Below are 144,179 nucleotides of genomic sequence, written 5' to 3'. Positions count from 1 at the left end.
TAAGCTAATTTTCTAATAGTTTCAAAATCATTCGTTGACAATAAGTCATAGCAGTTATTCAGTTCAGTACCAGAGTCATACCAGTTAAACAGAAACTGATTTCAAATACTTGTATACTTAGCACAATGGAAAAATTCATGATATTCACAATCCACATATGTCATATTATAACTAATTTGTGAACAAACATTACACACGAGATTCTGGAAAATAATATTCAGATGTCTGCCAGTTTCAACTTAGTTAATGATTTGAACATCTAAACTTAGCATAGGCTATTTCGTGTCTGACTGGCATTTCTATTATCAAACATCGCTCAATATTAAGTAGGGTTTTAAAATAACTATAATGGTGACATCGACTTGAGTTATTTACGGTGTCGTGCCAGTTTTGAGTAAAACAGTCAATCAATCTATCTCTGAAAAGTTTGATAAATACATCACAATCACCAATTTCTTGTGATATTCATACATAACCAAAACCGTATGTAAAACATATAGATTTTACTTTGGTTGCCCAACAAATTCTTCCAGCATCATCTATTGATTTAAGCATAATATAACATTGCCTAGGGTATCTATCAGATATCATAGTTAACAGTTTACACCAGTACCTGATACAGTTGGTAAAATAAGTGATACATAATGGGAGTCTTCCACATTCTCCCAAAACCATGCATGCATGGTATTTTTACGAACATGTAAGAAATTTTTAAAAAACATATGGACAGATTCAATAGTTGGGCTGTACTCATAACCCCATATCTGGGAACCGTAACATAATATTGGCTTTACCATAGTATCAAATATTTTAAATAAATCCTTTGTAGGAAAAATCCAAATGGTTTCTGATAATTTCTTATTGCAAATAGTGCCTTTTGTGCTTGGGAAGCTAGTTTATCATGGGCTGAGCTCCAGCTTAACTTTGGAGTCAACAATAACCCCATGTACTTGTATACAGGATTAACATAAAGTTGTTATCCACGGAAGAACCAAGTTTCATATCTTCGGAGGGGACCACCATTGCGAAATACAATAATTTCAGTCTTATCCAGATTTATTTCCATACCCGTATCAGCACAAAACTGATCAACGATGTTAATTTGTTGTAACTTATTTGCTGTCTCAACACAATTGGCGACATCGTCTGCAAACATTAGACACAAAATGTCTGGGATATCATTAGTTATGATAATACCAGATTCACATTTAAGTCTTAAAAGTGAAGATAACTCATCTATAAATAGGGCAAAAATAGTCGAACTTGATTTATCGCCTTGCCTGGTTCCAATATTGCAGGGAAACAAATCTGTAACATCATTATTTGAGATTTTTACACAAGAAGTCAAGCAAGAATACATAGATTTAAGAACTCTTAGGAACTTTCCAAATACTCCTTTCTTTTCTTATGATGAAACTAGTTTGACATGGTTAACTTTATCAAAGGCTTTACGGAAGTCAACGTACAAACAATAGAATCGACCACCCCGTTTTGAAAGATATTTTTTAACCATCGCTTGCAAACAAAAAAGATTATCAACTGCCGAATATCCTTTACGGAAACCTGCCTGAGATTCATCAATCTTATTATTTTCCTCTGCCCAGTCATACAATCTCTTATTAATCACTCAAGAAAATATTGTATATAGAGTATTCGTAATAGATATACCACGATAGTTACCAGGGTTATTACTTGGACCTGACTTATGAATCGGTGTAATGATACGTTGACCCCAGGACTCAGGAAAGTTAAGAGTGTCTAGTACTTTATTAAACAACAACAATAATATTGGAGAAATATCTGTTAGTGTACACTTGTAAAATTACTACTGGAATTCCATCAAGACCACAACTTTTACCATTTATTATTTTGGATATTGACCATTCAATTTCTTGCAATGTGAAAGGACCATTAAGCTGAATTCGCAGTATCATCGAAATAAGCATGGTCATTTCCAACAGTGTGATCAACATAAATAGAGTTCTGATCGAATAAAAGCCCACTGAAATACTGTAACCATTTTATTTTTGAGATATTGATTTGGCCGATTTATGTTTCTTTAAAATTTTCCAAATCATTGTAGGATTATTACTACAATTAAATTTTTTTTGGCGATTTAACCTTTGATATTCATGTACCTTTGACCTACAACGATTCTTAAAATTATTCCGTTTATCTTTAAACAATCTTAGATCTGACTCTAAATTGGAGCTACGAAATTTACAAAGAGTGATTTATTTTACCGACTGTAAATAGTTGCACTCGTCATCCCACCAAGGTGGTTGTGATGAAAAATACCGAAAGTAAACCATTATACATTTACCGGCATCCTGATATATAGCTGTAATCAGATCTACTGCAGAATTAACATTCGAATCTATGGTATCAAGCAAAGTGGTATACTGACTTTGCAATAAGCCCCTAAACGTCATTACGAACTCGTCACATAACGAATTACGCCATCGAAATTTCTTAAATGTGTTAATTGGATACTCATTCATATTAGTTACAAGATTATTTGACCTGTATGGAAATTCAAACACACAAGAAACCGGAAAATGATCCGAATCATCCCTGTCTAAAACTTTGAAGTCTTTAATGTATTGAAAAAGTAATGATGAAGCAATCATATAATCTACGACACTCGCGCCATCTTTTGAGAAACATGTAAACTCACCACATCTATCACCAGGGAAACGGCCATTGAGAAGGTGTATGTCTAATATACAACATAAATTAACCAGAGATTTACCATAATTATTACCACGTATAATATCTTTATTATTGCGTGGGATATCAAATGTGCTACCATCCTAATCTGTATTACCAAAAATGTAAAAAAAGATCATCAACTGGAATATAATTCAAAAATATTTACATCTTGAATTCAAATCACCTGCAATGTACAACAATGCTTGTGGATAATCGTTAGTTATAGTTTCTAAATTATCATAGATATGCCATTCTTCTCATCTTGATCATTATAATAGCATGATCCTTCAGGAGATACATACGTAAAGTACATTGTAATATCCTCACAATCATACAGGTAGAGTATTCACAGTACAAAACAAAACAGTTTTCAAATTGTTCATAAATTCGTCGAATAGGAACTTGCTTATGTAATTTACTGCTTATATAGACACTAATTCCCCCACTATTTCTGAGCAGTATCTTTTATCTTTCTCACAAAGTCATAATGAATATAAGATTTCATAAAGCCATTAAAATCCCCAACATATTTAGCCCAGGTTTCACAAATATGTATTATATCAAATGAACTTAAAAAATTAATGACCTCGTAAACAATTTGGTCTGTGTTATATCGTTTTTATAGATAGTGTCATTTACATACAACTTGGCATATCGAATAGTTGCGTAATGCCCATTCTTGCGTTCACGCAATGCATCATGCGTTCACCGAGTATTCTTCTATGTCGTTTTACACGGTCTGTGTAATCTTGTTGCACAGAGTATTTAGAGTTTGTGTCCGATTTTAGTATATTCGAGGCTTTAGTCATAATCGATTGACAGTCCTTGAAGCGTACAAAACGAGCTATAATTGTACATGTATTGCTGTCATTCGATTTAATCCGTTGTGCACGGTCAATGTCGATTTGGTCCGCTAAGCGATTTTAAACAAACTCACATCGATATAATGGTATTTCCTAGCAAGAAATAAGCATAACAACATTTAACTGCTTTCACATAAATGCAATCAACAAAATCAGGGACGGGATATTGATAACTGATTTCAGTGTAATACATTGTTATCGAGTGCAACCGGTCTCTTATATAATGTCGTTTTTGGTTTGCATTTATTTGTTCCATTTTAACTTTATATATTTTTACAAATAACGTTCTTTTCTTTGTAATATACTATGTAACAGACACATTTTGTGTACAACTTCATGTTCTGTCTTCCCTCTACATAGCATACACATATTTAAAGTTTCGTATGCATAAGCTAGAGTTAAAATAAAGTTTGCATGGTCTGTTTTGTGGACGTCCTTCTTCATTAACATAATTTGTAGTATATCTTGACAGCATCGATATTTCTATTTTTCTATGTTTGCCCCCACATCGAAATAACAGAATGTATATTTTATCCAGGCTTTTACAGTTTCTCTTGATTTTATTCATTATATTCAATGGAGCTTTCAGAGCAATCAATACTTGCTTGGATAATCATCAAGTGTACTTAGTCTTGCCTAACTAATTTGATATTACTAATCAACCGAACAGCGCAATCAGATGTAAATGAAATGAGCTCATATTCTGAAGCAATGTGTAGTTATCACAGACACTCTGGTCAACTGCTTTCCTTTCTTTAAGACGATATTAAGAAATGTTTGCTGTTCGGGTGATAACAGGACATGATTGTTTATACATGTATGTTACTGTTTCATTTAATATGTTGTTCAACATGCACGTGTTTCTTTTTTTAGATATTTGTTTACGTAGGGTATATTAATTGATTAAAATAACATCTTTCGATAAGTTGCATTTTAGATAGACATTTCAATTTACAGTCAAATAATATTTATGTTATAAATGTATTAATTTATCAAACGTCACAAGCACGCAATACCTACGGGAAATACATATATCCCCTTACAAAACTCATATGTAAACTCGCGTATCTTTTATATGCAAGATGTTAAACGTTTTAAACCATTGACGCATCGCCGTTGAAATTAATGTCTAATAAAGTCAAAACCACTCAAACGCAGGATATACAATAAATTAAACAACAACATAGTTGTTAAACACAAAGTTAATGTTCTTTAAGAGAAGATATGTTATCGTAATCCCATCATTAATCGATTTTTGAATCCTTTATGTATATACTAGCATATACAGTTTTATAAGTGGGATCAAAGTTTATTGTTCTATCACAGAATACGCGCTACGTATTATAATAAAACTCAGTGCTCGAGTGGTATATTGTGCCGTAAAGTATTTAGCATGAATAGATCTGAAAGTGAAATCAGGAAAGTATTTAAATAAAACATTCGTTTCATTTTGCATCTTAGACGACCACCAATAAATAATGCGTTAAATATGCATCAATGTAACTAATAAATGTACATTACAAAGTGAATGCATTGTTGCAAACACCAGGCGTTTCTACCATTTCTCATATATAAAATAAAAGCAGGAATGATAACCAAATTTGAGTAAAACAAGAACTTCCAAAAGCAGGATTGAAATAAAACATAAAGATTTACATAAAACACATACAAAATAATGAATAACCTTGTTATTACCGTATCTATACATATTTAATTCTTTTTTAGACTGTAACATGACGGGTTAATATCTATTACAAAATTCAGCAAAGTCACGATTGTTTGTGTATGTGTATGTAATAATATAGTAATGATGATAACAGTCACAAAGTATTATATTTAGTAGCAACGAGTGTTTTAGGTTGTTTAATATAAAAATGGCTATGCTTTATGTTATACAGTCCAGTTCGAGTTTAACTAGGATATACATCGGATTCATTTAATCGTTAATCGCGGGGCTGACCTTAAGGGTTTGACCGCCCTCTGTATGTTTTAATTATTGGACTTACGAACTCGAAAGTTAATTAATGTATCTTAAGAATAAGAATATTTTATGTACTCGCTCAATAAATTGCAGAATAAAATATCAATGAACACTTCATCAGATTTGTGTATGTATTGTCATCCCATCGAACTATGCAGCAATAACACAGTTAAAGCTGACGTTTAAAACAACCTAAAATACTTCTACATTACAATACAGAAAAGAATCAAAATCCGCACATGTCTCTAGAGGATGCCATACACTTTATCATGCCTGACACAACTCGGGAATTATGGTGCAACGCCTCGGCTACACTCGTCACCTTTGAAACGGTCACGATTGCCCTGTGTGACCTCGGCAGTCTGAGTAATCGTTAACCAAACTGCGAAACAGTATTGATCGAATGTAAATTTGCAATTAATTTTTGGCTGGTTTTATCTACTGTTCCATTATTTTGTCAAAACAGACAGTGATGTTTCACCGCCGCGAGGATTTCATGAGACTCTTTTCATTTGGAGTTTGCTCTTTTGCTTCCGGTGTCCTATATATGCTCGCTATGACATGATTGTTATATTTTCTGCAATTGCACTGTACCGACTGTTGAAAGGCATAGTAGTAGTTAGTAGTTTCATTTTGGCACTGATACACAAATCATGGTAAGATACAAACAAATAGATACATACTAACAAATACTGATGAATGGCTAGTTAAGTAATACATGGCAAAATATAACATATATAAGTTCATATAAATAAATATAACCATGAAATGCTAACCATTACCAGGTATAACACAAAAAAACACATGTACTTTGACGAATAAGTATATTGGTTTAAAAGAAGACAAACGGCCATCACGTTTGGTCTTTGCTGGGTCATTGCCCTGGGTTTTACATCCTTCCGTTTCTGAAGTTGTGGTGCGCATATACCTATTGACTTGTACCTTCAACGAAAATGTTCATTAAAACAGTAACATAATTGCAACCACCATTTGTGGATTTGTTTGTCTTGTAACACTTTCAAAATGTTTAAATATTTGTGCATATTGCATTTTTATGAGAAAAAAGAAGAAAATAGTTACTTAGACTTTGAGAACAGCATTCAACATTGCCTAGCATATTCTATGCCAATAAGATATGCCACGTCTTGTTCTATATCTATTTAAAGCATGTTTATTTTGTTTTTAATTTAAAAATGCTGAGGAAAACAAATACTTGAATAAATACTTGAATATACATTCAGAGGCAGATGTGTTAAACCTTATCTGGAAATGCAACTATCCTCAGCATGTTGTGCCATACATGATTTCGTTTGTGCAAAATTTATCAGGTATTGTGTCGGGATATGTGTAAACTTTGTCATTATCAATATAAAGTGTCTGAAATTAATCGAATGTACGTTTTTGTTATTCTTAGATAAAAATTGGGATTTAAAATCATTTACGGTACACCTAAAATATATTGCTAGTTATTTTCACTTACTTTTTAAGTATTTGATGTAATGAAAGCTGACAAGGCATTCAAACTAAAATCAAATTAAAATCTTAACGAGAAGTCAATAGTAGTAATTAGTCAATCTAGTGTGCACATTATTGAGGGTCGTTTCTCTAATGATTTTCAAAATTTCAAATTATTTAACACCATTCCAAATATAGTTCATCAGTAAGTAAAAAAAAGATAATGAAAAATTTCAGAAACAAGACAATATGTGAAGAAGTCTCTTAATATTTTTTATTTCACTGACTCATTGTATAAACATAGTTTTCCCTCAACCTCATGACATGGGAATATGCGTGTGTTTTACATCTAAATGTAAGATCCTACCAACTAAATTGTTAAAAATGCATCGCAACGCTGCTAAAACACATGTTCCAATTACATTCATTCTAATTGTTTGCATTTTCTTAGGTTTCCTGATAACAAGTGGTCACTTCCATAAATGATGGACCTCGTGCTTACAATATGTATCTCCTATATTTATCCCCTGATAAACACTGGTGCTATTAATTGCTTATGTTTTATTTCCTTTTCGATAGGATTTAACAACATACTGCGCATTTGCTGACAGACGTGTTCATTGACGTTGACTTTACAGCATTTTTTCATAGTTAAGTATATATATACCCTTATGTGTTTTAAATTTATCTTAGCTTGATTGCATAGAAAGCCAAATGTTTATTTGAAACGCTCTCGAGTCCTTTTCCTGGGACTAGAACAAGTACTTGGTGTCTATGGGGGAAAACCAAAGAACGCTCCCACAGTGGAGATCAAACTATTGACTTCCCGATCGCTAGGCGGACACCATATCCACTACACCACTGCGACCTTATGTCATACCATAATGTCAATGTGTATACAATTCAATTTAGCGCAGTATCATATTGATCACGTCCATATTAACATACATGTCGAAATAGTCGTTTTGTGTTTTTTTCACAAATGACAAACAAGCAACTATAATGCAAGAGTTTTGATCGACTTTCCCTTACATATACAGATGAGGAATTAAATTAGTTAAATCTTTAAATTGTGCAAAATGGAGGATGAAAGCCATGACCATGGTACATGTATCATAAAAATGAAATTCTTCATTTATAAGTTCCAATTCAGTAAGGTTTTTACATCTTCTTATTTCGCATCCGTAATTAAGGGTCGCAAACACGAAGGTATACAAAAGTTTGCTTGCGACACAAGGTTTAATATCAAGTTTTTTTTAAGTATTCATTAAACAGTGTTCTAGTGGTAGAATGTTGGTATAGGGATCGGAAGGTATCTGGTTCGAATCCTGCTCAGGGCACTGGATTTGTCTGAGCAAAAAAAATATCCCACGCTTGCTCCTCTCCACCAAGGTGTATAAATGGGTACCTCTGAGGGAAATTAGTCCTGTGTTTTATTGGTATGATTTAACATTTCAGAGCTATATCTCAGATACCAAACAAACTGTCATTATCAAATTTTATGGGTGTATTGATATCGAAGAGGAAAAGTTCCATGCTTAAGAACCATAACCCCACACTTTCTTAAATAGAGTTATTGACCTTTGTTGTTTTGTATGATGTATGTACATCTCGGATACGCAACACGATTTCATCATGAAACTACATGAGTGTGTAGATATCATTGAGGAGAATTGCAAATCATCGAAAATACTCTACATATCATTATTTTCATTGGAACAATATTTTGCTTGGGGGAAAACAAACCAACGAATTTGTGTTTGAATACATCAGTCAATTTTTGAGTAGAGGTATTTAATGATTATAAATAACTGACTGTTGATACCTGCATTATTTAGCAAACCGACATTCATCAAATATAAAAAAATATCGTCATGGCTGCCATGTTGAAGATATTCAAATCATTTCGAAGAGAGTTTTCATTTGAAAACTTCACTTTAAAAAACCTGTTTAACTCAAATAACTCAGTTATGCGACAGACCAGAAGGGATTATATAACTTTATAGTGGACTTAAAGAAGCGGATGGAATAACCTGTATTCGTGTTATATACATTAATGCTGACTGGAAAACAGCGATTAGAAAAACTAACAACAAAAAAGAATGGTGTTTACGATATACATCGTTTTGTTTATTTGCGACATTCTGTTAGTACCACGCAAAGCACGACAGCATGGAAATATAGTCTATAGATCAAGTTTGTGTCAGAAGATCAATACCTTGTCAGCTTCGAAGTAGGCCCCTGTCAATGTTTATAAGCACTTATATGCAACATATCTGATTAATGCTGGACTAACAAAGTTATCGATATCAATCAATCCGTTCGATTTCAGAACAGATCAGATACTTTTACGACAAATAAGCACAGGCTTCAATATTTTTATTGTTATTCGATGTTTAGTATAAGGCATGTTTGAAATATATCGTTCTCACTTGGATAGTTTTTTGGTGAAAATATTCAAATTATAGCTTGATATGCAAAATATACATTATTCAAAACTCGTAGGGGTAAAAGTAAACGTTATCAGGGGAGAGAAGCGTCCTTTAGCCTTTTGTTTAATGCAAGTAACCAAATTGCTATACCATAAAGGACATTACATAACTTAACAATAAACATAAACAAATCCATAAAACTACTACGTCTGTCCAAGCGCGCAAGATATCCTTAGCATCGATAAAAAGCTTCTAACAAGGCAATATTGTTGTCTGCCGTGTACATTTATGGAACGTCATTGTATTAGTTTGTATCCTGAAGTTAATATAATGTAAAAATATATGGAAATGAACCCATTTAAACATCCCCCATCGAACGTCTTGTGGCGTTAAAACGGAAGCCAATGTAAATAACGGCGTCAGATAATCGTCTGCATCGCATCTTTTCTAGATTTTATGTATTAATGAACTGCCACGAAAAGACAGTTATCAAAGTAACCTTCCCAAAAGACGTTTATGTCTAGTCAAGAACGCAAATGACATACACAGTGGGTAAAAAGATTGGTTGTAAAGCTTTAATCAATTATTAAAATCAATTATTGGAAATGATATTATGTATTTTAAGCTCTCATGCGTTTTAATTATTAATTTTAGGAAATTGTTAGTTATATTTCGGTAACTTGCCTTGAATGAAATGCTAGCGGATGACAGTAAGAATTGATCGTCTGCTAAGGCATCTGTTTTTGTTTTTTTTTCATTTTGTTGTTGTCATGTATTTTGGGTATGTCGCTAGTTCTTTCATTCCATGTCGAATAATTTAACTACTGACTATTTTACTATAGATTTTGTTGATATAACTTTTTGTCTTAGATATTATTTTATGAATATTCTGTGTAAATTTAAAACCATAATTGGTCGTTTCGTCGACATTTGAGTTGGTCGCTATCGTCATTTTTAATATCAGAACAACTTCAAGCATAGATGTTTACAATAAAAGTCAGTGCTTTTAATAACGATCTTCGAATGTCAATTTTAATTTGTTTGGTATATACTTGGGCATAAAATGAGCAACATGTTCGACCAGCATGATTGCTTTATAAATGAGCAACATGTTCGACCAGCATGATTGCTTTATAAATCTGAATTGTACGATGCGCTTTAGTGTGTTGAGGTTTTAAAAAAGGTCAATTTTTCGTGATATCTATTACACTTGATTGGTTTGATACCACGAAAAGGTTATTGGCTGCTCAGTGAATGCTGATGAATTTACCGCCAACTATGTGCATACAATTCTATTTAGATGCACAAGAACTGAAACATTCACCAGAGATGTTCTTATTCAACTATATTGTAATTAAAAGTGATTATTACTACCGTTTTATAGTTGTGTTCCATTTCAAAGTACTCGTAAAATCAGTGTAATAAGGTCATGTATTTTAAAACACATAAACAAATTCTAAAATAACTCAAACATGAAGGTGCATCCGACAAATCTACAATTAGTCGTCTAACATCATTAACAGTAGTCAGGTTACTTCAAATGTGTCTCACCTCAAACATGTATGTTGTGATTAGTGAAATATAATACAGTAACATAATTAAGCGCTTTATGGATTTTGTTTACGCTTGCAAGGTTGTTTTATAATAATTCAACAATTTTGTTTTCGCCAAATATAACGTCCATATCTCTCATTGTGTTACGAATTTATCTATGATAAAAATGTCTCTTAAAATATGCAAATCGCTCTTAGACAAACCCATTGTCTCATGAAGACCATATATCGTACCAGACAGCTGCTACTATGCGGTCGCTGTTATTTATATTACATTTGCAGTCAACAAGTCGGCTGTAGATGATTCAATGGCATTACATATTATTGATACTGACACAGCTGAGACAGAAATAAAATTATGTGGATTATTTGCAAAGCCTCTTGTGAAATTTATATTAAACGAATCTGTTGTATTATATTGATGTATAAATAACGGATTAAGACTAAATGCTTGTTTTACGTAATACATTTTGTATGCCTTAGTCGGGAAACCGAAACATTACCAGCCATCTTTTCTATAGCAGTTGTGTGCGCAAAATTATTTCAAACATGCATGTTGCTTAAGTGATATCACTTAAATTGTCTACCGTCCTGATTTTTAAAAACTCTTTGTTAATGAGCTTACACAAAACTGCATCTTTACTTTAAACTTTAAAACTAAATGACAATGTGTAGTTGATACATTCTGTTTATTTTTTTTATCTTAAGAATTGCTTTAATATATGTTTCTGACGAAAACATGAGCGCATTAAAACAGCAATATAATCATTCGTTTCTAAAAACCCATGAAACCGTTGGTGTCAAAAAGCAAAGAACATGTCCTCGTTTCGTCGCATCAATCATTAGTCCAGTCAATAGGAATAATAATCATAATAAGGACATTGTGTGCGATTTTCTTTTTTGTGTAAACTATTTACTAACAATTGATTATTCATGGAATAAAGTGGGAATATTCTATGTTAACATTACATGGTGATTTTTCTCAATGATCTGTTTTGAATAAATTATGTTCTGGAAGATTTGAGATGAGAGGCTCCATCCTAATCATAGTCGGTATAACTGGTATGATCCCATTTCGGAATAAAATATGGAATTTATTTGATATTATATAATTCTTTTTGGAGGCTGTAGACAGTATAGCTACTTCGTTTTGCGTCAACTCTTATAAATGTTATCAATATTAATGTAATTGCAGAACTGGTAGTTTCTTACCAACTCTTCAATTATGGAATTTTGACAAGAATTTCACTCCTGATACTGTATCTGGAGTTTAGTAAAAGTATTTGTTGACGGTTTGTTTAGATACGTATTTATTCTTAGTGTTACACATTCGATTACACTAACGTGTACAGGAACGTTATTTTTTTTCTCAAACAGCAATCAAAAGCATCTGAAAACCGTGAAAGCTCAGACATCAACCAAATACTCATCGTGCCGATCTTTAATATTTCTTTCAACATTTAATATTTCTAGATGTTGTGTACAATCAAGCTGTCTACAATCTTCTAAGGTCATGCATATTTTTACTCCTTAACGGCTGTGCAAATCTTTGCATACCTTTTGTTTAAAATGGAAAACCAACCAACCCCGCATTGTTAAAAAATGTGTTCTTCGATTTTAGGCTAATGCTTGTAGTTTTATACTTTGTGCTGTATTTGCATTTCTGTAATGCGCATATTAAAAAAAATGACGTTTTGAAATGAACGTAAGCGCGTTAAGCAAATATCTGCTTATACTATTTTACAGAGTCGAATGTAATAGAACTAAATACAAGAAATAAACTTACGGACATTTCTAAATATGCTACGTCAGGCAACATAAATGCAATGCCAAGGGAATAACTATACGTGGCTAAACATTTACAGTAATTAAAAACATTAAAAGTAATGTAATCATAACTTTTATATGTTAATGTCATTTTAGTAATATAACTGTTCGTCAATTTTTGTTGCGTTTGTTTTACACATAGTTCAAGATAAATAGAGACAAGATAAAGTCTGAGAAAAGTCTTTGAAGCACATCATCCAGGAAATTAGAAGTAAGAGAAATAAAGCTCCCTAGACAACCGCATTAACAAATGAATGATCAGACCGAGTATGTTCAACTTATTCACGCAATGTGTCAATAAAGTGGACGCTATTTGGACGCAACAATTATTTGAAATATTTCGCAAAGACATTTGTTCCGATATACTAATAAATCACTGACATGATGTTATCGTTTTGCTCCAGCACACAGCAGTACGACGCCATTCAGAAACAATTTAGCAAAAGGTCAATAATTTAAATACACTTTTGTGATTTGATTAATTTGTCAAGTCAATACCCAGTAAGATTTTAATGAGCATCTGTTTTTATAATATTGTCACATTCGCTGAATGGGTCATTATAATTGATGTACTAAATGTCGGTATTTGTATATACCATGACTCGTGAGTTTCTGCCAAAGTCATATCATTACATGTTTTACAGCGTTTTGTTTTTCAACTGTTGGTAATGGTCAAATAGCACCGCCCCCCCCCCCTTCCCCCACTCCTGCCTCCACACCCCAACCTTAAATCTACCCGCACCTGGTCATTCGAGATCGCATTAAAACGGAAATATATGTGTCTACGGACATCTACGTAAAACCTATATGATAATTACGCGAGTAATGAAAGTATCTGCTGAACGGATTTATAAAAATAATTTTGCAAATATATTTTGATTCAAATGCAAGTACATAGTTATTATTATAAAATTAGATAAATATTGTCGTCCTCATTTTAATATTGAGTTTGATACATGATTTCACGAAACCAGTTAAAACAACACTTTGAGATCTTGACGTAGTGTATTGCATGTATTTTCACCATGTGATTTAAACTATGCCGATTCGTTTCGACGCGTTATGCTCCAAATTAGTTTTTCGTGTTTATCGCTAAAAATGGTTAAAAAGTGGTGAAACAAATATTGCAATAATAATAAAACAATTGTAAGCATTCCCGATACTGGTGGTACCGAAACGGTAAGTAATAACCATTTACTTTATAAACGCCATGTCTGCGTGAATGGAAGGGCATTTGCATATCTGTAGAATGTTTACAACTAGTTTTACAAACAGATTTCTTTAAACAACATACTGATATTAAACTGAAGTAAAAAAACCATTTAAAGAATAATATAACCATGTAAACTATTGATCATAGAAACACGCAGTCTCATGCACAAATTACTTAAACTCAAACAACATACGTCAGTATACTGACATGCAGTGAGATATTTAGACGTACCGAGTACTTTTCGTGTTCGTGGAAACTTTGTCATACGCACAGAAGCGTTTAAGAAACGCGCTGTATTTAATAGTTCGTTTGTATATAGAAATCTGTCCCTTTAGAACATGTTACAGAAAATGGTCATCGTGCGTATCCATATCAAGAAAAAATGTCAGGTTTTTGCACGTTATTTAATAAATAATAAATTGTATAGCATATACATTTAATTTAATGTCTTTATAGTCCGTGTTTTAAATAGTTAGTTACATATGCATTGCACGTATCTTCATATGCTCTTAAATGAATAATATTATTGCGAACATAAAGCTTTAGTAACTTAATATGCACAGTATTCCGCGACGTAAAAATTTCGTAGAATATTTATTGTGACGGTGTAGCGTATCGATCTACAATCCTATCAGTACGTGCATTTGTCTGTATCCTTCATTCCCGATTCCTTGCATACCGTAACGTCTAAGGAGTGCGAACTAGCAAATATACAGTAAAAAAACGAAGGTTACACATGCTTTGAAAATTATTTTAATCTTAGGTAAATTGCTGTCTTATAATATTCTTTCAAGTATGTGTTTCTCCTTACATACACATTCTTATATTAAGTCATATCTGACATGGGCATTTTCTTGGCAAATAGGGTACTGATGACATGAAGTGATATATATTCTATTTGATCTCTGTTTTGTTTTGTCTTTAAATGTGTTCCAGAAATTATTCCGTGCGTACTCAAACTCAAATCAGTTAAAACCATACAGCGCTACATACATAGTGTAGTTATCTCGGGATGACGGGTTGCCGTGGATGACAGTCATAACTCATTTTAATATGCTACGTCTATTATTCAGAGTAGTTTGTCAACGCAACTCGTGCAAATTATAGAATATCAATCAATACATGAAAACATTTCCACAGTTATGGAGAAATAGCGATTAACAATCATACCATATTCAACATTAGCCATTTGCAAAATTCCTACTAGCGAAGCTCGAGTATGATATGAAATTACTGAGGGTGTATATCCCATACACCGTCAGTTACTAACCGACTACTCGATTACTCATGTAGATGGAAATTACTCGGGGTGTATGGAAAATTCGCTCTCGTATGGTATGAAATTACTGAGGGTGTATATATCATACACCATCAGTTACTAACGGTGTAACTAATAATATCTTTTACAAATTTAATGCTAAATCAAATTATGTTATGTGTCATTTAATGTGACCTTGATAACTCCGTGTGTGTTCACCATACACATACATGGCATTGAAATTGTCAAGAGTTTACCATATTATTATCATCGGCACGGATAGTGTTGTAGTGTAGTGTTGTGGCGGCGTATATCAAAGTAAAAAATTTTTAAGAACGGTAAGTATTGTATTACTGATACGTGATATAATAGTGTATGAACAAACGGCTCCCGTTCTCACTCATAATGCAGATTTAAAGTAAACACAAAATGCATTATGTACAATAACAAAATACTGCATGTCAAATTATGTTAATTTATATTCAATGGAAAAATCTCAACTTATTATGTCATCTAGGATACAATCACATGGACTATACATAAAGTACATAAAGTACATATGTTTTCAATGTGGGGTTTATCAATAACGATTGCGCAATAGCAATAATTTGTCTTGGTATATTTTCCCGACTTATTGTATTCTACAGCGAAAGATGCTATTAACAGAACCACTTCATTTATCAAAATGACATTCACACGATACCTGGGGAAATTAATGTATCCCATTAACAAACAAAATATTTAAATTCTTGTAAAAATTGATTTTTCTATTTCATTACATGTAAAATTATGAAGTTTTAATATTCGCTTGGGACTACAAGCTTGTAAACATTTCTAGCATGAAATCTCATCATCGTTGATGTCTTTAAACACATAATTGGCAGTTGCAATAACATTGGCTTGTGTTGCTCCAAAATACTGAATTTTGGGGCATTAAAACAGCAAAGTAATTTGCTATGAATTAAATCGTTTCCGAATGATAAATAATAAATCATGCTTAAAATACTTGCTTATTGCACAACGTATCATTTTTACGTAAGCAACCTCAACGAGAAACTTCACGCAGATACTGCCCTTAAGAAAACGCCCGTGAATATATTGTACTGACTAATGCCCAGATTCCCCAATGATGTAGACTGGAACACAACTAAACTCCGTGTAGCGAACGATTAGCCTTCGAAGCAAGTTTCAGAGGCGAAGTGATGCGTGTGATGTAATACATTGCTGCATTTGTGAAAATTGATCGTTCCAACAGGTATTCTGTTTTCTTTTTAAACAAATAACCTTTGCCAAAAACGCTTCAAAGAACTAATATATAATTAGTTTCAGATCATAATGTGTTTTCAATTTAGAATATGCTTACCGGACTTGCTTCAAGCATGAATGCTGTTTCACACCTTGGGATTAAAAGACAAACCATTTGAAACTATTAAAATGTTTATTAATTATTATGTTTGAAGCGCACAATAGTTCGAGGTTTTGTAATCAGTTAGTCTTGCGTTTTCTGGGATCACAACAAAATGTCTTTGAGTTTACAGCCTTAATGTACAGGTATCGTAAATGAATAAGAAATTTATTCGATAGCTGTAGATTTCGCAATAACTGCGCATCGCGAAAAGAGTGCTGTTCTAGACATCAAACACTATCACTAAAAACTAATAACTCATTCTGTGTGAATATCTTACTATACTTAGACTTGTTTAGGCAAATGAACTCGTGATTCAGCTTATGAATCTCCATCTATGGAAATGTATCCTTTTACAAAAAAGGGGGTGTGTATGGGGCCGTTGAAGTAACTAAACAAATCTGGCTACGTTACAAAAAGACTTATTATTGACCACATGGGTATTCACATCTTTCCCGGCCCTTTACAATCGAGTGCATGCCAAGTATAAAAATAATCAATGACAATCAGATGTAAACTACGATCCCATCCCATACGTATATTATAAGCTTCAACATCAAAACAAATGGTTCGAAATCAATAATAAATAGTTATGGCAGTTGTGCGGACAGACCTGAGCTAGAAATATAAAGATAAAATGAACGTTTCCATCAATACCTCGCTAGGAGGGGATTCATTAAAGAGTACAAGCTTATTGATTTCTCTTTCTTAATATTTTAATATAAATGATCTATATGAATGCACCTTCAAATCTTCATGATTATTAAAGCTTTAATGCACGTTTTTAATATACGTGTTATTTCATTATGAAGAGTTATAATCGTCTACATCGATAAAATGACCAAACAAATAATAGAAATCCCATTATTTCTGCCAAGTTGGATTGATTTGACTTCATGGAGTAGAGACATGTCGTTTGAAAGTTTCACTTTCAAGACCTTAATTGTGCATAATATGAACATGAATGCTTCAAAGTAAAACAGCAAGGAAAAAATCTAACGAACACAAAGTATGGTATTATAGTAGGATATAGTTCGTTCTGTTTATTTCCGGGATTCTTACAGTACAGCGCAAAGCAAAAAAAGGAAATAGTCGGGTTTATTTAAAGTGGTGTCTGAAGATCAGCTACGTAGTAGAATCCTGTAAATGTTTAAATCACTTAAATGCAGCATATCTGATTAACAGTTGAATAACACATTTATCGATATCAAGCTCGTCGTTCGATTTCTCAAGAAATACTAATGTATTTTCATGACAAATGCAGCAATATATGTTGAGTTCTATTTGAAGTCAATCATGTTGCATGGTTTTAATTGTATAGTTTGCAATTCAATTCTCTTTATTTTGAAATTATTCAAAACATAGTTTGATTTGTAAAACATACATTATTCAGCATATGTTTATCAATAATTAAACATAAAAAGGAAATATAACTTCCGCTTATCTTGTATTTAATACAAATAACATATTTCAACACACAATCAATGCCTAGAACCGAACATTAAACATAAACAAACCCAAACACTTCCCGAAGTTAATATAACAAATATATGTGAATGAACTCTTAAAAGACACCATGGACCATATTGTGGCGTTATAATGACAGCCTTGGGACATAACGGCGACAGCAAATCGAGTGCCTTGCCTTGTATATAGTTATTATGTATTCATGAACTGCGAAACAAAGATATGAATACAACAAGTTGTAGTGTAGGTCGCCCTGGTGTACAAAATAGTCACTGGTTGGATCCCAACTGTGGGAGCGTTCTTAAAATCTCTTCAACAAACACCAAGTATTGGTTCTAGGCCCAGAAACGGACTTTAGAGCGTTTCAAAATAGTAGTAAGTACTTTAAATGCACCCGAGCTAAAATAAATAAGTTTAAACTTAATGAGTAATCTTTCCCACAGACGTTCATGAGGTCAATTAATTAATGACATACAAAGTGGAGAAAACAAATTGTTGCACAAACGGCAAAAAGCCATGCTCTAAATCCGTATTTTTCCTTTTCATGGAAAATGATAATATGTTTCTATCTCATATACGTTTAATTCAACGCTGTTAGTATATTGTTGGTCACTTGCCTTAAATAAAATACTAGCGGATGATAACACGAATTTCTCGCATTTTAAGCCTTCTGGGTTCATTATTACTAAATTTGTGAGAGTTTTCCATTTATTATGGGGATGTCGCTAGTTCGTTCATTCCATGTCGAATAGTTCGAATAGTTTTACTACTGACTGTTAAACAAAATTTCGGATTTTTTTACATATCATTTGGTCTAAAGACTGGCTCGCATCCAAATAGTGTTGATTTAAACATATTTATTATGGAATGGGTTTTCAAAATAAGTTACAAGCATCTCAAGTTTATAGGATTGGAACTTTAGCTAAGCTAATAGAGTTTCATTCCTCAGTAATTAAGTTACAAACATAGTGACGGTAATTTCCTTTTAAACACAAAACAATGAATACTGATTTGAGGTTCAGCACATGTGTGAGTATAATTGGAATCAAAGTTGTTTTCAAAATGTGTAAACTTGTATTTAAATCTACGCGCTGAATGCACAGAATTTGTTCCCTGTTGTATAATCTTAGACGCAACTCAGTTTTCAAAATTATGTTAAAGCTTTTTATATCGCAAGTTTGAAATGACCACAACCCATTCAAATTAATAAAGAGTGTGTCTTAAAGCACAGGTCGAGATGTGTTGTGTTTTTTTCAAATCATTGATACAGCTAATCAGTGTGCACAGGCTAATCTTATTTGACATGCATAAAGCCCCGTTTTCCCTGAAAGCAGCCAATATGTACAGATTTCAATGATAAACACTAGACTGGCCAACGTTGTCTTACAAGCTGTTAAATACTTTTGAATACATACACACTATGTAGTATACCAGTGGGAACTATAAACAGGCAGATGCGGTGGTTAGAGCAGACGCTCCTAGCATTCGTCGTCTGCTTACTTTTATTGCAGTTATCCACACAGGCAGTAACGGGTTATGGTTCATAGCGTACTGAACACAGACTGACTTGCAAAATTGCCTCTACATTATTTGTGAGTTAACGCTCACAAATAAAAACAAGTGATGCAATTAGGATCAACGAAATTATTTAAAGAAAAATATTGAAACATATAGAACCGATAGTTACACCATTCTATTAAATATTTAAGGAAAATATTATCATCACTATACAGTAATGTGCGTAGTGGTATATCCGTTTATAAACAGAAAAACAGGTTACTGTCTAGTATTTTTGTAATAGATCAGGCTCGGCACGAATAAATAACGGCCTCGCCGTTATATCATTCAAAGCCTTGCCTGATATATTACAAAAACATCAGGCAGTAACCTGTTAATCTCCGTGTATTGTTTTATATTTGTCACTCAAGTTAATCTTAAAATTGCATGTAATTGATAGACAAGTAAAAAGTGAATGATGTCTTCTATTTGTCCGCATCGACAAAGTGGCGATGGAGAGACTTACAGTTAGTTCTTAGACCTGTGTGCAGCACTTGCTGTCTTCGCTTACCATAATAAAACACTTGATTACGTCGAGGTTTGTTGATATCAAGGGCCATTTGAACAGATATGTTATCAACAAGCTTTGCATCGTATGGAAGTGAATTCCAATAATCAATTTTAAGGACAAGAAGGCAATTGGTACAAAGAAGTCCTAGTCCAAGCACCATCTAAGTGGGATGAATTTTGTCGTCAACTGATTGTGACCTATTTGACCGTCCGATCTAAACGAAAACACTTCAGTGATATTTGCTAACGATCTTCGAATTTGATGTTTGTTTTGGTTTGTATTAACGTGGTTATAGAAATCGAAATGAGCAAAATTTTCGGTGGAGCATGGTTTAATTATAAATCTGATCTGTACAGATCAATTAAAGTAACTGTTGTTTTCAAAAAGGGCGATATTTTTACTTATTTTGAATGTTTAGACTTTTTATATTTGATTCGTTTGGGAAGATGCGCAGTTAAGGCCATTATCATAACTCATTCTTATTGACTGTCGATGGCTCTAGTGAGCAGCGCATGCATTAGTCGTGTTGCTTAATTTACATAAAACGATTATCAATTCATACATTGCTATAAAGATGCAAATGCATTGACACATCCGCCGGATATGTTCATACTTTATTGGTGTAATTTAAAGTTACTTTTATGACCCTTTATGATTGTGATTGTTCTAGAGTACATATATAATCAGTGTTATAATGTCGTATATTGTTTAGACACGTTTTGCATAAAAAGCTAAATACCTTAACAATTCACGCAACAATATAATATATTAATTCTATTAATAATCTTCTACAATCGTTAACCGTAGCCCTGCCCTGCTACCTCAAATGCGCCTAACCCCATGCGTGAATGGATTTGCATGTTTATTTCATTGGAATAATTTTAATATTCAATTATTGTTTAATTTGAGACAGCAGGTCAAGTAAACTGCATACATAATTAAGACTGAGACAAATCTTTGAAGGATAACATCCTGGTCATTTGAAAATTTCAATTGCAAAAGAGCTGCATTAACAAACAAATGATCAAACTAAGTATGTTAAACTCATTCACGCCATTTGTCAATAAAAGACGTTATTTGGACGCAATAATTTGTCTCGGGAATTTTTCTCAAAGATATTCGTTCCGATAACAAAATAAATCACTGACATGATGTCACCTTTTTCCGGAAACACACAACAGTGCAAGGTGCCATTCAGGAAACATGCCCATCGCATTATCATAGAAGGTCAATAAATCGAAAAACTCTGTATAATTTTGTGCATTTGTTAAGTAAATACTCTAAGTTAAGAAATATTTTAATACGCTAATGTGTCAGTAGTAAGATGCATTCGCTGGATTGCTACTTTTCGGTGATTTAACAATTTTTATCCACAAAACCCCGCTCTTAAATCGTGTATACAACAAACGTCTTGTCACTTAATCGCATTAAACCAAAAACATTAGGCTTCATGTTTGTTGGGACACCTTGCGTACACGTAATACGTTTACGATTTATTATGCAAGTAATGGGTGCATCTTTGTAACTCTTAGACACTTAAAGTCATAAATGATATCTGACATGTGCATTTTCTTGGCAAACAGCTCCCTGATTACAATACAATTTATATTCTAAAGCATGTCTGCTTAGTTTGTCGTTCAATATGTTCCATAAATTATTCCGTGTGGAATCAAATCCGTAAAAAAAGACAGCGCTTCTTTAATTGTGTCGTGAAATCGTGGCTGGTATTCATATCTCATTCGACATTTATTATTCTTTTAGAGATCATTTTCTCTATCCTCCGCATGCAAATAAGTGCAAATTAGAGCATGTCTAACAATACATGACAACTTTCCAGAGATCATAGCAAATTCAACATTAAGCCATTTAAAGATTCTTACTACCGATCCTGCAAATTCATATGAAAAACTCTTATGTAAAGCAGGTTTATTATTATTGTTATTTTTATATAAGCGCTTTGCGTTATTTATTCCTTAATTTAGATATTAATGTATTTATTTATATTACTTTATATTTATATGGGGTATAATTTTGTGTGAGACCTTGATAACATCGTGAGTGTGCACGATGTACACACGTGGTATTAAATCAGTCATGAGTTTACCAATGTAATAACCATCGCCACTGATATCACTAACAGTAATAATGTAACAGCGTTTATAAAACTAGAACATCGTAAGAGCGGTAGGTAACGTATTATTCAGGGGGGCATGCGTGTACGGGAGCTAACCGCGTTTAAGTGAGAAAGTTGTTGCAAAACTTCAAAGATGGCGGCGTTTAAGTGTTTTTCGTGAAGGAGTAGCGGATATTTTTACACGGTAAGCCAGTTTATATTTATATTTCTTTTAAATGAATAAGCCCTTTCGGCTCTACGGTGTTTGTGCTGCCCTCGGTTTTTTGTTTCAATACCGTAGACGTCGGAATAAAAAATTTATTGAAGCAAAACCGTCGACAAATTTGTTGTTTAATTTCTTGACCTTCGAGATGTTGGATGTTCGAATATCATAATTTCTCATAATAAACAGTGTTTGTGCATGTTTAAAGTAAAATATATCATAAATCACGATTATTTTATTATCTCAACGCGTTTTTATGTCTATTAATTCATTTAATGCCGAATTATAACGGGTTAACCCCCATTTTTGGAACCAAACTTCCTTTTAAGCACATTTTGGGACCTGACTTCCAAATGATAAACAGCTCTTTCCTATGTTAGAAGGTTTTTTGCAAAATAACTTTCGTGAATGAATTCCGCATTGGTGCGAATGTTTTGGAAAAAAATTTCACTTGAGGAAATCAAGAGTTATCTTTTTTCTATTAATTGTTATATTATTGATTTTTATTATTATATGTTTTATCGCGTACTTAACGCTAACATTTAGTGTGTGTAATATAAGGCATTCGACGGTATTATTAACACAGTGTTATTCTTACCTGTTTATTTTAAAACATATGGACATACTTATGTTTGAATATGCATCAAACGGAATACTATGCCTACTAAACGGAATACTATGCTTACTATTTCCAGATATCAAGACGCCAGTTATATATGTTGAGGATACCAAGATTAAAAAAGACGGCGTAACGAAGTGTGTACCGCTCTAGAAAGTGATAGATACATGAAAACCCACCAATCAAACGAAAAAGATTACGTCGAAGTACCATGCCAAACAATCACTTATACTTGCAATAAAAGTGTTATGAAAAACAGAAAAGGGTAAATAAAAGCCGGTTTGATACTAGTATAAGGTTGATGTAACCAAATACTGCCATTGTTGCGATTCGGAATACATGAAGCAATTTGGAATACCTGACATCTGCTTATAATATGCATATCGGTGGATGTTTTTTTATGAAAACTTAAATATTAATTGTTTATTTAATACAATGACATTTGACGCGTTTACCATAACGATACTGATACATGTATGTGACTTTGATGTGACCCATTTTGGACGACCTTCTTTTAAACCAGTTCTGAGTTGGTCACTATATTATAATCGCAAAAAGTGAATTTGAAGTGGATAGAAAGATTTGTGCAAATACAATACACGATAAGATTTCAGTAGAAGTGATCAATGTATACATGTATTTTTTTTCTCTGTTATACCTATGTGAATACATATTATTTATGACTGTTGTATTGAGGGAATAAAGTATTGGTTCACTTAGAAAGATTATTTCGTTTGTTCCTAAGATTGCCTTCTAATCGTAAGTAATGTTACTATGTCAAATGCATAACGAATTAAATCCGACCCAAGTCTTTTTTTTATCATGTATGTAAGTGCTGAATACAATTGAAAATTTATGCAGAGACATCGTAGGAAGAAATGACGTAACACAGATAATGGTTTATTTTCATAACAAAGTGAGAAACTAGCATCATGACATATACGGAACAAAACGTGTAAGTAAGTAGCACTCATAGCAATTATATGTCAGACGTGTCTATGTAGACTTTATAAATAAAACAAAATCACTACAAACATCAGCTGTACATGTTTTGTTTGGTTCGTGTTTTTTTTATTTGCTGTTTTAGTCCGGCTCTGTTGAAGGATTCTTTCTTGCATATTCTATATTTAAACTCATGTGGTCCATGAATGGGGCATGGTATCTCAATCCTCCCCTGATGTAAAATTCCTCATTACATATACTGCAATGAAAGATGCACTTATTTTCGCCCTTTAACCTGCATCATCTGAAAAGACAGTAAAAGAATGGTTAAAAAAAGTTCATATCAGAATAAGGTCGACACGTCATAAAATACATTAAATTAATTATAATATTACTGAAAGGGCTGATAAACGTTCTATTATCTCGTACATCAGCCACCACACAACCCATCTTCTAGAAAATAGGTGAATTGATTAAATTGGTCGGCAGGTTTTTCGTACAGCAATATTATTATTCTACAGTAAGTAACGTGATTAAGAAAACACTTATATTGCGCGACGTAACATGCTATAAAAACTATAATATTGCAGTACACATATAAACTTTATTTAAGATGGGTAGGTATATCATGTCAAGCTCTTTTACATATGAAAGAGCTGTTTGTCACTTGGAAGTCAGGTCGCAAAATGTGCTTAAGAGGAAGTCAGTTCCAAATAAGGGGTTTAACCAAAAATGTTTGCCAATAATTAATTATCAGTGATAAAACGGCGTGGGTAGAATGAAATAATCATGATTTTCTTTATATTTTTCTGTTCACGTGTGTCAATACTGTGTATTATAAGAGAAAATGATAATTGTACATCAAATTTATCGAACGTCCCGTGAGTAGACAACAGATTTGTGGACGGTTTTCCTTCAATAACTTTTTTATCCCGAGGTCTACGATCTTGAAACAAAAAACCGAGGGAAGCACACACACCGGAGAGCCGAAACGGCGTATTCATTTAAAATAATTATAAATACAAAGGGGCTTACCGGGTGAAAATATCCTCCCTTCCTTTAAGAAAATCCAACAAACGACGCCATCTTTGAAGTTTTGCAACAACTTTCTCACTTAAACGCGGTAAGCTCCCGTATACGCATGCCCCCCTGATTATTGATACTTGTTATAATAGTGCCTGAAACAATCGTCTAAAATACTGCATGACAGATTATTTTTTATTTTTTTGTCTATTTATATTCTATAGGAGAAATTATTTCATATTTTTATGTCATCTTGAGTGACGGATACCATAACGTGGGCTTCTCATAAAGTAGTGTTTGGGAATAACGACTGAACAATAGCAATAATTTGTCTTCGTATATGGGCGGTTTCTTCTCCCGATCTATTGAATTCCACGTTGAAAGATGCTTTTAAAAAAAACACTTGTCATAAATCAAAATGGCACTCACACGATATCTTGGGAAATTAATATATCCCGTTAACCATTAACAACTATTATTAAAATTATTGTAAGAAAAACATATTCGTGACGTTCGTCTGCACAATCTGTTCACGGGTGTTTTAGTAAGTGAGGCGCCTGCGTGAACTGTCTCGTTGATATTCCTTACGTAACTATGAAACATTTCGCAACATGCAAGTATTTTAAGCATAACTTTATATATATAATTCAGGAAAAAAAATAAAGACATATTGCTTTGCTGTTTTAAGCACATAACTTCAAATTTTTTTTTTGAGAAAACAAAACACAACGCAAAACCACTGTTACTTCAACTATCAAGCAGGTGCTTAAAAACATCAAAGTTGATTAGATTTCTTGTTGGAATTGCTCACTAGATTGTAGTCCCAAATGAATAGTAAAATGTAATATGTTCACATACTATTACTTTTTTAATATCATTCTCACTCCAATGCTTTTATTGTGAAAAAACATAGTTTAATACAAAAAACATACATTATATTATTTATATATATTCAAAACATGAATAATGAATAATTGAACAAATCAAGAGAGAGAAACGTCCGCTCATCTGCTTTCATGTAATGCAAGTTACCAATGCCCTTCACAATAGAGGACGATGCATCGAGCCGAACATGAAACACAAACAAACCCAAACACTTCCACGAGATATCTTATTTCAACCGCGCAACATATCCTTAGCATCGATAAAAGCAATGCTTTTAACACTGCAATGATGTTGGTTTCCGTGCACATTTATGGCGTTCGATTGCATTTGTTAATGTGCTGAAGTTATTAAAGTAACATTACTACTCAAAATCAACGAAAATTTCGTATATTATTTCGTTAAATAAAGCTAAGCAATTAAAAATCATTGTTCCCTATGGCCATTGTCGAAATTTCAACGCCAGATGTGGTCTGGTAAAATAGATGTTTGTGGATACAAAATGCTCGTTTTTTATTATGGTTTTAACATGGTACCACTTTAGTGTTCGTGTGTCGTATCAATAGATATATTCGCAGGAAATTAACATGGAATTTATTGTGGTCACAAATAAATAAAAACGAGCATTTTGTATCTACAAAAATTTATGTAATCATACCACATCTAGCGTTGAAATTGTGGCTATTGCTATAAGGAACACTGATTGTTTAGGCATTAACTTTATTTTACAAAATACTTTATAAAATTTTCGTTAATTTTAAGCGTTATAGAGACTTAAAAAAACACATATATGGTAATGAAATCTTTTAAACAGACACCATCGAACAGTGTGTGGCGTTACAAAGACAGCCGTGGGAACAAACATGCATCAGCAAATGGTTTTCCTCGCTATCTTTCTAGCATTGTGTATTTAGGAACAGACCAAAAGACATTTATCAAATAAGTAACCTTCCGCAGAGAAGTTAATGCGGTCAAGTCTACAATGACATACAGATCGGAGAATCAAAATTGGTTGTATATACGGCTGGAATACTTCTTCAAACTCATCAGTGCTCAATTCATTAAACATGATATTATGAATCCGTATGAATTGCACTATTGCTTAGTACATGCATTATTTCATGAATTTATATGAAACTATTTGCATTACCGGGTAGATGTAATTTAGCTGCAAACGAACTGAAACACCGGCAATCATGTTCATATTTAACAATATTGTAATTGAAAGTTCATGCTTTATGATGCTACTACAATTGTGTTTGGTCTTTAGTACTCATGCAATCAATGTCTGAAGATCACTGTTATAAGGTCATGTATTTTTAAGGCACGTTGTCAATCAAAAAATGTAAAATACCGTAAAATCCGGACGCAATCATTTTACTATCGTTTACCGCAGTTCTGCTACTTCAAATGTATTAAACCATATACATGTGTTTACAAATGTGTAAAATACAGACACGTATAAGCGCGTCAGGTCGTTTTAATACATCATTCAGCGCATTTCTTTTGTTTTTGACAATTATAACTTCATTAACTCTTGTTTTGTAACGAATGAATCAATGAAAATATCTCTTAACGTATGCAAAGACAAAACCATAGTTTCACGTGGACTATATGTCTTGGCAGACAGCTTTCAAGATGCAGCCATTGTAATTTATATAACATCTGCAGTCAATAAGTCGGCTGTAGATGTTTTCATGACCTAGCATATTGATGATACTGACAATATTGAGATAGAAATGAAATACTATGAATTTCGTGCATATTTCAATCTTATATATATAGTAAACGCAACGAACTCTTGCTGTATGATATATATATTTGAGATATAAAATATTTATTTAAAGAAATTACATATCACAGATATCTTTTTTCTACGTGATACAATATGTGCCACGGCCTTAGTCGGAAAAAAACGAAACCTTAAAGCCTCCTCACACATAGACGAATCCATATGACGAAGACTAGCGAAAATGGTAAATATATGAATTCTAGCGAATTCTTGCCGAACTTGTTTGAAAATTTGTTGCATTGTGTAATATTATAACGAAAGGTGAACGTAGAGGAACTATTTGGTGCGAATGATTTACGAAGTTTGACGAACAGTTACTGCAATTCGCTAGAAAGCGTTAGGTCGCGAAAATAATATTCGTTCTTTCGGTTAGCGATTAGGAACTATTAAGAGCGTAAAGATACGAATGTAAGCGCAACCTTGCGCATAATTGCGCATACCACCGAATATTTCCGAAACGGTGTTTCTGCATCCGGGCGTTTTGATATAGACTTACTTTTTCCGACTCGACTATGCATGTTGATTATGAATAAAGTCTTTTCCATTTAAGATTTTACGTAAATTTCGTGTCTTACTTTTACTATTACTTCCCTTTATGAGATAAATACAAAAACAACAATATTCTTTATTAATTTATTCCACTAATATGTTACACTTTATTTTAATCTCTAATGTGGCACCATCCTGTCTTGCCATGGCACACATCCCGCTGGAGAGTTGACCCAGTGCTTCTCACAATCTTACCTTTTTTGGTTGCTGTGTTGTAGCCCCTGATATTGACATTCCTGTTATCCTCCAAGTTGCGACCTCTTCTCCATTCCCCAGGTACCAGATCGCCTCTTCTATCATCGTGGTCAACCAGTGCATTCTGCATGGTGGGGTACCTGATCCTCATCAAGTTGTGGAGAATGCAGCATGTCTTTACAATCAGCCTTACTGTGGATGGGCTGTGGTTCATCTTTGTGAGAAGTATCTGAAATTACAGATGACCAGTATTGTTACGTGATAAAAGTTAACGTGAACATTTCTTTTATAAATGAAATTGTGTTTTAAAAAAGGGTATTGTAGTAAAGTTCCGCTATTAAGACCACTTCGAAGATTTAAAAAATTATGCGGTTTTTGACAATATTCAAGTCCCAATTGGAATTTATGAAGGAAAATGGTCCGATATTTAGACCACTTCGCTTTTGAGACCACTATTATGCCTGGTCTTAATAGCGGAACTTTACTGTACCTGGAATCGGTTGGCCAAAATCCCAAATGCTTTTTCTGATACTCTCCTAGCCCTGGATAACCGGTAGTTCAGGATTCTTTCGTCTCATGTCAGGACTCTATGTCCATAGGGTTTCTGCATGTTCTCGCTAAGGCTGAAAGCGTCATCTCCAACCAAGAAATAGGGCATGTCGACGGTGTCATTTGGAAAGGGCTGTGGGTCTGGAAATCCAATGGAACCATCCTGCACCATCTGCAGGAATTCTGATATATTATAAATCTTTGCATCTCCACTTGAACCGTATCCTGAAAATACAAAAGGATAAGAACTTGTCAGTATACAACTGTACATTGAAAACAGCACTAAAAGTATATAATTTATGTAATTACAAAATAATGCAGTTAAATTTATGTAGACTTATAATCACCACCCAGATCACACCATACGAACTTGTAGTCCGAGTCGACAATAGCCAGTAATATGATGCTGAAGAATCACTTATAATTATAATTTAAGGAACCAGAGCTGGCAGGCTTTCTGATAGCTATGTACTTGCCATCAATAGCAGCAACGCAATTTGGAAAGTTCCAATTCTTGAGGAAACCATCAGCCAGTTGTTTTCATTCTTCGGGTGTGGAGGGGGCTGTCATAACTTCATCAACATATTCTTCACATATAGCATGACACACGTCTCTGACCACTGCAGAGAGTGTATTCTCAGCGACCCGCCAGGAATACTGCATGCCTGAGTACTTGACACCAGAAACCAGGTGACGTAGTGTGGCAGCTAACTTTAGCCCTGGATCCAAGGGCTCCATGTACCGAGTGTGTTGCTTCACGAGGCGATGACGAACCCTTCCCAACATTTCATCGTACATTTCAGAAGGCATGCGGAAGAATTTCTTAAATGTTCCATGAGCTTATCATAGATGCCAAATCGGCGCCGTCTCCCGGGATGCAGCCATGGTCTTCTCAAGATATTACGTGCTCTGGATCCTCTTCTCCACCTTAGTCGGCCTCTGAGAAACCGGTCTATGTTTAGTTGTTGCTCGACTACTTCTTGATTGGCCATAGCAGCAACATACTGCATTTTCAGGCGTTGTATATCTTCCATTTGACGAAGAGATAATGATACCTTCAATATTATATATATGAAATAAAGGCATATGTCTGCACAAACTACTAAAACAATCAGGAGCGCTATTATTCGGATGGATTCGCATAGATTCGCTTATCGTAGTTACCCTTCGGATTAATTCGTATACGAGCATATACCGTTCGTTTTCTTAACGTTAACTTATCGTTATAAATCGCTTAAATGCGTCGGATTCAATTCTCTTCAATGCGCAAATCCTCGCTATAGTTCGCAAAAGTTCGCAAGCTATCGCAAAGATTTGTTTTCGGATCGTCTTCTTTCGCTTGATATGCAAATCAAAGTAATCATGATATGCAAATTAGATGAGAGCTGCGACCTCTAACGCTGGTTGACGAACGCTTTTCGAAGACTTTCCGATCGGCTGATGTATTGAAACGAATTTTAACGAACGATAGACGAAACTTTTATACGCCAACAATTTTTCAACATGTTTAAAATTTTCCGACGAACAGAACTAACCGCAACGGATGCAAAAGCTCACAAACATCCATACGAACACCACCAACGATGTGCAACGTACATATACTAATGAAAATGAATTTTGCTGAAGTCGTATTCGCCAGTACACGCAAGTTGACGTAGGGAGACTTTCGCCTATGTGTGAGGAGGCTTTTAATAGATATAGACAATCGTGTTTAAGATAGATGAAGATATACACTACTTGTAAAATGTTTGGTCTATTGCAATGATTGTACGATATAAAATTGATAATAAACTGTTTTTCTTTTTAATTCTAACCTGTGGTATAAAGAATTAAATATATGTGATTTAAAACTGGAAAGTAACTTTTTCGAAAAGTGAAAGATAACGATCAATTTTATCAATTCTTTTCACAATATCCCTGTAACAATCCTTCCCTGAGTTCAAATCAATAGAGTATATGAAAAGGGTCGTCAATGATGCCGGGCTCAAAATAAGTGAATAGACGTCATTTTTAAAAATAATGTGATGATGACCGCGGATTTTTCGAGATAAACCCTTTAAAGGTTGACAAAATGTAAGAAACCATAGAAATGCCCTGCTTTTTACAAAGCCGTGTTATACGCGAAATTATTCCAACCAGTTTAATATCATGCTGCTCAACTTAATATCGCTTCAGGTAAATATTATCCTGGTTTTTATCTCAATCCTTCAAACAAAAACGGTATGTTTAATTAGGAAAAACTATAAAACTTAACTAAAAGGGGTAGATGATACATTCTGTTTAATTGTTCGTCGTTGAAATCTTTGGAATATGCGTTTCCAAATAAAACATGAATGCATAAAACGTCATAATGACAACGCGTTTCGTAAAATCGATGAAACCGTTCGAACCAAAAAACAATGAAAATACTCTCTTTTTTTAACAGCAATTTGTATTGTGTGATATTTTCTGGTCTTACAACAATTTTGTTAATATAAGCTTTTTAATGATCCGTGATTTTACTTAGAATAAGGTAGGATTGTCTCATTTCAACATGATACAGTGTTTACTCCTTGTTCCGTTTTGAAAACGTTTGTTCTGGAAAAAGCACACCTTATTTTTACATCCAAATAGTCGGTATATCTGGTGAGAGCAAACAACAGAACAATGTATGTTATGCATTCGATGTTATATACGTTTTATCGGAGTCTGTTAACAATAGAGCCATTTATGTGAATGAAACGTGTTACGGCATGTATTGTACTTCGATTGTTGTACAATTTGAAATACGAGCAAAAATATCCGTATAGTGTGTCTTATTATGTGCATTCTATTAGATATGTTGAATATTTACGGACAATCAATATCATGTTGTCATACTATGATTTAGCCATTTCTGAGCTATGTATATACATGTTATTGCAAAACTGATTGTTTCCAAGCAACCTCTTAATTTATATTTTTGACAAAAGTTTCGGTATTGTTACATTTTGACGTTTAGTTTTTGTTTTGTTTAGATGCTGCAATCATGTATATTTCACATTTCACTCATTATATTTGTTTAGATATGTGTTTATGCTACAATGTTAATTTTTCAACTCGCTTATTATGTAACATATTCTACACGTACATGTGAATGATCATTTGTCTTTTCCCAAACCTCGACCAAAAGAATTTAAATAAATTCAGATCTCAGACTTCCGCCAAAGTCCCCGTGTGGAAAATCTTAAGATTTCTTTCAACATATTCTGTAGCTATACGGGTTACCGTAGGTGTCTATCAACATATCAGTGTATGCATTTGTAAATTTTTCACATTTATTGAATACTTGTGTCGATTCTTGCATACCGTTTCTTAAAAGATGCAAGCTTCCTCAGAAACAATCAAATCCACAAACATAGAAAAACTCGTTGCCTCCTGTCACGGATGTAAAAGGATGTTTACACATTATTGAGACTATTTATTTTAAAAATAATAACTGAACAATGCTTGTGTAATTATAATTTGTCTCGTCTTTTTTTTCTTTAGTTCCTATAAAAAGATGTCTAAAAACCACCGTAATGCAGGAAGACGACTGCATAAAAAATGTTACCGCCATAATGATTTTTTTACTGGGGGTTAATTGTTATAGTGCCAAATAAAAGAAGCATATCAGAAAAACTAACAGATGTTCCTTAATATTCATTTACCATAATTGAATTTAAAAGTATTTTACCTCGATCGTCATGATCATTCACTCCAATATTCTTTGTCATGCAATATAGGTTACTGCTATATGTTAATTAAATGCAGTAATTTAAAAGTAAATCAATCATAATTTAGTTTGACAAAACAGTTTTAATAAAATAGAGACATGATCACGTCTGAGAAAATTCTTTAAAGCATAACGTCCTGGCCACACAAAAAATATTTCCATATCAATAAAGCTTTTCAGAAAACTGAGTTTACAACACACATTATCAAAACAAGTATTTTAAACTCATTAAAGTAATGGGTAAATTAATAAGAAGCTAGTTGGACACAATAATTATTCGTCTTAGAAATGTTCCACATAAACATGCGTACCAGTAGACGAAACAATTACTGACATGATGTCACTTGTTTTCGCAAGTGGTTCTCGGCGCCATTTAGGCAAACTCTTTCTTCGAATTATCACTAAATGTAATCAATTTGAACTTTTGTTTTGAATGTGTTCCAGAAAATGAACATCGTGCGTATCTATAGCAAGAAAGTTGATCATGTTTGGGACCAAACGGGAAAGGGATATACATGTATAGTCTGGCATTATTCGTGATAATCTGCTTAGATGACGGTATGTCACATATTTAGTTACATGTAGATGCACGTATGTGTTTTATGTGTTCGATATTGTATACCATATTGCGAATATAACGACCGCATGTTCAGTAAATTAATAAGCACATACACCCATTAGGGGAGCTCAAATTTTCTGATTATACAATTGTAAAGTTTTTTAGGATGTTTATTGTTTCGGTTCGGTGTACATTACAATCCTATCAGTTTTTGCATTTGCCTATATACATTATTCCCAAAGCCTTGCACACCGTTACAACTTATGTGTGCCGTAAATTAATAAGCACAGACATCTACCAGAGAATCTCATTTTGTCGCATCTAACAATCATACATTTCTTAGAATATGTATTGTTTCCTGACGGTGTCCAGTATCGATCTACAATCCTACCAGTACGTGCATTTGTCTATATCCTTCATTCCCGATTCCTTGCATACCGTTACATCTAATGTGTGCGAACTAGCAAATAAACGGGCCGAAACCGACAAATACAAGCCCTCCTTTTCGGAGATAAAAACAAACGGTTCCCACAATCGTTTTCCACAATGTATATTAAAATCATCTTAATATCAATCTCAGGTAAATTGTGTTTAAATTATGTCTTTATCCTCATTGTTTTTTTTAATAAAATTTACATTCTTAGATGCATTTATGAAATCGGATATGCATATGTTCTTGGCAAATAGCTTCCCGACAAAAAGAGGAGTTTCTTTGTTAAAAGAAACGTGATATCTCTTCTGGGGTTTGTCTGTTTTGTTTTGTCTTTCCATATGTTCCAGAAATTACTCCGAGCGTTATCCAACCACTAAAACCTCCTACATGTCACATATATTGCATCACTATCGCGTGATGTAGGCATATCGTGGATGATAGTCATTCATCATTTACACATTTTACGTAAATTTTTCTTTCACAAAGAAAGCCTTCGCTCCTCGTGCAAATTATAACATTTCAAACAATACACCAATATACATGCAATCTTAAAAAATATCCAGTTTATGTACCAAAAGCGGTTAGCAATCATACCATAATGAACATTAAGCAATTGGATAAATTCTTGCCAGCGACCTTGCAAATTGAAATTCGGTTAAGTTATATAGTCATGGCTAATGTAAAGCATGTCTTAATTATCATTTTTATACAAGCGCGTGTGTTTTTATTGTTTTTTTATATGGATCATTTCACTATAATATTTTACTAACTATTAGACAAATCCCTTGTTGTTTTTTTACAGATATTCATGTTATTTGTTTTTATTTATTCATTTTATAGTACTTTTTCAAAATCAATCGTATATGAAATTATATCATGTGCATCCATTTTATGTTGCTTTGATAACTACATCATACACCATAAATGGAATTTAAATTGTCCAGAGTTTACCGACGATAATAACGTCGGCACTAATGATACGAATAGTTATGTTGATACAGCGTATATATGTGTCTTGTTCTGAGAAAACTGGGCATAATGCATGTGCGTAAAGTGTCGTCCCAGATTAGCCTGTGCAGTTCGTACAGGCTAATCAGGGACGACACTTTCCCTTTTTATGGTATTTTTCGTTTAAAGAAAGTCTCTTCTATACGAAAATCAAGTTTAGGCGGAAAGTTTCGTCCCTGATTAGCCTGTGCGGACTGCACAGGCTAATCTGGGACGACACTTAATGCACATGCAGTATGCCCAGTTTTCTCAGAACAAGACATATATAACTGAATCAGCTTTAAGTGCGGTAAGTATCTTATAAATGATACGTGTTATAATAGTGCCTGACAAAATGTCCGCGATCTCCTTTTTCATACAGATTAATTTTAAACACTAAATTACAAGAAAAACTATAGCTAAATAGCGAATGTCAAAATATGTTTCTTTAAATCACATTTTATATTAAAAGAAATATTTTTTTACGTTGTTATGTCACCTAGAGAGGTGGATGTTATAGATAAAATACATAAATTTATGTTTAAGCGTGTGTTTGGCAATAACGACTGCACAATAGCAATAATTTTGTCTGGGAAATATGTGCGTTTAATTTTACCGACATATTGAAATCCTTATAGAAAACTGCTAATAAGAGACACAATTTTCATTATCCAAAATGACACTCATACGATACCTTGGGAAATTAATTCTTCCATTTGACAACGTTAACAATCCTAATATTTTAATTCTTGTAAAAATTTTATAATGTATAATATGTGAAACTATAACGTGTTACTATTCGCTTGGGACTACAAGCTGGTAGGCAATTTCAACAAGAAATCTAATCATCGTTGATGCCTTAAAGCAAAGGTTGAGCAGTTGCAATAACGTGTTTTATTTTCCAAAATACTGTTGATATGTGCATGAATACGGCAAATCAATGTGTCTTCAATTAAACATTTTTCTACATATATATAATAAGTTATCCTTTAAAAACGTGCGTCTTACAAAATTATCATGCTTACATAAGCAACATCAACGAGCAAGTTCACGAAGAAACCTCCCTTACTCAAACACTCGCGAATAGATTGTACAGACGAACAAACAGATTCGCCAATTATGTAGACTGAAAAAAAACTAAACTGCCGTGAAAAAAACTATTAACCTTCGAAGAAAGTTTCAGAGGCGTATTGATGCGTGAGATGTTACTAATGCTGCAGGTAATCGGTTTACTCTGCAAACAAATTACATGTGCAAACCCCTTCAAAGAACTGTTATATTTTTTGGTCGTGAACATCATGTGTTTTCAATTCAGAATATGCTTACCGGACGAGCTTTCTAGCATGAATGCTTTTTTGAAACTGTGAATACAAAGATAACCGTTTGAAACGATTCAAGTTTATGAATAATTATTATTGACGCGCAACATTGGTCGAGGTTTTGTAATCAGTTGGTCTTGGATCATTACAAAAATGTCTTTGTATTTACGGCGGTAAAGTACAGGTATCGTAATTGCATAAAAATTATATTCGATAGCTGTATAATTGGCGATAAATGCGCATCGCGAAATGTGTGCCTTTCTTTATAAACAATAGCACTTTAAACTAGTTACTTAATCTATGGCAATATCTAACTATACCTCAACGTGTTTATTCACAGGAATACGTGATTCAGCTTATGAATCTCAATCTATGGAAAATGTATCTTAAAAAAATGAGGTGTGAATGGGGGCAATTCAAATTATAACAATCTGGATACATTACAGAAAAGCTTAAAACAATTATTGTACTATGAACTATATGGGATATCACATCTTTCCCATCTCTGTGCCATCCAGTGCATGCCAATTATAACAATAATCAATAAAAATTAAATGTACACCCCGTTCCCTTCTTTTCGTGTATACTTAAGCTTCAACATCAAAGCATATGTGTAAATATTCAATAATAATATAAGTGTACGAGCGACAAATAGATAATGTTTTACGAATAACTGAAGCTTCAATGCAGTTTCTGAGGTATAAAAGGGCGTTATAAGTGTTAAAGGGAAACAATCAATGTATCGTAAAATGTGTATATGGTACTTACGTCCCTTCCACCAGTGCGTTATTCGTTTTTCGTTGTTATATTTTTCGCAAAATACACCGGCGTGAAGAAATATTACAGAGTATAGCGATTCTAAACTAAATTTTGGAATGTCATTATATGTCCGGAGGGAGTAATTGGATTTCCAAAGTCTGGTGTTTTCACAATATGAAAGCACACTTCTTTAAATGTAACTTTCAGATCTATCATTAGTCCCCATCAGGTCTTTACGAAAATCACCGTATTCCCTCTAGACGGCATATCGTGTAAATCTACATTTTTTTAAAGTGGTATTTCAAATACAGATCATCTGGAGTTGTTGTTTCTAGCTCTACTGGCCGAAGGCCTGAAGAGCTTATGTCATGGCGTGGTTTCCGTCGTCTGTCCGTGCGTGCGTGCGTTAGACTTTTTCTTGTTTACGCGATAAAATCTACAGTTTTCATCCGATTCTTTTCAAACTTGTTCAGTGTCTTTATATTAATGAGGACTCGAACCCTATTGAAAATGGGTTACATCAGAGTAAAAAGTCCAGAATTATCTCCCCTTGAATTTGAGAAAATTGTGAAATAAGGCTTGTTTACGCAATAAAGTCCACAGTTTTCATCCAATCATTTCCCAACTTGCACAGTGTCTTAATCTGAATGATGAGTCAAACCCTATTGAAACTGAGCAATATCGGAGTCCAGAATTATCTCCCCTTGAATTTGAGAAATAAATGAAAATCTTTAACATTTTGCCACAACTTTTGCAATATTGAATGTAGCAACTTCATATTTGGCATGCATGTGTATCTCATGGAGCTGCACATTTTGAGTGGTGAAAGGTCATGGTCAAGGTCATCCTTCAAGGTCAATGGTAAAAAAAAAATCAAAGCGGCGCAGAAGGGGGCATAGTGTTTCCGACAAACACATTTCTTGTCTGTTTACATATAAAGTTCTATCCTTTTGCAACTTCAACGGGTGTTTTATGTCATCAAGGGCCAGAACCCCATTGAGAGTGAAGACAATTTGTCCAACTTATTGTTGAAAAGGAGCCATTTGAAGTTTAAATTTTACGTTTCTTCTTGTTTATGCGATAAATTTCCCATTTTGGGTCTGTTTATTTAAAACTTACTCAGATTGTTCATACTATCAAGGGCTTGAGCCCTATTGATTCCAGCCAGTAGAGCGATATAGGCCCTCATGGGCCTCTTGTTTTTAAATCCAATTACGCATGTGTTAAATACCATTTAAATACATTTATTTAATGCTTTTTATATCAACGTGTACTAAATTTTTATTTTAATATGAGAGTCATTTATAATTAAAACTTTTGTAAATGCATACCATTGAATATGCAATATTTATAGCGTGATTCTCGTCAACTTTTGTATAAAAACAGTTTATCGTTCTTTAACCACCCAATAGCCAAACATAAAACAATCCCCGATGCTGAGCGTTGAAATTTTGTCAACAAGGGGTTGAGAAAAACCGCACCGATGATGAGCAGCGATTGGTCGGATCTCAACGTGGAAACAGTGAACACGATGACGACCGGTCACATGGTAACGCTCAGCCAATCAATGGAGCTACGCCAAATCACGAAGCGAACAGGCATTCCGATGACTCTCTCTCCGAATAGGGACAGGTCAAGGTCCTAATACGAACATTGTTTATAAACACTCTAGCGTTAAGGTTATTTCATGGAACATATGTGGATTAAAAAAATATTTTGAAAATGCCGAGGTCACTAAGTTTTTAAGTTCATTTGATATAATACATATTTGTGAAACTTGGGCAAAATATGTTGGGGATTTTAATGACTTTATAAAATCACATGTTCATTACAATTTTGTGAGAAAGATGAAAAATAATGCTATCAGAAATAGTGGGGGAATTAGTGTCTATATAAGTAGTAAATTACATAAGCAAGTACCTATTCGACGAATTTATGAACAATTTGAAAACTGTGTTATTTTGTACTGTGAATACTCTAATTTGTATGATTGTGAGGATATTATAATGTACTTTACGTATGTATCTCCTGAAGGATCATGCTACTATAATGATCAAGATGAGAAGAATGGCATATCTAAAATGTATGATAATTTAGAAACTATAACTTATGATTATCCACAAGCATTGTTGTACATTGCAGGTGATTTGAATTCCAGATGTAAAGATTTTTTGGATTATATTCCGTTCGATGATCTCTTTTATATTTTTGGTAATATAGACTATGATGGAAGCACATTTGATATCCCACGCAAAAATAAGGATAATATACGTGGTAATAATTATGGTAAATCTCTGGTAAATCTATGTTACGTATTTGACATACACATTCTCACTGGCCGCTTCCCTGGTGATAGATGTGGTGAATTTACATGTTTTTCAAATGATGGCGCAAGTGTCGTTGATTATATGATTGCTTCATCATTACTTTTTCAATACATTAAAGACTTCAAAGTTTTATACAGGGATGATTCGGATCATTTTCCGGTTTCTTGTGTATTTGAATTTCCATACAGGTCAAATACTATTGTAAATAATATTAATGATTATCCACTTAACACATGGAAGAAATTTCGATGGCGTAATTCGTTATGTGACGAGTTCGTACTAACGTTAAGGGGTTTATTACAGAGTCGGTATAACACTTTGCTTGATACCATAGATTCTAATGTTAATTCTGCGGTAGATCTGATTACAGCTATATATCAGGATGCCGGTAAATGTATGCTGGTTAATTTTCGGTATTTTTCTTCACAACCACCTTGGTGGGATGACGAGTGCGACTATTTAAAAGTCGGTAAAATACATCGCTCTTCGTAATTTTCGTAGCTCCAATTAAGAGTCAGATCTCAGATTGTTTAAAGATAAACGAAATAATTTTAAGAATCACTGTAGGTCAAAAGTATACGAATATCAAAGGTTAATTCGCCAAGAACTAGTTAATTGTAGTAATAATCATACAATGTTTTGGAAACTTTTAAAGAAAAGTAAACCAGCCAAATCAATTGATTCTAGTATCTCAAAAATAGAATGGTTACAATATTTCAGTGGACTTTTATTCGATGAAAACTCTATTGTTATTGATTCCACTACTGGAAATGGCCATGCTTATTCTGATGATACGGCGAATTCACTTAATGATCCTTTCACATTGCAAGAAATTAAATGGTCAATATCCAAATTAATAAATGGTAAAAGTTGTGGTCTGGACGGAATTCCATCTGAAATTTACAAGTGTTCACAAACGGATATTTCTCCAATAGTGTTGTTGTTGTTTAATAAAATATTAGACAATGGTAAATTTCCCGAGTCGTGGGGTCAAAGTATCATTACACCGATTCATAAGTCAGGTCCAAGTAATAACCCTAGTAACTATCGTAGTATATCTATTGCGAATATTCTATATAAAATATTCTCTGGAGTACTTAATAAGAGATTGTATGACTGGGCAGAGGAAAATAATAAGATTGATGAATCCCAAGCAGGTTTCCGTATAGGATATTCGGCAGTTGATAATTTCTTTTGTTTACAGGCGATGGTCAAAAAATATCTTTTAAAACGGGGTGGTCGATTCTATTGTTTGTACGTTGACTTCCGTAAAGCCTTTGATAAAGTTAACCATGTCAAACTATTTTGATCGTTAGAAAAGAAAGGAGTTTTTGGAAAGTTCCTTAGAGTTCTTAAATCTATGTATTCATGCTTGACTTCTCGTGTAAAAGTCTTAAAAAATGTTACAGATGCGTTTCCCTGTAATATTGGAACCAGGCAGGGAGACAAATCGAGTTCGACTATTTTTGCGCTATTTATAGATGAGTTATCTTCACTTTTAAGGATTAAATGTGAAACTGGTATTTTCATAACTAATGATATCCCATATATTTTATGTCTAATGTTTGCAGACCATGTCGCCAATTGTGCCGAGACCGTCATTAAGTTACAACAACAAATTAACATTGTTGATCAGTTTTGTACTGATACTGGTATGGAAATTAATCTGGATAAGACCGAAATTACTGTATTTCGCAATGGTGGTCTCCTCCGGAGATATGAATCTTGGTTTTTCCGCGGACAACAACTTAACGTTACTCCTGTATACAAGTACATGGGGTTATTGTTGACTCCAAAGTTAAGCTGGAGCTCAGCCCATGATAAACTAGCTTCCCAAGCGCAAAAGGCACTATTTGCAATACGAAATTATCAGAAACCATTTGGGTTTTTTTCCTGCAAAGGATTTATTTAAAACATTTGGCACTATGGTAAAGCCAATATTATGTTACGGTTCCCAGATATGGGGTTATGAGTACAGTCCAGCTATTGAATTTGTCCATAATATGTTTTGTAAAAAAATATTACATGTTCGTAAAACTACCAATACTTGCATGGTTTTTGGGGAATGTGGAAGACTCCCATTATGTATCACTTATTTTACCAATTGTATCAGGTACTGGTGTAAACTATTGACTATGACATCTGATAGATACCCTAGGCAATGTTATATTATGCTTAAATCAATAGATGATGCTGGAAGAATTTGTTGGGCGACAAAAGTAAAATCTATACTTTTCACATACGGTTTTGGATATGTGTGGATATCACAAGAAATTGGTGATTGTGATATGTTTATCAATGTTTTTAGAAATAGACTGATTGACTGTTTTACTCAAAACTGGCATGACACCGTGAGTAACTCAAGTCGTTGTCACCATTATAGTCATTTTAAAACCCTACTTAATATTGAGCGATATTTGATAATAGAAATGCCAGCCAAACACAAAATAGCCTATGCTAAATTCAGATGTTCAAACCATAAACTACAAGTTGAAACTGGCAGATGTCTGAATATTACTTTCCAGAATCGCGTGTGTAATGTTAGTTCACAAATTAATATTAATATGACATATGTGGATTGTGAATATCATGAATTTTCCAGTGTGCTAAGTATACAAGTATTAGAAATCAGTTTCTGTTCAACTGGTAAAACTCTGGTACTGACTTGAATAACTTCTATGACTTATTGTCAACGAATGATTTTGAAACTATTAGAAAATTAGCAGTGTATATTTTCTATCTTATGAATTCTATAAAAGACAAGATAACTTCTATGACTTATTGTCAACGAATGATTTTGAAACTATTAGAAAATAAGCAGTGTATATTTTCTATCTTATGAATTCTATAAAAGACTAGATACATGTATCAACATTGACTTCAGTACAATAATAATATGACACAATTTTGCAATCTCTGTATATTACATGATATGTATGTAGAAAATAAGCAGTGTATGTTTTCTATCTTATGAATTCTAGAAAAGATTAGATACATGTATTAACATGTACATCTGTACAATATTACTATGACACAACGTTGTAATTTCTGTATATTACATGATATGTTTGTAGAAAATTTGCAATGTATGTTTTTCTATCTTATAAATTCTAGAAAGTACTAGATATACATACATGTATTAACTTTTACATCTATACAATATTACTATGACACAGCTTTGCAATTTCTTTATATTACATGATATGTATGTAGAATATCTGTAGTGTATGTCTTCTATCTAATGAATTCTAGAAAAGACTAGAGACTTTATATCTGTATAATATTACTATGACGCAACTTTGTAATTTCTATATATTACATGATATGTATGTAGAAAATCTGCAGTGTATGTTTTCGTTCCTTTGAATTCTAGAAAAAAGTCTAGATACACGTACTAACATTTACATCTGTAAAATACCACTAGGACACAACTTTGCAATTTCTGTATATTACATGATATGTGTTTTGGGCCGGAGGCCTCTGTTTCTTTAATAAACTGTTGACTTGACTTGACTTGACTTGGCAAAAATGTTTTTTCATTATTGTAAAATCGCAAAACTATAATTCCATTAAATTCGAAAAAAAAGTGTTTGCATGAGCGTGGTTTTGTGGATAAAAACGCATTTTGGCGGTCTGATGCGTTACTCCTATACGAAACGTTGGAATCCCAAAGAGTTGTTGATTGACCGACACCGACGAAATTACATCCGAACCTTACTTAAATCCGAACGCGACTTAAATCCGGACTCCCAAAAACTACAATTGCCTTTAAAGAACTACGGGAAAGAAATCTGATCCCCGATTTACGCTCTTTAACTGTTAGCGAGCATTCTCGAACATTCCCGAACACCGTGACTCAAACTACGTTTGAGATAAAACCAATCAATGTGAATATTTGAACCGTGAATAATGCGTTACTATGGCGCCCCATATTTTCGTTAGTTACAATAATCTTAAAACTGCAGAGCGTTAAATTTATTATGAATTGTCCTGCAACTTTAACAAAAAAAAATATTATTAATTTACCTTGTCATAAAAAAATCAAGAAGATACGCACAATATTTAAAGCTAATCATTTTTTTAGATCTGGTTATCTTAAATAATATGTTATGTCGCACTATAATACGACTGAGGCTTGGATAGTCATGCTATGGCCGCAGAGGTTTTTGGTTTGTGTTTGCTGCTTCTAAGTATTCCAAAACCCAAATAATTGAGAAAAAAAATCAAAATAAAATATCTTTCATTCCGATCCTCTCTGCTTCCGTATTTTTTAAACACATGTAACTATTTACGTGTTTTCTATGCTAACAGCTCGGTCTATCTGAGGAGCTGAGATACACTAAAATGAATAACATCAGTGTTGTAAAACTACTTATTAACAATGCAGAAAAAAGTCCCAAGACGTATCACATCACATACTTATACAAATATATCAGACTCAAAATAATTTCGTATTATTATTGATCAATGGTTGGTTTTCAGTCGTGTTATATCGTTAAGGGACTGCTCCACAGTGGGGTTGGGTTCCGTCGTGGCGAGAAGAACATGTACACGCGCTGCAACATTTGGATGGGCTTCCGTTGTGAGGTCAGCTAGCGTATCAGCCATGGTGGATGCTGGGCTCGTCTCTAAGCTGCAGCTAGCTTCCCAGCTTTGGATTCTTCAATTTAAATCTTATTGAAAGGTGTGCTTGAGCGACCGGACACTGGATTCGTTAAAATTCCCAAAGTTGCTTGTTTTGAGAGAATGCATATGAATGCGGTCTTGAACATGTACTTGCTTGCCATAAAGTTCATAATCATTATGGTCTGAATTTTTTTGACAGATTCTGCACAAGTGTGCACTTTTCCACATAAACACGTCTAGTTTAGTGTAATCATAATACATTCAAAATGAAAATAACAATGATGATGATGAGGTGGCACTGGTGGTGGAAGAGGTGTTTGTTGTTGTGCTGGTGGGGTTTTAGAACCTTCTCTCTATAGGTGTGACATTTTACCTGATCACATGTTTTGTGTGCTAAATCATAAATGTGTATTTTAAGCTGTAGAATTTTGTGTATTTGGACATTAAAGATGACGGAAGTAAGGATAGACAAACATAATGGCAGTCGGATGGCGAAAGTCTCACCCTATATGCGTTTACGGTGTTTTAGTAGTCAAGAGTCGCTAGATTGCATATATTTATGTAACATGTGGTATCGTCTATAAGGCGCAAGTGTGAATTTTCACCGCATACATGGTAAATATGTATGTAAATACGGTGGCACTGAGATGACATCACCGCTCCAAAAAAAAAAGTCGGGAAAACATAACTTGAGTAGTAGTAGTAGTAGTAGTAGTAGTAGTAGTAGTAGTAGTAGTAGTAGTAGTAGTAGTAGGTAGTGGTAGTAGTAGTAGTAGTAGTATGTGTTGTTATATCAGAACTTGCCTTTAGGACGTTTTCAAATGTTCCCTCCATATAATTCGCGTCTGTGATTGGCCGATTATCTTGTGCGCACAATATAGCGATTGTGTTTTCAAGTCTCAAAAAAAAGAGACGGGAAAACAGAACTTGTGTTTTCCGCTCCAAAAAAAAACAACGTGAAAACAGAACTTTTGTTTTCCCGGCGCCAAAAAAAAAAATAACTCCTGAAATCAGACTTATTTTGTGTTTCCCCGAGTTAATTTTTTTTGACGACGGGAAAACATAACTTGTGTTTTCCCGACTTTTTTTTGAGCGGTGATGTCACCTTAGTGCCACCGTATGTAAATGCTTTGGAAGTCATCGCATATTCGAAACCGGTCACGTCTAGACAGCGACAAGCCTATGCAGCGTCTAACTGCCCAAATTAACTTTACGGCTAAAATACTTCCGAAGGAATAAAACTTGGTCATCGCAAGCTCGAATAGGCAACGCTAATATCTTCATGCGCAAACATCCGAACTTGTGCAAGGTGTATTGTCTCGCTGACCACCTTGTTTCGCACAATTGTTAACCGTAACAGCTTAACTTTCTTAATCATGTTCAAGTGTCATTTGGTATTTTCAATCGCATTGACAAACAAGCTGAATAGCTGACGCAATAAGCTGCTTTTTGAAACGCGTTCGTTATATTCATACCCATTTTGTATCGTAAGAATAAGGCGATGTGTCTTACAATGAATGTAAATGTAAATTAGCTTGTTCCACTAATAGGTCTGTACAGAGTTATTGTACCGGACAGCGTTGTAGCAACGCTGAGGCTCTTGCCTGGGTTAAAATTTGCAGAGCAATGTTGAGATTACAATGGAAAAAGGAAATTTATGTCAAAAAATAAAATCTATATAAGAAATTTAATGAATTTTAGGCACTATGATATTCACAAACAAGTATTATCATTGAGTACAATTGGTTCATGTTGAGGCAGATAATTATTTCAATTTAATAACTTCAATTGATGCCAAAATGGCTCAGCAAAATGATTGGGAAAATCCGTATATTAAACAAAGCGTCGCACTGTACACTTCGATGCTATAATCATAGTGGACATCGGAACGTACCGAGCTAGAATCGGATGTTTTACGGCCAGGTCTGTGTCTATTTTGGACCTAGACACACTTCGGGTGGTTGGCGTTTTCGGCTTTATTGGTATTCGCCTCTTTATGGCCGGCGTCGAGTTAAATCCGGGACTCGGGCCGGGACCGTTTCAGGTGGTAAGAATCTTTGTTTACATTAGAAATTTCAAATTATGATATCCCGCGTATTAAACTTTTTATATAAAGAGTCAATGTACTTGATGATAGAACTGACAGAAAATGATGACGCATTGCTAAAACAAAATCTAAAATTGACAATAAACTTGTGGCATATTTTTTTGTTAACTTTATTGATACTTAACGGTCATATGTAGCGTCCACGACCCGATAATTTAGTTATAAAATGTGGTTAAAATGGCCTTTAAAACGCACCAGAGACGTTGTAGATATATAAAAAAAAATACGGGGGTGCATGCCCCCTCCCCCCCCCCCTAGATTGACACATAAGATACTGCCTCTGCTAAAATTTGGATCAGGCTACGCCACTGCCGGACATGTTCTATGCGCCGCCATATCCATTGCGGATGAACAATATTGAAATTTAAGCGGGTTGTACACACATAAAGAACTCGTTGCGAATATTTAAATCAAAATAAATGCGGTAAGTATTCAATGATTGTGAAATGACTTCTTACGTAAGGACATCCCAAGATTTTTATGGCATATTGATACTCACGAAAGTGTGCAATAAATTACATGTTTTTTTTTCGAACATGCTTACACAATTAATGACAGGTTTACACTTCTGAATCTGAATCTGAATGGATACGTTGAAGTGACCAAGTTTGGCTTTTAATCAACGGGGAGTGCGCATGAAATTAATATGAGCCTGGCAAATGTCCCACTTTTGCCGATATTGCGGCCTTAAAGCACTCAATAGATGTTGAGTTCACTGTGCTTTCACTGAGTAAGTTCCAGTCAAGGATAGTACGCGGAAAGAAAGAGTGTTTGAATTTATCACTGTTTGTGTGTAATGGCTGGTAGCACTTAGAGTTATTGTTCACCGATTTTAACACTATATTATCGTGGACGTAATCTTCAAACTTCTTAGCCCTAATAGTGCGTTTCGGTCTAAGCCGATGCAAATAGTGATCAACGTTTATAGCCGGTACGTGCCCTTCCACTACCTTGTACAAGAACGTCAATCTTTGGTGGCGTCGCCTCTCTTGTAGTGTGGGGAGGTTTAGATCGTCAAGCATGGCTGTTACACATCCTTCTTGTCTGGATTTGTAATCTCTGGTGATAAAGCGAGCCGCAGATCGTTGGACTCTCTCTAGCTTGTCTATGTCACCTTGCTGGTATGGGTCCCACACTACACTCCCATACTCCAGTTTAGAGCGAATGAGCGCTTGGTACGCGGTCTTCCGGCAGTTTTGGGGGCAGTATCTGAGGTTGCGTCTCAGGAAGCCTAGTGTAGAGTTGGCCCGTTTAGTAATGTTTGAGATGTGGGTTTTCCATTTCATGTCGTTGGAGAAAGTTATTCCTAAGTATGGGTTTTCTTGTTCATTTTTGAGAATTGTGTTGCCAATGGTGTAGAAAAATGAGGATTTCGTTTTTGAGCTGAGGAGATAACATTTCTTAGAGTTGAACCGCATTCCCCAGTCCTGGGCCCATATTTGTAAATTCTCAAGGTCTTCTTGTAGGATTCGGTGGTCTTTGATTGAATTGATGGCTCTATACAGTAGGCAGTCGTCTGCGAACAGCCGGATGTGGGATTTCACCCTTTCTGGTAGGTCGTTGATATGGCAAAGAAACAGCAGGGGCCCTAACACTGTGCCTTGAGGTACGCCAGATCCTACAGCAACATTACGGGATTTCTCTCCTTCAACTACGACGCACATTTCCCGTTGTGTGAGGAAGTGGGATATCCAGTTGTGTATTGGACCGCGGATGCCGTAGTGTTCAAGCTTCAGCAGAAGGCGTTGGTGGGGCACGGTGTCAAAGGCCTTACTGAAATCTAGGATGATGGTGTCAACCTGTTTGTTCTGGTCATGGTATCCGAGTAGGTCATGGGCTGTGACAACAAGTTGGGTTTCACAAGAGTATCCTGAGCGGAAGCCATGATTTAGGTTTGTTAATACTTTGTGTTTGTCCAAGTGGTTTAATATGTGACGACAGATGATATGCTCCAATAGCTTGGAGAGCACGCAGGTGAGTGATACCGGTCAGTAGTTTTCTGGCGAGTGGCGATCTCCATTCTTAAAGACTGGGGCAATATTTGCGTCTCGCCAATCCTTTGGAAGTTCGCCTGTGTCTACTGACCTCTGAAAGATGGCAGCAATGGCTGGTGTTGCCTCTATAGCACAGGCCTGCAGTACTCAGTTTGGAAGTTCATCTGGTCCAGCTGCTTTCCGGACATTGATGTTTTTCAGCAGCTTGAGTACACCATCCTCACTTATGTGTAGTGGATTGATATTGTATTGATACTCACGAAAGTGTGCAATAAATTACATGTTTTTTTTTCGAACATGCTTACACAATTAATGACAGGTTTACACTTCTGAATCTGAATCTGAATGGATACGTTGAAGTGACCAAGTTTGGCTTTTATTCAACGGGGAGTGCGCATGAAATTAATATGAGCCTGGCAAATGTCCCACTTTTGCCGATATTGCGGCCTTAAAGCACTCAATAGATGTTGAGTTCACTGTGCTTTCACTGAGTAAGTTCCAGTCAAGGATAGTACGCGGAAAGAAAGAGTGTTTGAATTTATCACTGTTTGTGTGTAATGGCTGGTAGCACTTAGAGTTATTGTTCACCGATTTTAACACTATATTATCGCGGACGTAATCTTCAAACTTCTTAGCCCTAATAGTGCGTTTCGGTCTAAGCCGATGCAAATAGTGATCAACGTTTATAGCCGGTACGTGCCCTTCCACTACCTTGTACAAGAACGTCAATCTTTGGTGGCGTCGCCTCGCTTGTAGTGTGGGGAGGTTTAGATCGTCAAGCATGGCTGTTACACATCCTTCTTGTCTGGATTTGTAATCTCTGGTGATAAAGCGAGCCGCAGATCGTTGGACTCTCTCTAGCTTGTCTATGTCACCTTGCTGGTATGGGTCCCACACTACACTCCCATACTCCAGTTTAGAGCGAATGAGCGCTTGGTACGCGGTCTTCCGGCAGTTTTGGGGGCAGTATCTGAGGTTGCGTCTCAGGAAGCCTAGTGTAGAGTTGGCCCGTTTAGTAATGTTTGAGATGTGGGTTTTCCATTTCATGTCGTTGGAGAAAGTTATTCCTAAGTATGGGTTTTCTTGTACATTTTTGAGAATTGTGTTGCCAATGGTGTAGAAAAATGAGGATTTCGTTTTTGAGCTGAGGAGATAACATTTCTTAGAGTTGAACCGCATTCCCCAGTCCTGGGCCCATATTTGTAAATTCTCAAGGTCTTCTTGTAGGATTCGGTGGTCTTTGATTGAATTGATGGCTCTATACAGTAGGCAGTCGTCTGCGAACAGCCGGATGTGGGATTTCACCCTTTCTGGTAGGTCGTTGATATGGCAAAGAAACAGCAGGGGCCCTAACACTGTGCCTTGAGGTACGCCAGATCCTACAGCAACATTACGGGATTTCTCTCCTTCAACCACGACGCACATTTCCCGTTGTGTGAGGAAGTGGGATATCCAGTTGTGTATTGGACCGCGGATGCCGTAGTGTTCAAGCTTCAGCAGAAGGCGTTGGTGGGGCACGGTGTCAAAGGCCTTACTGAAATCTAGGATGATGGTGTCAACCTGTTTGTTCTGGTCATGGTATCCGAGTAGGTCATGGGCTGTGACAACAAGTTGGGTTTCACAAGAGTATCCTGAGCGGAAGCCATGATTTAGGTTTGTTAATACTTTGTGTTTGTCCAAGTGGTTTAATATGTGACGACAGATGATATGCTCCAATAGCTTGGAGAGCACGCAGGTGAGTGACACCGGTCTGTAGTTTTCTGGCGAGTGGCGATCTCCATTCTTAAAGACTGGGGCGATATTTGCGTCTCGCCAATCCTTTGGAAGTTCGCCTGTGTCTACTGACCTCTGAAAGATGGCAGCAATGGCTGGTGTTGCCTCTATAGCACAGGCCTGCAGTACTCTGTTTGGAAGTTCATCTGGTCCAGCTGCTTTCCGGACATTGATGTTTTTCAGCAGCTTGAGTACACCATCCTCACTTATGTGTAGTGGAGGGATGTCGTCATTTACCCGCTTTGTTAGTTGCGGAGTTGGCTGGTTTGTGTCGTCCTTGGTGAAAACAGACTGGAGCTGATTTACTAGTATCTCTGCCTTGCTTTTACTGTCTGTGATGAGGTGTCCATGCTCACGTAGAGGAGCTGTTCCAATGTTATCCTCTTTCCTGGACTTGACGTAATTCCAGAAGGGTTTTGAGTTATTGTTTTGGAGGCCCTCTTCTATTATTTGGTTTATGTGATTCCATTCAGCTTTGTGCATAGCTCTCTTTGTTTCCTTTTGGCATTTTCTGTAGTTAGCCCAATTGTTAGATATCTTTGCCTTTTTGTAGAGTCTGGCTTTGCGTTTCAGTTGACGTTTGATGTTTCTGGAAATCCATGGAGCTGAATTATTTGAAGGTCTCATTTTAGATGGTATATTAGAATGGATAGCTGATGAGAGTTTGGATTTAAATGTATTCCATAGTTGATGAACGTTGTTTTTGTTGTTATAGAGCTGTACTACTTGTCTTGATATGTCTGTGATGTCGGCCTTCAGTTGGTCCCAGTTTGCCTTAGAAAAAGTGAAACATTGTCTCGGTTTTTGCTTAATATAATAGGGTTTTGTGTCCGAATCAGTTACAACAATATCGTGATCAGATATCCCGGGGGTGTTGGCAGTGGACTTGATTAATGAGTGTTGGTGGTCAAAATGAGGTCAAGGAGGCTGTTTTCTCTGGTGGGCTTGTCATGCACTTGAGTGAGGTTGTAGTCGGTTGATAGGTCGAGTAGAGCTTGCTGTACATCTCTGTCCTGGGCTTCCCTACGTACCGATAGACTTCCCCAGTCAATATCAGGGCAATTGAACTCACCAGCTATGATGGTTAGCCGTGTCTTGTCACTCATAGCCATCTCTATTGATTTCCGTAGTTCGTTTACATCTGTCATGTTTCTGTGAGGCATGTAGAAAGATGATACTAGTAGTTTCTTATTGTTTTTTAGCTTGATTTGGTCCCATTCAATCTCACAGTTGGTGACTAATTCCGCTTTCTCTTCAGTGACAAGGTCTTCATGGACAAGAACGAATACTCCACCCCCAAGCGTTCCTCTGTCATTTCTGTATGCCTTGTAATGGGCAGGAAATACCTCGCTGGATTGTATGGCATCTGTTGCAGTTGGTTTCCCTGGTTTGAAACCTTTTAGCCATGACTCTGTGCCACAGACTATATCAGGTTTGATGTAGTGGAGAGCTGCTTTTAGTTCTGAGCTTTTGCTTCCGCAAACACTGCGACAGTTGATGTTCATGATGCGAAGATTTCGTTTCTGCGAGACAAGGAACAAGGATGAACTGTTGGTTATTGATTGGGTAGTTGAAGAGGAGCGTTGTTGTCTTGATAAGCAGGGTCTAACTGTAGGGCTGCTGGAATGCATAGGACTGAATGTGGTGCCCGATGTGAATGAGTCTATTGTAGAATCAATGTTTGACAAATGTTCATAAATGTTTGAGCTAAATTCAAAACTTCTAAATGTAAAGCTGGACATATTTACACTTTCGCATTTGCAGCATAGCCATTGTATATGCAAGTGTTTTGCTAGAAGGTCGTAATCAGCAGAGCATAGATCGAGATAGGAGCGATGGTTCCATATATCACAGCCATCGCAGCAAAAGGCGTCTGGTGTTCCCACGTTACTGGGAGGTCACATAAACCACATGGATAAACCTGGGCGTTTGCTACTGGTCCTGGGTTTGACTCGATGTCTCCGCAGAGTAGTAGGATGCAGGTCAGCAATGATAAGTTCTTCATTGGTTTTGCTGGTTCGCAGAAGTTCCAAAATCTATGTCTAAGGCATTTTACTGAGACTCCTGCTAGATAAGTTGGATGGTGTTTATAAGATGGAGAATCTTTCCTCTTGGTGATGTTGACTATAAGTAGTATGACTATCAACAGTTCCAGGGTCATGGTGAAATCGAGCGTGTATGTTCGCCGCATGGATTACCGGGTGGGTGGGGTAGTGGCGGTGTACAAGGTAGCTTCCAGGCAACGTACGGGCAAAAGTGACACTATTGGGACATGGGTAGGGCTAAGTTACCTGACACAAACTATTTTATAATGCACTTATTGACAGAATTGTGCCTTTAAAGACTTATATTCACTAAAAAAAATGTTTTATTTTGTTACGAAAAAAACACGCGACTTGTTCTTCGCGCATGCGCACTCCACTTAAAAGCAAAGACCATCACTTGGTTAAGTGTTTTCTTAGTTTTTATGCACTTTTTTTTTTATTTGTTATAATTTAGGTTACGTGCAAACAAAGGATCTTATCAAAAGATCAATCAATACATATTAGATCTAATAGATCTCTGGCTACAGTAATCCCAGGCATCCGCGAGTGGCATCGTTTAATACGTACAGGACATGTTATTCATAATGTTACTTCAAAAGATAGCAGTGCAATTACACAACTAACAATGTATTATTACAGCAACACCAGTTTGGTTATTCATTTCGCGTTTAGACAAAGCACCAACATAGATTTAAGTTTCCCGCCATTTAACTTACAAGGGGACGAACTCACGCGGAATGAATTGGCCTTACTCACGAACGACAACTCCATAATGTCAGCGACATCTGCAGTAAATGGCGTTCAGAAAGTGACAACTATCAACAATGATTTCTAACCTCATACTGCAATCGAAACACGGACGACCGTGTGAAATTATATATAATGGTATTTTAATTCGACTGTATGTAAATTGTAATTGAAACACTTCGTCTGGGAGGTAAAAACATTGTAGGTTTGCTTGGACTTATTCAAAACAAACATGGCCGACATCGAAAATAATGGAATGATGGAAGTTGCGTCCCATGGCGAGATAAATGTAAACAATGGAGAAAAGTCTGAAATTTCAGGTCCTATTGCAAACCCGGGGCAGATGGGAGTTGGTGATGATGACGATGTGTTAGGTCAGGTCCTTAACTCTCAAGACGCAAATTTTCATGACTCAGTTCAGTTAGTTTACTCGAATATGGAAGATGAAAATGAGACCCTGCATAATCATGAGAATGGAGTTATGCTACACCAGGCAACAAACCATGTGTCATTTATTACAAACAATGATGAGCATGGGCAAGACAATTGTCAGTTGACACATGACTTTGTAACGGGCAATGGAGTGACTGTTTATTGATAACTCGGATGAGATTAATCAAGATAATACTAGTGACACTACCCAAGTGCAGTATAGCACCATTAATGAAGATCAACAAATAAATGCTAACTCTATAAGCGAGGAGCAATTAACACAACATCAGAGCCAACAAATGTTTAATGGAGGCACACCTGTCACAAATATTATTCCGCAATCTGTAATAGTAAGGCGGCCTATTCAACAGATTGTTTCGGCTCCGTTAGGTTCAAGTCAGAACCCTATCCGTATAATCCAACAAGGGAACCAGTACACACCTGTGCAGCAGCTTACTCCAGAGCAATTGCAACAAATTATGCATGTAGTGCAACAACAGCAAGCAACCAAAAACCCAGGCTCAAGTATAATATTTAATCCACAAACAAACACCAAAATAGTGTATCGTGTCATTTATCCATCACAGCTACACAAAGATGCAGAAAAATTAGATGGAAAGGAAAGTAATTTGACACCAAAACGTGTGTATAAAAAGAGAATGAAAGATGAAGAGGAAAAGATAGATGGACCTGAATTGAGTAAAGAAGAAAAAGAAATGAGAAAGAAAATGAGGCCCAAAACAAGATCTGGGAGGGTATCAAAACCACCAAAACACATGGTTTCAGACTATAAGCACATTCATGTGTTGGACTATGATGAAGATTATGATGATAGCGATGGTGGATATTCAGACTTCAAGCTTAGCGATAATGATGAAGATGGTGAAGAGAATATCAGGAAAACGGAGGACGAGAACTATGTTTCTTATGGTGAGAATATAGTTCTGACTAATGTTTGTTTATTAAGAAACATGAATATTGAATATTATGCATTTCAGTATGGTATTTTTGCAAATCTTTCAATTTTAATATTAGTCTTCAGGGCTATAGATAACAAGCGTGTTTGCGTTATTACCCAATTAAAATAACCAAAAGCGTAATTAAATTCAAAATAAAGCGTACAAAAACGCAAATACAAATTTAATAAAGTAATTCCCTTAAAAAAACTTGCGTCACAAAACGCAATTCTTACGAACACCGGGCGTATTTTTTAGACTGGTTATTTTCTGTACAAAATGTACCAAATAGTTTATATGCTGTCCTATAAAGAAAAGAAGGCAGTCTTTCCAGCTGTTATCAATCTTTGGGGTTCTATTGTAATTATTCGTAGACCCGTCCGATTTCTACTTTCATTTTCAAGATATTCGACTCAAAATTACCCGAAAACGGGGTGCATCGCTTTGAACAGCCATAACTTCATCAATTGTGCTGCGATTTTCACGAACTCGGTCTTATTCAACTCAAAAATGAATGAACTTTGATTAGAAATTCAGTAATTGTTTGTTGTTCTGTACAGGTACCTTTTTGAATTCCATTTGTATAAAAAATATAGTAACCTTAGGTGATTTTTATTATATTATATATGTCATTTCCTAAATTACCCAATTGAGTTTTAAAAAAAACGGGGGTGAAAAACCCAATTAAGTAGGGGGTGAAAATTTTTGCTAAAACTCTAGTGAATTTACAAAAACCCTATTGTCAAAAATAGGGGCTGAAATACCCAATATACACCAAAATTATCTATAGCCCTTGTCTTGGATGAATATGATATCGGTCAGAATACTAAGTGCGTCTGCTATGGTTTGTCAAACTATTGCAATTCAGATCATTTAAAATAAATAAATAAATTATTTTCCCAGGATTAGACAGCAATAAACCAAAAAACTGGAAGTGTATTACCTGTGGAAAGGCTTACATTGGTAAAGCTGGCCTTGGTCGTCACTTGAGGATCAACCCGTCGCATGGTAGTTTGGATCCAGATGCTGCAGAAATGGGTACATACATAATGATCATACATGCCATTTTTGTCACAGAACTTTCAAAATTTCTAATATGGAGTATCAATACTTCTAAAATAATGTGTTTTTTTACTACTATATAAGTAAGAGTAGTGTTATAAGATTCTACTAAAATACTTAAGAATACAGGTCAACTTTCCATAACAGCCAACGGCTAGTAAATTTTACTCCGAAAGCCACTTGAACTGCAGAACAACAGTAACGAGTGAGTCATTTCGAGTTGCGAGAAGTAAAAACACAAACAAAAGGGGTGCAAGTAACAATCGCAATGTGTATAGGAAGCAATTGGCGGCTGACAAAGTCAGAAGATCTTTATGGCTGATAAGGTGTTCAAAACAACACTAAGCTGGTGAATGTTGTAATAAAAAGGGGATAAAAGGATTAGTGATCGTCTGATAAGAAAAAACAAACATTGAATTGTAACTTTTATAACAAACTAAATAAATTTTTACACGATTTTGGCGTCTTTCTTTGAAAGAATATGATACAGTTATACTGTACTTTCGGTTTATGATAGTGAATCCGATTTTTATGCTAGTTCGGACGTGACGTCAATGACACGTAACAACCTTTATTTAAAAATATCTCCCAATGAATGTAATACCAACTGTCTGATTACTGAATGAACTAGATGCATGAGTAAAGAACAATATTATGGTTGATAAACTTCAGATAGTCATAGATTTAGGTTAAAAATTGGTATGAAATTAAATCAATTTATAAGATATGATTCTTATTATTCAATAGAAGTTATTTATGTTATAATGCTTAGTTATTGGCAATGAGCCTTTGTTTTATTGGGTGTGGTAACGACTTAGCAATACTACCATCTGACCATCCATCTAAAAAGTGGTGATCAGAGAACATCGGTCACTTGTTGACAACGGTCACTTTGGCCATTTCCCTTGACTGACTGCTGTTCTCAGTTTTTACTGTAGGTGGCATATTCTTGCTCTTATCTAGTTATAATACACTAAGAATGCAAAGGCACTGAATTCGTTCACTGTTATATATTAATATCAATTGTTAATTCATTATCCTGTGCCATAGAACCTCCGGATCCCAATGTTACCCCTCCAGACGACAGTCTTCCTAACACTCCGGCTACGCCAAATGGAGCAGCCAGTGCAGCTAACAGTACGGGCAGCTTCTCTGAGGACAGTCGGGATTCCTCCATAAGTCATGGCTACAATCCAACCCCTCAGCCTCGGGGTAGAGGGCGTGGTCGGGGCAGACGTGGCTGGAGAGGACGTGGCTTGTACAGGGGCTTGGACCCGGAATCACGAAGACAAGCTAGACTGAAAGAGGTATGCCGAAGATCAGGGCTTTCTTTTACAATCAAATCCCAAGAATCATGACTCTTGAGCTTAAAATTTAAAGAGTCAAATTTATTTATTCAATTGTTATTTTTATATCAAAACAAATTTAAAGTAGTTTCTACTTTATTTGTTGTCTTCTTCCACATTCAGACAAAAATAGGAAAGCTCATAAGACTTATTTCTTCTTATTATTGTTATTTTAAATATTAACTTAGTCTTAAAAGAAACTTATTTGTCAACAACTTGAAAACAGGAAACAATGAACATAGATTATACAAATTATTGCTGATGTCCTCCATTTTATTTTCGACCACTTTGTATCAGATTATTGTACTTCTATTCTCTATCATCTATACTCAATGAGTACACTTTGTGAAAAACATGCATTTTACCCACAACCAATCTTATCTATTTTCATTCAAGTAATCAATCAACAAATTGTGCATATTATTATGTAATTAGACAATATTTTCTCTATGTTTGTTTAACCAACTGTAGATGTAAACAGAGCTGTAGGTCCACCCCATTTATTCTAAAACTTGGAGTCCTAGTTACTTGCTGCTTTACTTTTGGCTTGAGATAATCAATTTAACATATTTTACTGTTTTTAAAACAAATTCAAGGCAACAGATAATTTATGGTAATTATGCATTATTTTTCTATTTTCTACACTGGATCAGGTTAATATATATATTTAAAGGTTAAAAAAAATGTGGGGGTGGGGGTAAAATCTAGGGGAAAATTCACCTGCTGAGGGGAAAAAATCTGAGGGAAAGGGCCCTTTTTCGGCGGGTCACAAAGAAGGAAAAAAACCTATATACTGAACCATTTTAACACTCTAGAAGTCACATTTTTAACCCACTCTTTGTGAAACTTTACTCAGAAAATAAAAAAATATATATACATATATCTATGGGCACTTTTCCTTATAAACCTGTTTTGAAACATTGTGAACACCATCAGCTCGGAGTAGTCAAGTCCTTGGGGTTTCAGGTGACATGTGCATTTTTAGCTCTTGATAGTTGTTTGTGCATAAGTGCACACAATGTTCATAGACTTATGGTCAGAAGTTAAAACATCTAACAGGCACCAAGCATTATTTTCAATCAAAATCATTTTGTTAGGTTAGTCATGGTATTAGTGGGAAATTCTTAATATTTCTTGCAAAGGTGTTCATCTGACACCTCGACCAATCTCTGATTAAAAGAAATTGCATTTCTAGTGGTAAGTTAAAATAAAAAAAATCGAAGGGTTTTAGGCTATATCTAGTAACAACAAAATAATCAGAAAAGCCCAACATTGATTGCATGATGTGACCAGGATCAAAAAGTCTGGTAACAGGAAGTTCTCAAAAATGCATTGTGTTTCTATTTGTTCATTAACTTAGGAAATGTTTGGAAGTTAACGCTCCAAACATAACATACAGTACACTCCACGCGTTTTCCCCAATTTCCCTCCTTACTCCGCGGGGATTGACCTGGAGGGAGATTAAGAAAATCCCGCGATACGCGGCGTTTGCATGATTTTGGACGCGGCGGTTAACGCTCGGCAAAACTGATTAGCCGACGCGGCGGCCCTCGGCGTTGGCAACGCGGGGGAAACTCCGCGTTTTACGAGATAACGATCAATTTTACTTTGTTTGACTTCCTGATTTTCAAATAAAATTACATTTACATGTATTATAAGAACATATATATATTTATTTATATATATTGTCATGCCCTAGATTGTTTATGAAAACATGTGTTTATGTACATGTACATAGTTCATTTTTACCGTTTGTGTTTTGCATCTAAATGACTATGTCACTGTTATTTAATGCTTTTATTGGATGCTGTGTGGAAGTTAGAGCTGATAACAGCCGATGCCTACCTTTTGCGCTTCTTTATTATTTGTAATATCCTTTTTAAAAGTCTCATTGTTTAAGCGTCTGTTAATGTGGCAGCCATTTTTGCATAAACAGGAAGTTGATTTCCTGATGCTGACATAAGTGCCTTCTGGGTAGTTTACACTGACTACAGTATTTTGACAGTTTCGTCATACAATATCTTTTGTTAAATACTCATATTCCTTCTTTTAAAAATTGTTTAAAAAGGTAATAGTCATCTTTATAAATTATTTATTGATTTAATTGATATGTATTTGACTACTGCTTCATTGTAATATCATCAGAAATATCATTTTAATATGAGTGACATTTACCGTGTCAAGAACGCTCAAATTTTATTGTGCGCTCTTGCGCGCTTTACTGCTCGTTGTTTGTGCGCTTTTTGTGCACAATTCATATGTGCGCTTTTACGTTATTATTGCACAACGCTATGTGTGCGCTTTTGGGGAGTATAAAAGGCACTGAAAATTCTCATTCGTGGACTCTGAACTTTGTTTTCCTAGGTGTGAGACCTATTTTATTTTTCTTATATAAGCATTTAAAATACAGTTTTCAATAAGACTTAGCTATTAAAATTAAGACTGAATTTTATAAATACTTAAAAATTGCATTTGTCATCTTTTTAGAACATTATAAAATAGAAAGTGCAAATACTTAACATGACACATGTACGTGTATATTGCTGTATTATAATGTAAATGTCTGAAAATTAATCTGTCTGTTAAGAAATATATATATTGGAAGTTGTTATTTATTTATTCGTTATGAATGAATAAAATTTAGAAAGGTTATAAATCTTGAGTTTGTATATTTTTTTGACAATTTTAAAACAACTGAATAGGCGAAATGTTATTCTTAGTTTACTGTTTATCAGAGTCCATTTTAGTTCCATGTTAAACTTGAACAAAAGCTTCAAGTTTGGAAAAGTTAAAGAAACAGAAGTAAAATCACAGCTACTGCTCGGCTCGTGACATAATTTATGGTGGCAGCGAAGTGGAATCTTTGATTTCTACATAGATTCAGCGATTGAATCCAGTCTTCGAAAGCAAAATGTCAGACTCCGAATCAGAACAAGAGAATGAAGTATTCTTCAGAACAGCAGCTAACCAGCATTCTGAAGAACCATATCAAGAAAATAAAACAGCACTATCATCATCTAAGTCCAGTACCCCTAGATTAAACAAAAGTGTTTCCAACGTAGAAATGTCAAATGGCAATACAACCGACTGGATGAAAGATGCAGTCACAAATATGGTGTCAATGCAAAATCAGATGTCAAATGCTTTACAGAATGTTACAACACTTCTAGCAAATTTATGTGATAAAAACAACAAACAAGTACAAATTTCCCCCCAGGAACAGGAAGCAAACAATAACCATTTCCGTAATGACAGAGGTCAGGGTGAACAAATGTGGGACATTGGCTACCAGCACCCAAGGGAGAACAGGTCTTATGACAGGCAAACAAGAAGTGTAAACCCTCATAAATGCAGTTCAAGCATGAAAATCCCTTCTTTTACTGGCAAAGATGAGTGGAAAGTATGGATTAACAGGTTTGAAATTATTGCTGAAAGACTTCATTGGAATGAAGAAGAAAAACTTGACAATTTATTACCAAAATTGCAAGGCAGTGCTGGTGAATTTGTGTTCACTCAACTGAATCATGAAGTTTTAACCAACTATAGAGAACTTGTTAGTGAAATTAACAACAGATTTAGGGTCATAGAAACTCCAAGAACTTTTGCTGTAAAATTTAGCAAACGAGATCAGAAAGTAGGTGAAACAGCTGAGGAGTATGCTGCAGAACTTAAACGTCTGTATGACAAAGCCCATACAAGGAGAGACTACAGAACACGGCAAGAAGATTTAGTGAGAAGATTCCTGGACGGTCTACGAGATGAAGAAGTGCGGTCAGAAATTGAGTTTATTAAGGAACCCGAGGACATTGATGAAGCAGTGTACCATGTTGTAAATTACATACAAACCAGAACTAGGCATCAATTTCACGATGACAGAAAGAGAAAATTTGTGCGTAGAACTTCAGGATCAGAAAATGAAATAGATTATGAAGTGATTGAAACAGATAATGACGACACTAGCCAACATGCCTATAGAGTCCCAAATAAGAGCCAGCAAAAGCAATTTAATTCAGAAAATACCAAAACATGTGACATGAAGACTGATATTTCAGGAGAGGCTGCAAAAAGCAAAGAAACTGATGTATTGCAACAAGTTCTTGAAAAACTAAATCAGTTAACCCAAGCCCAACAACAACAACAAACTACTGAACATGGTTTTAAGCAAAAACCCAAGACAATTAAGTGTTATTCTTGTAACCAAGAAAATCATTTTGCTAGGGATTGTCCATTGAAGAATGCCAGGTATCAGAATGGGCAAGTTGCAAGAAAAGACTTCTATCAAAATCAGCCTTTAAACATGAAAGGACCAAGCCGATTGGCCGAGGGGAGGTCCTGGCAAGCATAAATGGCCATGATGACTCAGCAAGTGTAGCCGAAGAAATTGTGCGGCGCAAAAGAGCATTTAGTAGTGGTGTCTATATCAAAGGAAATATTGAAAATGTGCCAGTTATTTTAACAACTGATACCGGAGCAACAAGAACAATCATTTCAGACAGAGTTTACAATAAATTGGACCCTAAAATTAGACCTCAGCTTAACAAATCAGCTTGTTTGACAGGTGCAAGTGGAATTCCTTTAAAAGAATGTGGAAAAGCATTTTTTAATATTGAATTAGGGCCAGTTTCAATGTACAAAGAATTGATTGTTGCTGAAATTGAGGATGATGTTTTGTTAGGAATAGACATTCTGCAAAATGATGATGGAGGTCCCGCAGATATACTTTTTTCAAAGGGAGTCATAGTTTTGAAAGGCAAAAATATACCATGTATTCAAATTGGAATGAAAAACGATGTTCGAAAAGTAACAGCAGCTGACCATTTCATTATTCCACCTCTCAGCGAAGCGGTCATTGATGTGTTTATTGAGCGTAAAGAATTAGATGATGTGTCTCAAAAAACAGATTTTATTGTAGAACCTACACAACACTTTTGTGAAACATATCCATTGAAGATGGCCTCAGTATTAGTTGATATAAATAGAAACCCGACAAGCAAAATACGTCTTTTAAATCCATTCCCATATAGTGTGGATATTAATCAAGACTCAGTATTAGGCCAAGCCGAACAAATTGACAGTATAAAAAGTACACTTAAAGGTCAAGAACACACAGAGGAAGAGGACAATCATTTCTCAGTACGCCGAGTTACTTTCAGTCACAAATCGGAGCAAATTATCAATAACGTGCAAGAAGAAATATCCTTAGAAAATAAAGAAATTCCAGAACACTTACAAAAATTGTACGATACGTCTGTTAAAAATTGCAATGAAGAAGAAAAACAAGTCATAGCAAAGCTGCTCATTAGATTTCAAGATAGTTTTTCTAAAAATGACCTTGACATAGGTTTGACAAACTTAACAGAGCACCCTATCAATACAGGTGATGCACAACCAGTGAAACAAGCTCCAAGAAGAGTGCCAATGGCGTATGCCGAAGCAGAAAAAAAGGCAATAGAAGAATTACTGGACAAGGGAGTAATAAGAAAAAGTACGTCACCATGGGCAAGCCCTATTTTGTTGGTTATGAAGAAAAATGGACAGGTCCGACCATGCATAGATTATAGAAGAGTAAATGCCCTTGTCAAACCAGATGGATTTCCCCTGCCGCGAGTGCAAGATTGCCTAGATGCTGTAGCTGGTGCTAAATATTTTAGCACATTTGACCTTACTAGTGGATATTTCCAGATCCCACTCAAAGAAGAAGATATACCAAAAAGTGCATTTGTCTGTAAATATGGACATTATGAAATGTTGAGAATGCCGTTTGGACTCAACAATGCTTGTTCAACCTTTCAGAGGACAATGGAGCTTGCTCTTCAAGGTTTACAATGGGAAACATGTCTTATTTATATTGATGATGTGATTGTCTTTGGCACCGATTTTAGCCAGCATATGAGCAGAGTGTATGAAGGTTTAGAGAGAATAGAAGCTGCTGGATTGAAGTTGAAGCCCGAAAAGTGTGAAATTTTACAGGAAGAAGTCTTGTTTCTTGGGCATGTGGTATCGAAACAAGGAATAAAGCCTAACCCAATCAATGTTGCAAAGATAGTTCAGTGGCCGGTACCCACAAATGTCAAAGAGGTCAGACAGTTTGTTGCTATGGGATCATATTACCGTAGATTTGTTAAAGATTTTGCCAAACTTGTTAGACCAATGGTAGAGCTCACGAAGAAAGATGTGACATTTAAGTGGCATGATGACTGCCAAAGGTCTTTTGAAGATCTCAAGAAGATTCTGATCAGTCCAAATATAATGGGATATCCACTTCAGGTTGGAGAATTCTGCTTGGACGTTGACGCCAGTGACGTTGGCATTGGAGCTGTACTTCACCAAAACCAAGATGGCCGTGAGCGTGTTATCGCATATGCAAGCAGAGCACTTAACAAGAATGAAAAAAACTATTGCGTAACTGAAAAGGAACTTCTTGCAATCCGTTACTTTGTTGAATATTTTCGACAATACTTGTTAGGCCGAAGATTTGTTGTGAGAAGTGACCATCAAGCATTAAAATGGCTTTTCAAGCTTAAGGAACCAAGAGGAAAAATTGCAAGATGGATTGAAATCTTGTCACATTATGACTTTTCTGTTGAATACAGACCAGGACACAAGCAAGGTCACTGCGATGCCTTATCAAGGTGTAGAAACCCAAGAGACTGCGACTGCAATTTAGAAGACATGAATGAGCCTCTAAAGTGTGGTCCGTGTAAGAAGTGCACAAAAAAAGCACAAGACATGGTTCATGAAGACTTTTTAAATGATTGTTTGACGGGAGTAAATGCAACCTGCAAAGGGCAAACGTGCGATACCCAACCAATAAGGTCAACAAAACAAATGGAAGACAAGCCTGAAAGTTCAGGACTTCAAACTCAGCTTCCAAACTTTGTACCATGGGCATGCAATAAATCATTAGAAGACCTTCAGAATTTACAATCTTTTGACCCAGATATAAGCTGTATTTTGGAGGCGAAAAAAACAAACAAAAGGCCCAGCTGTAATGACATCTTAGCACTCAGCCCAGCTTCGAGACACTATTGGGTTCTCTGGGATGTTTTATTTGTTCGAGATGGATTATTATTTAAGAAATTCATAAGACAGAACCAAACTGATGAGCACTTGCAATTTATTGTTCCATTTGTTATGAAAACTGATGTTCTTTTTGAACATCACAACTCTGTAATTTCAGGTCATTTGGGTGTTAAGAAGACCTTAGAGAAAATTCGGCAACGGTATTTTTGGTATGCAATGAAGACTGATGTCCTTTTGCATGTTAAGAGGTGTGACACATGTGCTGCGAACAAAAAGCCAATGAAGACACCTCGAGCGCCTATGGGTTCAATTACAACAGGTGCACCATTTGATGTGCTTGCAACAGACTATCTTGGTCCACTGCCGCTCACAGACCGGGGTAACAGATATATTCTGGTGCTAACTGATCTTTTCAGTAAATATGTTGAAGTAATAGCTGTACCTGATCAGAGCGCAGAGACGTGTGCATCTTGCATTCTCAATGAATACATTTCAAGGTGGGGTTGTCCGCTAAACATCCTTAGCGATCAAGGTCGAAACTACGAGAGCAAGGTCTTCAAGGAGTTGTGTAGAATGCTGGAGATAAGAAAGATAAGGACCAGTTCACGAAACCCACAGTGCAACGGTCAAACAGAGCGTTTTAACAAGACCTTGGTGCGTATGATAAAGGCATACCTTTGTGGAGAACAAGACCAATGGGATAAGAATCTAGGATGCCTCGCAGGAGCTTATAGAGCCACACCTAGTGAGTCGACCACTTTGACCCCAAACCTTCTTACCATTGGCAGAGAAGTCCGTTTACCATCAGAGTTGGTGTTCGGTAGCACAACAACATGTGACAACAACACTATTACATCGTATGGAGATTATGTCGACTGGCTGCGGTCAAGATTTCAAAAGGCACATCAGGTAGCAAGGGATCACCTTGGGACTGCTGCCAAGCGCAACAAAGCAATTTATGATGCAAGAGTGTCAATAAACATTTACAACACTGGTGATGTTGTTTGGTATCTCAATGAAGCAAGAAAGCCTGGAATAGCACCGAAGTTAGAACGAACATACGATGGTCCTTTTCTGGTGAGCAAGAAAATTTCAGAAGTGAATTTCAAGTTACAACTAGACAAGCAAGGAAATGAAAAAATTGTTCATCATAATAAACTCAAGCCATACGAAGGAGATCAAGTACCAAAATGGATTCTGAAAGAACAACGGAAGTTAAAATTTTAAACCATGATGTTTCATATTGTGTTTTAAAATATTTTGTGTGCAGTTATAACATTTGTTTTAGTCATGTACATGAGTGTAAACCAAGATTGTATGAACTTCATTGCATTAGATGATGCAGAGAAAAAGATTATATTGTTTATTTATTTGTGTCTTAAAAATGTGTATTTTTAAAAACTGTAAAAGTATTTGCACCTCAAAAATCACAATGGATACATAGTTATGAAAAAAAAATCAGCTCTTGTAATTGTTGTTATAAGTAATGTCAACAAAAGAAAACAGTATTTGTGATGGAATAGTGCTAATGTGATTCTGTTATAGAAGAGATGTATAGTTAACTTGTGGCATGATTAAGTTGTGAAGTTAAAATGTCAGAGAGTTGTTTAAAGTCTTAAGAACGGGTATTCACGGTATTGAATAGGGAAAGGTTGACCTTAAGTATGGTCGGGAATGAATCACCATGTGTGATGGGCAATGAGCCGGGAACCGATTGATAAAATGCAATGATTAAGAATAAGAACGGGTTTTGAGTCTGACAAAATAATCGTTATCAAGTTAACAGTGTAACAGAAAGCACAGCAGTGAATTTGAGCGTTGTTGATATTTTGCATTTGAATTTTCGTCAGTGAAATGATTCAGTGTAATTGGGTGTTAAATTCATCAGAATTTGAACGAAATCAATTATTTATTTATTTTTTAATTTTAATTTCGGCGAAAGGAAATATACATAATCCAAAGACATAAGTGGAGAACAGTTATTTGTAAGTGATGTGATGTGACTAAAAATATGTTTCAGAAGAAAAGTAACAACATGCTTGTTATTCATTTTCAGTCGACAATCCAATCATCTTTCCATCATGTCTCAATTCTCATCCAGTAGTCAACGTCGTCGCGCCTATCAGTGCCTGAAATGCTACCATCGGATGGACAAAGTGTACATTGAGGCGAAATACCGCGTGTACAACCATTTCCTGAAGGAGCACATGAGTCTGGATCAAGCTCCATACTACTGTCGTCTGTGCCTGTTCAGATGTTTCAAACGCGAAGAACTGGAAAAGCATGTTCACAGTTTCCGTCGTCATGCACTTGTGCTCCAGGAGAAAAACATCCCTGACAGTCCGGAGTTCCTTGTCAGTAATCAATCTCCATATCTCATTACTGACCGGGATGTTGCTGTCCTTTCTGCTGAAGAAAGCAAACGCCATTGGCTCTCCATCTCCAAGAAGCCTGACATTCTGTCTCAAGCCATACAGTCTGTGCTTCCAGACCTGAGTCCTGTCAGCAACTGGCCACTGTCTCCTTTCCTACAGCAATCTTCTCCAGCACAACCATCCAGACTTACTCCTCTTCAGACACTTCAACCTCAACCCATCACCTACGTCAACCTCTCGGAATGCATAGGCCCCCTGCAACAACTGATCAATGTCATCGGAACATCAACAAACTCCCCAACGCCAGCACCAAATCAACTAACCCTGACCAGCCTCCCACCATCTCACACCCCACAAACAGAAGCCCCTCAAGCCATAATCGACCAAGAAGATCCTTTGACCACTCTGCCAACCATCGAAGAATGTCGTGCTCTTGCCCCTGAAACAACATCTGACTCCAGCTCTTCATCTGGCTCTTCATCATCTTCATCATCAGTCTCATCCAACTCTTCTGTTAAAAGACACAATGAACTAATGGCTGTGTTGGCAGACATCAATAACAACTTGAAAAATATACACACAGAAATCAACAAGCAGTATCGCTTCAATTGTGACTTCACAAAGAGCATGGCAGACCTCACTGACATCCTGAGGAGTCAAAACCAACCCACACAACCAGCAGCTGAGTGTCCCCCACCCACATATCATCATCCGGATTACAGCCACAGCAACACCCATCACCGTCTTGACCATTCTGCAACTGAAACATCTACCGTCCGATACAACCAGCACCGTGACCGTTCTCCTTTGCGTCCCAGAAATCACGACTCAAGGGACAGACATGACAAAGAAAACCACCGCGACAGAAGATTCGAGCATCGTCGTATGTATTAGTTGTCTGAAACATTGAAACATTGTCATTTCACTTACAATAAACCTTGAATAACATATTTTAAAGCTTTGCATATTCAGGATTGTATCGTTTAGTGCTTTAAATTATCTAGTCATTTTGTTTAGAAGGTTTAATAATTATTTAAGTATAAATGTTTGCAAGTGAATACATGTTGACTAATTAACTTTGGTATTCAAGTTGAAATATGGTATTCAAGATTTTCTTGAGAGTAATTTTTTTGTTGTATGTAAAAATATTGCTGAACAGTCAGTTAAATTATTTACATTGTGTTTACTTGTACAAATTGGAAGTCTAGTCATCACATTATTTATATTGACTTTCTCTGATCTCAAATAATTTATTATTGTACATAGGATTGAAATTTGTTGTGATTGTTTTTACAGCATTTTGTTGTATGGTAGTTCTTGTGCTTTAAGCAGTGAAACATAACACTGTACAAAGTGTTGTACCTTAAAAAATGCTCTAAATCACACTGTACAAAGTGTTTATTTTTTTTTATATATTACAGTTTTACTGATATTGTAACTGTTAGAGAGTTAACGTACAAATTTTTAATTACTTAATTATTTAAAGGAGGACCTTTAAAATTGAAGGAGGGGTAATGTCATGCCCTAGATTGTTTATGAAAACATGTGTTTATGTACATGTACATAGTTCATTTTTACCGTTTGTGTTTTGCATCTAAATGACTATGTCACTGTTATTTAATGCTTTTATTGGATGCTGTGTGGAAGTTAGAGCTGATAACAGCCGATGCCTACCTTTTGCGCTTCTTTATTATTTGTAATATCCTTTTTAAAAGTCTCATTGTTTAAGCGTCTGTTAATGTGGCAGCCATTTTTGCATAAACAGGAAGTTGATTTCCTGATGCTGACATAAGTGCCTTCTGGGTAGTTTACACTGACTACAGTATTTTGACAGTTTCGTCATACAATATCTTTTGTTAAATACTCATATTCCTTCTTTTAAAAATTGTTTAAAAAGGTAATAGTCATCTTTATAAATTATTTATTGATTTAATTGATATGTATTTGACTACTGCTTCATTGTAATATCGTCAGAAATATCATTTTAATATGAGTGACATTTACCGTGTCAAGAACGCTCAAATTTTATTGTGCGCTCTTGCGCGCTTTACTGCTCGTTGTTTGTGCGCTTTTTGTGCACAATTCATATGTGCGCTTTTACGTTATTATTGCACAACGCTATGTGTGCGCTTTTGGGGAGTATAAAAGGCACTGAAAATTCTCATTCGTGGACTCTGAACTTTGTTTTCCTAGGTGTGAGACCTATTTTATTTTTCTTATATAAGCATTTAAAATACAGTTTTCAATAAGACTTAGCTATTAAAATTAAGACTGAATTTTATAAATACTTAAAAATTGCATTTGTCATCTTTTTAGAACATTATAAAATAGAAAGTGCAAATACTTAACATGACACATGTACATGTATATTGCTGTATTATAATGTAAATGTCTGAAAATTAATCTGTCTGTTAAGAAATATATATATTGGAAGTTGTTATTTATTTATTCGTTATGAATGAATAAAATTTAGAAAGGTTATAAATCTTGAGTTTGTATATTTTTTTGACAATTTTAAAACAACTGAATAGGCGAAATGTTATTCTTAGTTTACTGTTTATCAGAGTCCATTTTAGTTCCATGTTAAACTTGAACAAAAGCTTCAAGTTTGGAAAAGTTAAAGAAACAGAAGTAAAATCACAGCTACCGCTCGGCTCGTGACAATATATATAATTTACCTTTAAAAAAACAACCAAGATAGATCGATCCCCATGTGGTTGTAGAAGTAGTTGTATAAAAAACTCGTTGATTTACGACAAACAAAACGTTGTCTTTAAACTGATACTTACCAATTAATATATTCACAGTTTGCAACATTGTTTTTATTTTGATAATTTAATCCAAAGTTTTCATTTAAGCAGGTGTTTTTTCTATACTGAACATGTAAACAAATGACCAAGGACCCTTAAAGTCTTGCAAATCTGTGTGGATTGACAGTTTGACGTTATCAAAGGAAAGCCGCTTCCTGTCTGAAGGCATAACTTACTCAAGTTAACACGTTCAACAAATGCATAAGGAATGGTTTTAATTGTCGGAACAAAGTCGATTCTCTGCTCACTAATGCATTTATTTTCTCTTTGTAGGTAGGTTATTGGATTGCTAAAAGAAAGTGGTAACTATTGAGTTGATAGTTGCATTAAATATTCACAGTTGTGTTCTAATTGCGTCGACATTAAAAACAATGTTTACCAGTAATTATGGACCAAATCGGCAGAGTGACATTCACACATGTTAATCCCTTTTGTCAAAACACCGCAGACAGCAGTCTACACAATAGGTCAGTAGACAAGCTTTGTGTGTTTTCATAACGTCGAACACTTAATCCAGTTCCGCCCAGATGTCTTCTTTAATCAGTTTACAGTACAATTACTGTTAAAATAATTACTCTACTAAAATACCGTAACGGATAAAGATTCGGTGTGCTCGATTTGAAATTATTTTGAAGGTAATATCAACTTATTCGCGATAAAATTTTGTTAAAAAATACTAAAGAAGATTTTAACCGAAATCAACAGAATTAAGTGTTCTCTGCGCTACAAAGTTTGTATCAAAAAATCAATACACGCACGCTTTGCAGGAATATACCTTGACCTTGTACATTGCAGCATAATTTTTGCGCGCCTTTGTCGGGAAATATACATGATGACTGTTGTAAACATCGTGTTAACATTTAAAATCATAGTGTGTTTCGGATTACTTATTATTATTCTCATTTGGAAATTTTACGGAACATTTATCCTTATAAACTTTAAACGATCACCTGGCGTATTAATTCATATTGTAGACGTACCTGTGAATTAAAACATATATGAATTTTCTATACAATTTTCTTTTTTATACTGCTAACGTGGCGTTGCGCGGCAGTCACTGATAAGAACGGAAATTGTCTGCATTTACCGACTAGGCTAAAGTAATACACGCCGTGGAAATTTGCGAACGCGTCGTAACGCCGAGCGTTTTATCGAGTTCACCTCGCTCTTCCAACGCCGCGTGAACACTCGCTAGCAGAAAAAACCGCAGAGGGAGCGCGTTTTTTGGGGAAAACGCGTGGAGTGTACTGTAACATCATAATGATACACACGTTTATTTAAGATTTATAGCTATTTATTTAAGCTCAATTAGATAGAAAGCCTTAGGCTAATTTAAACACTCTTGAGTCTGTTTTCTTGATGTTGTTGACGGAGATCAGATAGCTCCCACAATAGAAATTGACCCCTTGACCTACCATTCAGCATATCCATAAGCCACTTCTAGGTCACTATATTTCAGGTGATGAAGTTGAATCGACCCCCATGACCTACTGTTCACCATATCCACTAAGCCACTTTGACGTCACTATATTTCAGGTGATGAAGGAGAATCGACCCCATGACCTACTGTTAACCATATCCACTAAGCCACTGTGACGTCACTATATTTCAGGTGATGAAGTTGAATCCACCCCCATGACATACTGTTCACCATATCCACTAAGCCACTTTGACGTCACTATATTTCAGGTGATGAAGGAGAATCGACCCCATGACCTACTGTTAACTATATCCACTAAGCCACTGTGACGTCACTATATTTCAGGTGATGAAGGAGAATCGACCCCATGACCTACTGTTCACCATATCCACTAAGCCACTGTGACGTCACTATATTTCAGGTGATGAAAGAGAATCGACCCCATGACCTACTGTTCATCATATCCACTAATCCACTGTGACGTCACTATATTTCAGGTGATGAAGGAGAATCAACCCAGGACCTACTGTTAACCATATCCACTAAGCCACTGTGAAGTCAGTATATTTCAGGTGATGAAGGAGAATCAACCCCATGACCTACTGTTCACCATATCCACTAAGCCACTTTAAGGTCACTATATTTCAGGTGATGAAGGAGAATCAACCCCATGACCTACCATTCACCATATCCACAAAGCCACTTCAAGGTCATTATATTTCAGGTGATGAAGGAGAATCGACCTCATGACCTTCTGTTCACCATATCCACTAAGCCACTTTAAGGTCACTATATTTCAGGTGATGAAGGAGAATCAACCCCTTGACCTACCATTCACCATATCCACTAAGCCACTTCAAGGTCACTATATTTCAGGTGATGAAGGAGAATCGACCAAATGACCTACTGTTCACCATATCCACTAAGCTACTTTAAGGTCACTATATTTCAGGTGATGAATGATTGTACAGACGAGGAGCTGATGGAGATCGTGCTGCCCCGCCTAGCCAAGGTGATAACGCTGTGGGAGTTCCTGCTCATGAAGGTGGAGAGGGGTGGCCCCGCCCCTGGGGCCTGTGTGGACGATATCTACCGGGAGTACGAGGGGCTACACACGCATGTTCGCAGGATGTGCCAGCAGTACCTGGAGCATGTGGGACCCAGTGTGGCAGAGCCCGCTCAAGCTGGGTCAGAGTCACAGCCACTGCTGCAGGTTTGAAACTCTAGATTTATTTTGAATGTCCACTAGTTTTCACGATATGTGATTAATACCAGGGCTTACTCTACCTTATTTCAATTGTATGTCTAGAAAATTAGCACATTTGAGAAATATTCTATTTTGCTCCAATATTTTATGCAACCAAAGAAGGGCACCCGTGCATTTGTCTAGATTTAGTTTCCATTCAGTATCCTTTTTATGCCTGGATAAATAGTAATACTACTTTAAGTTATATATACTCATGGCCAGTAGTGCTTAACCTAGCCTAGGTCAGAGGAGCATGGTTCCTGATTGAATAAATTGCATCCCATGCAATGAGTCTCGTGAAAAGGGCATATATAGTTTACCTTTTTTTGTGGAAGTCATGTTTTCGTGTCATTGTAAAAATGGCTGATAAATTTTTATCTTTTGGTTTACTGAATGCTTATTAAAAGATTAAACATAAATGTTTATTTTTTATGCTCCCGTTAGGGTGGAATATAGCAGTTGAGGTGTCCGTCAGTCTGTGCGTACGTCCAAAAACATAAACTTTTGCAATATTGAAGATAGCAACTTGATATTTGGCTGCATGTGTATCTCATGGAGCTGCACATTTTGAGTGGTGAAAGGTCAAGGTCATCCTTCAAGGTCAAAGGTCAAATATATGGCTTCAAAGCGGCGCAGTAGTGGGCATTATGTTTCTGACAAACACATCTCTTGTTTATGAAGAAATAAAGTCTCTTTAACGCTCTAAATCAATGAAAATTTCATAAGTATTTCGTAAAATAAAGTTTACACCTAAACAATCAGTGTTCCTTATAGCAATAGCCACAATTTCAACGCTAGATGTGGTATGATTACATAGATTTTTGTAGATACAAAATGCTCGTTTTTATTTATTTGTGGACACAATTAATTCCATTGTAATTTTCCGCGAATGTGTCCATTCATACGACACACAAACACCATGCTAGTGTTCATGTGTCGTATGAATAGAAATCGTTTTGGGAAATTAAAATGGAAAAAACAACGAGCATTTTCTATCTACAAGCATCTATTTTACCAGACCACATCTGGCGTTGAAATTTTGGCAATTGCCATAAGGAACACTGATTTTTAGCTCACCTGAGCGATAGCTCGAGGTGAGCTATTGTGATCACTCAGCGTCCGGCGTCCATCCGTCCATCCGTCTGTCCGTCTGTAAACAATTTGTAAACATCTTCTTCTACTAAACCATTGAGCCAATTTCAACTAAATTTCATGTGGAGCATCCCTAGGTCATGGGACAAAAGAATTGTTAAAAAAAATTTGATCACATAACCAAGATGGCCGCCAGGACCATATATGGTAAAAACCTTAAAAAATCTTCTTGTCAGAAACCGCTCATCAGATTTTCAAAAAATTTCACAGGGATGACCTTTGAGGGCTCCCCTGAAAAAGTTGTTCAAAGAAATTTGATTCGTCAAAAAACATGGCCGCAGGAGCTCGTTGAACTTTGCATGTTTATTCGTTTTTGCCTATTTTGTGAAAACTTTCAAAAATCTTCCACATTTTTTGTCCGATCCTTTCCAAATTTGCACAGTGTCTTTATATCAATGAGGACATGAACCCTACAAAAAATGAGCATTATTGGTCCATGAAGTACAGAATTACCTCCCCTTGAATTGAGAAAATGGTGTTTATGCAATAAAGTCCAAATTTTTCATCCAATTCTTTCCAAACTTGTAAGGATTTAGCATGGTTCAAACAAGGGAAACAACTACGGTTTATGCATGTTCTTTTTATTACAGATTTGCCTCCCTTTAATTCATTCAAAATCTCATTTTACAGCAGAGATTCCAAATCTGACCTGTAAATGAGCCCCATATTTACTGCTGGTGCTATGTTATCTTTTCTTTTCCCATTTGATCATTCTTAAGTATTGGTCTTGTAATGCTGCTACTGCTACTGCTACTGCTACTACTACTACTACTACTACTACTACTTCTACTACTACTACTACTACTACTACTTCTACTACTACTACCACTACTACTACTATTACTACTACTACTACTACTACTACTACTACTACTACTACTACTACTACTACTACTACTACTAGTATTACTACTACTAGTACTACTACCACCACCACCACCACGTCTACTATTACTACTTCTACTACTACTGCCACTACTACTACTACTTTTACCACTACTACTACTACTACTACTATTACTACTACTACTACTACTACTACTACTACTACTTCTACTACTACTTCTACTACTACTACTACTACTACTTCTACTACTACTACTACTACTACTACTACTACTACTACTACAACTACTATTACCACTACTACTACTACTACTACTACTACTACTACTACTACTACTACTACTACTACTACTACTTCACCACCACCACCACCACCATTCACAGTGACAAAAAACGTATTCACACAATGGCTGCTACTACAACTTATAGCCCATATAGGGGGGCATGCATGTTTTACAAACAGCCCTTGTTTCTATGGGATTTTAACCACAACTGTTCATGTTTATCTCCGACACATATTTTTAGGTCACCTGTCATGAAGTGACACGGTGAGCTTATGTGATCGTGTGATGTCCGTTGTGCGTGCCTGCATGTGTCTGTGCGTCCGTCCGTCAACAATTTGTTTGTGTAGACAGTAGAGGTCACAGTTTGCATCCAATCTTGATGAAATTTGGTCAAAATGTTTATCTTGATGAAATCCGGTTTGGGATTGTATTTGGGTCATCTGGGGTCAAAAACAAGGTCACTCGGTCAAATAATAGAACAACCTTCTGTAGACAATAGAGGTCACAGTTTTCATCCAATCTTTATGAAATTTGGTCAGAATGTTTATCTTGATGAAATCTGGGTTGGGATTTTATTTGGGTCATCTTGGGTCAAAAACTAGGTCACTAGGTCAAATAATAGAAAAACCTTGTGTAGACATTAGAGATCACAGTTTTCATCCAACCTTTATGAAATTTGGTCAGAATTCTTGATGAAATCTGGGTGGGATTGTATTTGGGTCATCTGGGGTAAAAATCTAGGTCAAATAAATAGAAAAACCTTGTGTTGACAATAGAGGTCACAGTTTTCATCCAATATTTATGAACTGTGGTCAGAATGTTTATCTTGATGAAATCTGGATTGGGATTGTATTTGGGTCATCTAGAGTCAGGAACTAGGTCACTAGGTCAAATCATAGAAAAACATTGTGTAGACAATAGAGGTCATAGTTTTCATCTGATCTTAATGAGTCAGGTGAGCGATTCAGGGCCATCATGGCCCTCTTGTTAATTGGTTAAGTTTATTTTACGAAATATTGTACGAAATTTTTGTTCATTTTGAGTAGTTATGTTACTTTAAGTTTTAAAATGTGTGGATTGGGAAATAATGCTTACTACTTAATTATTCATGACTGTCACACTATCATGATTTTTTTAAGCAAAATGCCAGTCTTTAAAGCTTTTAGCTGTATATAAGACAATGGAAACAGTAGGTCATAACAATGAAAAACTAACACACATATTAGTTCAGCTCTAGTTTTGGTATTTTAATATGAAACTATTGTTAAACTTAAACTAAAACATAGACTACAAAATTGCTACATGAAAAATATTGGTGTGTGGATTTTGCAAACAATATAATTGTATGACTAAGTAAATTTGACAGTTTTTATTTTGACAATTTATCTGTGTGGAAAAATGGTTGATGTTCTGACCTTTTCTTAAGTTTCTGATTTAATTGCCTTTTTTTCCATCATAAATTTTTATGCCCCCGGATCGAAAGATCGGGGGTATATTGTTTTTGGCCTGTCTGTCATTGTATGTGTGTGTGTGTCCCAAAACTTTAACCTTGGTCATAACTTTTGCAATATTCAAGATAGCAACTTTATATTTGGCATGCATGTGTATCTCATGGAGCTGCACATTTTGAGTGGTGAAATGTCAAGGTCACCCTTCAAGGTCAAAGGTAAAAAAAACAAATTCAAAAACTTTAACCAAAACTTTAACCTTCTTCATAACTTTTGCAATATTGATGATAGCAACTTGATAATTGGCATGCATGTGTATCTCATGGAGCTGCACATTTTAAGTGGTGAAAGGTCAAAGTCATCCTTCAAGGTCAAAGGTCAAATTTATGGCTTCAAAGCTGCGCAATAGGGGGCATTGTGTTTCTGACAAACACATCCTTTGGTCAAGGTCATCCTTCAAGTTCAAAGGTCAAATTTATTGCTTCAAAGCGGCGCAATAGAGGGCATTGTGTTTCTGACAAACACATCTCTTGTTTACAACACGAATTGAAAAAAATGAGTTTTTTCTCATGTTAAGAAATAAAACACTTTTTTGTTTAAAAACAAAAGAAATGCTACTATATTGTTAAAGTGAAACCTTGCTGACACTTTAAGTCACATATTTCAAATCTTCTGGAAACTTGTTCAGAACACATTATTCTAATGATATCTCGGCAAAGTACAAAAATGGTTCATTTCAGTTGATAATATTGGCAGCATAGTTCCGGGCAGTTTTATTTTAGTTGCAGCAGTAAAACCTTAACAATCTTGAAGTCATGTTCTGCCCAATCATCATGTACCTTGCTCAGAAAATTAGGTTGAAGTTTTAATAATATCTAAGCTAAGTTATAAAATGGATCCGTAAACACTTCAAAAAGTGCTCGGATTAGTTGAGTTCCTTCTGGTCTCAGGTGAGCCACCTTGTTCCTTTAGCCCTCTTGTTCATGCACATTTCAATATTTTGCAGGTTGAGAACCCAGTGGTAGCGCAGGCCTTGGGTCTGAGCCTTGGAGCCCACAGGGTGAGCCCCATCCAGGAGTCAGAGGTACAGCACAAGTACAAGTTCCTCACCACCAAAGCCAGTTTCACGAACAAGTCTACCAAGCGGACAGTTGAGGTAGTCACGCCGGAGGAAATGATCTCACCGACTAAGAAACCCAAGCTCACATCTCCAGCAGGAAGGGTCGCTTATTCTCCTCAGACTAGCAAGCAGTCTATAGGGAATGTTTCTGAAACAAAAGCAAATAACTGTGATGTATTGACTACCCAAGTGAAACAGTTGACACCGACAGTTCTGGTAGACCAGTCTGGACATGCAGTGAAAAGCAATATTAGAGTGGCTGGATCAACAAAGACCGTGTCATTGCTTACATCAAACTCATTATCATCTCACACTGCATCTCGCGCCATCTCTATGCCTTCCATTACCTCACCGCAGCATCCGATACCATTGAACAATTCTTCTCAGAAGATCATCATCGTCTCAGGGATGAACCAGGCTCTACCGGGTTCAACCACAAGTGCTTCTTCTAAACATGTCCAGCAGACTCTGCCGCCAAGCAATTCAGTGCAGTTGCCAGTGATGTCCCCTTGCCACTCTGGTGCCCAGATTATCACGTTCACTAACGGACAGGCTATAAACTCTCATAATGGGATTCTGCTCCAGAATGGAAGTGGATCTGGCGCAATAAGTATTCCAACAATGCCTTCAACTGGGAATAATATCTTGCAGGCCTCAAACCATGCAATGATGAATTCCATATCCCAGCAACCACTGGTTATAAAAGTGCCAGTACAGTCAGTAAATAGTGGTGGGCAGGTTTTACAACCGAAATTAGTGCTTAACGAAATGAACCTTTTGAATTCCATACCTCAGAGTGCGAGACTTGAACCACGGCATTTGCATCAGCAAAATGTTCAGCAGGTGTTCACCATTGACAATTCTCAGCCACAGTTTACATTTACCAGCAGTGATGGTGATACTACTCAAAATATAGTGTACACATTTGCAAATGGTAGCGTAGGAGCATCTTCAGATAACATAGTGCTGATGCATCCTGATTCTGTGTACTTCAGTAAGGATGCAACTGAAATTAAACAAGAGCAGAATGATTCATTCGAAGACATCATCTCTGAAGAAACTGATGAAAACAATCCTCAAGAGCAGCTTATTAGTGAAACCAGTGTGTTTGGAGGGAGCAATGATATGAATAAACCTGACAACACAACTGAATCCAACGCTGTGCTCGGTAGCTCAGAAAGTGAACAGTTTCTGATGATTCCGCATGGAGATATACGAGAATCTTCCGACTTTCGATCTGATCAGCACGAAAATTCATCATCGTTCAATAACATTGAGGCGTTAAATGGAAACAACTGTATTGTGGAGGAGTCGACAGAAGGGGGTCTTGAATTTGATATGGAGACTGTAGATGATCAGGAAGAAACTCTGCAGATCCCCACAAGCAGCATTTATCAGGCTGAAGACGGGACAATCTTTATCCAGAATGCCGACGGGACTACACTACAGGTCCAGGGTACTGATGGCCAGCCTGTCTCTCTTGAGACTGTGCAAGCAGCTCTAGGCATGGACTTTGACACACAAATCATCACCACTCAGTGAGCGTTAAGCCTTTTCTTGAGTTATAGCACCAGGAAGTATCAACCTGACACCTGATTTTAATTTATTCATATCATAAAATGACATTAAAAACTGATGATGAATATTATATATTTTTCTGTACTTAAATCAAGTAAAAATAAGATAAAAGAATAACTCACTGAAATACTGTTGAAATGTTTTAAAACTCATGCTCAAGCAAAACATTAGTATCATGTACAATATTGCATTCAAATGAGGAAGCATTTCATTGTGTAAGTTATACTTGTACAATTAAGAGTAAACATTAGTAACTTCTTGAAATAATTACGTGTTTCTTCTGGTTTCAAAAGGGTTTCCTTGTAAAATGAAAAAGGCTATTGTTTGATAAACTAAGCATTTTATTGGTAAGTTTATCTGCTCCTTCAGTTGTCAGCTGATAATATGTGTTATATGTTTTATTTGGGAATCCATACCATCTAATTATAAGTAAACTAGAGTTGAAAAGTGAGATGTCCATGAAAAATGTGTTTTGTTCTCATCTAAGCATTGTATGCAGTTATTTATACTATTATAAATATCATCTATAAACTACATTTACCTGTATATTTATTTTTGTATATAACCTGATATTTATAGTCAACTAAGAACAGTACAAGTTTTATAATCATACTTTTTCACCTGAAATGTTTGAGAAATCACTTTCTTTTGTGCAACTGCCATTCTTTGATATAAACCATATGACCCACATAATGGGAAAATGGGTTGTCTGCCTTATGCAGCCAACTAAGCTCCAGACCAGCCTGCGCAATCGTGCATCTGGTCAGGAGCCATGCTGGCCAATTTAGTCTAGCAAGGCTTCCTGGTCTCATTAGCGGACATGGTAGTTTTTTTATCATACGAGGCAGATGCGCAGGCTAGTCAGTAGCTAAGCTGGCCACTTGTGGCATAAGACCCATTTTCGCATAAAAAGGTTATTGTGTATTCTATTAAAGTCATCTTTATATAATGCATATCCCAAGATGGAATAAGGGTGAGATCTATGACGTTATTAAAGAGATAGTTGATTTATGATGCCTCAGATTTACTTGTCACGAATTTCTCGCTGGCTCTAAGATTCCTTCAGGGACCAACATTTCATGACAATATGCCAGTATAATAATATTAATTTATGTCTTTTCTGATGTTTTGAGGTGTTTTCATGGCCCCAGTTTTGTGTTTCACAAATTAAGAAGTTGTAAACATACCTGAGAGTTGGACCCTGGTAACTAAAAAATGTTTTGTTTATTAATTCTGGACAATAAGTTTCAAAGATGTTAACTGTAATCATTTATAATCGATAGTTCATGATACTAAGGTTTACATTGAAAGTATGATGTGCATAACACTTGAAATTTCAACAAAATCATTGACTGGTATTTTGAAGTTAAGAGATCTGTTATAATTATAGAATTTGTTTTAAATACATGTCATTTTGAATATGTATTGTTTTTTAAACAACATTTTATTGACATAATTATGACTGAATGCAATAAAAATGAAAAGTAATTGGCTTCATTGTTGAACAGGAAAACAGCGACGGAAATTGTCAGAAAACAATTCTGATTACATGTAGTTACAGTTTTGTGTTTGTCTGTTCATTAGCACAAGATCAGGGCATGTTTTGAGTCATATGAATAAACTCAGTAGTGGTTGTTTGTAGATAGATAATTGAAGTGAAGTGCATGTGCATCAAACTCACTTTTTACCAACCACAGTTGGTTTCCATTGGTATTATAAAGTAAGCTAACTGATATTTTAGAGAGAAAACATGCAAATTACTGAGCTTTTTATGGACCTTCTTACTTCACAATAAGCTCTTATTTGTGTCTGGAGCCACATCTTGGAACTGCTTGGGCAGTTTTCCTTGAAAATTGGTTCGCGAGTGTTTATGGATAAGATGAAAATGGAACTTGAAAATACCCTTTTTATAATAGGATTTTGTCTTCGTCTGGATCTCCCATAGCAAATGAGCAACAGCTATGAAACTTATCTCAGTTGTTGGAGTCACATGCAAGACCCTTTACCCTAGATGCAAGGTCAAAATCACACATTGAGGTCAAAGGTCACAAATTTGATGAATTATTCATAATTTAGCTATTACTTCACTGTGCATTAAGAAATTCTGTAATAATCTTTTACTAGTGTTCTTTATCTGGCTGTGAGACCTAGGTCTCAATAGTCAATGTCATGGTCACACACTGAGGTAAAATGCTACAAATCTTTTTAGGTGAAATGCTATAAATTTTGATTAAATATGTCTTAAATTCTACCATACATAAAAGGATTTTCATTTACTCTAATGTAATTGTTCATTGTAAAATGGCAGTGCGGCACATGAAAGACCCATGGCAATATAGAAAAGGTCAAAATCACACAAATTGCATCGCATATTCTTCCATAAAAATATGTTTTTATATTTATTTTTGGTAGATTATATTAAAGCTTGGTTGGCAAGTATAAACTCTGTGAACTGAATATTGCCCAACAATTGTCCTTTCACCCTAAAACTTATAAACCATTTAATAGCATCCTTTTACGATTAAAAAAAAGATGTAAGATTTAATGTGGAGCTTTATATGAGAACTGCTTTTAAAAGCTTTCATTAAATCTCTATAATAGTGTATCAATGAATGATTCAATAAGAAGTTGTGTGTAGATAAAAAAAAACATTGTTTTCTGACAATGTCACACGATGGGGCAGAGGATATCAATTTACTTGTGACCCAGACATTCTTGCATGTGGCAGTCTCCTCGCTGTTTGTCACTTCTACCATGTTCACTGAACAACTATTCATGCTGGAAAAATATATGAATGGACAATTCTGACCTGGACTTTGGTGACCAGATCTATGGTTGTAACTTTAGTCATCAGAAAATGGCCGGAACAAATTATGCTAAGGACAAGCTGATTCCTACATTTTACATCCCTTGGTGACTTATAACTTGAACTGTGACAACCTTTGACCTACCTGTAGGGTCATGGTTCTTTGGATCCATAGTCCTTCTCAGGATGATTTCACTCTGCATGTTATATTAAAATTGATAATTGCAGGGTAAGTGTACACTTTCTGTCATTAACCTTAAATGGTTACCTTTACTTAGGGGTCTTAGTTGTTGGCCACACTTCGTCCCATTATGCTTATCTCTTCACTTAAATGAATAACTTGAAATCCATGAATGATAAACAGAATAATGCTTGAAAAAAAGCATAGGATGAATTTTTACCACGTTTGCATGCATGTAATATTGGTAATCTTCATTTCAGAAAGCATACAATTTTAATATTCAAAACTCATAAAATAAGGAACCACACGAACAACCTTTCGAACCTCAAGGAAACATAATTGACTGAAGAATAGGAATGTTATTCTAGCGACTGTGAGGTGTATAACCGTTCAATTACAGGAACATAACAATTTGAAAAACATTGTTTATAGATTTTTAGCTTGCAACAAGAGCTGTCTCCATCAGAAGACATATGCCCCCGAAAAACGCTTTTTCGAAACCTAACCACTGATTTCGAAACCTAAACGCGGACCCTAACGGACAAACAGGACGGACAGTGTGATCACTATATGCCCACCTTCAGGGGCATAAAAATAGTTTTATACAGTTTTCCCTAGTTTCAAACTGTGACATACTTTAGAAGAAAATCAGAAAAACAAAACATGTGAGTCGTTCCTAAGAATTGCTTTAAATTATTCATTAAAACATACAGGTAATAAAGTTGAATACAAATTATTATTTGCCAAATCACATCTTGTAATCCACATGCATGTTTATGTATCAATAAATAAGCATGTTTTATGTATCAATAAACTTTCAGATGAAGCAACCTTTCTTCACTGGGTACAAGTTGATGCTGAAAGTGGAACACAAATCACTAAGAAAACTGCTGGCATGTTGTAGAATTATAGTTGTGAACCTACTTGGTACCCACTGACAAGTCTCCCCGCTTTTTTCCTGATTTGCCAACATAAGTGTGATTAAATGGATAGTGTCCCCTGCAGTCATAAGTTTGATTCAGAGTACATCACAAGTGATGAAATAGTATTCAGCAAAGACTCCGCAGGCTGATTCTTCCAGAGACAGATTTGAAAGTGACTCTGGATTATAACCGTCGACTATTAATAAATAGGCTTACCAAAGAATCTTAGTTTTCTATTGATAACAGCACACAAAAAAAAACCGTGAATTTATATACATTTTTATTTGTTTAATTCCAAATTTCATTACTGGTTAAGTCATGATTTATATTTTACTAGTAATGGGAAACCTAAGTCCAATTGGCAGAAAGCAGAATACAATTCAATGGATCTCACATGTCAACAATATCAGCAGCCATAACAATGCTATAAAATGATACAAAAAAGCATGAATCTTTTGATTGGAACAGAAGATATTGAAAAATTGCAAATACACCACTGTTGAAAGGGCGAGGCAAAGTGCATACTAGCTGGAATCTATTTGATTTATATCCAATATATGAATAAGGAAACGAAACATTTAAACCTTTTTCTTAATTTTAAAATTATTCCTCAAGTCTTAAAACAAGAAAACTGTTCGAGTGGAGACGTGAATACAGGGTGAAGTGAACCTTTATCAATCCGAGTCCCGCAATAAATGAATGATGTTCCATGCATGTTTATGTGTGTATGTCCCTATACCAGTGCACATTGGGGCCAATATGGCATGTTTTAAACCCCTGTTCACAACACCCTGAATTCATGACCACGTCTAAACTGCAGATATCTGTCACCTCTGTGCACACGTTTTGGTTTTATTGTAACTAACTTTCACAAACATACAAGGTCTAATAAACCACTCGGCAGAAAGGATAAACTGTGTATATTTGATTGTTAAAAACTGCACAAAACTCTAAAGTTCACCCTTAAAACAACAGCCCAACAACAATACAGGAAAAACAAATGAATGTACATCATGTTAACCGAATTGAATAACTTTTGTCATCAAACATAAGCATTTACCGAATTCAAGCAAGTGATATGAGATTTCATATAAAGAATAACAATGCCAAAAATCATACGAGCATATAAGTTGGTTAAAATAGTTCTCACTATTTATAGTTTTATAAAGTAACACAAACTGAAATAAATTATAGAAGACAAAAATTTATACATTTCAATACAAGTAAAAGGCCTGCCTCGAATCAAAATACTACAAGAACTTGAAGACTTAAGACTGTCTCCACAATCTTGTATCTTTACCTTACCCTTTAAGTGTTTTACAAACTAAATGATTACAGTTTACAAGCTATTAAGAAATACAGAAGAGGCCTATACTGCGGCATTATTTACAGAAAAATAGTACTACAGTTTATAACAATAGTAAAAAGGCTTTAGTAACAAACAAATGCATTATATTTGATCAAAGACCACTAGCGTAAATAATACAAGTGTCTACATTGTATAACTAGTGCTATAAAAATAACATTTAATTATTTTATCTTTCCATCTCCATACAAAAAAAGTTAACAAGTATTTGATTGTTAAAAGCAATGCATATTTTCCTTCAGTTGTATTGCATGTATGTATGTATGTATGTAATCATGACTTAACCGCTCTATTTTGGTAAAATATCCACCTGAAGCAAAATAAGCATAGAGATCGGCAAACTTGATCTTAGCCATAAAGCCTTCCTCTTCAAATCTGTCACTAGTACACATGTACACGACCCAAATCGCAATGCCACAAGATGAGACAAAACCAGCGGGGAACCAGTCAAGAAATATGGGCCATCAGTCGAATGGTATACCCAATGGAGTAGAACTTGTAATAATTTACAAGGAAACAGGAAAAACCAGTCAAGTGTTGTGGGCAAACAGTTGACTGGTCCTCCTATTTCTTAAATTTTCAGAAATCGCTCATTTTTTACGTCACTGCAAAAAATTATTCCAATAATTCTGGGTTATAATTGTTCATCAAATAGCTGGATTGATGAAAATTTAACAGACACAGAAAAAAATGACAGCATTAAAACATAATGAGGTTAAAACTGGTTTGGAAGGTTACAGTCAATATACAATGACAATACACCGATCCATGTATAGAAGTTGATACTTACACCAGCACCTGACTACATACACATTAGTAAACCAGGCAACAGTCATCTGTATATACTTCTGCAGAATAGACATTTATGGATAGTGACACACGATTCATGTATACTCTTTCAAGACATTGTTTTTACATCAAAGCAAAGGCAATTTTCATGTCAAAAACATTCATAAAACCCGATGAAACTAAACATCTACCATTCAATTCCTATTTACTCAAATAACAAACCTAACTTGACTTAAATGATCAGAAATAAAATCAATGCACATACATGCATATAAGAACAAGTATACAAGTTCTTCTCAAAAGAATTTCAACTAGTTCTTTTGCATAACCACTCTGCTGCTGTTTCAAATAGCGTCTCCAATCTACGGAAATTCATACAGGTGATGGGAGCCGGCAGTTGGCTGGGGTGTGGGAAATGGCATGACAACTAACGTTGTCTACCCCTGGATGGCACACACGCTCACAAGTCACTCTCCCCATACAGCGCCGTTGAGAAGCTCATGTAGTCCAGGGCACCTGGCACGGCATCTCTGCCTGTGTAGGGTGCCATCCTCTGGATGCAGTACTCAGCCTGGTCAGGGGGCAACTCCTGACGTAGGATCTGGGCTGTGATAAATGGCTGCAAAGGGACAGGATATTGATGTAAACCATTGAATAAAGTATTTGCAAAGTCAGCAGAAATACCTGTGTGAATCTTTTAATACCATCGACTAAAGTTTAATACAGATACATCAGACAATACAAATATACACAATAGCAGTCCACAAAAGCTTATCAGTGACGACTTTTTCCACTAATCTTGTAAAGTCTCATTAAGGAAGCCTCTTTTAAGTAAAAATCTAGTTTGGGCAGAAAGTGTCGTTCCTGATTATCCCGACACATTACGCACATGCATTAAACTCTGTTTAGCAGAGTGATGCGTTAAAAAAGTCTATTATATGTAAATATTGAGAACCCTACCTTGTCTCCAGCAAGAATCTTGAAGGACTGCATGACCTGCTCCGCTGTGTCCGTGTCTGCCGTCTCGCGCGTCATGAAGTCCAGGAAGCATTCAAACGTCACGTAGCCGCTGTGGTTCGGGTCTACGATGGACATGATCCTCTGGAAGTCAGCATCGCCCTGGAAATGGCAGTCAAAACAACTGAATATATCAATATTGATCACAGATGTGGGAAAAATTATGTTTAATTACTGCATACTCAGGAGTGTGATTTAAGAGCCTTCTCAAGGGAGGAAAATGCCCACCCCCCCTTACAAGGTTCAACTTAACTCTTCAGTTGAACATAGATCCATCAAATTCAATAACTATTTGTAAAATATTTTTGACATTGAAAGGGAGGAAATCAGCTGCAAGGAGGAAGTATCACATCCCTGATACTTATCAATTACTTTTCTAGTAAAATACAGTTTGAAGTATTGTTTTATTTGAAGCACATTTTTTCTAAATAGTCAAATACTGTGTAAAGTATTGCTTCATTTTAAGCACATTTTACAATGATTTCTGAGGATTTTTTTCATCACACTGCTCAATTGTTTTGAAAATTCACAGCATAAAGCAGAAGTTGGAGCCTTGCTGCATTGTAAATAACAAACACGTACCTGTCTGTCGTCTCTGATATTGTATCCGAGGCTGACGAGGCAGGCCTTGAACTCTTTGGGCTCGAGACGACGCGAGCGGTTCTTGTCGAAGTGGTTGAACGACAGTCGGAACTCGTTCATCTGATCCTCGCTGATGCCCTTTGAGTCTCGGGTTAAAATCTGGAAAGCAAAATAAAACATGGAGTAAATAAGAATATGTAAGTTAATAATTGTTCTTGAGAATAAAGAAGTTGAGGATTGAGTGTGAAACTTTGGAGTCAGGAGCTAAAAACAATGAAATATTGTTACTTAGCATTCATTTCGTAAAAGGTAGTCCATTCATTTTGTAAAAGGTAGTCCATTCATTTCTTAAAAGGTAGTCAATATCAAAAAGCCATTAAAATTGTTTATGTGAAGATATGAAATGAAAGAAAATACATGAGTTGCTCTTTGTTTTATATAATAAGTTTATTGAGTTTTTTTCTTATTCAAATAGCTAACATGTCTTGTGTCAAGATCTGAGCGGAAACGAGCAGCATTTTCAACAACATGTACATGACGAGTTAAATGTGGAACTGTTGTTTCTCTTCAAAATCCAGTATAACAATTAGTTTCACGCAGAACTCTTTAACATTTGTTTAGTATCCATATATTGAAATAGAAAAACCTAGTTTTCATGGTTAAAATGTTTGTGGAATATTTTTTTTAAACAAATCCTCTTCTAAACAAAAGTCTAATCTAGGTGGAAAGTGTTTTCTCTAATCTAGGATAATAAATGTACTTCATGCAAATGCATCAAGTACGGTTTTCCCAGAGACAAGTTTAACCGACTCATTAGGATAAACAGCTTACACATTCCATGGTTTGTTTGTAATTCATATGTTGCTATGTACACAGGTGTGCTTTAATCAGACTCAAACCACACAATTTATATGACCAAAAAAAATGTTGAATTATAAAACTTTCCCTTCTAAAATTTACTGCAGGCAACTGAGGTCAAAACTATTAACTATTTTCAGCTTAATAAAATTATAAAAGATCATTATTTAGAGAAGCATCAGAAATTATTCTGACCTTCTGTTTTCTGAACTATGAACAAAGGTTATGTCTTTCTCAAAACATGAAAAAGTCAACAGTGAAAAGAATGCAAACATAATTCCTGAAGTGACAACTCAACATTGCGTAGTGAAACTCCCGAAAGAAACAACTTAAATTTGTAAATATCAATCTAACAGAACATGAAGGAATAAATCTAAGTAAAGTCAATGTTGAAATTTTGATTGAAAAAAAGAAAATGACCAAATTTTATACTTAATACCTTTTTCTGCAAAAAAACAAATACATAAAAAATAAACAATTTATACAGTTTGCCTTGCCTCAAAATAAATAATGCATGTTGTAAGTTTTTAAGTAGCTGTATGCATGTTTGAAGAGACTACATGTTCAAAAAGCATGAATCAGCGAGGTGAGTCACCAGACAGTACAAGTGAATGAAATTAAATTATGCAATACCTCTACTTCACTGTCAGTACTTGAATATGTTATACTTGTTAAATTGTTGCTGTCTTCACTTTCGAAAGACTCTACTCCATAGAACACTGTGGAATCGTAGTGTAAGGAACGCACACAACGCACTGGATCACTAACATACTTCATAGTGCTATCCGCATAGGCAAATGGCATGTTAACATTGTTTTCAGTTTTATATGATATTGAATCGTTCCTTGAATTTCTCTTTGTCTGATGACAGTTTGAGTCTGTGTTTTCGCTGTCCTTAACAATAACAGTTTTATTATGATTTTCCTGTCCCTTAGTGTCTTGATTGGTGATAATTTCTGTGTCATTAACATATATTGGTTCTTTCTGTAATGCCAGTGACTGCAGCCCTCCAAGAATGGAACTTTCGCCAAATTCAAATGCAAAATTTGAACTATCATCAAAATTGAACAAGTAATTGTACGAGTTTTCATGATTGTCCCAGTTGTAACTGCGTCCGTAGTTGACTGAGGAGTTTTTCCTGCTTGCCCCACAGTTACATGAGCACTTGCACCCCCTAGGTGGCAGAGGGGGTGGGGCTGATAACTGGTAATCCGTCAAGTCATACATTGTCACCACATATAAGTATTCAATAACACTATTCAAATTTCTTATAGTCCACTCTTAAACCTTTGTAATTTGCAATGATACTTAGCTCTTAACAATTGTTAAGCACAATCATAATTTAACTCCGAATTTCCAATATACTGCTCTTTCTTAACTCCTGATAATAAACATTACACTAAAACCTTCTACGTTTTATATCCATCTAGTAGGACACACTGAATAAATTTCCTTGCGATATGCAGCTTTGTTTACCTAACCAATGCACACAACTGAATCCAACCATTAATGCAACATTCCCTTAAATAACCACATCCTTCAACGGCAGGTTGCCACAATTAAAGCCAACCTAGACAAGGCATAATGAGTAATCTCTAATTAATGATTCCTCTGCAAAGACACTTGATGATTTAATCAGCGAAATGGCAGTAGTATATTTTTTGCTTTCAGTTACAAACAGATTTTTAGATAAGAGACAATTTCAAAATCAATGGTGCAGTAACACTGGGCCTGATTTGACAGATAAAGCAGTTCTCTCTATTTACTTGCAGTACATGACATCAATCAATTATCACTGAGCTGTCAAGTTTAATTGGTTCATTTTCACAACTTTAAACGTGTGATATACCCTTAAGGGTGCATCAAACTGCAATTCACATCTATCTCATGAGATCATGGTCTAAATGTGAGCATAATTAAATATAAAATCTGACAGCTAACAATTCAGATGCTGTCTCAAAGTCTGCCATTGACCTTACATTAAAAATAAACCTATCAATTAACATTATCTGCCTTAATCAAAATGCAATCCACATCAGCAAATCTTGCCCAACTAGAAAAACTTGTGCAAGCAAAAATGATGGTGTAAATAAGGGTTTAATTAATTAACGATGATGATTAACTATGATCACAAAGCTGAATTTTGGCCATAGACATTTGACTTTAGATATTTAAATTTTATTTCCTGATAATATTTCACATTTTTGATGCTGTTGTTTTTCAATAATCAATCAAATGTAGGAAATGTCAAAACCTATCTGTTACTTTGTATTTATCTAGGCGACATGTTTTAATAATTGATTTATTCAAAAACAATTAGACAGGAAATAAGGTCATAAATGAAAATATTTTTTGTTTTATGTTTTCCTTAAAAAAAAGGTTTTAAAGTTTGTGAATGTGTATTGTGTACAATAATTATTCTTTTCTTATATCCCATAGACTTATTGTTGGTTTAAATCTTTTTTTAAGTTTTGAACAGAATTCACATACTGTAATAATAATAATAATTACAGATATGATACTTTTGTTTACTTTAATTTCTTAAATATTACACACATTTTTGCATAAGCCTTTAACAGAAGTAATAAACAAGAGCTGTCTCCATAGGATGACATATGCCCCCGAAAAACACTTTGATAGAAGTAATGAGCATTTTTTGAAACCTAAACGCAGATTTCGAAACCTAAAGGCGGACCCTTAGTTCAAGGTCAAGGTCAAAGGGGTCAAAATGTGTGTGTGTATGGTGTGCCTTGTCCATATACACAAGCATACCAAATATGAATGTTACATGAAGCGACATACATGTAGAAGTTATGAGCATTTTTCGAAACCTAAATGCAAAGTGTGACGGACAGACGGACAGACAGACAGACAGTGCGATCACTATATGCCCTCCTTCGGGGGCATAAAAAGTAATAAATATCAAATATGTATTCTATGCTTATGTTTTATATATAATAAGAATGTTAGGAATACTTTTAATTTGTGATTCCCTTCAGTCTAAGTTCCTACATGGTCTACATATCTTTGAACAATATCTTTCAATAGGTACATAAGAGAAATTGTATAAAGCACAATCATTGAAAAAAGATCCAAAATGTGTAGCAACATTAAACATAGAATTTACCAAGCTGTTTCTGATATAAAATCTATTCTCTTTCATTATTTGGGAAACATTCTGATTAGTTTGTCCGACATATTGTTTATTACATTATTTTACAAGTAGTAAGATAAGTAATGTTAAGTTAAGTACAACCAACATCATAGTGTACATAATAGAAAAGCCACTATTGAATAATGAACATATTATATTATTGCCATTTTGACATCGGCATTGTTTACATTTACCTGATAAATGTATGCCAATCACATGCCAAAATGCTTACAGGAATGTAACAACTTCACTCTTTCCTATTCTGTTCAGAGCCTTTTAACCGAGAGCATTCCCTGTGTAGTGTTTCAGATTTAGACTTTTTACAGCCTGCTGTTTGGACAATTTGTAATGTATTGTCACTTTTTTCCCCACCTTCATCACATCAAATTATCAATGTTGTTGATTCAGTTTGTATTGCAGCTTTAAGGTTATGATTGGTGGAAGCTTGTTTGTTTTTTAATTTGTTGATTGTTAGTGCGTTTAATTTTTGTTCTTTTTATTCATGCATAGAATCTTTTTTTTTGGACTTACTTTTTTTTAATATATCATTTTCATTTGTATTTAAATATATGTTAGATAGTTCATATTCTAAGAATTTTCTGAGGTTTTCAATAGATAGTTCAATGTTGTGTGCATGTCGTAGATGGGCGAACAGGATTCTCTCACAAAGTTCAATACTTACATTCTACAACAAGGTGACAATGTCTTTGTGAAGCTATGTCGATTCATTACCTACGCTGACTTTAGATGAATATTTATCTACCATATTAAAACTGTACTCTAAATTCAGACCACTTAACACATATAGCTTGATGACATTTTTTATAAAGCCAATATGATTATGACATAAGTCATTATATAAAATCTCAATGTTATTAGAATACAAACATATCGCAAAAAGTTAAAAACACGGGCCTTTTCGGCTGCATTTTGGGAAAACGCCACACTGAAATTTTGGGAATTTCGCGTCGTGAAAAAGCCCATTTTGGGAAAAAAAATAATCGCAAAACTGGCTCAATTGGGAAAAATAATCGCATGTAAATAGTGTTTCTTATATTTCAAAGAAGCTGTTAACTGGTAAATAACGACTATTTTGATAACGTATTATTACAATTTTAAACAAGGGACAAAATTGTCACAAAACCAGGTTTTCATTGTGAAAAAAAAATCTGATAAAGGGAGAAAACTAAAATTGAACTTTTGAAATGACCAAAAAAAATTAACCCCCTTTGTAAGTTTTTTTTTTTTTTAAATCTATTTTTAGTCGTGGCGACCTTGACATTGGAGATATTGACGTGATTCTTTCGTGGGACACACCGTCCGATGATGGTGAACAAATGTGCCAAATGATTTTAAAATCTCACAATGAATGACATAGTTATGGCCAGGACAAGCTCATTTATGGCCATTTTTGACCTTTGAACTCAAAGTGTGACCTTGACCTTGGAGATATCGACGTAATTATTTCGCGCGACACACCGTCCAATGATGGTGAACAAATGTGCCAAATGATTTTAAAATCTGACGATGAACGACATAGTTATGGCTCGGACAAGCTCATTTATGGCCATTTTTGACCTTTGAACTCAAAGTGTGACCTTGACCTTGGAGATATCGACGTAATTATTTCGCGCGACACACCGTCCAATGATGGTGAACAAATGTGCCAAATGATTTTAAAATCTGACAATGAACGACATAGTTATGGCCCGGACAAGCTTATTCCGCCAGCCCGCCAGCCCGCCAGCCAGCCAGCCAGCCCGCCCGCATTCGCCAATCTAATAACCAGTTTTTTCCTTCGGAAAACCTGGTTAAAAATATTATGAACATGTGTGATAAGTATAGGTTTTTTTATCTGATTTTGGGGAAAGGGCCGGGCCTTTTTTGAGGGGAAAAAATCGCACGAAACGCCGGATTTTAGGGAAAATAAGGAAAGTCTTAAATAATCAATTTTACATATTTTACTGTTTTTAAAACAAAATAAAGGTTAAAAAAAAAGGTTAAAAAAAAAGATTTTTTTTTCGATTGGGAAAAAAACAACCAGATTTGCATTGGGAATGGGGCCAATATTCGGACCCGTGGCATAGGGCGGAAAAGGCTTGAAACATTAACTATTGAAATTCCCTAACTGGCTGTGGTTACCAGGGAGATGTTCTGTCTTCAAAACCTCCTTAAATCTAATCTTATCCCTATGGCAACAATGTCTTTCAATTTCCCTTTAAAACTTTCATTAAACAATCTGTAATCCTCAATCGCTTCACATATTTGCATATCAATACAACAGCCAGATGTAACAAGTCATACACACTGGGCAGCTCAAGTTGAACAATGTTCAACCCCCAGTTCAGCTATAACATGTATGTATAACCAGACATCACTGTGACTGCTAGCCAGCTCCCAAACAAATTCATCAGTACACAAATAACCATAACAACCCTGTGTTTAAGCCATATGATATCTGGCAAAATCATGTTAATGCATATTATGTGGTTGAAATTTAAGTGCACTCTGTACACATTAAATCATTAACCGCAATGAGGACAAATTTTCTGCATGTTTTAAATTTAATAAGTTTGATAACATTTAATTGTACAAAAAGATGTTTACAAATAAGGAAAATGTTTTTAGTGCAATGTGTTAATGAAACAGAATATGTGGATACGTTATCTTATCTATTTATCTTAAATTACAAAGCGATCAAATGCTGTTGAAGGAAACCCCGCTTCACTTTTCTTGATCTTATCCGAGTTTCTGGAGCTTCTTTCGACACAAAACTGGTTGCATCGAAGATACGTTGTATAGTATTGTTCTACCGTATTTTCCCTTGTAAAGCACGCGGTTTTTTACCTCCAAATTTCAAATAAAAAAGTTTGTGCGTGTTGATACAACGCTATCCTGGCTGCTAAATTGCAAAAAATTCAATTCGTTATCATAAATATTCATAATAGCCGCCATTTTTTATTCCAGAAAACTACACCCTATAATCTTACAGACTGAAGGGGCCGTTGTCGAAACAACAAAAAGTTGGTAACGGCAGATATGAACGGGGTAGCATTAGTTATTTACAAAAAATAAAATGTTTGAATAAAGTTTGGGAACATTTATTTGTCTGTGTTTGTGCACTTCTACGGCAATTTTCGTTGGACTGGTAAAGGTATTTGGTCTTTTTTGCAGGTAACCGTAGGTGTGAACAGGGACTTGTTAAGTGTTTTCCAGTTTGGTCCAGGTTTTTGGCGACTTCATTGTTCTTCACATTCACGCCTATGTATCGTGACAAACAATAACCCAACTTGTCCAACATAATAGATAAACAGTTATACGTCAATACTGACATATCTCAACAACTGTAGCCCTGTCTCCCATGCGCCAGGAAGTTTTTATTCAGCATTCAAATTTAAAGCCCATGCTTTCACCATGAAAAAATGACACCATGTACATGAATTCCTATTTTCTCATGTTTTACACGAAATGCACGTGGACTGTTAATCTTTTGCTAGAAAATTACAAAATTGTCAGAAAAGTATAGTGCTATGCAACCCATGCTCCTAATCGTAATGACGCTTCTTATTTTGAATGCTTAATTAAGCTTTCCAATGCCCCGGATTATTGGATTGCGCAATAGAAAAATGGTGGCCATTTTCGGCCTGATTTGGTGGTTTCATTGTCTTCTAATATTTTTTTCTCCTTTTTTGCATTAATAAAACAGCCTGCACGCTATACATGGGTGCGCGCTATACAAAGGAAAATTAGGTAAATTGTAATATGTCCTACGAGACATATAAACCTTGATTTTGAGTGGAAATTGTTTTTCTATATTTACTTACCAGATATAAGACATTAATGAACGTATTTTGCTATTAAATAACTTACTTTGCCATTTAGTTATTGAGCTGAAACCATTTATTTATATTAAGGAACAGTTACATTGGCACAATTAGCACTATACCAGTTTTGGATTATCCAGGATAGCCAAGATATAAAGGGATATAACTCTTTTATTAGAAAATCAACCAAAGAATTCCTTCTTGTGTTTGAAGAGCCAGTTAAGTCTGACTAGTAGCATTTTCATGACACCATTTTTCTGTTAACACTTCAAGCTTACCATGTCATTTAAAAACAATCACAATTTACATGAAACCATTATCTTCAACTGGCACACATAGTAAAATTTTGATATTTCATGGTTTGGGGGAGTTTAATAATTCTTAAAAAATATTTATAAATTCACTAAGTACTAACAAGGTGATCTATTTTGTTAATATGAATGGCACATATGTTTCTGTGTGTGCCACACAGTAGGAATAAAATGCCGTCAAGAATACTGACCTGATTCTCTACTTCGTTAATGTTCCTAGCAATGGCCGTCAACAGCTGCTCCCAACCAACACGTAGGGTCTGAAAATGACAAATACCATGACATAATGAACAGAAAACATTTAGAACATATTTTCTTCACCGTGACAATTTGTTAAGCCCAAAATAGTACCCATTTAATATTTATTGTTGTAATTCTAAATTGTAGTCTCCATTACTAGAAGCAGTAGACATACACAGAACTGGAAGCACAACAAAGTTATTGAAATATGAACGAAGTCCAAGTGTCCGCTGTGACCTTGACCTTTAAGGCAACAACGACATTTTCTTAGAGACAAGCTGTCTTGAGATCATGATTAATTGTGCACATTAATTTTAAAATCCCATCATTCATAACCATGTTATGGGCTGGCTGCACATATGAACATTCACTGTATACACATCAGAATCATCCAGTGTTCACTATGACCCTCATCTGAAGATACAGAATTGGCTGTTCCATAACACGTCATCTTTATATGATGATCACTTGAGCCAAATTTTTTTTTTTTTAAGCTAGAGCTTTGTCACAGACGTGACAAATACCCTCACATGCCGCATTGACACATAATAATTTGCATGTCGTCTTCACAAAAAACAGCGTACACCATGCTCAATATTTAAAACGCACTAAGTGACCCGATGACCTGGTTTTTCACCCTGCATGGCCCATGTTCTAACTTGACCTACACATCATCTAGATGCAACTTCTGACCAAGTTTGGTGAAGATCGGATGAAAACTACTTGAATTAGAGATCGGACACCATGCTCAATGTTTAAAACGCACTAGGTGATCCCCTGACCTAGTTTTTGACCTGCCATGACCTATGTTCGAACTTGGCCTAAACATCATCTAGATACAACTTCTGACCTAGTTTGGTGAAGCTCTGATGAAAACTACTTGAATTACAGAGCGGACAACATGCTGAATGTTTAAAACGCACTAAGTGACCCCGTGACCTAGTTTTTTACCCAGCAAGGCCCATGTTCGAACTTGGCCTAGACATTATCTAGATACAACTTCTGACCAAGTTTGATGAAGATGGGATGAAAATTACTTGAATTAGAGAGCGGACACGGACCGACCGACAGACAAGCTCACTCCAATATATCCCCCTAAACTTCGTTTAGTGGGGGTATAATCATGAACAACGAAGTTAAAAGCTTTTCACAAGTTAATAAAAATAGCCAAATATTTCAAGTGAACTAATTTGCAAACGCCATTAAAATCTTTGAAATGATTGCCATAGTTACCTCCATTGTGTAGTGAGTGTATCTATTTTCGAAGATCATAGCTTCCTGTACCTCCTGAAATAAATGGCAAAAGAAAGTTTAATCATTCATCAATAAGGCATGGATTTTTTTTAACTTCCCCACAGTGTCAGGTTGGAAACCACATAAGTTAAGCCCACACCCACTGGGTCATCTCTTGTTACCACTATTGTGTAATTTAATGATGGAAACACTTAATAAATGAAGGGTAGAAAATAAAAACAAGGGCTGTTTGTAAAACATGCTAGCCCCCCATATGGGCTGTCAGTTGTAGTGGCAGCCATTGTGTGAATTTGTTTTTTGTCACTGTGACCTTGACCTTTGACCTAGTGACCTGAAAATAAATAGGGGTCATCTGCCAGTCATTATCAATGTACCTATGAAGTTTCATGATCCTAGGCGTAAGCATTCTTGAGTTATCATCAGGACACCATTTTACTATTTCGAGTCACTGTGACCTTGACCTTTGACCTAGTGACCTGAAAATCAATAGGGGTCTTCTGCCAGTCATGATCAATGTACCTATGAAGTTTCATGATCCTAGGCGTAAGCATTCTTGAGTTATCATCCGGAAACCATTTTACTGTTTCGAGTCAATGTGACCTTGACCTTTGACCAAGTGACCTGAAAATCATTAGGGGTCATCTGCCAGTCATGATCAATGTACCTATGAAGTTTCATGATCCTATGCCTAAGCGTTCTTGAGTTATCATCCGGAAACCATCTGGTGGACGGACCGACGGACGGACGGACCAACCGACGGACCGACATGTGCAAAACAATATACCCCCTCTTCTTTGAAGGGGAGCATAAAAATTACCAAATATGGCATAACCAGACTTTATTCATGAATCCCACAAATCTAACAAGATTTAATACATGTGCATAATGTGTCATCTCAGATTAGCCTGTGCAGTCTGCTAATCAGCGATTACTCTTTCTGCTTTTATTTCACGTTCAAAATAAGTCTCTTCTTTGCGAAAAATACAGTTAAGGCAAAAGTGTTGTGCTGACTGCAGGGGCTTCTATGGGAGCCACTTGACACACATGCATCAAACCCTGCTTAGTAAGAAAGCAATCCCCTTGTGCCCTCACCTGGTTGATGGTCTCCAGGTCATCCATGTGGGGCTTGTACTGCTGCACAGACTTCTCGTACTGGTGCAGTTTGTTGAGCTGATCCTCCAGCGAACCCTTCATCTGTATCGTGATAGACGCCACCGCATCCAGCTGGTTCTCTATCCACGGGCCCACAACGTTGGCCTTTTGCGCGAACTCTCGACGCAGACGCTCATTGCGCTGCTGCTTTGCCATCTCCCCGCTGAGTGTGCTGTCTCGCTGCGGCACCAGTTGGCGCACGTCTGACCACTTGCTTGCGATGTCCTGGAGATGGCCATGAGAAAATATTGGTGAGTTAGTTGTAAAACATAGTTATGTGTCGTTGTACGTGGTAACATGTGATCACATATAGGGAAATGTCAATATCTAAATTTTGAAAAGTGTGCTGCATTGCGATAAATCTTGTGATTCTTTGCCCGCCACACATCCACCCACAATGTCTTGCAGCTCTTTGGTTGTTCAGTAATTTTTTTATAAGTGGGTGAAAAAAGAACATGTACTAGGTTGGGTTATTTCTCTTACCTATCACAAGCAGCATCATGTTACATTTATGTGTAAGACATTTCCCTGTAAGAGGTCACATGTTCATCATATATACAATCATATGGATAATGGGAGCTTAAAAATCCACGGGAATGATGACATGCACTTACTATTTCATGGTACAATTTTAACCGTGCCATCACATTTATTAACTTAATAAAGGTATAAATACATTCTAATTTGTCCATGCATGCAGTTTAAATGCATCCATAAGGGAATGTTAATATATTACTTCAAATGGTTAACTGATGCAGCATATTTGAAACATTTGCAGAGCATAAGAAAATAATTGTCAATGCAGATATCAAGCACCAACCTTGTTTATTACATTGTTAGCACATCTACATAGCAATTAAGACACCTTCAAAACCACTAAACCAAATTTGACACCATGATTACACATCTGATTGCTGTTAATAAATTATCCACTTACATTGTTTGTTAGTACTGGTTCCTACCAATTAAATACACAAGAAACTATTAAGTGTCATGCTCACATTGACTAACATGCCAAAAATTCACCTTTACACATTTACCGGTAGTTAAATTTTTTAATTAATTAATATTTAAGAAAGAAAAGCTGAACATGTGTGGGGAAAACTTATGTACATGAATGCCCCCAAAATTCAGCTGGTTGTCAAAAAACTGGGTAAATGTCAATACAAACTTTGATTGAGGAGTAAAATGACTCATGCAAGTTCAGGTCATTGTGAATAGGAACACAAATCCGTGATACCCACTTACTTTAACCCTTTCCCACTAAGAAGCAAAGTGAAAATGGCTATGTGCAAAAAGCATAAAATCAGAAGAGCCTGCAAGAAACTCGCAGTCTTTTCAGGTTTTGTGCTATTTTTGCTGCTCATCACTATCTAAGAGTTTGAAATGAAGCTTTTAAAACTTGAATCAAGTAAGAAAGGTCTTAAATTAAACATAACTTTGTAAAGGACTACAAATGCATGAACAAACGTACCTAAGTGGTAAAGTGGCTTTGCATGTTAGTTACCAAACTTTCTTGAATATCATAACACATTTTTTTACTTGTATCCATATTTTCACTGCATGTTATGTACCGGTACAACAAAATGTCCTGGATTTACTATCATTAAGTATCATGCAAGGTATTTTGGCCGCCATTTTCAATAACAAACAATCTCAAATGTCAAAAGCAAGAAAGAATGCCTTCAAATTTGCACTTGAAAGAAAGAATGTTAAGGTTTCAGTATACAAAGAATGCAAAACAGTCGTATCTCATCCCTTTTCTCTCAAGAAAGTGTTTTTAAATAAACAAGCTTTTCCCCGAATTTGAATCACCTCCAAGTGCGTCTAACACAAGGCGGCATATTGGAAATTAAGGTATTTGCTTTATTTTATCTGTTTTAGTTTGTATATGTGTTTTTTCAAAGAAACAAACAAAATTTTCCCCAAAATTTCATGAACAATAATACCTTATGATGAATGACTTAACATTTGCACGAATAAAGAACGATGATGTAGAGTTATATGTAATTCCTCATTTTTTAATTAAAGGTCTTAATTCTTAACATAACTATTAATTCAGTTTTAAGTCATAAAAGCACAACTCTTACAAACAATAACAGTACACTATACAACAGCTGTGTCTTTTGAAGATATGTGTTTCACTATATTACAAACAATAAGTTAATAAATTGATATGCAAATTAAGGGGCAAAAGATGTGCATATTTATAAATGGAACTACAAGTTACAGACATATGATTTTGAATATTAGGACATTTTAAACTGACTCGGCTAATTGGAAAAGCCAAATAAACAGGTCTACAAGTGCAATCATGTCACTGAGGCAATGAAATCCCAGCTACATCTTAATTGCTTGATTTTCAAGGTACTTAAAAACCCAACTAAAATAATATAACAGAATTGTATCGCAGCATTATATGATATTATTATTGTGCCAATATTCATGGATTTATTTACACTCTATTCTTTCTTGAGATGGTGGAAGCAAGATCCCAGGTGTTAAAAGCTAAGAAAACATGACCACAAATATCCAAAGAGACAAGTACAACACACACATGCTATAACCACGTAATACTGCTGCCAAGCTTTCCCTTTTGATATGACATTAACAAGCCAAGGACTAATGAGCCTTATATGGCAGAACTTGTGTTTTCCTATTTCTATAAGAAAACTGTGCAAATATAATCCGTAAATTTCAAATGACTTTAGATTGTCCATCCATAAAAAAATTACGATAAGCAATTACAATAAGCAGCCTTGAGTTGTTTTTGTTTTTTTTAATTATGTATAAGATATGGTCAAGAAAGGCAACACAAAATTTTGAAAAATTATGCAGGAAATTTTTGTCTACAATCAAGTTAATGGGCAATGCACAAACCATTCAGTATTTTTTTAGCATGGTAAAAGCTATAAAGGAACATCTGTGGCTTGTTAATTAGAAAATGCCAAGCAGCAAAGGAACATCTTAAGAAATTGGCATGAAGTCAAAGACAGCTAGATGAATAAGTGCCATGCTCTGTGAAAAGAGGGTTTAATGCATGAGCGTAGTGTTGTCCTACATTAGCCAGTGCTGTCTGCACAGGCTAATCAGGGACGACACTTTCCGCCTACAATGGATTTTTGCTAAGAAGAGACTTCTGTAAACAAAAAATACCATAATAATGTAAAGTGTCATCCCTGATGAGCCTTTGAGGACTACACAAGTTAATCTTAGGTGACACTTTACGCACATGTATTAAACCCCCTTTTCACAGAGCACGGCCCATATAAGACTATGAGAAGACTAGTAGCAGGTGTAACAGTATGATCACTATTCCATTTATCATATAGTACAATAAGAAAACAGGCAAGTGTAATTTAAATGTTGCAACATTGACAAAGTTGAGATTGACTACTACTGCCCTAGAAATTGACAGTTTCATAAACTGAACCATACTGTACTGTTGTTTATACTGTTACACCCTGAACAATGAAAGCCATTGAGCCCAGTTACCACATGTATACTAACCTCCTGTTCAAAGCCAAGCATGAAAAAATATCATTGGTCATGATCATACATGATAGCTAATAGGGGGCATTGACAAAGATATTTTCAGGAAAATTCTGGTTTTTATTTCCAAGTATGTCTCATTTTGCCTCAAAAAACCTTTGGTACTGGTTTCAGAAATGCTCAAGATCTATAAAAACGTTAATAAAATAACTGAAGAAAAAACTTTATTTATAAATTGTGTACCAATAGCAAAATAAGCTTTTTCCTTTTTGGTAGGATAGTTGAGGAAATAATCGTATTTATATTATCATTCCTCTGCAAACACTGCGACATAAGTTACAAATAATGATTTCCTTTACTGAAAATAACATTTAAAAAAGCATTCATCTATAGCCAGAAATTTCCTGAAACATTTTGTCAACTTAACATTCTATATTCTTTTATACCATACACAATGCATCTAGCAAATGAACAAGCATCAATGAACACATATTTTTATAAAACTGACTTAAAAATCATTTTAAATTAATTGCATAAAATAACACCTATAGTGAAATCAACATTACTTATTTTTAATGGCACAAACACAAAGACAAAGTCCTCTCTTAAGTCCAAAAAGTATACAGTAAACAGTATTGAATGTTATAACAAGGGACAAAATTGTCACAAAACCAGGTTTTCATTGTGAAAAAAAATCTGATTAAGGGAGACAACTCAAACTGAACTTTTGAAATGAACAAACAAAATTAACCCCCTTTGTAAGTTTGTTTCAAAATAAATCTATTTTAAGTTGTGGTGACCTTGACATTGGAGATATTGACGTGATTCTTTCGTGCGACACACCGTCCCATGATGGTGAACAAATGTGCCAAATAATTGTAAAATCTCACAATGAATGACATAGTTATGGCCCAGACAAGCTCATTTATTGCCAATTTTGACCTTTGAACTCAGTGTGACCTTGACCTTGGAGATATCAACGTAATTATTTCGCGCGACACACCGTCCAATGATGGTGAACAAATGTGCCAAATGATTTTAAAATATGACAATGAACGACATAGTTATGGCCCGGACAAGCTTGTTCCGCCCGCCCGCCAGCCCGCCAGCCAGCCCGCCCGCATTCGCCAATCTAATAACCAGTTTTTTCCTTCGGAAAACCTGGTTAAAAACCTGGTTAATAAAAAGCATCTGAACTACATAGCTCTGACATAACATACCCTTGAAAAGTCAGTAAGAACACTAAGCCGTATGTCACCTTTAAACTAGCAGCTACCAAAGCACCATGGCATAAACAACCATTTTATTTATTACTTCAATAATAAATCTGTAAACATCACTGTGAAAACATTTTTTACACTGATAAGGTCTTTGCAATTTTCAATGGTAAGCAACTTATTAATATTTATAACCATTACATTCATGGACATTCCAAGAAATAAACACAGTTAGCTTAGAAATGGCGGTTAAACACTGCATAAAGCAAAGCTTTTTTTCCATTTTTTTTTTAGAAAACACAGACAAGTGAATGTTTCAACCATAAAACCACTGAGTATTTAAGAACTGCGGAAGCCAATACCAGAGTCATGGATTTTTGTAACAAAATATTTAACCTAACCAATGGCGGCTGGCCTAGTACCACCATTTAATTACAACACCATTCAACTTTAGGGCCGTCCACCAAGGAAGAGGCAGACTGGCATCATGGAACCTACAAGTCTTACCCAGGGCTTCCCCTGGCTCAAAACTTTCTGTAGCCAAATTTACCTCACAACATAAACATTCTTCAAATTATAGCTGTTTTATAAGGTTTATATAAAAAAAAATGTAGCCAAATGAAAACTTTATACACAAAGTTTGCTAATTTGTAGCTGATTTAAAGTCACCAAATAGACATTTCTCTAGCCAACTTTGCTACTTTTAAGCCAATGGCTGATTTGGGAAATGGCAGCGTAAGCTGTGTCAATACCTGTGGGTTTACGGTGGTGTACGGGTTCTCTGGGTTGTTGATGCCGATGGAGGATGAAAGACGGAGCACCTCCTGGGAGAGGCGCATGATGGAGTTGTACTCCTTGTCAGCCTCGGGCAGCGTGGACTTGAACTGCTCATGGGCCTCAAACAGCTCCTGGGAATCAATGGAAAACACCATGAAACATTGGTCTAAAGTGACATGATCTCCGAAAATTTATTCCATAACTGACTTAAAAAGAACCTTTCTCAATTGTTACAAGCTCCCTAAAATTCTAATAGCAACACAGTAAAAGACATAAAATAGCAGAAGCCTACTTATTACCGAAAAATAAATAAAGATGTCTCGTACCTAAAATTTCTGAAAAAAAATCCTCTTTACAAAAAGTACGGACATAGAAAAAGTGGGCCATAAATGGTCAAATGCATATTTTATAACCAAGAAAAAGTCGGTCTTATGGTCTCTAAGAGACACCACAGTGAGGGTTTGCCACCTACCTGTATCTCCTCAGTTGTGTGCACAATGAACATGTCCAACAGATCTTCCTTGGCTCCGTCCAGCCAGTTGTTGAAGGGCTGAGGGCAGAAAGGATTGTTATGTACACAAATATTTATCCCACATTCCACAGTTGTTGAACTGCTAAAGACAGGAATGATTCTTAAATAATGTGCAATTAATCACTCTTTAAAGTTTAATTGTAGGAATATGCACACTGCTTTTATAAACATGTATACTGAAGTCAAACCTTAAACTAATTTCATTTATTAACACATAAATGATGTGCATGCACATACAGTAATATAGGTGAATCAATCTGACAGGTCTGCATACTTACTGCTGCACGTTTGGCAAACTCTAAATGCAGAGAGTCAATCTTTTCAAGAATGGTTTCAGCCTCCTGAAATCAAATAATACAAATAATTCAAAACAATTTTTAATATTTATGAATAAACTATACAACAATTTTTACAAAACAGTAACAACAAACTATTAAAGGAACAACGATGCATCTCACTATCGACAAGACAAGATCAAAAGTAGGCTGTCAAGAACTTATTCCATATGAGTTATTAAATTGAAGTGAAAGAATATATAACAATGAGGAGATCTTTTAGATGCATGGGGAACTGAATTCAGAAACACTGCAAATGACGGGGAAAAAAACATGTCAACAAAACTAATCTTTTACAAACATAAGTTATATTGCAAATTTAAACACTTCTTTAAATGTTAAATGTTGAAAATTCTGAGGATCAGAACGGATAAATCCAACGCCTGAAAAGTGCTGGCTAATTGTCAGACTGTGTCCCCATTACTCACATCCAGTGCTGCCCTCCTGGAGGAAGTGAGGGTGCCCAGTCTGTCCCATTGGTCACAGATACGAGAGCATCGCGTATTCACTGCTAGAATATCATGGTACTGCAACGCGCTGCAAACAGAAAGCATCAACAATTCAAGTAAACATGACAAGTTATGGCAATAAATCAATCAATCAGCCCATGCAAAAGACATTTGAAGTTAAACATTTGCCATAACAATGGCTGAGGTGACATGCAATATAAGAAGAGTTTTTATCATGTTCATCAAACCCTTGGAAACTTTACCCTTTCCTTGACCTTGACAAAAACTTAGCAAAACTTGCAATGGAGGGATAAAGCTAAAATGACAAACATTAACCCATTTATGCCTAGCGTCTAGAAAAAAGGCCTTGGCAAACAGCGTAGACCCAGATGAGATGCCACATGATGCAGCGTCTCATCAGGGTCTGCAATGTTTGCTTAAAGGAATTTCTGTAAGAAACATTCTAAATATAGATATAAATATACTAGACATCCCTAATTTTGGAAATAAATTGATTCAATTTAGAAGGATGGGAGAGTCCACTAGGCATAAATGGGTTAACATTGTTTGTTTGAAATTATAAGCTCAACTCCTCTACATCAAATAAATTGTATGGTATTTTTTTTTTGCTATTGCAGAAACACTGATCAACATGACCCAACCCGGCCTGTTTAATGGCCCCACATACTTGAGTTCCTGTGCGATTGCAGCAATCTGCTCCACTCTGTCCTGGTGAGCCGCCAGGTCACTCTCAAAGGCCTCGTGTTTCTTCTTCATAGCCTGATGAACACACATTCACACCATATGACCCTCATTCTATGAAAACTGGGCTTAATGCATGAGTGTTAATTTTGTCCCAGATTAGCCTGCGCAGTCTGCACAGGCTAATCAGGGACAACACTTTGTTCTTTAAAGGAATTGGTAAGTAAAAGAAAGAGTCTGCTAAACAAACTAGATGTGTTTGTGAAACACAATGTCCCCCTATATGATGTTTGACCTTGTAGGATGACCTTGACCTTGACCCTTTACCACTCAAAATGTGCAGCTCCATGAGATACACATGCATTTCAAATATAAAATTGCTAGCTTCAATTATGCAGAAGTGACATTACATGAGCAATTTTGACCCATATATTTGACCTTGAAGGATGACCTTGACCTTTCACCACTAAAAATATGCAGCTCCATTAGATACCCATGCATTCCAAATATCAAGTTGCTATCTTCAATATTGCAAAAGTATGCATAAAATTAGCGATTTGGGCCACATATATTTGACCTCTGACCTTGAAGGATGACCTTGACCTTGACCTTTTACCACTCAAAATGTGCAGCTCCATGAGATACACATGCATGCCAAATATCAAGTTGCTATCTTCAATATTGCAAAAGTACTCATAAAATGAGCGATTTTGGCCACATATATTTGACATCTGACCTTGAAGGATGACCTTGACCTTTCACCACTCAAATTGTGCAGCTCCATGAGATACACATGCATGCCAAATATGAAGTTGCTATCTTGAATATTGAAATACTGTTAAAGTGTACATTAAATGAGCGATTTTGACCCATATATTTGACCTTGAAGGATGACCTTGACCTTTCACCACTCAAAATGTGCAGCTCCATGAGATACATATGCATGCCAAATATCAAGTTCCTATCTTCAATATTGCAAAAGTTATTGCAAATGTTAAAGTTGGCGCAAACCAACCAACAGACCAACCAACCAACAGACCAACAGACCAACAGACAGGGCAAAAACAATATGTCTCCCACTACTACAGTGGGGGACATAAAAATCAGTCCAGGCAGAATGTGTCGTCCCTGATTAGCCTGAGCAAACTGCACTAATCTTAGACGACACTTTGTGCACATTCACTAAGCCCACACTATGCTTTGATTTTTATTCACTTACAGAATAAGTTTGTACTTAAGATTATTCACAGATGGGGCTAGAAAATAAATATCTGTACTGTAACACAAAAATACAGTTCATAGAGAATTAAGAGATTCGTCCCAAACTATACTCAAAACCTTGCACAGGCTATGTTCAAAGGCAAATATCTTTGAATGCAAGCAATCTTTGCGGTAATTTAAACTACTAACCTAAATAATTATGCTTTTATAGAAACAGACAACCAGGAAACAGACTCTAGAGTGTTTCAATAAGCCTTGGGCTTTCAATAAATTTAAGCATAAATATATTTGCAACTAATAAGTAGTAAGAAAGTGTTATGGTACCTTAACATCGTTGAGCCTGCATCGTTTGAAGTCCTGACTCTGCAGCATCTCCTCCTTGCCCTCCGCCCAGTCCTCATGGATCTCACAGCGGTGGCGGAACTTCTGGGCCAGGTGGTCCAGACGCTCCAACCTGCGCATATCAGAAATGTGCGTAAAGTTTTGTCCCATATTAGTCTGCTGTTTAGTTTGCACAGACCAATCAGGGTAACTTTCTGATTTATGAAATATTTAATTTAAAGGAAGGACAAGACGCTCAAATCTGAGCACACTAGCCAACAGTTGGGAGCTATGGAGACACGTGGGAAAACTGAAGCCAAAGTATCTATGCTTTCCCATTTTTCCACTCCTACTTAAGCTAAAGCCTTCAAGCTTCTTGTAATATTTCAGCAGAACTTGCATTCCCAAAATGATACAGTTTACTTGGGCAGTATTGTTTATAACTTCTACTTGCAATAACAAATGGACAAATCAGCTGAAAGAAGAGATTTTATCTTCCAAATAACACTGAAGTCGCATTTTTGTCCTTCATTTTCAACACAAATGTGCAATAATATTTAATGTTTTGACATCTAAAATACTGTATTAACAAGAGCAGCACATAACGGGTGCCAACGCTCTGCTGCGCATGCATTTTTGAATAAATGAAAGCTTGTCAGATTTTTTCTATTTTTTTTAGAGGTCACAAGGACCTTGACCTTTGACCTAGTGACCCAAAAATAGGTGTGGCGTGTAGAACTCATCAAGGTGCAGCTACATATGAAGTTTCGAAGTTGTAGGTGGAAGCACTTTGATTTTAGAGCCAATGTTCAAAACCTTGACAAAACGTTAAGGTTTTAGCACGATGCGGACAGCGGACGACACAACGAGCTGGCTATGACAATACCTCAGGTTTTCTCCGAAAACTGCCGAGCTAAAAATCACTTAGCATTATTAAATTCTATGACAACATTTTTCTTGCATCATGCATTTAAACTACTGCTGAATACTAATTTGCCTTTATCTTGGTCAATGACAACTGCGATGTAATACCACAGTATTAACAAATCTAGGTGGTAGCACATTACCTCTGCAGCTCTGACAGCAGCCATTCTTCAAAGCCTTTCTCAGCAGTCTCCAGTCCCTTCCAGGCATTGGCAATGTCCTGTAGAAAAACCACTCACTCAGCAAACACACAGTATCAGCATTTATAAATTATTTACCAATACATTTGCCCTTTGGCAAATCGGGGTTCAATCCCTGAGCATAAAGTGTAGTCCCAGATAAGCCTGTTCAGACCTACAATTTCTGATTTTATGGATTTTGTATTTAAAAGAAATCTCTTCATAACAAAAAAGTACTCAAAGCGGAAAACATTGTCCCTAATTAGCCTGTGCAGACTACACATACTAATCTGAGACAACACAACACACATGCATTAAGCCCTGTTTCTGACTTAAATTATGGTTTAAAAAAATCAAGATTGGAATTCTGTGTGTCTACATGCGAAATTCATATCCATATTAACGGCTGTAAAACAACATTTGGGAAACACCCATCATGTTTTAAAACAAGGCACAATAAACTGTTAGTGAATAGCATGTCTGTAGTTTTTCTTTTGTGAACATGTACCCATTTAATTGTGCTATACATGTATTTGCAAAACACAACTTTCAGATACTGTTCCACATCAGCTACATCACTATTTCCAGCATCCCCAATCATCCCAATCTACTTACGGAGACCATTTTCCCCTCAGTGGGCAGGTAGGCAGGCCTGTTGCTAAGCCTGAGTCGGGTCTGCAGCGTGTTGAAGCTGTTCTCCAGCCTAGCTTTGTCCTCTAGCTTGGGTGGCTTGTGTTTGCGGCGGTAGTCACGGAACTCGTCCAATTTGCGTTGTGTTCCTGGCAGGGTGTTGTCTGTCGTGCGGTTTTCAAGCCATGGTGTTGTCTTTCTGATCCAGGCCAACAACTATTGGAAATAAAAGTTTATTATTTACAATTATTATAACAGGTTGTTGAATATTGATTTTTAACATTTTACAGTCGCTGTTGATGTGGATAAACATTAAGAATGATTTTATCATGTTATTTTACATATAAATTTTAAAATAAAATAAATCACTATGAACTTTCATAATATGCATGGTCACAACACTGCCAAATCTGTATTTGAAAATTCAGCATACTTCAATATAAAATCATATTTAACCTTTTACCACTTAGATACGTATTTTGACGCATTTGTAGTCCCATAAAGTTAAATTTTATTAAATACCTTTATTACTAAATTCAAATTTTAAATGCTTCCAACCCTTAGATACTGATGAGCAGCAAACAGCATAAAACCTGAACAGACTGCAAGTTACAGATGTTCGGGTTTTATGCTGGTTTCACAAGCCATTTTCACATTGCTTATTATGGGGGGAAAGGGTTCAACTGTAAGATTGATCCCCAACCTAGCGTACTTACGTCACTGGCGAGTCTCTCGTATTCCTCCATGAGTCGTTCATTTTCCTGGTTGACCTTCAACACCTTGCAGATCCTGTTGGCCGCAGTCTCTGCCTGCAAGATAATAGAACATAAATCACTTTAAGACCATTATTATTTGCCAAACTGAAATTTTTTCAGCCTATTTGTCGCCTTTGGATTACTTATGGGAATGGCTGAGTAAGCCTTGACTTTACTACAATATGCATCTTCTGTAAGGTTATTAAGACAATAATTTATTAACATAATTTTTTGGGATCTTGCATCTTTAATAATTCTGTTACTCACCACCCTTTTAGAATTGTACAACTGGTTTGCATAAACTGTCATCAAATTGTGCAATTGACATAGTTACTCCTAACAGATTTCAGAAGACTTTCCCCCCCCCCCTTTTTTTGAAGATGTTCTTGTTCTTAAGAAAGTATGACTGCTTGAATCAAATGGCATGCATGTAATATTTACAGTGGGCAGGCCTTTTTTTTTACAATTTTACAACTTTTTCTTCTCACAATTGAAAACAAAAATCAGAACTTGTCTTTTCACAATTTAAAGAAATTGTAGACTAAATATTTAACGATTTTGAAAAGTTTGCAACTCATTTTGTTCACGGCCCACAGGCCGCTTCACAAAAATAGATAAAAACAAGTATCGTTGAAAACGATGGATGCTCCCCGATGATGCGCTTTGTCAATCTATGTGTTAATAACTACCTAAAAAAATCTATTATTAGCCTTGGTGACCTTGACCCCAAATGACATCAAGCGTCATCAAAAGGTAGAGGTCCATGCAAGGTACCTACATGCGAAATATGAAAGCGATTGGTAAAGTATTGAAGGGCGCTATGAGAAACGGTAGCAAAAGTGTGACGGAAGGAATTCTTATTATAAGCCTCGGTGACCTTGACCCCAGTGACCTCAAACCTCATCAAAAGGTAGAGGTCCATGCAAGGTACCTACATGCCAAATATGAAAGCGATTGGTAAAGTATTGAAGGCGCTATGAGAAACGGTAGCAAAAGTGTGACGGAAGGAAGTAAGGAAGTAAGTAAGGAAGGACAAACTGGCAACTATATGCTCCGCCGAAATTTTATTTCGGGGAGCATAAAAAAGCCCTAGTAGGTCGTACCTGCTGAGCCCCAGAAAAGGCATGGTAGTATGCGGAGACATAGGTCATCACTGACCTCTCATCTGGCTTGGCAGAGTTCACCATGTCTGCAAAAAGGGAATAACATAAGCTACATGCCATAAGAACTATGACACATGAGTTGGTCAAAAATAAAATTACAGGTCTCAAACTTTGGGGCCTGTGTAAGTTCTTACTAAGCCCTACCAAAGGACCCAATTGTTGCCATTTCAAAATATAATAATTAGGAAGTTCTTTAAAATTACACCAATACAAAAATAGGGCTACGCTCTGAATTATGAATTTTTCAAACAAAAAGAAAGATGATTTTAATTTGGTACACAACATGGTAAGAACATTTTCACAGTCAACTGAGTGAACCATTTACATTATAGTCTGAGTCTAAGAAACAACAAGGGACAAAATTGTCACAAAACCAGGTTTTCATTGTGAAAAAAAAATCGGATAAAGGGAGAAAACTCAAACTGAACTTTTGAAATGAACAAACAAAATTAACCCCCTTTGTAAGTTTGTTTAAAAAAAAATAATCTATTTTTAGTCGTGGCGACCTTGACATTGGAGATATTGACATGATTCTTTCGTGCGACACACCGTACCATGATGGTGAACAAATGTGCCAAATGATTTTAAAATCTCACAATGAATGACATAGTTATGGCCAGGACAAGCTCATTTATGGCCATTTTTGACCTTTGAACTCAAAGTGTGACCTTGACCTTGGAGATATCAACGTAATTATTTCGCGCGACACACAGTCCAATGATGGTGAACAAATGTGCCAAATGATTTTAAAATCTGACAATGAACGACATAGTTATGGCCCGGACAAGCTTGTTCCGCCAGCCCGCCAGCCAGCCAGCCAGCCAGCCAGCCCGCCCGCATTCGCCAATCTAATAACCAGTTTTTTCCTTCGGAAAACCTGGTTAAAAAGGTCAGAGCAATTTCACATTACAAAGACTCAATCACACACACAGTGGCAACATTCAATCAGCCACAGCATGAGGCAGAGTCATATAAGACTAGGGTACCTTCTGCATCCAACATGCGTGGGATGTCCAAATGTTTCTCGGCCACATCGAAGGCTGTGTTCAAGTTCTCAATTGGATTATCCTGAAAACAGCACACAGAACTGGTATTAAAAGATTTTCTAGATGAAGACACATTTTTAAATAGCTAGATCAGTGTTATTATTATTATTACGTTTTAATTGAACTTTTAAGATATTAGTTTGTAAGAAACACAGAATGTTTGTCAATAAGGTATATTCCATAGCTCCTAAATTTCAGCCAAGTTGTCAATATGTGATATTTTGTTTTATCTTTCAAATGTACAATGATCTCAAAATTAGTAGGGGTTTTCTGTCTCTAAAAACTTACCAGTATACTTACAAACCTAGCATTTAATGTTTTACAGATATCTGTTGGAAACATTTTTGATTGTTTAACCCATTACCACTTAGATACGTATTTTAACACAGTAGTAGTCCCTTCGAAAGTTATATTTAATTAAAGGCCTTTCTTACTAGATCCAAGTTTTAAGGGTTTCAGTTTCAACCTTTAGATACTGATGAGCAGCAAAAAGCATAAAACATGAACAGAGTGCGAGTTACTCACAGCCTGTGCTGGTATTAGTTTGCACATGGCCATTTTCATTTAGCTACCAAGTGGGAAAGGATTAAGCCCCTGTGACCTTGACCTATGACCCCATTTGTCCCCATGCTGACAAGCATCTTCCTTTTCTTACCAGTACACATTTGGATGATCTTAGGTCAACGTGTTCACTAGATGTTGTGCAGAAACAATTAACTAAGATAATTTTTACTAACGCTATAACCAAGCATTTACGTTTTCATATTACAATTAACTAAGATAATTTTTACTAACCCTACAACCAAGCACTTACGTGTTCATATTATACAACTATACTTTACTATATGCATACAATTCTGGAATTATTAATATCAGAGATTAACCCTTAACCACTAAGATACGTATTTTGACGCATTTGTAGTCCCTTAAAAAGTTAAATTTAATTAAAGACCTGTCTTACTAAATTCAAGTTTTAAAGGCTTCATTTTCAACCCTGAGATACTGATGAGCAGCAAACAGCATAAAACCTGAACAGGCTGCTAGTCACTCGCATGCTGTTTTGGTTTTATGCTGGTTGCAAAAGCCATATTCACTTCGCTTCTGAGTGGGAAAGGGTTAAAACAATCTTTATGACAAACTTCATTAGCGATATCTGAAAGGGAGGCAACTCCTGGTGGATTGAAGTTAACATTTGAAAAGTTTTGTTAAGCATGATAATTGATTATCTGCACATGTACCTAAATCAAAAGGTTGTGGCATAAATAGAATGTGCTGAATATGAATACATGTAAATAAGCTTAAACAAGGCAGTTTTTCCACCTGCTGCTTCATTTTACATTTTAGTTCCCTATTTTTATGAAATGTAACATGATGCAGGTCAGTCTAAGAACAGGAAACTATCTAGAAACATCATTACTTTTTGCTGAAGTCCTATTCATTAAGATGACATGCAATTATTGACAAAAGTACTGTGAAAAGTACAAAAGTGGTGAATTTCAATATCATGTTAAATATCACAGAGCACCAGAAAAGTGTTAAATTAGAATTAAGAACACAAAATATTAATTCATCACATCTAACTAGACTCAAATGGTTTAAGATTGTTCAAGAAATGAAGTGTGCATCCTGTTTGTATGTCAAGATGCTTCCTACTCTATTTAGTAACAAGGATTTTAAGATTGATTGCTAATATGATGTTTACTGATTATTTAAGATTGCTTCAGTAGAAGTGAAAACGGAAGGAAGAAGGATACATTGCTATCTGCATAAATAATCTACATTAAGTGGACAATAAACAAAGTAAAACAACACGACCATCCAAGGACATGCAATATATAATGCGCTCTAGGAAAACTAGATTTAATCCAAGTGTCGTCCCAGCCAGCCCAGATTAATAAGGGACAACACTGTCCCCTTTTACTGTATTTTTTTTCGATCTTCTCTTCTCTTGAAAATCCAGTTACACTCACATGCATTAACTCTTTCAGTGCTGGAACCGAATTTTGAAGGCCTTTGCAAACAGTTTGGATCCAGACAAGACGCCACAGAACGTGGCGTCTCATCAGGATCCAAACTGTTTGCTATTATGATAGTATTCTTTAAAAAAAAAATGAAGAAAATGCTAATTTTAAAAATTCAGCTGACAACATTTTAGCAGACGACAAATTTCCCAGCATGCAAAGGGTTAAGGCCCGATTTGCTAGAGTAAGGCTCATATAGAGTGAATGGGTATCAGGTATGTACAAGTCATAGGCAGTCAGTGACCCTTAGATTGTAGTGAGTTTGTTTTGATTGTAACTGAAAGCAATAGCCTTGCCAAGAGCTTAACAATTGTGTTATGAAGGAAGTAAAATACACACCTCAATAGTATTGGGAGCAAAAAAGAGAAAGTCTACATTACAATGTACTTTACATGAATTCTAAATTCTCTGTTAATATGAAATAAGATAACATTGATTGTATTTTGTATATACAAGAGGGCCATGATGGCCCTGTATCGCTCCACTGCTGAAAAAAGGCTGAAACAAATATTCTCTGCATGTGCAAATACTTAAATATAGGCCCTACTTAAACACATGTACACTTTTGTGACCCCTCGGCTTGGTCAAATTTAACCCCAGGGGCATAATTTGAGCAAACTTTGTAGAGGACTACTACTGTGAAACCATTATTATTCGTCCGACATTAATTTTCGCCTTTTTCGTCCTTCGACCGATGGACGAATTCAAGATCCGGACGAACAATCATGTCCCATATTTGAAACAAATAAGACTGAATTACCGTAGGCATGAGGCATTTAAATCCAGCGTAATCCACGCATATACACAGGTCTCGAAATTAACACTCGCACACTCGCAAAATGCGAGAAAAAAAAGATTGCAAGGTAAGTTATAAGCCACTAGTGTTTTTTGCAAATAAAGAAATAGTGAAAAAAAAACGAGTTATATTGCTTAATGCGTTCGACGGCGTGAACGCTAAACCGTAGGTCAATTTTTTGAACATCCGAATACCCATATGCAGAAGCGCGCACCTTATTTGTTGACTGGTATACTTAAAATACAGATACACAGATGGTATTGATACAAAGAACATGAAACAGTCGACTATTCACACTCAAGTTAAATCCGGTTTTGACACAAAGGGGTGTTCATTATACAGTGTACTGACAACTGACATTTCCTGTAAAACGCGAATGCAATAAGGCTGTATCGAATGCGTCGACTTCGTTTAGGTATAATAGTGTTGATTAGCGCTAATTGTTAACAACTTTATTACCCATTGTGTGTATTGTGTTTTTCAGGGGTGTTGCAGATTATACAGCCTACACGCGGCGAATCCGGATTAAAGACAATACTATTTAACGCAATTAAAATATGACGATGTGTGATCAACACCTGACTGAAATATATTCTGCGCTTTGTTACAAATTAATAAAGAACATTTTGATTTGTGTTTAGTTGTTTGGTTTTAACTGCATCTACTATTTTTGTACATATACATAAAAACCCGTACCTTTGGTTTTATTACGATTTTTTCGCAACCGCGTATTACATGTATTACAAACAAATCTGACGTTTTTTTTTCCAAAACCAGAAATGGACGAATTTAAGAGCGGACGAAATAGTCATTTTTATGAAAGGGCGAAATTTTGTGCCGACGAAAATAAATGGTTTCACAGTATATCTCACTACATGTACATACAAAATATGGTAGCCCTAGGTCCTAGAGTTAAGGACAAGAATATTTTAAAAGTTTTCACAAAATAAGCAAGATATAAGCGTATATAATGTTCAATTTTGTGACCTGCGGGTCAGGGTCAAATTTGACCCAAAGGGCATAATTTGAACAAACTTGGTAGAGGACTATAAGATGTAACTGCATACCAAATTTGGTAGCCATAGTCTGAATGGTTTTCGACAAGAAGATTCTTAAAGATTTCACAAAATAAGCGCTTTATAAGCGTTTATTCAATTTTGTGACCCCCCAGGGCAGGGTCAAAGTTGACCCCAGAGGCAGTATTTGAACAAATTTGGTAGAGGTTTATTAGATGTCACTACATACCAAATTTGGTAGCCCTAGGCCCAATGGTTATGGACAAGAAGATTTTTAAAGTTTTCACAAAATAGGCCCCTTATAAGTGTATGTTCAGTTTTGTGACCCCCCCGGGCAGGGTCAAATTTGACCCAAGGGGCAAAATATGAACAAACTTGGTAGAGAACTTTTAGATGTCACTACATACCAAATTTGGTAGCCCTATGCCTTATGGTTAAGGACAAGAAGATTTTTTAAGTTTTCACAAAATAGGCACTATATAAGCATATAATCGATTTTGTGGCCCCCAGGGCAGGGTCAAATTTGACTCCTGGGGCATAATTTGAACAAACTAAGTGAAGGACTATGCAATGTCACTACATACCAAATTGTGTAGCCCTATGCCTAATGGTAATTGACAAGATTTTTTTTTAAGTTTTCACAAAATAGGCATTATATAAGCATACGTTCAATTTTGTGACCCCCGGGGCAGGTTCAAATTTGACCCTAGGGATAAAATTCAATTTTGTGACCCCCGGGGCAGGGTCAAATTTGACCCCAGGGGCAAAATTTAAAGAAATTTGGAAGAGGACTATTAGATGTCTCTACATACCAAATTTGAAAGCCCTAGGCCCAATGGTTATGGACGAGAAGATTTTTAAAGTTTTCACAAAATAGGCCTTATATAAGCAAATTTTCATTTTTGTGACCCCAGGGCAGGGTCAAATTTGACCCCAGGGGCATAATTTGAACAAATTTGAAAGAGGTTCACCCCAGGAACATTCTGGAGAAATTTCATCAGAATTGGACCAGTAGTTTAGGAGAAGATGTTTTAAGGAAAAGTAAACGCACACACGCACGACAAACACAGGACCATGACATAAGCCCCGCTGGCCTCTGGCCAGTGGAGCTAAAAATCAAACAAGTATCAAATAGTTTTACATTTCGAAGGTAAATAGTTTCTTAAGATCACATGATTTTACTGGGTCAGTTCACCTGATTGATTTTACTAATTGTAAATGCTATTGCATTACATAGCTTCTATAAACCACCTATACTATAATCCTTTTACATTGCCAAAGAGCAAGAATGCAGGATTAATCACATGAAAACAATTATATAATACATTAACATACGTTAGAAATTAACATGAATATTTCTTAACTACCTAAGCCCAAGAAAAGAGTGCATGCAGTACAAAATGTTTGCGCATACTAAAGTATTAAACTTGCCCTGGTCTATGCAACCTTACCTTGGTGAGCTTATGATAGTCAATCAAGTCAGGTCGATGTCGGTGAATGAGTGCACAGAAGGCCAAGCCATCTTTAAAACTAAAGAACAAGCAAAACATGCAAAAACTGAAAAAACGAATGTATTTAAATTCTAAATGTAATCAAGAAAGCTATGCAGGTCTAACTTTCGATAACAGGAACGCTACCCAATCATTCAATCATGCAATGCTAAGGAAAGGTCTATAACTTTATTGCAGGGTGCTGAACATGGTTCCATCTGTTTTATCATAATTCAAATTGTTAACCTCACAGAGTAGTCATTAGACAACATAAAAATTGTTGAATTCATTATTTTTTAACTTTTGAACGCTACCCACCTTATCTTTTAAGTATTTTACAGCACCATGCATGATATTAGACCTTTTTCTATAAGTGCTTGCATGCAGAAAACAATACAGCAACAAGACAGCAAAAACAGCTACATCAAAATATTTTCTGAAGTATGTGTATGGACTTATCAGCACAGAAACATCAACAAATAACAAAATGTTGTGTTTAATAAATGCATGTGTCCCAAGTCAAAGCCTTGTCAGAATTGATCCCTTTGTCTTGGAATAAGTCAAAAAATAGGACAATGTCAAGATAAAAATGAGTGTATGCAAGTATCAAAGCTTTGTAGAAAACATTATTGACTATTGATGTTAGACAAAATGCATCATATGGGGTTAACAAAGAATATATATTTTCTAAATAAGTTTTATGTCATGGTCAAAATGAGGTCAAGTGTGGGTGTGTTGTAAGAGTTCAAAAACATTGCCCACTCAAGTTTCAAAGCTTTGTATGAAGAATGATTGGAAAATGGACTTGCCATTCACTATATGCCTCGTACCATCTGACCATACGGGACATAACCTATCTGTTTTCATTTAATAAGAGAATTGTCTATCTGCAATATTGCCAAATCACATTTTTACAGTAAACAGAACTGACTTTCAAATGAAACAGGTTAAAACAAGACTGAGACATAAACCATTTTTGTACTTATTTGTCAAACAATTTATAAATAGAAAGCACAATATTGCTGATCTGTTATATAATCATTAACCCTTTGCATGCTGGGAAATTTGTTGTCTCCTAAAATGTCATCTGTTGAATTTCTGAAAAAAGCATTTTCTTCGATTAAAAAATAAAATCAGAATAGCAAACAGTTTGGATCCTGATGAGACGCCACATTCTGTGGCTTCTCATCTGGATCCAAACTGTTTGCAAAGGCCTTCGATTCCAGCACTGAAAGAGTTAAGTCAGTGCCATAATGTCTTTTTCTGTCATGTTGCTGTATGACATATTTTGACACAACTTTATCAAAATTGTATGTCCAACAAGCAAAAACTAAAAATGAATAATCCATGCTACAGCTTCTGCCTGCAAATCACTGTAAATGAAATTGAATGCAAAGAAAAAGAAATTCAAAACTTTCAAAATGTAAAACTACAAACTGTATTTAAAACTTGCATGCATTACTTCAATGTCAGCTACCCATATGAAGCATGTGATGTATCTTATGTTGCATGATATTGTTTTTTCAAGTTTATTTTAATTATGGCCTAGCAAAATATTTATCAAATTATGAGGTGTTAATATTTATTTCATAGATAAAATTTATATTATTAAAGAAATACACTCTGTGTAACATTAGTAGTCTATTATTCATATCCATTATTAAGTTAAAAAGCTAAGTTTAAATAATTGGTCAATATGTTGTTTGAAGATTGGGATAATCCTTTAAGTGTTTTGTGTTGTAAATGTGGACCTTTGTGGTAAAAAATCACTAATATTTATAGACTAAGTGCTCACTTATATTTATAGACTAAGTGTTATGTACATGTATAATTACTTTTTCCAGTTAATTATAAAAAGGTATAAGGAAGTACTGTAGCCACTTTAAGTATTTTTTAAACTTTGTGTATCAAGATTAATAACACAATTAATACAGAGTTGCAATTTAGATCTATCCATGAACATGTCTTGGTAAAATATGTTTATACATATTATGAAATGAATAAGGTCTTTCAAACTGGAATAATATTTATGGATGATCATTCAAAACAGATTAAAGTGTTTTTGTATAAGAAATCCCTTGAATACAATTTTCCTATTTTGTTTAGGAAATGTTTGCTATTAATTACAGAAAAACAACATTCAAATGATATGGGTCCCTGCCATTGAAGCTAGTTTGACATTGACAGACTTTAGAAGTGGAGTCATATGGACCACTCAAACTATTGATCCGGCACAATCAGTGTTGAATTTCCGGACAACGTGTGATAAACAACACTCTTGAATAACAGGATTTTGTTTCTACATCTTCCTGTTCCTATTATTTATCAGCTTTCAGTTGATATTTAGTTGTATGAGCCATGTCATACAATAATGGGTCCTATGCTATGTGCGGCCAGCAATTACGCAGGCTGGTCTGCTGCAGAAAAGGAAGCTCCTTCTAAAGTCTATGTGCCAATCTTTTTTGCAAAATAGAAAATAAAAGTATGCAAATCTGTGCATATATGCTACAAATTCAAATTCACAACAAAATCAGGCAGGGGCATCAGGCAGACAATTATTACCCTCGAAAGTTTGTAGATGTCAAGAAGTTCTGGTCTATGTCGATGTATAAGGGCGCAGAAGGCCAAGCCATCTTTCCAGCTATAATGCATAATGAAAGTTTTCACAGCACAACATTGTTGGCATCATGACATGAATCAAGGTATTGTGATCTCTATCTTAGTCACTGTGGCATAATGATATTTTTAAGTTCCTGAAATGAAGAAAGAATCTCATTATTTGAACTTTTGGCTCTCATTTAATACACATAAGCCTCTAAAGAATGTCGATTATATGATGTCCCATTGAATCAATCATACTTTGCTGAAAACAGAAATGTTGCAATATCTGCTACCACCTAGGGTAAAGAATAAAAGATGTAAACTCCTGAAAATAGATTTCATAAGACATAACGCCACATCAGAAACAAAAAGGTTACTTTAAAAACAACTCCACAAGGAAATTCTTCATGCATCCTGAGGCAAATCTGATTGTAAATAATTAAATGTTATGTTATTTGATATAAGACAATATTTTATTCATCCTATGCATGGGATAGCATCGTAAGTTTTAGATACACAGAAAATACAACATGTAACCAGATGATCAACTTTGTATCTTTCATATGAAATTGAAACAAAACTTATTCACTGTTTTTTTTTTATTAGGTTGTTATCTTTAAAACAGCAAATTAACAATAGGAAAACAAGGAAGTTTAAACACAATTGTTCTATCACATGATCTTGCTGTATCAGCACATTTCTTCTAAAGAATGTTCATGTATGTACAAATGTAGTTATAATACAAATCAGGAAATAAAATGTAAATCTAAACAAAAGAAACATTCCATCCTAGGTGAACATTTTTTTTTTATTAGTGAAAAATATTCTCTATTACATGTAATACTTTGGAGCAAACATTCAATTCAGAGGATTTACGTAGTTTGATTTTGGTACTAATAGGAATGTCAGCTCTACATTTGGGCCGTGCTCTGTGAAAAAGAGGTTTAATGCATGTGCGTAAAGTGCCCTCCCAGATTAACCTGTGCAGTCTGCACAGGCTAATCAGGGACAACACTTTACTTAATTATTGCTTAAAAGAGACTTTCTTGGAAAGAATAATATCATAAAAGCAGAAAGTGTCGTCACTGATGAGCCTGTGCAGACTACACAGGCTAATCTTGGACAACACTTTACGCACATGCATTAAACCCCTTTTTCACAGAGCACAGCCCATTTACTTTGCATGGCACTTCATGACAGTGACTAGTTCCCAATAGGAAGGATCGTGCAAAAATGAGTCTAATGCCTTTTATGGGTAATTCAAGATTAGCCTGCAGTTAATGCGCAGGCTGGCTTGGAGCTTAGTTTACCATGTATGGTATAAGAACCATTTTCACATGATGCAGCTCATACCATATGTTTATGGCATTTCTATCAAATGAGAAACGTAAAAACATAAGATCTGGTTGTTTGCCTATTGGCCAAATAACATAGGAGCTCTGATCTTCTTAGTCAGGGGTGTGATTGAGGCAAAGTCAGAGGGGAGGAAAATTTTGTTGACTGATTTTGACTACGCGAATGGCGCGCATAACGCAATGACAAAAATAAACAACTTTTTGAACTTCATAACAATATTTCTTTATAAAAACCTGTTAAACTTCACATTAATCATACTGAGGATGCAAAGTAAACAGTTAAGTAAGTATTTATTGTGATCAATAGCAGCAGTTTTTCAATGTATTGAATGACAGTTAATAGACTAAATATAAACAAACACACTTGAGTGTTCTTCTGGTGTTTAAATGATGTATTGACTGAGTTAAATTAATATATTTAATTTGTTTACCTTTCAATATCTTGCATTTCACATCTTCACTCAGTTCAAAGCTATTTCAGTTAACTGAACAGCGTGACAAACATAAAAAAGCAGAATATGCATATGAATCTGATTATACACAGACCCACAGACATATAAAAATCAAATCATGTTTGTCTATTTCCATGTTCGAACGATACTCTCTAAATTGTTTAACTTCACGAGTAGACTACACTCCAATTTGCAAACACTGGTTTCCGTGACACAAAAATTCAGTGGGCACATTTCTTAACAAAATATGTGTGTATCTAAAACGTAGTCTTTTTTTTGACAAATACATTTCATTATTCCTATCAGACTAGGTGATGTCAGTCGTTTATTCGATTGCTATTTGTTATTTCAATAATCTTAATTTTCTCTTCACAACGGCGCCATTTGCAAACAAATCACAGAGCGCATTTTAAGAACACGATTTTAATTGGAAGATTGGGAAACGACAGCCAATTATATGGCTCGTTTTAAAAATGCTTAGGCAGAATCTACCAGTGTAAAATGCGGAGAGATTTCGCGGGCCGCGGATATTTCGGGCCGCTTATGAAATACGTCCGCGGAATTGGTGGTAGCCCCTCTCCCCCACATTTTTAAACACGAATTTACGCAAATCTCAGAAGTGACATCCAGGACAACCTGATCCGCGGAAATCAGCGGATCCGCGGAAAAATCACACCCCTGTTAGTGGAATAATTATCAAATATGCGGAATAATGCAAATGACTGGTGCAAATAAACATTCCATTTGCTACTCCTACTCATTTGAATTGTTGCAAGTCAACAATCAATGGAAAGTCTTAGATAATGCATAATTATATACTAAGGAAAATACATTGTGAATACCGCGTCTGACTCACAGAATAATAGTTCAAAGTGACCAATGCACTTACAGCTTTCTCTTTGCTGTGAGAAAAACCAAGATGACTATAATTCTTTTGAAAATGAACAATGACAATAAATTCCAAAGTTATTGAAATATTGTCTCTATAAAATGGAATGATACCATTTACATAGCCAGATGTGTAAAATTATGGTATTTATTCATTTATTTCATGCGAGTGTACTTTTAAAGTCAACTCAATGCCACTGAAGCATGGTGTCAAATGTAGTTATAGTATGTGACATTGATGAATTAAATTAATCTTACATAGCAAATACCAAACATCTGAATAAGGGAAATAAAAAGGAAACAATTTACCTCAAGGGTGATGACATTTTTGATCCCCGGGGCATGATTGGAACAAATTTGAAAGCAACCAACGTATGTTTCATAACAAATATAGAACCGCTTTGTCTTGCATTTTTAGAGATTTTTTTTTTTCAAACTCTACTCATAAGCGGAAAAAGTTGTCCCCAAAGAGGGCCCAGTTTTGACTCCAAAGGCATGATTTGACAAAACTTGGTAAAGGACCACCATACCATGTTACATGCCAAATACTAAATCTCTCAACATTATGGTTTTAGAGATTTTGTTTCCAGTTTTTACTAAATAAAAGTACATACAAGAAACCGTTGGAGACAGGTGATGCTCCCCAAAGGTTTTTTTGTCACAATATTGCACTATATATTCAGATAAAAGGAAACGTCTTGAGGGGCATAACTTTGGACAAAATAATACGATGGATGGTTAAGCAACTTAAAAATTTAAAAGGGCCATAACTCTCTAAATAAATCATCTAACCAGAACCCACTAATAACATGCGCATGTCCTCAAGGTAGTTAAGCTTCCCATAAAGTTTCATTGAATTCCCGTGATAAGTTGCTGAGAAATAGCTCGGACAAGAATTGCACTATATGTACAATTGAAAATTTCAAAGGGCCATAACTCTGTGAAAAATCATTCGACCATAACCGGCTGATAATATGCACATCTCCTGTTGGTAGTGAAGCTTCCCATAAAGTTTCATTGAATTCCCATAATAAGTTGCTGAGAAATAGCTCGGACAAGAATTGCACTATATGTACAATGGAAAATTTCAAAGGGCCATAATCCTGTAAAAAATCATCCGACCAGAACCCGCTTATAATATGCACATCTCCTCTTGGTAGTGAAGCTTCCCATAAAGTTTCATTGAATTCCGGTCATTAGTTGCTGAGAAATAGCCCGGACAAGAAAGCACTATATGTACAGTTAATCGAAAATTTCAAAGGGCCATAACCTTGTGAAAAATAATCTGACCAGAACCCGCTGATAATATGCACATCTCCTCTTGGTAGTGAAGCTTCCCATAAAGTTTCATTGAATTCCAGTCATACGTTGCTGAAAAATAGCCCGGACAAAAATTGTGCACGGACGGACTGACAGACGTACACACGGACAGACGAAGCGGTGACTATATGCACCCCCCAAAATAAATTTTGGGGGATCATATAAAGAAAGAACTGAAAATGTTACTTTTTGTCAACAGGAAGTTTTTATACTGGTTAATATTTAATTGTACAAATGAAAATTTAGCTCCAATAATACTGACCATGTAAAGGAACTTTCCACACTAAAATCTGTTAAAGAACAGTACCTGAATCATCATAATAAAACTTTCCAAATTAGACCCTAATATCATAAGCAGCTTACAACAAAAATGCAACCTATATTTCTGACCATAAGGGAGCAAATTGACTATTGGTGCATATTTCGTAACACTTTCTTTGCAATGTATAAACGGAATGTAACTATGCCAACAGTACTTAAAATCAGTTTTAATGAACAACAGAGGACATTGTGATCATTGTGAATCTTATCATTCATTGTCATCAGCTGATGAAAGCGGCCAACAGCTTCTTACCTGAGATGAAAGTTCTGAACGTTAACATTCTTGTATGGCGCTGTTTTTCTCTGGCACCACAGAAGTAAGCCTTCTTTTGCCGTCAATTCTGAAACAAAATAACAGCATTTAATGTAGGAAATTTGAATATTTGTTTGCTTTAAACACTGTTAATAATTTTTTATCTTTGAAGATCAGTAAAGAAATATGCATAAATGTTCAATGTGGATGCATTTAATTATTGCCCACATTGTTCAATCACAGAATAAGCTCAAATTCTTTGTTTATAACTTCCAAACTTTCATCTTCATTGTATTTCAGTCATGGTACAATTTACTGTAAAAACTGGTGATACATTCTTCCAATAACTACATGGCAAACATATACCAAAAATACCTTGCTCAATCGGTGAGGCCAACTCAGAACAACACAGACCTAACCATACTAAACAATAATAACAGTTACGGCAATATTGCAGCAAGGACCAAAAGATTGCCAGACAGAATATACAAAATTGGCAACTTATCAGACACTAGAAAAGTAAATGATCAGCAATATTTTTCTTGCCAGAAACAATACACCTATGTGATGCACAGTTTGACATAGGAATAATACTCCTACTACCACCAGGTAGTAATAATAAGAGAAGTCGGTAAACCAGTTAACACCAGAATAGCTGCAAAATGTGCACACTATGCAGGAAATTAATATGCAAAAGAATAAAATTCACCTAAGTTTCTATTTATTACTGTTGAGACAGAGCAAAAAACAATACAGAAAGAATTATTCAGATGAATGCAAGGTTTAAAAAGTTTGTAGGACCTGCATTTTAAGAACGTTTTTCCCCCAAGATTATTTCTGAAACATCAATCCTCTATTGAGTCAAATATTGGAAAAACTTTCATTTCAATAATTTCACACCAATAAAGCAAAGATGGTGTTATTATTCCCTTGCTTTTTTTTATTTGTCAGCAAAAGTCTATTATACTTTTTAACTTTTTCTTATATATAAGTCGATTCAACTTCACAATATTATGTTCAGTGGACTTATATAACCTATAAACAAAATAATGAAGAAAATAAGCATGAAAGCAGTGGTGTGTAAATAACTCAACTGCATGAAGGAAACATATTAGCAGACACATGACAGTAATTAGCCTAACCATTACCACATGCCCACAATCTTGGTTAGAACATCATGTAGATACAATGTTGGTACATAATGAGTATGATATGATGATCACCCAAAGGTGAAAGAATAAATTTATTGTGTTTTTCCCCATCTGAAAATTGCTGAAAATGAGGGATAACATACTTTACTATATATATGTATACCATAATGACCTTATATGACCAGAACTTAACAGCTAAACACAGGAGGTAATTGACGCTATATGATTTATTACCACCACTACATAAGGCAGTAAGACAAATGTAACAATTGACAGTAAATACTTGTTTTTATACAACATTTCTACTAGAAGTCCAAGCTTAATATGAAATGGAAAGGCAAGCAAATGAGGTCAATAACTACATGCATAAGAAAAATTTACAATATCTGTAAGAAATGGACAAGTCACCCAATATAAGATTATGCCACTACTGCTGGCCTTTAAAGGGGCCTTTTCACAGATTTTGGCATTTTTTAACCTATTCATTAAATGCTTTATATCGATAAATGTAAACATTGGATCGTAAAAGCTCCAGTAAAAAATCAAGAATAAAATTAAAAAAAGGAAAAGAACATTGCCCGGACCAGGTTTCGAACCAGTGACCCCTGGAGTCCTGCCAGAGTCCTGAAGTAAAAACGCTCTAGCCTACTGAGCTATTCCGCCGAATACATATATTTGAAGTATTTTATACCTTATATAAGCAATCTTCGTAGTTTCACAAAATTTAACGACAAAAACAGAACTCTCCAAATTATTCAATCGTTTCGCGTTGCAACGCTTTATAATTTTTAGGTTTCAAAATCGTCAAAAGATGCATATAATGGCTATATTAGACCATGGTAAATGTTCAGTATTACTGTTTCCTCACAAATATCATAAATAAAACGAAAATTTGCGAATCTGAAACAACTTTTTTCAATTTTGTCAATTTACCAAAGCGTGAAAAGATCCCTTTAAGAGATGGTAAATTAAAATGAAATATTTAATTTACTGCCTTATCATATACTTATAATTATATAGCATCAAATGACTATCAACTATTTTGTTTTTCATTGTTTTTACCATTGTTAAACTGCATCACTCTATTTTAAATGGTGTTCGAAATGGAAACCAGACTTAAAGTAAGAAATGAAACAGTTTATTGACAAAGTTTGAAAAACTCTTACATTTTGTTCTATTGTTATGCTTACTGGCTACACTGAATAATAATTATGGTTTGTCATGCTTTATAAAACATGTAAAATTGTTTCACATTTACCAGCAGTAACCAAGTAAAATAGTTAAACCAATGCAGTGTAAACATTACACAAATATTAAATGAACCATAAAGAGTTGTAAAAACTGGATCTTATTATATCCCACACCTTATTCATAACAGACTGTGTAAGGTGCACTCATATTTCAGTAAAAAAGGAAAAAATTAAAATAATTAAAGACATTAAATGTGTTAAGATGAAAAGCAAAGGACAAAAAAATCATTCTACTTGTCTAGAGTAAATGCTAACTAAACAGCAAAATGGTTTACTGATGCGCGATAATTGAAAATGATTGAAAATTGCGCCCTCAGTTCACAGGCCAGACAATGGTAGGAAGTTATTTGATACAGCAGGGATGTATGGATCCTGACATATACAACTTTAACAACATCAGAACCAAAGTTCACTGGTCAAGTGATGTGATTGTCAACCGATTTACTAGCGAAACTGACAACCAATTTACAAGAGGCCATTTACTTTTTTTTTGTATTCCTGCAGTCCACCACAATGGGTTTCTATAATCTGAAAGGCCATATGGGCATGATGAGCAATTAGTTTTCTACCAGTTTTGTCTTTTTGAAATTTCAAATTAAAAAGAATGACAATCACAAATAGACCATATTGTAATACCAATTTGGCATTTTCCACTTTTAAACATATTGAAACATAGAGCTCAAATATGGAAGTCAAAAGGGATACTCCCGTGTCAGATTTTTAGCCGTTGACATTATTATCAAAGAGTGAAGCAAGTAGAAATCTATTCAAAGTAGACATTACACTTAAAAGACACCATAAAACTGTCAGAACTTGTGAAAAAAGATACAAGAAAACTGTGCCATTAAAGTTGAGACTAGACATCAATATCCATCTCGACAAAAATGCCTTCATCTGATGTTCCTACACTGAGTGTCATTAGAATCCAGTACACATGAAATTGCTGTATTTTTTTGCTTCACTTTTCCGTTACTTTTGTGATTTTTTAATTGGTCAATAAAGTAATTTGTGTAGTCTTCAGTTTCAATTGTTGTTTTTCAAATGAAATTCTTTAGTAGACAGATCACCTATCAGAAAAGACAGTGAAACAAATTTTTATGGAATAATCAAGGATCAAAAGTAAGAAAAAGGAGCATTTCATATGAGAACCGTTGAAAGTTTTTGAGTAAAAAAATATAATTGAGAAAATCCTGGGATTAAACACAATGTGCCTAAATGTGGTTTTTAAACAATTACAGTTACTACATTTATTTTGAAGATAAAAATGAAACATAATGTTTAGTCAACTGTAATTTCCTCATCCTTGCTTGATCAGTCCAGAGGAGAAAGGTTAAAAGGGTGGGTACAAAGGTGAAAGCATTGTGGTATTCGATTGCTGTGTCCCACACAGTACCTATGCAATAGTACCAATTACATTTATTACCATCAAAGTATACAATTAGAGCTAATGGTTTCAAAGTTCTATACCTTTCTAAGCCAGATGACCAAACAGGGATTATTTATGTACCGAAAGGTAACAGGAAGAGTCTAACTGCATGATACACAACAGTGCACAAACAAATCGAATATATAAGAGGTTTTGTATCTTCTATTTGGCGGGTATGACTCAATCCCTTTAACATAACTTGTTTTGGGGATAGGTCATGTATTTTAGGCTTATCACATAGCATGAACACATTTAATACTACAAAATGTAAATACCGGCTTTAATTAAAACAAGGGCTGTTTGTAAAACATGCATGTCCCCCATATGGGCTCTCCGTTGTAGTGACAGCAATTGTGTGAATATGTTTTATGTCACTGTGACCTTGACCTTTGACCTAGTTAGCTGAAAATCAATAGGGGTCATCTGCGAGTCATGATCAATGTACCTTTGAAGTTTCATGGTCCTAGCCATAAGCGTTCTTGAGTTATCATCCGGAAACCATTTTACTATTTCGGGTCACCGTGACCTTTACCTTTGACATAGTGACCTGAAAATCAATAGGGTTCATCTGCAAGTCATGATTAATGTACCTTTGAAGTTTCATGATCCTAGCCATAAGCGTTCTTGAGTTATCATCCGGAAACCATATTACTATTTCGGGTCACCGTGACCTTGACCTTTGACCTAGTGACCTGAAAATCAATAGGGGTCATCTGCGAGTCATGAACAAAGTACCTATGAAGTTTCATGATCCTAGGCATAAGCATACTTCAGTTATCATCCGGAAACCATTTTACTATTTCGGGTCACCGTGACCTTGACCTTTGACCTAGTGACCTGAAAATCAAAAGGGGTCATCTGCGAGTCATGATCAATGTACCTATCAAGTTTCATGATCCTAGGCATAAGCGTTCTTGAGTCATCATCCGGAAACCATTTTACTATTTCGGGTCACCATGACCTTGACCTTTTACCTAGTGACCTCAAAATCAATAGGGGTCATCTGCAAGTCATGATAAATGTACCTATGAAGTTTCATGATCATAGCCATAAGCGTTCTTGAGTTATCATCCGGAAACCATTTTACTAATTCGGGTCACCGTGACCTTGACCTTTGATATAGTGACCTGAAAATCATTAGGGGTCATCTGCGAGTCATGATCAATCTACCTATCAAATTTCATGATCCTAGGCATAAGCATTCTTGAGTTATCATCCGGAAACCATTTTACTATTTCAGGTCACCGTGACCTTGACCTTTGACCTAGTGACCTGAAAATCAATAGGGGTCATCTGCGAGTCATGATCAATGTACCTATCAAGTTTCATGATCCTAGGCATAAGCTTTCTTGAGTTATCATCTGAAAACCATTTTACTATTTCGGGTCACCGTGACCTTTGACCTAGTGACCTGAAAATCAATAGGGGTCATCTGCCAGTCATTATCAATCTACCTATGAAGTTTTATGATCCTAGGCATAAGCGTTCTTGAGTTATCATCCGGAAACCATTTTACTATTTCGGGTCACCGTGACCTTGACCTTTGACCTAGTGACCTCAAAATCAATAGGGGTCATCTGCGAGTCATGATCAATGTACCTATGAAGTTTCATGATCCTAGGCCTAAGCGTTCTTGAGTCATCATCCGGAAACCATCTGGTGGACGGACATACGGACATATAAACCGACGGACGGACGGACAGACCGACATGAGCAAAACAATATACCCCCTCTTCTTCGAAGAGGGGCATAAAAATTATCCTATCTTCTAAAGCTCAAAATTTTATTCAACCTAAAATAATTTCAACACATCCCAGACAATATTGAAGTTGTCAGGATTATGGTTAATGATTTGGAAAAAATCCACTCCTCTTATTGCACAGTACAAAATGTATTCACATAAACACAGCGGCTGTTTTCATACACAATACCTGACAACCTTGGTAATGCTCAAGCAAGGTCAGGACAGATACGATTCATACAACTACACCTGAGGGATGCCTAGCTGCTCTAGAAAATAACAAATCATCTTGCTCTGTATATATCTAATGGTGCACTGATAAAAACATAAATCAGCTGATGTGATTATTTGGACCAGCAAACATTCCTGGGAATGAGCTAAATATAGGAGCAATTATGTTGAGAGATGATGACATAAAACTAGCATAAACTGATAAAATTCTTTTAAAAAAATCCTGAGATAAAGATTGCTCTAATGGTTGGACAAATTGTGAGAAAAAAAGTTCATGTGTTAGCTTTTTTCTATGGAAATTATTTTATCATTGCATTTCGTATATTTCACCATTACAGATCAATTGTATTAAATTATATAAAATATGAAAATTAGGTAGTTATAGACGTTGTCAACACATTGCGCAAGTTTTAAACAAAACACCAATTAATTCAGTTATAGACGTTGTCAACACATTGCGCAAGTTATAAACAAAACACCAATTAATTCAATCAACATACCAAAAACTTTTAAGTGTTCAAAAGTAAAAATGAAAACTAGCGAAACACAATAAAGTGATAGGAAGTTTTCAATTGAATACAGTGCAAACTCAGGCATTCCTGTGTGAAATCGGCATTTCTTAACCCAACTCCCCAATACAAGCCATCTGCCTATCCTTACAGGAAATATATTGAAAAACTCCCCATTTTCAACAAACTCTACTTTAAATACACAGACAATGCATAACTTGGCAGGCATTCAATGAGTCATTCTTAAGTGCTTAAAATTTTGATTTAATTATCACTGACATTGGCTGTCGGCAGTGTAATCTGCCTTAAACAGCCCTAAATACACTATGAGGCCAACCAACCTAATTAAATATTTACGCACGATTAAAGGCAGCATCATTGTGTCACAACAGCTACATGTATGCAGTATTATACAATTTTTTAAGGAGTTGTGACAGGAAATCACAGCGTGCAAAGTCCGGGCTGTCATTTTCACACAAACATTGAAATGGATCTTTAACTATAAATATCAGCACCAAGTATGCACAGAAGGAATGTCAATTTAAATGTGCCTCATTTCATTTAGTTCTTCCTTGGCCATATTTAAAATTTGCAATCAGTTTTATATAAGAAGCTACCACAAAGCTACCATCTTCCATTGAAATGATTTGACTTGTTTAAATTTAATACAATATATGCCTTTTAGGCCATCATAATGGCGCTTTATGAGCGAAATATGGTCATAGTAGTTAACATTAACATCAGTTATCAAAATAGTTATTACTTACATAACATCAGTGATCAAATTATACAAAATTTACATCAGAGATCAATACAATACCTTTTTATAGGATTGTATGTTGTTACTTTTTTGCAAATAGCAATCACGAAAGTTGAAAGGGGCTTCGGAAACATAATTCCCTTAAACATTTTCATGTGAAAGTGAACAGACACTTGTTTAAGATGATACCACTATCAAATGACTGTAATAGTTACACCAGGTGAATTAAACCCTTACCCAGGGTATTCAGCACTTATCATTCCATGGTCGTCCAGGAGTCAATGCAGTAGCAAGCCAGATTAAGCCCTAAGTTTAACAGCTTGACTTGAGCAAATAGTCCCTACTATTAGCCATAAAATAGGGGGAGGTAACCTGAACCAGGTTGACACATTAATAGTGTGTTCAACATAAATACAAGATAAGGTTTGATTTAATGATGTTAGATTGAAGGGGCCTTTTCACAGATTTTGGCATGTTCTGAAGTTATTCATTAAATGCTTTCTATTGATAAATGTAAACATTTGATCATAAAAGCTGCAGTAAAAAATAAAGAATAAAATTAAAAAAGGGAAAAAAACTTTGCCTGGAGCAGGTTTCGAACCAGTGACCCCTGGAGTTCTGCCGAGGTCCTGAAGTAAAAACGCTTTTACCCTCTCGGCTATTCTAACAAGTATACATAGGTGACGTATTTTATACCTTATAAAAAGCAATCTTCGTAGTGTAACAAAATTTAAGGACAACAACAGAACTCTCAAAATTATTCAATCGTTTCGCGTTGCAACGCTTTATAATTTTTAGGTTTTAAAATCGTCAAAAGATGCATATTATGGCTATATTAGACCATGGTAAATGTTCAGTAATACTGTTTCCTCACAAATATCATAACTAAAACGAAAATTTGCGAATCTGAAACATTTTTTTTCAATTTTGTCAATTTACCAAAACGTGAAAAGATCCCTTAAAGCCCTTGTTATGTCCAATATCCTTGTCCTAATTAGGATATGAATTGTGCTGCTATATACAACCCTGATCATTATGAAAACACAGTTATCTATTTCAACCAATCACTATGTAAATATTGTTCAAAAAGTACCACATAACGACATTACAACTATCAATAATCTCAAACCACCACAAACAGTCCAGTGTACCAAAACTCAACATACATAGACATGATGAATGATCTGTATAAGTTAACGGTCAATTTATATTATGTTTGAAAATCTTTGAGAAACACAATTGGTGTCTTACCTTCTACTGTAATGTCTTGGATGGCAAATCGCAGGATAATGGTCCAGATCATACCTAGTGTCATTTTTACATTGCCGTCAACAATTTCTGCAAAGCAAAAGGAAAAATATTTTATTATCTTAGAAACTCAAAAAGGTGAGTGGGCTCCGTGGTAGATATGTTGACAGGCTAGAACAACAAACATGTGTTTGAACAAACTAACAAATACAAATAAGTTTAATCAGAAAGGATATATTTTCAAATACATGTATTATTAGTTATTTCATTTGCCAAGAACATCATTATGGGGGGTTTTCTATCTGACAGTCATGGTTTGTTTTTCTATTTATGAGTTGCGTAGTATAACAATACACAACTTTCAGCAAAGAACATTAACTATTAATTTATAATTACTTAAACATCCAACGATTAAGACTTTGGCCAGAGAAGGAATCATCAATTTTTAATGGAAATCGTGATCACAATTAGCAACCTTGACTTTTCCTTTCTCTAAGAACAAACTGCTTAAATTGAATATGAAATGTTACAAAGGGAAATTTACTGCCTTGGCAATATCAAAATTGCAAGCATGTTATTACATACAAAAAGACAGTAGGGCCAAATATTCAACCACTAACCTCTGCAGTTTAAGACAATAAGACCATTAAATGTTCAAAGGATATTTTGTAATTATAAGCTAAATCCTATAAATTTCATTGTCTTACATTTGTTTTTAAGATTTTTGAGCATCGTCTTCCTATTTGACATTATATGCTTGCACAAATAAGTTTTAATTAATAACAATTAATACATTTTGTGTTTGGGCTTTCACTTTCAAAATAAGCAAGCAGCTTGACCTCAGCAGTTTCTGCATATTGTTTTGATGTATTTGGGATTTCAATGTATTAAGAAACATTAATATTAATTTTCAAACTACACACATTTATATAACCAATGATTTTAATTATATAAATTTAATATAATAGCATTTAAAAGTTTCTGATGGCGAGTAATGTTAAAAATAACTCACAAACACTATTTACCACGCTCAGGAATGCTAAGCTATGTACAAATATGCAGGTCAGTGGGTGAACATCAAAGCAAAGAGATATATCTTAGCAAAGATCAAAACATGAGATAGCAGAAGGTAAAGTTTAAATATTAGTAATCAAATACTTCTTCAAGTGCCAGTTTGTTATTGTAACCAATTGTCCTAAATCCTACCAGTATCATGCTGAAAATGGCTCCAAACATTTTTGACTCCCCAATAAATTATTCAGATATTATGATGCAATCAAGGTATGAACAGAAATCCAGAGCCATTATTTTGCATGAAACAAGAGCGCCTCATAACGGGTGCCACGCTCGGCTGTGGGTGCAGTGTTTAATAAATGAAAGCTTGTCAGAATTTATTTTTTTTTAGAGGTCACAGTGATCTTGACCTTTGACCTAGTGACCCAAAAAAGGGTGTGGCATGTAGAACTCATCAAGGTGCAGCTACATATGAAGTTTCAATGTTGTAGCTTGAAGCACTTTGATTTTAGAGCCAATGTTTAAAACCTTGACAAAATGTTAAGGTTTTAGCACAACGCCAACGACACGACGACAGTCATGACACGACGAGCTGGCTATGACAATACCTCAGGGTTTCTCGGAAAACAGCCGAGCTAAACAGCATGATAGAAATGCCTCAAATTAAAGTTTTCCACATTTATTTATCAATGCAATTCTTATAATTGTGTGATCCCTGTGTTTTCTTGCCTTACGGCTACCTATTCACAAAAAGGCAGTGTTTTACCTAAAATCCAAAAGCAAGTTACAGAGAAGAAACAGTGTTGTGACTTTTTAGTAAGAGTGACCTTTTCCTTCATTAAACTGGCCCAATATACAATCCACAGCAGTCTCCATGCAAGCTGGCTTCAATCCACAGTTCACTAAAATTGGTTGATGCAAACTTCAGTTATCAACCCAGCAACCATGTTTATGACACTGCCCCACATGTACGACCTGCATGCCTGCTTGCCATCCATACCCCAATCTAATTAAAATGATTTGTACTTTGATTAAACTACTGGTTAAATAACAAGACTATTGTCAAGCAATAAAAGTCCCCTACTGGTGAAAAAATATGAAGAACTTTTAAAGTTATCGCAGGATCCACCATTTTCAGCAATATTTCAAGTCTATTTGTTGCCATATTAACCAGAATTCGTGATGTAGTAACAAAATGAAATGACGTGCATAATCTCCATATAACCAACTGTCCATGTTTCAAGTTTCATGAAAAAATATGAAGAACTTTCAAAGTAATCGAAGGATCCAGAAAAGTGTGACAGACTGACAAGACACACAGAGAGCGAACTAGTAGGGGACTCAAAAATATGCAGAGATGGAAATAAGAACAAGTTTGCTCGCCCGGCACTGGTCATTTTATGTAGGGTATGGCCAGGGAAGAATGCATTACACACGTTTAAAAACGGATGCTACCAGAAGCTAATGATGGGATGCATACAAGTGTTTGTGGCAGAATCTGTGACGCTAAAATCCAAGGAAAAGACTTTTTAAATGCATTAATGTAATTAATGATTAACAGCCTATTGGCTGTTAAGTAATCACATTCTGTCAACTTTCGGGTTGCAAAAATCTTCCATATTTCCCTGAATTACCCTTCTGATACTATCAAGCCAGTTTTTTTTTTCATTCAAAATCGGGTCTGGTTACCGGACCCATTCCCAATGGAAAAAAGCATATATTTTTCCCAAATGGGAGCTAAAAATTCCCAATTTCCAAAAATAAAAAATAATTTCTTTTTTCTTTTTTTAGATCTCAATATTTTGTTCATCTCCCATCCAAATAAGATCAACATTAGTAAATATGATACTGGACACACTTGTATCCTCAATTTTTGAGCATTTGTTAGCAAAACAACAACAACACTAATTTCCCAATTTCAGTCAAAACGCCACGAATTTTCCCAATACAAAGGGACCCGGCCCCATTCCCAAAATGGTGAAAAAAAACACTGCAAGCTAGAAAACTAATGGGTCAGACATTCAACACAATATGACTTAAACATTAGTACTGAAATAAGCTTTAAACCTATCCCAACTAACCAATTGAATGAATTTCACGAATTTTAGCACTTACATATGAGGCATTTCAAAACATTGCTGATTAGCAGTCATTAGTTACAAAACAATTAACTGCACTAACATGTTAGCACAAAAAAGAAACTAAAAAGAATGGGTCTTGTTCAGTGACTAATGCCACTCTTTTAAAATGTCACTAGCACTAAAACTTGAAGAATAACATTCAGTGTGCAAATTCGCACTAGCCCAAAGGGTTTTGGCTAATAAAAATCCATTCGGGCTAGTGGGAATTTAAAAATATGTATAGTTGGGCTAGTAAGAAATTTTACTTTTTATATATGTGTATAAGAATTTGGGCTATTACTTTAAAATCTGAATTTCGCACATTGATAACATTGTTGACCTACACGTGAAAACTGAGGTCAGCATGTTCTAGACTACTAAAATATCAATGACACTTAATCTCTCATTTTCGAACTGGATCATGACAGCTTTATATAATATTTGTTAGGCTTGTTATTCACATACCTTTAAGTAGTTGCATAGGAATCTTATGCAAATAGCTTTTGAAATATTCAAGTATTCAATGGTTATGATAGCAGATTCAATACTTGAAAACACACAACGTACATTCAAAACTATGGTACTTTGACTGGGTTTTCATCTGGGAGCTAGTTTCAAATACCAACACCACTTCTTCATGGTCAAGGAACTCACCTTCTGCACCAATTGAAACCAGTTTAACTCCTTTGGTAGCTATAAAGTCCAAGGCTTTGTTCACATTGGCTATCTTATGGAATCTCATTTTTCCCCTGTCCGGTTTCGGCAATTGTTCACCAGAAATCACTTCAAGTAATAGCATCAGCTTCAAGCCATTTCGAAAGTCCTCTTCTATGTTTTCTATTTGTGTACCAGCTTTCCTCAAGTGTGAGTTGCACCATGCTGTGAAAGTCTGCAAGAACAGAAAAATACTCAATTTTTATTACGTCAATACTTATTTTATTAATAATTTTTGATTGCTTAAAGAATTACATACTTAAAATTCCTGCAACAAATGCATGCACATTCTCCTTGAAGAAACTTACACTGGTTATCAAACTATCCAACTATCTTTCAGACACTTATCTTGTCTCTGAAATGGAAACGCTGCAAAAAAAGTCAATGACATTCATCAATAACATACATATAGATACATGTTCCTCTGCAATGAACACAACCGATGGCATCAAAATAAACCAGATTAAGGTGATAATAGTAGACAAAGGTGCCATGATTGCCGCATGATTAACATGTACTACTGTAATAACCCATACTCAACACATGGTTTGCTTTAGTTGCGTCCTTTAGTGGATGGTTCAATAATAGACTGCACATGAACATCACAAAGTATGTTTTTATAATTGCAACATACTAAGACAAAGGCCTGCCAACTATAACAGCAATAACTTCAATCTGAATGGGTGGGTTTTATTAACTTATTAATTGACAGTGTGTCAGTTGTGACTTGATTTGTGGCCTATTATTGGGTCATAAGAAGGGCCTCTGACATGGCTTTTTATCAATGAACCTAATCACCATCAACTGGGAGAGTTTCAACTACTCATACATTTTCTGCTCGGAGCCTCCTGTTTGTAATATCATCATTTGGAATTGAATGACTTCCCAAGCTTAAATTTACACAATGCGGCAATAATCTGTAGCTTAATTAGGCAAATAATACATGTCCTCTTTATCTAAAATGATGACATAACAGAAAGTGCAGTCGTCGAAATTCGCACTAGTCCGACAGCAAAAAACTAGTATTTTTTCTTTCAGGCTTGTAGGAAATCCCATATTACAAGCCCGACGTGCTTGTACAATTCATTAAACAGAAAACGAGTTCTACTTTCATTTTCAATATTTGTTAACAAAGTTTTGAGCCGCTTAAATCAACAGCCGCTTATGTTTTAACACACTGCGCACACATGCTGGGCAATCAGCCGATAATTGGATTACTGCGCATAAAGCGCATGGTTTTGTGGTTCCCGGATTACTATTGTGTAAAATAAATGTTTTGCGTTGCGTTCGGGACACAGAGAGTAATGGCCGAACAGTTGTCATTCAAGTACGTCGTTGAGGAATGCAAATCTGAGGTAACTGTGATTGACGCATTTGTCAACTGTCTTTTTGTAGAATAACCTGGCACTTTATTGCTTATATATTTTCTGGTGGTTCAGGTTTGCTCTCTCTTTCACATGGATATATGGGATACATTTTTGCTAATATTTTACCTAAACTTTATGTATATATTCATAATTGTGATTTGATTGAAATCCGTGTGTGAAATTAATTTCTTCTTATTTCAGGATCTGAAAGAGGCTAGCTCAGATGACGAGGAAGCTGACTTGGATGAGGATAAAAAAATAATAAGAAATTTGTATTGTATTCTAAAGATTGAATAAATGAATGCTTCTTTGGATGTTTTATGTTATGTTTATCTGCATTTTTAACAAAAATGTTTGGGCTAGTAAAATCTGACTCGGGCTTGTTCAAATTCCCTTAGTACTAGCCCGACTTGCTTGTAGATTTAAATCTGAATTTCAATGACTGAAAGTGTATATACCATGCTCACAGATTTAGAGTTTGGTAAAAATTGTAAGTGTGAAACCACTGGCAAGCATTATCCCTGTAAGTGCATGACAGTATCATGATTGCCATTGAAAGATAAAATCTATATGGTCAGGAATATGACATGCTATTTATCAAAATAGCAAGCCAAGTAAAGCCAGTGAAAAAGCAAAAGCAGGACTGTTTTTATAGCAAATTGTTATTCATTCTTGCTATCTACCCGGTAATCTATACACCTTACTCATGAATTGATGCATTTCTGCAAAAAAATGAATTGAGGAATACATGTTTTACCCCCCCCCACACACACACACACTAAAAAAAACCATGTATCTGCCTCAATTTTAATTGTCTTTGAAAGTTTCTGACAAAAAAGAAAGACTGACCTGACACAGACTGACCCAAAATAATTCAAGAATTTCCATGTCAAAATGCTTGGCATAGAATGGTTTTGACAAGATCCTACTTTCAAGCTGTCAGGATATCAATACAACAGTTTTGATGAACTGCCAAACTAAAACAGAAAGTAGATGAAGATGCTATAAACCAACACACTCAATGCAGATGGATAGAATTCTGTTTTAGTGAGGTCCTTGCCACTGTATGTATTGTAAACTTGTGAAGCATTTTACATGTATGCCTCATTACCTGTGTATTCTCACATAAAGCATATGCAAGACATATTCAGGAGAACTGGAGCAAAAACATAATATACATCTGTTAGATGTGACAGTACAGTCATATATATACTGAAGATATATTCAAGTAAAATATAATAGTGTAACTAAAACAGTGTGTGTTTTTTCCTTCAAATTTGGGTCAGGTATGTGGACCCATTCCCAATGGAAAAAAGTATATATATTTCCCAAATGGAACCTAAAAATTCCCAATTGAAGGTTTAAAAAAAAAAAATTTAATAAGTCGAAACATGTCAAATCATCTCCAAATTAGCTCTCAAATTTTAACCTTAGAAACATAACATTGATATCACTTTTATTATCAATTTTAAATTATCTGTAAGCATAAAATCAACACCATTTATTTCCCAATTGTAGGCAAAAGTACAAGATATTTCCCAATTTCCAAAGGTACCGAGCCCCATTCCCAAAATGGTGAAAAAAACACTGTAACATACGAAATAAGTATGCGAACTGGTATACATAATACGTTATGAAATTCATGGCTCCCACAGTTAACACTGAAAACTACAGCAAATAAGTAAAACAAAATTGAAAAAGCTAATATTCCGTTATTTAAGATTGAGAGTCATGACAGATTATTTATAAAGCATCATAAAAACAGATATATTACACAACAAACCGAAGATGTGGAGCGTCTACAGTAACCATTTAAATACTCAATTTTCTGACTTAATTAGAATGCAGAAAAAAAATAAAAATCTACAGAAATTTGCAAAAAATAATCATTCAAAAGGCCTGTTGTATAAGGTTCAAGTTATCTGCATGTAAACAACCGAATACATGTTAAGCAAGATCTAAAAAAAAATGATTCACAAAATACAAAATACTACAACATTAAGACGCAAACCTAGAATAACTGATGAAGAAAGCTGGCTGGAATGTGTGCAACCTAGCATGTTAACTGGGGTAATGAATGCAGTTATGAATTTTAACACACAGGGCCCTCAATCTATCAAATCTGCGGCCGAATTTCGGCCGCAGTCCCCCACCTGATAAGTATACTTTTTTCCCCTTTTGGGGGGAAACATTCCCCCTGAAATTAACCAAAAAAAAAAATTTTTTTTAATAAGATTTGTCTAGTGATTATTAAATCTCAATTCTATTTCAATTTAATCTTGTCAAACATACTAAATTTTGAAAAAAGAAATGAATATAGTGCAAATATGTACAAATGTAATAATGAGTACGTAAAAAAATCCCCCCAGAAGCGAAACGCTGCGAAAATTCCCCCTCATGAGGGTAGCGACCCGCTTCCCCTAAAATGGATTGAGAGCCCTGACACATGACAACATAGGAGAACTGACTGGATGAGTTTTAAAGAGATGTGTAAAAAAATTATGTCAAAAATGTTTAACACATATATGATACCAGAACTAATTTTATAGCAGTTATTCAGTCATATGTTCAATTGCAAAATGTATATTTTCTCAAAAATCCTGAACCCACATCCCGATAGATGGTTTTGACATTCAGATATTTGGTATTAGAGCTGCTTAGCTTAGAAATAAAGTTTGAAGTTGTAATATCCATCTAACAAATATATTTGGTATTTTATGTGTTAAGTAAGTTGTATCACTAATTATTCAAAAGTTAGTAACCAAGGATTTTCCCCAATAAAACAGACCCTGGTCCCATTTCTAAAATGGTAAAATAACTTTGGTGTTAACTGAATACAGGTGTGGTGAAAAATCACATTCCTTCAGTAAATGGCATTACACTACAATGCCACGTCTGACTGAATACATAATAATTCAACCACATTTTACCTTAAAAGGACATGCATTTACAACGCAGCTAGCCAAACTTAACTATTTTGTACACTACCGTTTACTTGACGGACGCAGATAAGTAAACAAAATAATGTTAGAGGCTTAATTCTTGGCCAATCAAAATACAGCCCTATATGGTAAGTTACAGTTAAAAATGTTTAATCAAAAATGAGTAACAAGTTTATCAATGGTGTGACAGGCAGTAGTTTACGATATTGTACATATTTGAAAAGAATGTATGGTATGCTACTGATACAAGCACGAACAGCTGTACTGTATGATACTTGATATCAACTGAGCACTGGTTTCAAACCAAGACATGAAACTGTAGATTTATTTTGGAATTCAGACTGACACAATTCTATCAAAGTTTAAGAATGGTAAAGAAGACAGACAGTAGCAGTCTTAAAGGGACTATGTCCTTTTAAACTTCTTACAAAATCTTATCTGACGAAAATAATAATGGCATATAATTACAGACACAACTCGCTAAATATAGAATTTTGGGCAGTTTTACTTGAAAAAAATTTAGGTTTTTTGAGAGTGAGAAAATTGACCATAAAAACACAATTAAATGATCATCATTAGCACTTAAATAATCTGAAGAAACATCCCTACTTGCAGTAAGTACTAGAAGAAGCACTAATTGAGATACACATGGGCATCTGTAGAGTAAATCTTCTGGATATCATGTATTATGATCTATCTCTTATTAACAACAATCTAACATATGGCAGCAGTGACATGGAAAGCACTTGTATTCCATTCTACAGGGTCACTGGCAAGCAACGCTAATCTTGCAGAACTAAATCTGAGATGGTCATCAGTGTACCATACACTTTGAAATTAGCTGTGAACTTCATTGGAAAATATGCCTGCAGCATGGAGCTCTGCAATTAAGGTCGACAAAAACACATATTTTAAGCCTATCAATCATCTTTTCAATTGTTTAAAGTAAAATATGCCAGCATTATCAAATGTAATGGTTTAAAATCGTATTTAAAGATTACAAAAAATATATACTTATAATTAGATTTTATTAAATTAGATTTAATGCCCAAGAAAAATATTCAATATATCAATTTTAAATACAGAAAAATTTAATTATAAACTGCAGTGAAAAACTGGCTCTACAGTGCTACAGGTAAGTGCTAGTTGTAAGCCAGAAAGCTGGGTAGAGAATAGCAGCTCCGCAGCAGTATGTGGGGGAGGGTAACAGCCTTGTTTGGGCATAGGGTATACTCTTACAGCTCTCTCTCTATCTCTAGCTAGTTACCTATGCTACGATCTACAGGTAAGATTCCCTACTTCTGCTCATCATCATCATTATAATTATTATCAGTTGTAACAATAAGAGATCCGGCTGTGAATTACCTTTCAATTGTGCTAAAGCGTAACTCACAGCACCATATACATGTAGAAAGAAAAAGTCTTAATATGTTGAAATCAAATATTTGACATGGTTTACATACCTTTCATGACAATATATAAGCAAATGAAATAAACAGTGTTTTGATTCTTTTCATTCTTAAAATAAACTCAATACACTTAATTAGTTCATAACAAGATTTATTTATTTCAAAATGCAGGCCATACATGTACAACTTGTCAATATCATTAATTGAAAAGTAAGATACAAATGCTCTTAATCCTTTTGTGAACAAAATTTCAAGCTTTATAATCATTCAAATTGCGACAGTTAAACTTAATCAACTGTTCATCAAACATAAAAACTTCCATGGTGAACAAAATAAATTCATTAATTTACCTATTAGCCAGTGGTTAAAATTTAATCAATGACTGTGTTTTACCAATTATGAGTTCATATTTTGTAGTCACAAACAAAAACTCATCAAAACAAATAACTGTAAAGGGTAAACTCTTGGACAAACAACCATATACAATTCTGTCTACTCACTAATTGGAGTGAGCATATTTGTTCACTTTGTTTGGTCTACCGTTATTAAACATAAAATATACTAGGTAAAATATCTCCATACTGATAATATCAAAATCAACTGATGTGTTTGTATTTATCTAGTGATCATTCATGCATGCTTAAACAGGAGTTACAAAATACATTTAGAGAAAACATCATGGCAGAAAAATGGATACCAGCTCAACCATGACATAATATTACATGTTAAATATTGAAAACCATATCTCATTCATAAGGAGGTAACACATTGATGCATATATGTAAATACAAGAACACAACTATGACTAGATTCTGTCAAAATGATGACAGGCTGAACATTACTGACATAGAAAGTCACTCCATTTGCCAAGGGGCACATATTCAAAAAGTGATCATTAACATTGATACCCTAGTATCTGGTCAAAATAAATAGTGCATGGATCTTTCTAGATAAAGACAACTTTTTTAGATAACATCAGTGGCAAAAAGTTACATAACAGTCATAAATTCATTGTTAAATTGTCCATGCCTATGTGTACTAGCAATGCTTGAATAAACAGTTTTCAACTGCTCACACGCGCACAAATGAACCTACAAAAACTTTTGATGCATGTAAAATGAGAGTTGTAGAGCTTATCTCAGGTGCATTTAATAATGTAAAACTCCAATATACACTGTCGCAAACATATTAATGATTGTTAAAATGACTATTAATTTATACAGACATCTGCAGGGCATCAAATTTATGACAAATACTCTTTGAAGATTCAAAATATCAAAATGTCAATAAAAATTTTAGGATATTGAATTGATTCTTGTAAATTAAATACAAAGCATTGGCTAGAATTAATAGGTCACCTTTACTAATTACTACTGAAATTTTTGTATTGTTATGTTAACAACTTCAAAGCTGTTCGTTAACCATAAGAATAAAACATTTAGCCTTAGGAAAAGAGACCCTCCTACAAGATGGCGGCTACCATAAGTTGCCTACCGGTAAAGCTACTCATCGCAAACTATGCAAGGAATGTGACACATTCCAACCTACTAATGGCTTAATGACAACTGAAAGGCTGGTAATAATTTAAAACTGCAATAACGAACCTCAATTCTATAAACATGCGTTAGCAAAATGCAAAAACCGGTTTAAACTTAAATTACACAGACCTTTTTCTGTTGTTTTTCCCATGCAGGGTCTAGAAGTTGCTCGCGATCCCATTCGTCTTCGGGATCCATGTACTCGTCCTGTGGGTATCCGTCGTACGCCATTGTTTCGGCTTTAAAATCACAGTAAATCCGTTAAAATGGTCCTAAGGAATATGAATACTAATTCAAAATAAAAGAAGAGGGGAAGTAAAACCACCCCGACAGAGGCGACGTTATCACGTGACCTCGAACACGGAATGCTTCGGATCGTATCGAGAACGAAAGGGTCAAAGTTCACAAACACCGCTGTAACATGTACGCGTGAATGCGCGAGTCACACCTTAGCATGAAGCAATCAGTTAATTAATGACACATGGTCTTACGAATTATGACCACGTCTTACCGTTTTGCAGATTATTGTATTATGATTACTCCACGCTTCTTTACAGCAGGGATGTTGATAAAATCGTCAAGATAGTGGATGGTAGATCAGTTGATATGTGTATGCATCCAGATAACAAAGCTTAATTAACATATTCAATTCATTTAAAGGGATCTTTTCACGGTTTGGTAAATTTACAAAATTGAAAAAGTTGTTTCAGATTTGCCAATTTTCGTTTAAGTTATGATATTTGTGAGGAAACAGTATTAATGAACATTTACCATAGTCCAATATAGCCATTATATGTATCTTTTGACGATTTGAAAAACGTAAAAATTATAAAGCGTTGCAACGCGAAACGATTGAATAATTGGAAGAGTTCTGTTGTCGTTAAAATTAACGAAACTACGATGATTGCTTATATAAGGTATAAAATACTTACTATGTGTGTACCCGGCGTAATAACCGAGAGGGCTAATGCATTTTTACTTCAGACTAACTCCAGGACTCCGGGGGTCACTGGTTCGAGCCCTGGTACCGGCTACTTTTATTTCCGTTTTTTAATTTTATTCTTGATTTTTTACTGGAGCTTTATAAATCCAATGTTTACATTTATCAATATAAAGCATTTAATGACAAGCTTCAAAATCTGTGAAAAGGCCCATTTAATGACTCCATATGCTATTAGTAGTGAATATTATATAGGTCTAATTATATCTGTTTTCACAACATTACAGAACAAAATAATGGCAATAAAACATTAATTTTTCAAAAATGTTTTTGATATAATGCTTCCCCTAGCTATTCAGGATACATAATTTGAAATATAGTAATTAATGTAAGATTGGATTTTAAGTTTGGATATTGAAATAATAGTGTAATTTTACTAAGGTTAAGACAATCTCTTTATTACTGTCAGCACAAATCAAAACCTTTTGTAAATTTCAAGTTTAATTTAAATTTTACCAATGGTTTTGTATTAATAACACTCCTTATTAGGCCAATTCCAGATAAACATTATTTATAGAGAATGAATGCTTTTTATTAAAAAAAAGGTTAAACAATGGGGTCCATTTTCTGCGTAGCTGTTTAACCCAGCTTTTCACCTTAAATGACGTTTTGCAGATCGCAAGCAGACCTGAATGAATACACTTCATTTATTCCATTTTCTGATTTGAGCATTATCACCCAGAACATTGGCAACAACACCTCATCATTGACGTATAGGATTTAACACTGTTCAGTGTTTGGAGATGGACACATTTCGGCCCAATAACAATAACCCATTACCAGTAAATTCCATCCCCTTGACTTTCAGGCTCAAAGCTGGGTCAGCAACTTGTCAGGGAAAAATGGAATGTACTATCAATAAACGCCTTATGTTGATAACACAGTAGTGTTGTCAATATATCAAATAACATGAATTTAATGGGAAACAAGAGATGTGTTTGGCAGAAACACAATGCCCCCTATTGCGCCGCTTTGAAGCCATAAGTTTGACCTTTGACATTGAAGGATGAACTTGACCTTTTACCACTCAAAATGTGCAGCTCCATGAGATACGCATGCATGCCAAATATAGAGTCAATATTGAAAAATTTCACCTTTGACCTTGACCTTGAAGGATAACCTTGACCTTTCACCACTCAAAAATGTGCAGCTCCATGAGATGCGCATGCATTTTAAATAACTAGTTGCTGTCTTCAATATTGCAAACTTTGACCTTGACCTTGGAGGATGACCTTGACCTTTCACAACTCAAAATGTGCAGCTCCATGAGATACACATGCATGCCAAATAATAAGTTGCTATCTTCAATATTTAAAAAGTTATGGCCAATGTTAATGTTTTCGGACAGACGGAATATTTGACATTTGACCTAGAAGAATGACTTTGATTTTCACCTTTCACCACTCAAAATGTTCAGC

At 35.3% G+C, this 144,179-nt stretch overlaps 2 protein-coding genes and 1 long non-coding RNA gene across 4 annotated transcripts; 1 reads left to right on the top strand and 2 right to left on the bottom strand.

Annotated features, from left to right (window-relative positions):
- Positions 1-24,029: 24,029 nt before the first annotated feature.
- Positions 24,030-25,237, bottom strand: LOC127875067 (uncharacterized). The gene is made up of 2 exons (XR_008047248.1): positions 25,167-25,237; positions 24,030-24,435 (listed from the first exon to the last, which is right to left on the bottom strand). It is a non-coding gene; the product is annotated as an uncharacterized LOC127875067 (long non-coding RNA).
- Positions 25,238-52,523: 27,286 nt separating this feature from the next.
- Positions 52,524-79,116, top strand: LOC127873747 (uncharacterized). Its single transcript, XM_052417703.1, has 5 exons — positions 52,524-53,892; positions 54,822-54,956; positions 56,031-56,287; positions 70,907-71,167; positions 75,937-79,116. Exons 1-5 carry the CDS (start codon positions 53,262-53,264, stop codon positions 77,590-77,592), a joined length of 2,940 nt encoding a protein of 979 aa, XP_052273663.1. The 5' UTR covers positions 52,524-53,261; the 3' UTR covers positions 77,593-79,116.
- Positions 79,117-81,801: 2,685 nt separating this feature from the next.
- On the bottom strand, positions 81,802-142,159 carry LOC127873700 (alpha-actinin-like). Of its 2 annotated transcripts, none has more exons than XM_052417647.1 (22): positions 141,891-142,159; positions 134,446-134,680; positions 130,661-130,747; positions 122,342-122,429; positions 117,714-117,792; positions 109,769-109,850; positions 108,723-108,808; positions 107,581-107,673; positions 106,850-107,080; positions 106,199-106,275; positions 105,135-105,264; positions 103,576-103,667; positions 102,867-102,975; positions 102,382-102,444; positions 102,044-102,121; positions 101,547-101,702; positions 96,026-96,310; positions 94,913-94,966; positions 93,631-93,699; positions 85,293-85,451; positions 84,654-84,812; positions 81,802-84,312 (listed from the first exon to the last, which is right to left on the bottom strand). In XM_052417647.1, the coding sequence occupies exons 1-22, from the start codon at positions 141,990-141,992 to the stop codon at positions 84,154-84,156; spliced, it is 2,673 nt and encodes an 890-aa protein (XP_052273607.1). In that variant the 5' UTR covers positions 141,993-142,159; the 3' UTR covers positions 81,802-84,153. The 2 variants fall into 2 exon arrangements, with proteins under 2 accessions (XP_052273607.1, XP_052273606.1); XM_052417646.1 differs by lacking the exon at positions 117,714-117,792 and adding an exon at positions 115,113-115,191 and having other exon boundaries at positions 141,891-142,155.
- Between the last annotated feature and the right edge of the window lie 2,020 nt (positions 142,160-144,179).

The sequence above is a fragment of the Dreissena polymorpha genome, chromosome 3 (assembly GCF_020536995.1).
Source record: "Dreissena polymorpha isolate Duluth1 chromosome 3, UMN_Dpol_1.0, whole genome shotgun sequence".
NCBI lineage: Eukaryota > Metazoa > Mollusca > Bivalvia > Myida > Dreissenidae > Dreissena > Dreissena polymorpha.
This window is presented reverse-complemented; position numbering and strand designations above follow the sequence as displayed.

Coding starts and splice junctions, on each gene's coding strand:
- LOC127873747 (XM_052417703.1), top strand. CDS start 53,262: ATGTTTAATGGAGGCACACCTGTCACAAATATTATTCCGCAATCTGTA. Junction 54,957..56,030: donor TCCAGATGCTGCAGAAATGG/GTACATACATAA, acceptor CCTGTGCCATAG/AACCTCCGGATCCCAATGTT. Junction 71,168..75,936: donor AGTCACAGCCACTGCTGCAG/GTTTGAAACTCT, acceptor AATATTTTGCAG/GTTGAGAACCCAGTGGTAGC.
- LOC127873700 (XM_052417647.1), bottom strand. CDS start 141,992: ATGGCGTACGACGGATACCCACAGGACGAGTACATGGATCCCGAAGAC. Junction 102,445..102,866: donor CCAGGAGGGCAGCACTGGAT/GTGAGTAATGGG, acceptor ATTTGATTTCAG/GAGGCTGAAACCATTCTTGA. Junction 84,813..85,292: donor ATATCAGAGACGACAGACAG/GTACGTGTTTGT, acceptor TGCCATTTCCAG/GGCGATGCTGACTTCCAGAG.